The sequence below is a fragment of the Haliotis rufescens genome, unplaced genomic scaffold (assembly GCF_023055435.1).
Source record: "Haliotis rufescens isolate VD_foot unplaced genomic scaffold, xgHalRufe1.0.p SCAF_14, whole genome shotgun sequence".
Taxonomy (NCBI): domain Eukaryota; kingdom Metazoa; phylum Mollusca; class Gastropoda; order Lepetellida; family Haliotidae; genus Haliotis; species Haliotis rufescens.
In genome coordinates, this window is record NW_025963824.1 from 23,752,775 (window position 1) to 23,866,544 (window position 113,770).

A 113,770-nucleotide genomic window follows, 5' to 3' on the forward strand; every position below is an offset into this window, starting at 1 on the left:
TGTGTGGCAGTTTTGACTGTGTATGGCTGTGTACAGCTGTGTATAGCTCTGTGTGGCAGTTTTGACTATGTATGACTGTGTATGGCGGTGTATGGCTGTGTATGGTTGCTCTACCACTAGGCCACGGAGGCGGTCCTATACGTCATCTGCGGAGATAAATGCTACCTCAAGAAACCATCTGTAGAACAACAAATACTTCTTGATTCCAAAACTGCAACCTTCCTACACTCATCCCGTTTCATAGCTTTTAACTATTCCATCACGTTTCAAAGCAAATATAATGCAGAACATATCCTAAATTGCTACCCCATCAACGCACATGTCAATAAAGTACAATAACAGCAATAGTTTGAGACCACCCCCAACTCGGATGACATTTGCACCTGTGAGAATGCACGGGACTGTTTGAGGTCATCACCTCGGGACAGGTGTCAGGTATTTACCTCAGGTTATATTCCGTTTCATACAAGCATGACAACACACGAATCATTTAACCTGTTAAAGTACATTTTAAGGGTTATCACAATGCCAGTTAGGACAGGCTGAATTAGGCCAATTTGCGTTATTTTGATATGTGCTCTTTTATAGTCCCATGACTCGCATTTATTAAATGAAGCCAGAAGAGCATTTTTCTAGCATTTCCGACAGTATCGTAGCTTTCTTTATAACCAGTTTGCTATGTGATTAGTTTTCTGTGTATGCAGTTCCCCATGGTACAAGTGTTCTATATAACCTGTTTGCTAAGTAACTAGCGTTCTTTTAATCCAATCCAAATCGATGCTCATGATGTCAACCAGTCGATTGTCTGGTCCAGACCGCAGTCATGTAGCTAGAATATTGCTGAATGCGGCGTTGAACAACACACAAACACAACTTCGTCACCGGTTTTCTATATAACCAGTACCAATGTCATCCAGTGTTTAATGTCACCAGGCCGCTAAGTTACCAGTGTGCAGTGTCTGTGGTCCAAAATGTATGTGGTAATCGATAACACATTTGGATATTATGACACTGAACGTTCAACCCGCACGACCCTGTAGCAGTTAGGCAAACAACAGTGTAAGCCGTATTTGCGTTTCTAACAGGGAATGCAGTTTTACGTGGATACCCCGCTCAGACACAGCTATCCGAGCAGACCAGGCTTTTTTATTATGCCCCAAATGCCGAGCGCCAGGCTTGGTGGCAATAAGTACCACCTGTTAGCATATTTTAGTGTGACGCTGAAGGTTATCGAACAACTAAACTTTCTCTCGCCCAACGAATGAGTTCGCTGTTTGTCGTGTCCTTCTTGCCGTGATTCGCTGTTTGCGTTGTCCTTCTTGCTGTTTTGTCTAGCCGTGATTCGCTGTTTCGTCTTGTCCTTCTTACTGTGATTCGCTGTTTTGTCTTGTCCTTGTCGTGGTTCGCTCTTTGTCATGTTCTTCTTGCTGTGGTTCGCTGTTTTGTCTTGTCCTTCTCGCCAGAATTTGCTGTTTTGTCTTGTCCTTCTTGCCGTGCTTCGCTGTTTTGTCTTGTCCTTCTTGCCGTAGTTCACTGTTTTGTCTTGTCCTTCTCGCCAGAATTTGCTGTTTTGTCTTGTCCTTCTTGCCGTGGTTCACTGTTTTGTCTTGTCCTTCTTGCCGTAGTTCACTGTTTTGTCTTGTCCTTCTCGCCAGAATTTGCTGTTTTGTCTTGTCCTTCTTGTCGTGGTTCACTGTTTTGTCTTGTCCTTCTTGCCGTGGTTCACTGTTTTGTCTTGTCCTTCTTGCCGTGGTTCACTGTTTTGTCTTGTCCTTCTTGCCGTGGTTCACTGTTTTGTCTTGTCCTTCTTGCCGTGGTTCACTGTTTTGTCTTGTCCTTCTTGCCGTGGTTCACTGTTTTGTCTTGTCCTTCTCGCCAGAATTTGCTGTTTTGTCTTGTCCTTCTTGCCGTAGTTCACTGTTTTGTCTTGTCCTTCTTGCCGTGGTTCACTGTTTTGTCTTGTCCTTCTCGCCAGAATTTGCTGTTTTGTCTTGTCCTTCTTGCCGTAGTTCACTGTTTTGTCTTGTCCTTCTTGCCGTGGTTCACTGTTTTGTCTTGTCCTTCTTGCCGTAGTTCACTGTTTTGTCTTGTCCTTCTCGCCAGAATTTGCTGTTTTGTCTTGTCCTTCTTGCCGTGGTTCACTGTTTTGTCTTGTCCTTCTTGCCGTGGTTCACTGTTTTGTCTTGTCCTTCTTGCCGTGGTTCACTGTTTTGTCTTGTCCTTCTTGCCGTGGTTCACTGTTTTGTCTTGTCCTTCTTGCCGTGGTTCACTGTTTTGTCTTGTCCTTCTTGCCGTGGTTCACTGTTTTGTCTTGTCCTTCTTGCCGTGCTTCGCTGTTTTGTCTTGTCCTTCTTGCCGTGCTTCGCTGTTTTGTCTTGTCGGTTTTACCAGAGTTTCTGTTTTGTCTTCTTCTTCTAGCCGAAATTCGCCCTGATTCTTTTTCTAGGTTTATCCTCAGGATGTCCTTGTGTCTATCAACCAAAAGGGTAAACCTTTAACATATGAATCAGTTCAGGGTTGCTGTCCACGTCAAATTGACCTGCCGTCAATTGAAATACTGTTCAAAGCGACGTTACACGAACTCCACTCACTCGCTCTTCGATGCGACCTTGTGTACATTTCTGCTCTGCAATGATGTAGAAAAGACTTCTCTGACCAACAAAAACATCATGTGTATACACAACATACAGGAAGGTTGGGTATTCTTGTGGTTAAAACATTCGCTCGTCACGCCGAAGAATCAGGTTCGATTCCCCACATGGGTAGAATGTGTGAAGCCTATTTCTGGTGTCCCCCGCCGTGATATTGCTGGAATATTGCTAAAGGCGGCGTAAAAATATACTCACTCACACACACACTATACATGAGACAGAACATTTGAGGTTGTCGTCTCATCAATCGGGGATGATGCGGTGACAGTGGAACACAGAGGGTACGTCAACAGAGCGTACGTCAACAGAGCGTACGTCAAGCCGTTTCCCCCAGGAATAAATCAATGTCTCTCACCCGATGTCGCCACAATCCCAGGTGGGCTCCTGTCCTGGCAACACGCTAATCTAAAATCAATGTCGATATTAATTACGCAACACCGTTCGACGTAAGAGGTTTAGAATTGCACAGATTACAGAGATCGGGTAAAGATCTGTTACCATGACGGCGGGTACATTTGTCCAGCTGCACATCGCTGTCGCGTCACGGGAACAGGCAAATACATGTATCAAAACCCTTAACATATAAGTATTTTAACATGCAAGATATGATAACAAGGATCTGGGTTAACGATTATTATTATTATTATTATTATCATTATTATTATTATTGAGAACGACTTTATTATTTGTCAATGGAAAGAAGTAGCTCTGAAAACGTCGTCACAAATAAAACAGAAGCTGATATCCATGTGTAAATATTCCTTCAACTTCTAAGTGATTGAGTATAAAGTCGAGATATAGTGACAGAGGAAACAGCGAGAAGGGTTGAGCTTGGGGTCGGGTTCAAGAATATTTATGCTATTGCTTATACTGCACCGTGCATACAGAGAATGAATAAACACACATAGAGGACAGGCTGAGTCAATGAATAAACTTTTTTCATTGCCGCTTTCTACAGAGCGGTGGGGGGTGGGGGTGTAGGAGAGGAGATGAATGAATTCGGTTTAATGCATGTATCTGTATGTGTGACACATAAAACATTTCATTCATTCATGCAGTCAAATCAGTGCGGTACACCGCGACACCGTGGTAACACAGTGGTAACGCCCGTGACGGAGAGCTTCAAGTGGGGAGGTCAGTATCCCGTGGCGACACTGTGGGAATACAACAAAAGTTGGAATCCAATTTGCTGAAAGCACGTCTCCGTCAATAATTATCTTATCAATACAAACACAAAATCTTTATCAATACTCAAACTCACAACTTATTGCTGAGGCAGAAGGCGACTTCTTAAACACTTAACTAAAGTTTGATAACGGTTAAGATTCTATATCGAAACGTTGCTATATCCAATACCACCGTCATGCAGCTGGACTATTGCTGAGTGCGGCGATAAACAAAAAAAACCCAAACAACTTTGATTGTTTACAGGCCACTGTCAACATACAAAGACATACTTTATTTATGCAAATTGTGTGAGTGAAAGATGCAACCGGAAAAATCGAGACTGATTGTTCTCTGGTGTTGACATTAACCGAAGTGAGTGTAATATTTCGATATACACAGACTTTTACGTGTGTACACATATTTAGATTTGTACATGTTTAAAGTCTGTGCGTGTCGAAACATCACACTTACACCTCGCAAATAAACGTACCACACAACCAGGCCAGCAATATATGCCGTTATACTTCCCACACAATTTTCCATCCTTATGCATACTGTGACGTCAAGTGACAGATTTACACCGTGTCGAGTGTCCCAGCCGGTTCGCGCAGTACAGCCCATTCAAGAGTGTTATTTTCCTTGTTTCACGCAGGCCGCGCCACGATGTACAGACCATCTCGTAAACGCTGCTTGGTGATACTGCCAACTTTGGCTATCATCAACGGACTTCTGTGGTCATTCTATCAAGCAGGATACAGCCAGGGTGACCCTCTGAGTACCCACAAGCTTCAGACTCACAGGTAACTATAGATACTCCTTCTAACGATAGATATGTGCCTCTCCTCCTCTCTATGTACATGGTAGCGTTCGGTTGGAACTCGGCGAAATAGTGAAACAATGTAACCTGAAGTTACGCTAGTGTTTTGAAGCAATGTGGTACAACGCAGGGACTTAAGAGAAGGAATAGCATTGACTGAATGTAGACTTTATCATAGTTAAGGGACAAACTATGCCTTGTGTCAATACTTGTTGCATAAGATTAAGTGGGTCGAAGCTCAAGTAAGTTTGACTGAAATTCAACACTACTTTGTCTGTATACTGACTTATGTCTGTATCTATAATTGTGTGTGCGTGTCTCAGTGTGTGTGTGTGTGTGTGTGTGTGTGTGTGTGTGTGTGTGTGTGTGTGTGTGTGTGTGTGTGTGTGTGTGTGTGTGTGTGTGTGTGTGTGTGTGTGTGTGTGTGTGTGCGTGCGCGTGCGCGCGCGCGTGTGTGTATGTGTGTGTGTGCACTTAACACAGAACAAGCATAGTGTATGCAATTGATTCGGATAATGATCTGCGAATGATTTTTGTTCAACCCTGACACCAAAAGATTGTGTAATGTTTGTTTTATAAGTCAAAATGATTAAATGCTAAAGAAGAAGTTAGAAGTGTGTGTGTGTGTGTGTGTGTCTGCTTGTACTGGTCCGTACTGATGCCGATTGATGGTGTTACTGAGATACCATGCCACAGTTTAGCATGAAAACCCCAATGAGACACAGTGTACTGACTCCGACCTGGAGCCGACGTCGACCAGTCCTTGTTTCAGCCCCTTAATGTCAAACGCCAGACAGGGTAACAACAAGTACAATCTTTTGACGTCCTTTAGTATGGCGCGGCCGGGATTGAACCCGGGACCTTCCGCTCTCCGGGCGGACGCTCTACCACTAGGCCACGGAGGCGGTTCTATACGTCATCTGCGGAGATAAATACTACCTCAAGAAACCATCTGTAGAACAACAAATACTTCTTGATTCCAAAACCGCAACCTTCCTACACTCATCCCGTTTTATAGCTTTTAACTATTCCATCACGTTTCCAAGCAAATATAATACAGAACATATCCTAAATTGCTACCCCATCAACGCACATGTCAATAAAGTAAAATAACAGCAATATTTTGAGACCACCCCCAACTCGGATGTCATTTGCACCTGTGAAATGCACGGGACTGTTTGAGGTCATCACCTCATTCAACGATTTTATAGCGATATTGAAATATTTCTATTTCGCCCATGGGCGAGAAAAAGGTTTGGCCCATGGGCGAGAATATTTTCCTTTGCTCAGCAGTTTTAGTTTCGCAAATACATAAAGGTGTTATAAGCATGACACATGATTTTTACCTTAATTCAACTATTAAAATAGTTCGCCCAAGTTTTCGTCAGTCCCTTTAAATAATTAACTAATTGTGTACAAAGTATATTGTATCATGTGAAATATACTTTATATTATATCATTACATTTCTATTTAAAAAGGGCCTTTGGTTGGATGTTTCCTTTACAGAAGTTTTACAAATTTCACCTTTTTTACATATTGCAACGATCTTTAATGAACCCGGCGGCCCGTGAAGACCCGGGGTAGAATAGGTCTTCAGCAACCCATGCTTGTCGTAAAAGGCGACTAACGGGATCGGGTGGTCAGGCTCGCTGACTTGGTTGATGCATGTCATCGGTCCCAATTGCGTGGATCGATGCTCATGTTGTCAATCACTGGATTGTCTGGTCCAGACTCGAGTATTTACAGATCGCCGTCATATAGCTGGAATATTGCTGAGTGCAGCGTTAAACAACAAACCCAAAAGAGAGAGAGAGAGAATATTGTTTATTAAAGTGTCACATGTTATATACACTTCGTGATAGGATATATACAAAACAGTAAAATATAACATCCGGCCAAATATGGCCTACGAGACACTATAAAACGTATCAATCATAAAATATTCAGTTGAAACAGAATAAATAATGTAGCACACGGACACATACCTACGTGAAGCTACTTTTCACACTGAGGCGCGTACTCATACTTAACATACACCGCACATATACATACATACATACATAGACACATATACATAAATATATACCTCGTGATGAATGCGCGGAGCATGGCCCTGGGCGGCTTCAATGAGCAGCGCACCAGTATGCCAGAATACAGGGCAACTGACTTCCAAAGTCCTAAGTTAAAAAGTGCGCTCCCCCTTGACTCCCACCACCGCGTTGCGCCGCCCCCGCTCCTCGAGTGTACAATTACTCACCTTGCATGCGTATTTTAATGGAAAAAACTATTCGTCTTTTATTGCATAACGTTTGGCTGAATATCTCACATTCTAACGAAATCTCGAAATAATTATTTAATTACATGCGGTGTCGAACTGACCAGTGGGAATTATGTTTCAATGCGATTGAGGAAAACGTGAGTGAATATTGTGACCCTCAAGCAACTTTTAAAGGTATTGTCACTTTTGGTATGGAAATGGTAATAGATAAGAAAAACGCAACAGCCTTCTTATGATAATTCTCATATTCTCATTAGTACGTTGTATCTAATTACAGTGTCGGCCTTATTTACAGGTGATTCTACAATACCTGCTCTCGTTCAATTACAATCTGCCACACCACGCGTGAATAAACAGTTATGCAGGTGTTGCTGTGAGCAAATACCTAGCCTGTACATGTATATTTTTTGTGGATACATGTTTTACAAATTTGGATATATTAAGCACAAAGACAAAAAAAAGTTTATGAAAGATGAATTAGTGCCTTGATATATTCAACGAGATGTGTATAATCGTTTAATGGGGTATGTTTGGAGGAGATATCAAAGGAGCCGCCCAATATACACAGTGTCGTCCGGTGAACCACAAAAAATATACATGTACAGGCTAGGTATTTGCTCACAGCAACACCTGCATAACTGTTTATTCACGCGTGGTGTGGCATAATGAAAGAAGAATTGTCAGATTTATCACAAAATTAGACATTGTAGTACTTGTTAAGTATAATACACAGATATACTCCGCGCATATCTACTTATTCATCAAACCTTTCTTAGATACAGTTACTATTCCAAAACTTAGCAAAACATATGGATGCTAAGTTTCTTCCACAAAAGCTTAAAGATGACACACATTTATCGAGATTGCTATATTTTCCAGTTAGTTATGGCACCGGCTGGTCAATTATGATTTATAAATGTAAACGTAATAATCCGATATGTTTAACAGATATCGTGTTGTGTAACGCAAATATTTTGTTAAACTGTAGTTGTTTGTATAGAAACGGATTTCGATCAAATGATAACATCACCGTCATGGAATAACAATATGTTGTAATTATATTATCAATTTACCTTGTTACATTGGCCTTATCAAGAATTGAGTGTATTGACAAAGAGGGAGCAATTGTTTGGTTTATATTTCAAAGAAATTTTTGGATTATATGAAAATCTTAAACTGTAAGAATCCGCCATCTGAATTAGTTTCTATTACGAAACAAATTATATTTTGACTGTTACAACTATCGGATATCCTTTAATTACTGAAAAAAACTAATGCAATTTAATTAAGCCATTTGAGCAGATAAGAGAGGGAGAAACGTCCTGTAATCACACGTGTAGTGTGACACTTTCATGTACTTGGCCTATCTTTTGTTTCCCCAATGTAACAGGTGTTAAACCGCTAAGCTCATTGACAAAGACCGGACATTAATGAAGGGATTTGTGTTAGATAACATAAGCTCGGGTTGAGGAAATATTGAAAGTGTTTTTCGTAGCTGCATTGGAATTTAAGTCGGAGTTATTTAACTGGCCAAATTTCTACATATTGTTAACAGCACTTCCTATATTTGGAGGAGGCGGCGTCCTGTCTCTCATGTATAATACATAGAAAGACAGCGTGAATAGTAGGATTTGAGTTGATATTTATCCATATGTAAAGATCAAAAACTTTATACCTGCTTCATACCCCAAAATAATAGTTCAGCAAAATAAGTATCGTAAACTAAATACCTGAAATTTTTTTTTAGAAGTTTTATCCATTCACGTATTAAAATAATGGACACATTTTTCAATATCAATCTGTACTAAAAATAACATGTTTTCAGTTGACTAACATTTAAACAGAAAAAAGGGATGCTACATTCGCCGCATGACGTTAAGATTTAAATTTCAAGGCATGGTTTGTTGTACGTATTTGAGAGATTGCTGTCAAATATGACACTTCACCTCAGTGTGTCAAAGGTATGTATAAAAGCAAGAGCGATACATAAAAATCATGCATGTGCCTGTTGCGTACGCCATTTTGGTAATCGTCTTGTTATCTTAGCAATTACTGCGGCTACAATATATAAGTGAGAATGGATTTGAGAAGACTGGAAGAAACTACATGAAGGAGAACCACTGAGCTGCGACCGATTTTCCAGATTTACCAGCACTGTTGCCCTTCCAGGAGTGTTCTGTGTGGAGCGGCTGATACAAAGGAGGAAAACTCAAAAGGTATAAAGTGAATTTATGATTTTTACAATTTCAATGTCTACCGCTCTCAAGTTATTAGTAAGCAATCGGAATATTAAAATACCTCTTAAAAGGTACCATAATGTGTCAGGCTAGATACGTGAGAGCATTCACAGACTAACAGATAATATGTAATTAAGATGTTAACTATATAAAACAACAACAGCGTATGACATGAAATGAATAGGATATAGTGTAATTCCTAAAATACCACATTTAATAAAATAAACGTAAATGTAGGTGTTGATTAATTGTTCAGCACATTTTAAGCAGCGACATACGGACAGATTATAGATGAGGTTTTCAGACATAACGGTTATTTTATTAATTTCATAGAAATTGACGTCAAATAGTTTTATTATATCAAAGCATTCAAAAAAAGTTTGTGTTCATTGAATGGGAATTCAGTACTATAAGATGCTGATTGATCAATCTAATGTTATTTTATCGAAATAAATATGTCTATATAACAACACTTTGATTAATTATTTGCTGAAACTGTTTTGTCAATAGTTCCATTCTCGTTACAATTTTGGTAGAGCCACAATGGTTTGCGATGTGTTTGTTATTTAAGCAATATGTAAATGTAATATATATATAAGTAAGACCATCCAAACCTTATCAAGAAGAAATAAATAGAAACAAACCCATAATACCGAACAGATGATGTATTACGAGTGGACTGTATACATTTATTTTCACGCCTTGGGGATATTATCACCAGATGGGGTCGCGTTTACGTAATTTATACTGTTTGATAGGGGCAGTGAAACTTGATAATACAGGGTTTAAAACACCACACGTTCAGTCTTGGGCTTGTGTGAAACCAAGATTTTCTCTTTACGCCCTTGGTGTAATACAGTCCGCATGCGAGCAGAAACGCGTTCACTGCAGTCATCGTTGTCGCCTTTTTTTTCCCATGCAAAAGATATATTTCATAATACATATTTACACTCGTGTATTTCTTAAAATTGTTAACATTACAACTAAGATTTGTTGGTGCCCTAAAGCATGTCGTTGTCACTGTATTTGATGACTGTGATCACGCTTTGTCTTTGTCCGAGAGAACAAAATGGCGCACATGTAAAATCGGCAAAAGTGCAGCCGATCATGATTTCAATAACGGCCTCTAATTCGCAATGAAAGTCCTTGGTTACCAAGGTGTATTATATGGTTTCTGCCTCAAGTAGATTAAAATTACCAATCGACACTGTATTTTTTATCAAAACCCTTAACCTAGAAACAACATATAGATCTAGTATAACTATAATGTGTACGGGAAGGAAATACGTGATGCGGGTGGTGGAACATTAGGAATCTCTTAAACGTCTGTGCAGTTCAATCGCATCAGATCAGACTTTGTTAACGCTGGGTAATTTGCTTACATCTTTTATCGTAATATGATTATATAACCTGTGCACATTACATACCAATTATCGTAACATGTCGTGCATGAATCAATTATTGAAGTACAGCTATTCAACAAATCCTACTGAAATCAGTAAACGTGCGGATCACTTGTCAGAAATAGTAACAATTGCTGTAAACATACCGAAATTACTTCTCATAGCCAAAAGCAACTTTACAACATTTGACTGAATGCGTTCAGATCGTCACGGTTTTATGGCCTTATCAATTATCCCCAGACTCAGTTTCGACGCGAATATGACTGCAAGATTGTTGATGATGGTTGGGTAAAGCAACAATGTCAAAGAAAGCAATTACTATTCATGAAACGTTTTTATGGACACAGCAGTTTCTTATAAGGATTTAGCTGCTGGATAGGGTCATGAGGCTTATAATACAATCAAATATATTTTAGACGTTGTACCGAACTGATATAATCTAAACAAATATGTATTTGCAAATGAAATGGTATTGGCTAAAATCAATTTAAGTCGTTTGTTCAATAGTCTATATTTTGTTTTCAGGGTGTACTCTATCTTGTGCAGTGGCAGGGGTACTCAATAGAGGACTGCACCTGGGAGCCAAGTCATTTAATTCACTCTTACCACCAACCAAATGCTTGTCCACAGCTGATATCTACATTTTTTCGAGAGAGGATTCCAGGCACGTCTGAAAACCCGGGAAGTCAGGTTTTCTGTGCCGTGTCCTGGACGTGTTTAGGTCTGTGTACCATTCTGATGGCGAGGTGCATCTCCAGCAAGCTGATTTTACCAAACATTTTCTATCCGACCACTGTCGGTATCATGTCAACGTCCATGGTGAGGAACGTGAGTGGACTTCCCTGTGAGGGCCTGACCGCGTGTGAGGATGACATCCACCTGGGTGGTCTGAGATACTCGTTTACTGCTCGAGAAGACCCCCGTGAAGTTCTTGGTAATTTTCTGTGAATTTGGGAAACTACGTGATATGCTGAGTCGCTTACGCCAAAACGATCCAAAACATTGACAAAGGAGCGCAGCTTTAGCTTTTCAGATTCTGGCAAGTTGGAATAATGTTTTGCCAGAAATTTCTGCAGTAATGCATTTTCTGAGCCAAATGTGGAGCTTCTGAACATGTGAACACACTGGGATACACCTTATTTGAATTCATCTCCTCGAGATCTTTCCAGTGATATAAAATATGTTTTTGTAGCTCGCTTCCTTCTGTGTGGTCAAGTTCTGACTGCTTGCCATTCCGAAGTTGTCCCGCCCTGCCTTTATAATTTACAATCCTGTCTTTATCCAATGTTTAATGACATCAATGATATTGTAAGTGTGGGTCATATCCAAGTGGCTTGCATAGAGATTGACATTAACATTCTTTTTTCGTCAGACATGAAAATGATTTCAACCGTGTTAGGCCTAGGTGGCAATTATCGCTACTGGCAATTATGCTTGTCCCTGGTGCAAAGTGCATAAGAATGATAGACACGACGTGACTAAGACCTTGGATTACTATGACGCAGGTGAACTCAGGCGTACACAGAGACCATATACTTATATAATATATAATTATATATACTGGGCGTGGTAACCTCCCAAAACCCCTACATCCCATTTCCCCTACAGCTTAAGACAACAAAGTTCACGGTCCATGGCACTGCTTATCCCTAGTCTGTTACCTATTTCATACAATGGAACAACCCAAGAAACTCGAATAGATTGAGATAAATATTTAATTACGATTACGATATTATTCAAAATTCATAATACATTATAATAAATTGTTCATTTTTCAAAATTCATAATACATTATAATAAAATGTTCATTTTTCAAAATTCATAATACATTATAACAAAATGTTCATTTTTCATCTCAACTGTAAATCGTCTCATCTCAGTTTCTCAGTGTAATAATTGTTTCTTCCTATTGTTATTTTTGTAATTTCTAAAAAAATTTTTCTCATCATACAGGCATCTTTCATCACACTTACATTAATTCTTTTAATTTCCTTTAAGTCCCATAATCCCCTAAAGCTCTACCCCTTTCATTTCTACTACCTCTACTCCAGACCTTAATCTCTCCTTTAGGTGAGTTCATAATGCCAGACAGGTAAATGCCGCGTGTTGTTTTAACTAATTGTAGGGGAACTGGGTTGTAGGGGGAATGGGATGTAGGGGAAATGGGATGTAGGGGTTTTGGGAGATAACCCTGGGCGTATAGTAGAGGACATTACACAATGTGCAGACAAATGTTCCCATGGTGCTCTCCATGCCCCACTCATAAAACTTGAGGTTCCAAACTACAATGGGGATGAGTTGCGTCTACTACTTAGGATAACAGATGTGGTAGAAAGAATTTGATAGTGGAGGCATGCGACATGGATAAGTGTCTAGTTGAAAAGAAAGAGAAGGCAAGACATGCTGACATGTGTATCAGGTCTTGTGGTGTTTCATTTTCTGTTTGGGAAGAGAGAGAGAGAGAGAGAGAGAGAGAGAGAGAGAGAGAGAGAGAGAGAGAGAGAGAGCTACCTTCAAACTTAAAGGCAAATTAAATCCTGACATCGAGAGCATCATCATCAACCTTTGGCAAAACTTTGCAGAAAGGTCAAACATCACTGAAGACATTACATCTCAACCAACCCAAAATGTCAATTTGAGTGAACCTTCAGTTTCGTGGCTCCGTGACTTTTTGCAAACGCATAATGTGACAACGTTAACGAAGTCTACATCAAGGCCAAAACCTTTGGAGATGGCAAGCAAACTGGATTGATATTTGCAGGCCTGTTTATGTGCTTAGGACATGTGACATCCTTTTGTTAAAGTTTAGCATAATGCATTACATTATTCATGTCTTCATGTAAATAAATAGATTTCTTCAATTCAAAACTTTGTTTTAGTTTGTTAGCTGATTTTTTCGGCTCGGTGCTTGTATAATTATTTTATTCATAAGTATATCGTCTCTGGTGGCAGTTAATAACAACAGATAATATCACAAAATATACTTCAAATGATTACATTCCGATTATTCTTCAATATATGATGGGGATAATAAAGTAGTACATACCAAATTATACATTCATGAACCAAAAAAATGTTCTCTTAGTTTTTCAAACAAGTTGCAATGTAAAATATTTACACAAAATGTATCTGCACGTGGGTTCGAACGTAGAATGTACAGCACGAGGGTCGTGATATAAATAAACACTAATTAACCTCAATTAGTACTGCAGTTGTTATCGCTGATGACATCAAGATACTATTTGACAACGCTTTATTTGGTTTATATCGTTGTGGAAGAGTTAGGTCCAATGTATTCTTGGGTATGAGGGGAAAAGCAAAGGGACTAAACTTGATATCACAACGCGATATCAGGGTCATTGAAATCATGTTTTCAACAGGACGTTTCCCAAAGCTGGCAAACGAAGGGGGTGGGGGGATACCATGCCACAGTTTAACAAGAATACCACACTCAGACACAGTCCTTGTTGTAGCCCTTAATGCCGAGCGCCAGGCAGGGTAACAACAAGTACCATCTTTTAACTTCTTTTGGGCAGGCGCTGAATGCTGAATATGACCCTGGTCGTCTAATTTTCAGAGCTTCACTAAGCCTTGGTTGAACTGTAAGTGAACTATCATAGTTTAACAATATAGAGATTAATAGCTGATAATAGATTCAAACATGTAGTAATGGGATCAGATTAATTACAATTTTACAGTTAAGAGCTCTAAGTAATTTACGTGACTAAATGCGCGGAGAAGTATACTTGGCGTAAGGGCGAACATAGCTGAGATTTGGAGCGGAGTGCTGAGGTTTGCCACCTCGAACCTCAGACTCGGCCACAAAAAGCCCTTTGACAAACATGGGTTGTTCAACACGCCTGGTTTGTCAGGCCAGCAAAGTCACTCATCCCTGAATACCCCTGGGTTGTCAGGTTGATACACAGACGCCCTACTGCTTGACCACGACGGCGGTCTGGGACAAAAGAAATTATACCCCACAGTTTATTGTACGAAATGTTTGATTTTCAAATGAAAATATATTAAATCAGCGGTGCCCCCAAAATAAACAGGACGGGTGCTGAGTCCCCGTTCAAAGAATGCTTCTTCCCGGATGTACACGAGCTCTCGCTTTGAGCCGAAAATGCAGTAAAAAACTTCAACCTGCGGTAAACTTTGTTCACTTAAAGTCTCCTTGGTACCCTGAGAGTATATATTGTGGACGAAACTGAACTTTTGCGAATCATTAAACGTGGAAACCTGTGAGAGAAAAGTTGAACTTTACTGCACCTGAAACTTTCCACACGGTACGGCTCACGAACTCCTCGTGCAGACCGCACAGCACGTGCACGTGCCTTGGCGCAAATCAACAACCATGGGAGACACGCCATTATCACGGAGGGCTCATATTGGCTGCTTCGTACATATCTCCAAATCAAGGGAAATTCGTATTACTGGCATGTATTGACGAGGCAAGTGAAGATCTTCTTAATTTTGAGCTTCTTTCTTCATCTTGGGACGAATGCCTACGGTCTAGGAGACAATTTGACTGCTAATATGACCAATGCAATACATGCGTGTCAACCGAGAGAATCAGGGTGGTGTATTGCGGACTGGAGTTGTGTGGGGACATTGAGCTGAACCCAGGTCCGAGAACCAGTGAGTATGGTTTTACGCCGCCTTTAGCAATATTCCAGCAATATCACGGCGGGGGACACCAGAAATGGGCTTCACACATGTACCCATGTCGGGAATCGAACCCGGGACGAGCCAATGTTGTAACCACCAGGCTACCCGACTGTCGAGAACCAGAGGTACGGGAACCATGTCACAAGGTGCTAGCAGGGCGGAAGGTCCGGGAACCATGTCACAAGGTGCTAGCAGGGCGGAAGGTCCGGGAACCATGTCACAAGGTGCTAGCAGGGCGGAAGGCCCGGGAACCATGTCACAAGGTGCTAGCAGGGCGGAAGGTCCGGGAACCATGTCACAGGGTGCTAGCAGGGCGGAAGGTCCGGGAACCATGTCACAGGGTGCTAGCAGGGCGGAAGGTCCGGGAACCATGTCACAAGGTGCTAGCAGGGCGGAAGGTCCGGGAACCATGTCACAGGGTGCTAGCAGGGCGGAAGGCCCGGGAACCATGTCACAGGGTGCTAGCAGGGCGGAAGGTCCGGGAACCATGTCACAGGGTGCTAGCAGGGCGGAAGGTCCGGGAACCATGTCACAAGGTGCTAGCAGGGCGGAAGGTCCGGGAACCATGTCACAAGGTGCTAGCAGGGCGGAAGGTCCGGGAACCATGTCACAAGGTGCTAGCAGGGCGGAAGGTCCGGGAACCATGTCACAGGGTGCTAGCAGGGCGGAAGGTCCGGGAACCATGTCACAAGGTGCTAGCAGGGCGGAAGGTCCGGGAACCATGTCACAAGGTGCTAGCAGGGCGGAAGGTCCGGGAACCATGTCACAGGGTGCTAGCAGGGCGGAAGGTCCGGGAACCATTTCACAAGGTGCTAGCAGGGCGGAAGGTCCGGGAACCATGTCACAAGGTGCTAGCAGGGCGGAAGGTCCGGGAACCATGTCACAAGGTGCTAGCAGGGCGGAAGGTCCGGGAACCATGTCACAAGGTGCTAGCAGGGCGGAAGGTCCGGGAACCATGTCACAAGGTGCTAGCAGGGCGGAAGGTCCGGGAACCATGTCACAAGGTGCTAGCAGGGCGGAAGGTCCGGGAACCATGTCACAGGGTGCTAGCAGGGCGGAAGGTCCGGGAACCATTTCACAAGGTGCTAGCAGGGCGGAAGGTCCGGGAACCATGTCACAAGGTGCTAGCAGGGCGGAAGGTCCGGGAACCATGTCACAGGGTGCTAGCAGGGCGGAAGGTCCGGGAACCATGTCACAAGGTGCTAGCAGGGCGGAAGGTCCGGGATTCGATCCCCGGCCGCGTCATACCAAAAGACGTTAAAAGATGGTATTTATTGTTACCCTGTCTGGCGCTCGGAATTAAGGGACTAAAACAAGGACTGGTCGGCACGGAGTATACTGTGGGGTATTCATGTTAAACTGCGGCATGGTATCTCAGTGGGCTAGCACCATAAATCGGCATCAGTCCGGACTGGTACAAGCAGCCACACAAACACACACACGTACATGCACGTCGCTATATAAGTGCAATAATCTTGGACGCGACGTTAAACCCCATTTCACCTCACCTCACCTGATGACAATGAGGAGAACTTTACTCATGTGTGGTAACACATTCGAGCGGAAGTCAGATCTATGAATAAGACGTTGGACTAAGTCTATCAGGAATTAAAAGATGATTATAAAGTTTGCAAAAGTGAAAATGGACAGCTTAAAGCACAGCTGAAAAAACTTGAAACAGTGTCGGACAACAAAGAAACTCAAAGTGGTCGGAACAACCTTGTCGTGAATAGGATTGATGGTTCGTCGTCAGAAAGATGGAACGATACTAAAACTGTAGCGCGTGATTTCTTGGAGAACACTGTAGAGCTCGAAACTCACAGTCCGTTCAGATCAAACGTGCCCACCGCCTTAAATCGAGATATAGGGTAAGACCTATAATCGTCAAGTTCAGTTTCTATAAGGACAAAATCACTGCTGGAAGCTGCAAAAGAGAAACTGACAGATAAAGAGTGAGTGAGTGAGTGAGTGAGTTGGGTTTAACGCCGCTTTTAACAGTATTCCAGTTGTATCGGGCGTGTCAGCTTAATGTGGGAGGAAAACCCGAAGTGACGCAAGTATCAGACGTTTACCCCTTCGGTGATACCCAGGAGCACGGGTATGGTGCTGACAAACCTAGAAACATAATCGGGGCGAACCGGGATTCGAACCCACAATCATAGGTTTCTGGCGTGCCTAAGGGACGCAACTCTGCACAGCGAATCGCGGCGCCTTAGACGACTGGGCCACTCGTATGTGATTTTAAAACAATCCACAATGTTTTGCGTAAAATGTAATTGATTGATTTATGTCCCTTTTCAGTTTTATGTGACCATCACGCCAAAAGCGGTTGGCGGGTAATGGCAATACGCTCTAAATAAATCAGGTTAAAATCTCTAAGTATATACTTTTCAAAAGAGGTTAAGAAGAGTATGGTTAACTAGTCATTGCTGATTGTATTGCAAAATACAATCTTATAATTGTGGGTGTTCTATAACTTGTTTTCAGTAGTGTATGATGTTACAGCGTGTCATACTGTTGTCCGTAAATATTCTTTTTGACATTTGATTTATGATCAACTTGTATTATGGCTTTTCTCTTGTGCAAATCTACAAGTATATGTACTTGCATATAGTAATTTGATAAACACCGCGGTGAGTCAGTGAGAATAGTTTTACGACGCTTTTAACAATAATCCAGCAATATCACTGCGGGGAACACAAGAAATTGGCTTCACACCTTGTACCCATGTGGGGAATCGGAATGGGTATTCGGCGTGACGAGCGAACGCTTTAACAACTAGGTTACCCCACTATCCCCATCGCTGTGGCGTTACCACAGTTGATATGTGTACTTGTGTAAACTACACATAAGGAGAGACATCCTAATAACTATGGCCACATAATTAATTTTGATAACTATATAAAGTACTATGAATATCAATAACGTCAGGACCGTCTCCGTGGTCTAGTGGTAGAGCGTCCGCCCGGAGAGCGGAAGGTCCGGGATTCGATCCCCAGCCGCGTCATACCAAAAGACGTTAAAAGATGGTACTTGTTGTTACTTTGTCTGGCGCTCGGAATTGAGGGACTAAACCAAGGACTGGTCGGCTCGGAGTCAGTATACTGTGTCTGAGTCGGGTATCCATGTTAAACTGCGGCATGGTATCTCAGTGTGCTTACACTATAAATCGGCATCAGTCCGGACTAGTACAAGTAGCCACACAAACACACATACGTACATGCACGTCGCTATATAAGTGCAATAATCTTGGACGCGACGTTAAACCCAATTTCACCTCACCTATAACGTCAAATCAACTATGCTTCTAATATTTGACGTTCGTTCGTCACGCCGAAGACCCGGGTTCGATTCCCGACATGGGTATAATGTGTGAAGCCCATTTGTGGTGTCCCCCGCCGTGATATTGCTAAAAGCGGCGTTAAACCTCACTAACTCACTCACTCTCATATTTGATATATATTTGAGCCTATACTATAATCGGATATCTAGTCTCCTCAAGGAATGAGGTTTCAGGTTACTGGCGCTCTCAAAAGTCGTGATGATTTTAATCATTATTTGTTCCAGTTCAAGTTATCCTTTAAAGTTTCAGTTTTAAGATTGATTGAGGAACGGGGTGGTATTATGAACAAAATGGAAATATGAATAGCGACTATTCTGTTGAAGTCCGTGAATCGTGCTTATTTACTGCACTACAAGAACAAAAATAACATGCGTATATGGAAAATAAACCACATAGCATTATGTATGATATGTAACACATTTTCCATTACAAGATCTTGAAAACAATCTAATTATAAGAGGTAAAATAGCGCTGAGAATTATAGGAATGGATCACTGAATATCAGCAAAACCCGTTTTAATGTACGGCATTATGGGAAATATCGCTTACTCGCTCTATCGCTGCCCCCCCCCCCCCCCCCTTTCTGTCATGGCTAACCATGGCCATATGAAAATATCGGGTGCTCTTAAACTTCTTTTGAATAGTAGATATTACTGTAAATCTTGAAATTAACGTTAGAGAAAATGCAAAAAAATTAGAGCGGACTTAATTAATTAAACTTTTATGCCTCAGAAATGACTGTTGATAAGACGGCCCCACTGCACATACTGAATAGCGGAAATATCAACTTGAATATAAATCCAAACAACTATCTATTTCCACATCCGATTTATTGAGAACAATGTGTCATTCAAACACTAGAAATTACATGATGGTCATCCGGTAGTATTACCATTGCTTGGGTGAAGACTTCCACTTTGATGACATCTACTCCGCAAACAGAATAAATATTCATATAACCTAAGTGTTGTTTTTAGGAAAACACTATTGTTATTTAGAAAATACACTCCTCGGCGCTAATAAGCGGTGTTATTTGCTGTTTGTTTTGATAACTTGGCCTGGGGGCGGGGGTCCCATAAAACTCCTAAATAGGGCCATAAATCAATCAATTACTTTTTACGCAGAAATGCGTGGATTGTTATAAAATCACCTACGTCTGTACAGTTAAATTATGTTTGAGTAGTTTGGGAACATGTCAACATTCCCTCCATATGTAGAATTTGAAATGTGACCGGAAAAATCTCAAACTCCAGTCCACAACGAGGATTGTATTGTTGATGAAGAGGCGGATGTTGACCTACTTTAACTCGGTGAGATGTGTGAAACCGACACGTTTCGTGAACCTCGTGCAACGCAAGATGTGAAACAAATCGATTTGGCCTGTCTGTAAGACTTGTGCAGAGTGTGGAAACTCACATTGTCGATGGCCGTAAATCTGGAGATATAACGTGTATTACTCGTAACAGAACAAGTTTAATAGATTATGGCACTGTATCTTCCAGTTTGTTGAATCTGTATTGGATTAAGTTGTAGGCTCCAGAGGTGAATCCGATCACCTCCCTGAAACGAGTAGGTTTCAGTTTGAGTCTGTAGACAGTGTTGAAGTGAGGCGTGAGTGTGAGTTGGGTTGTTAAATCTATCCATATATTTACCGCTCATCATGTTTTAAAGAAAAAGAAATATACTTTTTTGAATTTGCTCAGAAGATGTGAAACAGACATTAATTTGATTAGTATATTTAAAGCAAAAAAAACTATTTCGCAATGTTTGTAATGATAAACGGCTAACAGTATAAAGATCGTCATGGAAGAGATTATATCTGCTATTGCTGACAAGGATTACAAAGTATTTTGGAGAAAAATCAAATCCCTGTTACATGTGAAAGAGTTCATGTTACGTCTATAACGCTCGATGTTTGGTTTGAATATTTGAAAATAGTTATTAAATCCAGGAGGTGTAGATCAGCAATCTGTATTTGACGACACTGTTGCTGATTTCATTACGAACAATGATACAGTAAACTACGGTTATAACGAACTCAAAGGGACCACTAACTTTAGTATGTTATAACCGTCGTTCGTTATAGGCATTTATACAATATAACAATAGCAAATAGTCGGGACAAAAAAATCAGTTCGTTATATCCGTCAGTTTGTTATAAGCGTGTTCGTTATAAACGTACTTTACTGTATTGAAGAATGTGCAAGTTGTGATAACTCGTGTGTTTTATCTGACGCAATTACTCAAGGGGAGATTCTCAAGACGATTAATTCTTTAAATGGGCACTGATCTAAAGCAAATCCCTGGGACTGGTTGTTGCCTTTGATATTGTTTTTTCCCATGAGTACCCGGATGTATAGAAGAAATCTAAACTAGTTCGCGACCCATGCTTGTCGTAAGGGGCGACTTCCTGGATCGGGTGGTCAGGCTCGTGGACTTGGTTGAAACATGTCATCGATCCCAATTGCGTGGATCGATGCTCATGATGTCAATCACTGGATTGTCTGGTCCAGACTCGATTATTTACAGACCACCGTCATATAGCTGGAATATTGCTGAGTGCGGCGTAAACAACCAACTAACCTTTTGCACAAGAGGCCGGTTCACTCAGACACTGTAATCATAAGCGGATTCGAAGTTATTTTACTGGGTGAAAACATGTTTTGGATGATTGTAACTTTAATGTACCAGTTGTCGAATGCGCCCCAATTTCTTGTGTTGTGTTGCGTTCCTTTGGAACGCCAGAAACCTACTGTGTGATTGTGGGTTCGAAATCCAGTTTGTCCCGATTATGTTTCCAGGTTTGTGAGCACCATACCCGTGCTCGTGGGTTTCACCAAAGTGGTAAACGTCTAAGACATGTTTGAAGCCCATTTCTGGTGTCCCCCGCCGTGATATTGCTGGAATATTGCTACAAGCGGCGTAAAACCATATTCACTCACTCACTCACGCCGTGACACAACTGGAATACTGTTCAAACTCACTCACTTGTAATTGTAGGCGCATCGGTTATCATCATGAGAAAGATACCCCGATAGGCTTGGATCTGATTGGCTTAAAAGGAATTAAAAGGTGAGTGTCACATAAAATTCTTTGAATTAATATTCGATATTTTCAACAAGTCGTACAACAACGTAGGTATTTATATGATCTGTACATGAATTCTTAAATACCATACACTTATGTATAGACAACGACTGATTGAACATTTCAAACTATGTTCGCTAAAATAACGCCAGGAGGTTACAGCAAAGGAGACATCTGAGTCAGGCAAGGAGAACACCTGTCGCCTGTACTGTTTGCAATATATTTTTTTAATAATCTCGAAGCGACACTAGTACAGGATTCATGTACAGGTATCCAATTAAAACCAGACGAATTCTATGATGAATCGAAAATATTATCACAATATTTTTTATTATTGTATGCAGCTGGCACAGTGTTAATAATTAACAATTGGTCGTGATCTACAACAGATGTTAGACTCATTTTATAGCTTTTGTATACATCAGTGGCTTAGGAATAATATCTATCATCCAAAACTGGCTCCCACAGGAGATATCGCTTGGGGGAAATCAAGCGATATCTATACTGTAGATATCGCTGCAAGAAATTGCATCACATTGCTTTGCAGACCATTGTGACGTCATTGGTTACCATGACGTCACAATCAAATGACATCACCAATGGCTCTGCTACTGAAGCTGTTAGCAGTACTTTTTACACTTAAGACACTGCTTATTGCTTTCTACAAACTGAAAGGGTTGAAAGAATGATGTTGGATGATAAATAAAATCTCACCCTCGTGTCTTTTGATATCAAATATATGAACACTCGTTGATAAAAGTGGAAAAAAATCCTCGGCAAGCCAAAACTATAATATTAATATCTTGTGGTTAAAAAGTGACATACATGTATATTATCACGTAGGATCTGGGCGTTAGTATCTAATTCAGCTCGTGCACGATATAGACACGCCGCGATATAACTGGAATACTGTTAAAAGCGGCGTTAAAACCAACTCACTCACTTTTACAATGTTGTTCGTTTTACATTTAAAGAAGGAAAAACTTACTATGTCCGTGAAAATATTAATTGTACTTCGAAAAACTTGACTTATGTTACACAATGTGCTGGATGCAAAGCCTAATACATTGGACAGACAGGGGACACCCTAAGAGCGAGAGTGAGGGTCCACCGACAGCAAATAAGGGACCCCTCTTGTCGGTGTATCCCACTCAGTCAACACATTGATCAATGTGCCGGGAATAAAGCACCAAATTTGGTGATATTCCCGTTTTACGAATGTGGCAATGATGCACCGAGAAAGAAAGTTATTTTATTAATACTTTCAAACCAAAATAAAATGGCCTGAAATAATTGATTTTTTAATACAATTATTGTACATTTTATTACCAATACAATACTTATTTCTGTATGTGTCGTACGCCTGCCCTATCGCCCCAAGTCTTATTGTGACGTAACAAAGTTAGATTGCACAATGACGCCATTATATGTTAGAGTGCACTGTGACGTCAAAGCAGCGTAACGGTAGACATAACTGTACTCTTGAAAATCCCATTCGTGAAACCGGTTGAGTAAATTGTACAGCTTATCTTTGGACTTTTGTATTTTATTTAAGGATTGACTGTGTATTCCTTTCGATACGAATCCGCGTAGAGGATTCTTACAAATGTCTGCTCATTGGTTTTTCGATTCACACCTCAATGAACCGAAAAGAATACACAGTCAATGCTTATAATCAAATTTGACCACGAAAACATGTTTTAATCAACAATAGTTTAACCAAAAACAGTTGTATATATCAAAGCAGACAAAAATGACGAGATTGATAAACATTCCAGGTGTAGGAAGACGTACTGTGGCGTGACATTAACCCCCTGGATGCCACAGGGACATATATGTCCCTCCTCTTCAACCCTCACTTTGAAGTGGAATAAAGTTCTACATACATTACGCACACAAATATATTTCACAGTGTTGAATTCTGTGGGAAATTCCCCGTTCGATGATATCATCCACTGCCATTTTAGGCAAAGCAAAATTACTGAAAATGACCTCTGAAATTAGGTATATCACAAATGTCGCCATTTTCTACAAACTACTAAACCACCATTCACAGCGTTATTTACAGCATTTCTTTTAATCTACATTTCGGATATTTGCTCTGAGAAATGATTTTCAAAAATTGCATATTAGTGATCACACTGCAAACACGAAAACGTCGTTTTTTTCCGAATATGGTCATTGGACGGGAAAACGACGTTATTTGGACGCTTTCAAACCATCGTTTTTCCGTCCAAATAACGTCGTTATTTGACATAGGAATTTACTGGGAGAGAACGATATCATCAAGCTCGTCCCTTTCTTGATTGACATTGTCAATCAAGCAACACGTCTACCGGTATTCCTACCTCTCAGATTTCATTGGTCAGTTCTCGCATGCTAGATTACAGGCCCGAGTTTGACGCTGTACTCGAAGCGCTTAGCGGAAGTACTGAAATCAATCGTTCTGCGCATGCGGATTGCTTAATGCCTTGTCCAAATTTTCTGTTCTGTGCATGCGCTATTTCGCGTATTGTTTCCACTATGTCACCACTTTTTGACAATGATTCATAAACACAGTCTCGTGATAAGTTCGGAATCGTACAATGTCGTTTTAATTTATGGCACGTACTTGATCGGCACGCATTTCCCATTAACTAATACAATGATAACGATAATAATTTTAGTCAAAATAATTAGGAAAGCGCAAGGCTCAGGAACGTCTGAGTATAGGAAAAGGATTAATACTTTCGAAAGTTATATAATCATCAAATACGCAAACGAATATCAACCGGCTTTTAAAACTTATTTTTGCAGAAGGTGATCTTGATGTATATTGCCAGATATTATATGCATATACATTTTTCCGATATTTGCTTATTTCAATGTTTATTAATAGTTTTAAGGTTCGTCCGCCTAATTGACGGGATTCCACTTTCTCATTTGTACATGACACTTAAGCAGTGTCCTGTTACTGTAAACAGATTAGTTTCAAATTCCAAACTGGACATTTATACTACGAGATAGTAAGCCTAACGCTTACTCACGGGTAGAACGTAGACAATATCGCTAACAGAGATATCACGTATTTGAATGTTAATACTTAAGACAAACACTCATTTGTTTTGTTTTGCAGTGACGATATAACACTTATACACGTTTATTGGTGACTTTCATCAGTGTTGCTATTCATTTTAATAACTTTGTTTTCACATATACAAGTAGCAATACCCGACTAGCCTGTCATACTTACTTACTGGGCAGTTTTCAATCTTGTACTGACTTACTCTGGTGTTCCTGAGTGAAGCTTATTGGGTTGGGTGTTATACCCCATTTTTCTGGTAATCCTATTATTACTTCATTTTTATCTAATGACACCCTGTTCTCTGGATCACGGCTACGTGACCTTCCATAACAATTAAGATGAACATTCAGATCAAGAACATGAATGAGTTTGTTTTGACGCCACAGTCAATCAAAGACCAATGCTGTGCGGCTTGATTACACACTTCTACCAGGTCGAACATCGTGGATCTTTATTTTCTACTTAAAGAGAATCATAATTCATATGCTTTTCCATCTACGAAAACCGTCCCGCTCAAGGTGACCTTACTTGTTGTTAAATCCATCATCTATCCCCTCACTCTCACCCCCACGCCCCCCCCCCCCTCACACACACATATACACACACGCACGCACGCACGCACGCACGCACGCACGCACGCACGCACGCACAACGGACCTAAATAACCTGGACAGGAAATACTGCTGATAACCTCTGGTCAACACCGCCGCGCTACCACAGAATGTTCGTCCAACTCTGAGGGGGCATTCTCAGTAGCTTCAAACGCGCTGAAATGTTTTCGCCTTGCATCCAAGATGGTGAACAGGTGAAATCGTATGATATTTGGCTATTTTGGGTCGATATGTCTTTTTGGATTACCCAATAAAGTCAATTCATGGTTACACGGTTGTGAAGAAGCTTACAACTTTATAACACTTATTCATCTCCATCTCCAATAGAGCTACTCGTACACAAATAAAGTTGTAGTTATTATGTCACTGTTTTATTTCTTTAAAAATATATTACGTGTTCATCAATAACAATTAAGATGAACATTCAATTTCCGATACAAGTAAATGAATAAGTGTGTGTTACGCCACAATCAGTCAAAGACCAAAGTTGTCCGGTTTGATGACACACAATCTACCAGGTACTACATTATGTTCACCCGATCCCAATTTAAGTCTCCTCTGTGTGGATATTTCTGCCGAAAAGCCCCCATGTACATGTACTTGGGAATCACATTAATACATTCATGCGCGGCATTCTCTACCTTAAGAAAATCATAGTTAACATGCTTATCCAACTCGAACTACCATCCCGCTCAAGATGAATGTTTTATGTAATATCCAACAGACCCACATTTACACACACACACAATTTGTAATTGCGACCACCATGTTCCAATCGTCTCAGTGATCGAACGATTGGGAAGTAATTGTAACTTGTGTAAACTGCCGGGCAAAAGTAAGTATGCACCCATGTTTGATGCTGGTTAAAAATGAAACAAACAAGAAATGGTTATTCGATGGAGATATATTTGTTTCGGGTATCTTAGGCGATACTACATGCATCATATGAATGAGTGTCTCACAACAGGTGACGTGCACATGCCGTCTTAAGGAACACGGGGGTCGCAATTTCACTGTACACAAGAGTGATATTAGAATGGCAGGCATTTTCTTTTGCCCGATTGTGTATATATATATCCTGGGAATATAATTTTACACAGTTTGAGAATTGGTGTCGTTATTTTCTTTTACTGTTCTAATATATTTGATACTGTACAGCAGTAATGAATAGTTTCCTAGACAGAAAGCATGATCTATGAAATGGTTTCTGGTAGTTCGTAACACTATTTGGACGACATCAATCGCATAAAAATCAGATCTTAGTTCTCGCTACCGCTAAACAAAGATCTGAGGACATCCCATTACGGGTCACGTCAGACCTACCATGCGCGAACTTTGACCGACAAAAGGAATTACCAATCAGAAGGCAGCTTACAGCACAAATTTCAAATTTGGTCTAGATCATTGTAAGTCTTTGTACGCCATTGTATCGTTGCTAGTGGTACCAGTTACCAGTTTGGGCAAGACGAAGCATTGACGAAGCAAAGAGTTTAATCGGACGTCTCCTTGAGGGAGACTGGTATCACACCTGTGATCCCTGGCGATAAGAAATATGGCATTGCATAATAGGTCTTCAGGAACCCATGCTTGCCACAGAAGGCGACAATGCTTGTCGTAAAAGGCGACTAACGGGATCGGGTGGTCAGGCTCGCTGACTTGGTTGATGAATGTCATCGTATCCCAATTGCGTGGATCGATGCTCATGACATCAATCACAAGATTGTCTGTCCAGACTCGATATTTACAGACCGCAGTTACCAATCCCTGAATTGAGAAGACTTGCGTTACGAAGCCCCTCAAGTCGTTATAAATATCCGTAAATGTCTGTGGTATTATTACCCATCCAAAGCCGAATATACATTTATTGTGCTTTCTTGACAACGAATGTTATAATTGGGATAACACCTTCTTAGTAAAGTACAGATGCTCGTACGTTTTTGGGTTGAGTCCCGTCCGGGATTTTAACCTACACTGTGAGTGAGGCACCCAATCACCAGCACACAAAGTCAGCGATCTAACCCAGCCACCGATGCTTCCACCAAAAATAAAAGTCAGACAACTTTTAGTCCAGATCACGTACTTTGTGTACCACTCTGACAAGTGAAAAATGGCCGAAAGCTTCGAACACACAATGCCATTAAGAACGTGGTCAAATGTAACAAATGTTATATTTGGATAACACTTTCTCATTAAAGTACAGATTCTTGTACTTTTTAGGGTTGAGATAATAGACGTTGATAGTTGATTATCAATGGACAAATTAAAGCCAAAACTTATCTTATGAATGATTGGTAATGGGCAATGGACAATGGGCAAACGGGAGGCCGGGGTAATTAGCGCCAATTACCTGTTGGTTTCCCTTGTTACGTTTCCTCCTTTGCTATCTTTTTACTTTTGTTGTTCTTACAGGTTCATATATATCTTCTCTGCCTCATAGCATTTATTCACCTGATGAAGGAGTAAGTTTTTACTCCGAAACGTTGTGTTCCTCATAATAAAGACGTTGACATCCATACATTTTCTTCCTTGTGTGTATCACTTCTTAATGCCTTCAAAGCCTCAATCTAGCTTTGTTTTTAAATGTGGAGATATTTCCGAGGAATATAATATGGTCATGCCTATAAACATTTGGGTCTTTGTTAGGGTTTTTGTTAGACATAAATTTTATAACTAAGGAAATTGCTAAATCTGCAGGGATGAAGTACACTTCACAGCAAGCTGTGATCTTTATTCACACTTTAGTGCAATGACGCGGTCGGATTCTATTCAGGGAATCATCATAATTTAAGTACGGGTTAATATTTTTAAAGCGTGTACTTGTTCCTAATTTAACACGTGACCCTTAAAGAGGCTGTACGTAATGTTAATATCTCATATGAGAAATAAACGAGTCATGGTCGTTGTTTATCGTACAATAAACAACTCCCACTCGCGGTTTGTTTCTTAATTACATGACCATATACACTGACATTATATCACATGTTTATCAGTTGACAAAAACGACATAAGCCATTCCATCATCACAAGAAACCCTTGCCAAAAGTAGCGCCAACTGCACGATTCCGATAACACCAGGAGCATGTTTCATTATTCGCCATAAAAAATGATGACGCTTGGTGCTCGCAAAAAGGCGAGCTCATCCCGATCCACTGGTGGCACCCGCCACAAACACATGCAAATGCAAGCCAATTGATCACCCGAAAAGGCACGAAAACACACGGTACAAGTCAAAATAGAGAATTGCATCAGACATCATTTTGGTCATTGATACGTCAAACCTGGAAATGCCGTCTACACGTCCAACACAAAGCCCAAGCCAGGACCCGAATCCTTTGAACCCGCCCAAACAACCCCCTGAGCACGAAGCTTGCCGAAATCCAAAGTTCTGTTAATTACACAAAGTTTCACCTAAAGTAATCTATACTAGTTCTGAAGTAAATCGTATTTACCCGCATGAATCGCCTTATGTCATTTATTGCCGATAAACAGAATATGCACACTTTCTGACAGTAATGTGTGATAAGTCACGCACCAAACCTTTACTCTCGATATACATGTTGCTCTTACTTAAAACACTATTGGGCTAACAAGATATGTATATTAAAGTGCCATTCTTTCCTGATGTGCTATCATTCTAATTTGAAATAATGACATACATAGTTACCCCTCATCCTTCAATATTTTTCAAGGTCGGGTTAATCACAAACATATTTGAATATAAAATTATACAACAGCTATACTTACTTATCTTTATACTTAAAAGCATTAAGTTTGTCTGCCATACAGACCCCGAAACAAATATATCCAATACAGCCCAAAATTTGGCAAAATGAAGAAAGTCTCTTGGCTCCTTTTTATTATATTTTACAACTATTGTTTAACAACTGGGTTTTTTTCTGTAAAATATGTTCATTTCTGAGATTAGATGTTATTCTAGCATCAGGCCTGTGGTTCGTTCACTGCATCAGCGTTGACATAAATACGATATTTACATATATAAATACATACAGAGGAAATGCTTAGCATTTATCTTTTAAGGAAGAATGTGTGACTTGCTTAATACATATGTATGTGGACATATATGTATGGACATTTGGATGAATATGGATATACCTCCTTATAGATAGTGATCGTAGATGATTGTAGAACGTGCATGAAGAAAATGGAATAATTATGTGAGTAATCGGGTCAATATCACGTTTAGCAATATTCAGCCATATTGCGATATTGGTTTCCAACATACAAGACGGACCATGAAATTATGACTTGAGTTTGGACCTGGCTTTCTGGTGTGATGTAACACCCCATAATCTCCTGTAGATAAAGAGCTAAACGCACGAATAAAGATCACGAGATGAAACTGATGTATACATCTGGACATATATTTGCCTACTCAGAGTATTACAACGTTAATTCATCAATATGTATTTTGCGCAAAATGATATTGTAGGATTGACGCTGACATGCGCATATAACCTATTCAACAGTGCTGTAGTATTTAATTCATTTGTCTTTTGATACATATCGATAGGAACATGGAGAGTCTGTCTGAAGAAATATAGACATGCATTGGATCTTTTGGATAGTTGTACTTCACGGTTAGACTAACGCTTAGTCTCTGAAAATATATTATTTTGGTCAAAACGAGAAACTATATTTAAATTTAAAAGGAGCCTAAGTGAGATGGAAATTTCAACCTGAACCTGTTGAACATCTAGGCTTGTTTCATTTGGGGCTATAGCATTGCAGTAAGGCCTGGGCGGAAGGGAAAATAATATGGTTCAGGGACTGTGAGACAAACTACTTCACGGTCGCCGTCGTGATCTTTAGAGCTACGAAATTAGAGCCATCTGAGACAGCGACTCGACACCTGTTTGCACCCATCAGATACCAGTCACTACTGTCACTACTTCTCTCTCCAAACGAAAGAAAATACGAAAAATGTCGGAAGCGTATATTTTTAATCCTTCTAATTTACGATTTAGATTCATGATTTAACCTTAAAGTAATTATATGTATCTCGTGTTCAAAAATGTATTACAGGTATCTGTGATGCTGGTACCGTTTTGTCGCCATTGTGTAGCTTTTATGGAGTTATTATGAATATCAAATACATGTCTTGAAATATGGACTTGTAAAAGAGTTCTTCAATGAACCATATGCATTCTAACTCATTTAATTGGCGTGTATGGATATATTATCCATTTACTTATACACACGTATTATGGACATATACAGAATTTCATTGTACCTTATTATTTAAAAAAATACCCGTGAAGATCCGGGTTATAATAGGCCTTCAACAACCCATGCTTGTACGAAGGCGACTAACGTAATCGGGTGGTCAGACTCGCTGACTTGGTTGATGCATATCATCGTATCCCAACTGCGTAGATCGGTGCTCTTGATGTCAATAACTGGATTGTCTGGCCCAGACTGGATTATTTACAAACCGCCGTCATATAGCAGGTATATTGTTGAGTGCGGCGTTTAACAACAAACAATCAAACAAAAACTATTATTAAACACCTTCCAACAATGAGAAATTAAACTTTTAGTTTCTATATATTCAGTTTTATTTATAAAATAATTTGATTTATAATTTAATCATTGCGTTGCTTTCTTGTCTGTCATTCAATGCACATGTTCAAACCCCTAAACTTTTAATATTTCATTTTTCACAAATGGTTACGTTAGTGAGTTGCCTCGATCTTTTGTTACCTACTCACACGAACAGATTAAAATAATTTGTTTGTACTATCATATTTCAATTTATTTAATTCATAATACGAAATTAATAATTCATTTATCACAGTATAGATCATATTCGTATATATCACTATCTGATGTTAGGGTTTTATTGCAAAAATTACAATGAATTCAAAATGCAGAAAGATACACAATTTGCCATTATTTGAAATTATTTGAAACTTTTAAACTATACAAAGTATAATAATTATAATGATTAGAATGCCTGTAACGGACAGTGTTTAAGAAAGAAATATTATTCGATTAGTCCCATTTTTCAGATATGCCCTTCAGTTGTATTATTGTATATCTCCAGATAGATGTTTACATTGAAGTTCTCATTATTTGTGGATAATTTAAAAAGCAACATAGAACATATATATTCTACCATGACGAAACAATACAGAGTATAGAATAACTCGCAATTGTTCAAAAAGAGATTTCAAATCACAATAACATATCTGATATAATCAGAGGTGGAGATGCTTTAATCTCTACATTGTGCCCTTGTCCGTGAGCCCTTGTTCTATTCAGCAAACAGCCCAAACCCGAAACTCCACAATATATCTGATTACACTAACCATGATGGCCCCTGCTGCATTCCCCAAAACGTCAGTTCTCCATGCGATACTGACACCCCTGTACGTCTCCCAGACCATAGAGAATAAAGTTAAAAGGATTCACGCTCAAGTCTAGAACGATTTGGCAAGCCCAGATTGCCTCAATTCTATCCATGGAAGAAGCGTTAATAAAACAATATTGTTCTTGGCTCCTTTAGATTATATTTTTAACTACGAAGTTTTTACTGACACCGGTACTGTCCCTGTTGAAGCTTTTTATAGCTCGAATAAGAATTTCGAATTATCGTACATTGTTCGATGTCAATACATCGATGACAAGTTAGGATATCATATAGTAATCGTTGATGACGCGCTACACTATGATACACATTTTAATCAAGTCGACTAGTATGTACATTACCACAGTGAACATGTACCTTATCATGCCCTTCGTAATATCAAATACTAATATGTTATTGTGTGATGAATTTGACTGGATTATTGGTGACATGTGATATTAATATTCCATCAATTTCTTTCCTGGTTGGTCTATCCATGTCTACAAAATAAAATTAAAAAATTAAAAAGGAGTACAGATCAATTCTTAATTTCAGGCTAGAGCTGTGGAAATCTAGACTTTCCCAATCATTGTAGCCTTGCGTTAGTCTCATTTTTTACTTTATTCTCTTGGGTCTACGTCACAGCTCATACCACACAATAACAAGACCAGTTTGCCCCCCGCCGGAGCTCCTGGATTATGGTTATATCGGAGTATACCCAGATCGCCTAATTTCCTAAACCAATTAATACCCACATTGTCTAATTACTGGTGAGCCCAGATTGCCTAATCTGTGTGATCACTAATCCATGCGCTCTCCCGGAGTAGGCCAACGTTGAGCAACGGGAAAGTCATAGCTGATTAAGCCTTAAACCAACACTGCTCTTTAGTGGGAATATTAGCGGTGTATAGCTTGCACATGAGTAAAGAATCTTAAACCACTGAGATAGAGAGGTCAGTAAATTTTGCCTTTCTCAAATGAAGAGAAGGATATACACACTTATAAAAGGAAAATGAGATAAATCCAACCCAGCAATAACCGTGGGTATAGACCAAACTCTATCGGACCAATGTCCCCTAGAAAATGGTACTCCACAGGGCAGTATCCTCAGCCCCACCCTCTTCAATATAATGATAAACGATCTATTCGAGGGCCTATCCCCTAAAGTAAACACATCAAAATTCGCGGATGATGGAGCCATCTGGATCCGCACTAAAAGCATGAACATGGTCCAAAATTTACTCCAAAAATCTCTTAATAAAATACAACAATTGGCTGACAAATGGGGCTTCTCCCTTAACTCAGAAAAAACAACAGGAATAGTATTCAAACATAAAAACATGAAACCCGCCTCCCCAATCCTCCAGCTAAACAATCAAACAATCAAATTTCAAAAACAAACCAAATTCTTAGGACTTATTTTCGATGAACATCTCACCTGGGATGCTCACATCCAAAACCTAACAACTAAATGCAGTAAAGACCTAAACACCCTAAGATGCCTAACTGGCTCTAACTGGGGAGCATCCAAAGATACCCTCCTCTCTCTCTACATATCACTAATTAGATCAAAACTAGACTACGGCTGCGCCATATACAACACCCTAAACAACTCTCTATCTAAAAAACTTGACTCAATACAATATCAGGCTCTCAAACTAATTACACGCACCCAACATGGCACCTCCTACACCTCACTTCAGGCCTTAACAGGAGAAATGCCACTAAGTCTACGCAGGGAACAGCTAAGCTTAAATTTCTGGGCCGCGTCCCAATCAAACCCTCTCATCCAAAACTTAATAAACCAAAACATCAGCCCCAAAAACCAAGCTCTAGCTCGTAAACACCCCTTACTTACCCCAATATCTCAAAGAATAACAAACTACCTAAATGAACACCAAATTAAAAATCTTAAACAAAACTGCAAACAATCAAATATCTTCACCCCTAAACTTAAAATACCCAAAATAGACACAACACTAGCTAGCCAAATAAATAAACAAACCGACCCAAACATAGCTAAAACTACCACACTAGCATACATACACGAAAATTGGCCAAATTGGTGTCACATTTACACGGACGGATCCTCAGATCCGACCTCCAAACACACAGGTTTCGGAGTCCATACCACACAACCAACTAAAACCACACAATCCTTCCGACTCCCAAACAACCAATCAATATTCACGGCAGAACTAATGGGCATGGCCTCAGCCCTCCATAATCAAGAATCCAAAAACCACAAAAAAATCCTAATACTTACCGACTCCCTAAGTGGACTGCAAGCCCTCCAAAACAAAAATACCAAAAACCGACCTAAATTAATAAATCAAATACTTAAAAGCTCCAACGACCTAACTAAGGCAGGCAAACAAATAACCTTCTTGTGGATACCCGCCCACGTAGGAATATACGGTAATGAAAACGCCGATAAAGCAGCTAAACTATCCCTCAAAATCCCAGAAATAAGCTTAAACTTACCCATCTCAAAATCAGAAATTAAAAGTGTAAACAAGCAAAAAATCACAAAAAAATGGCATAACCTATATCTAAACTCAAATAGCCAAATCAAAAAAGTGCTCAGCAAACCACTAACCAAACCAAAAATTCTCCATCCATCCAAAAAAATCGACAGAGTAATCACTAAACTCCAAACAGGACACACCAACCTAAATAACCACCTAAAATTTTAAAAAAACCACACTACAGGTAACTGCCCACACTGCAAACAACCAGAAACCCCAGAACACGCACTCATCCACTGCACACACTACCTAACACATCGAACCGCATTACAAACCACCCTCAATCTAAACAAGGCTCTAACTCTAGAAGCAGTACTAAACCCACAAAATAAACTAGAAAACTTCAAGGCCTTAGGCGTATTCTTAATAAAAACGGAACTAATAAGACGCATCTAAAAACACAATAACCTACCAAATCAAAATCACATAAACAAACAAACATCCACCATACCCAGCTCCCTTAGTTCTCCTCCCCAATCCCATCGGCATCTATTCCAAATCTCAAAATTCCCAAATTCTATATAAGCAACCCCTAAAACCCCCCTCTTGGGTTGCACAGACCACCTTCGCCCCTTTCGGAAACACATTAAATGGCCTGGCCGGGCCCGTGTGCGAAATACGCATCAGTCGGAAAGCGCACGTTAAATCTCCAAAGTAAGTAAGTAAGTAAGTAATCCAACCCAGCTTTAATGAGATAAATCCAACCCTCCGTGTGCGACATACGCTTGCAGTCGGAAAGCGCACGTTAAATCTAGTATAAGTAAGAAAGTAATCCAACCCTTCCAACTACAGGTATATTTCACTGTTATCTTGTCTTGGGAAAGTTTTTGAAAGACTCATTTTTAAAAGAATGTATAATTACTTTCTGGAGAATAAGCTACTTTCCAAATATCAATCGGGATTCATGCCAAACAATTGTACTACATATCAATTAATTGAAATTTACTATCACATTTGTAATTCACTTGATGATCATAAATATTTTTGTATGATATTCTGTGATATTTCTAAGGCATTCGACAGGGTATGGCACAGAGGTATATTGCATAAATTTCAACAATATGGTATAACTGGTAAATTATTAGCTTGGTGTCGTAGTTATCTGTCAGCCTGTTGCCAAAGAGTATTTATTAATGGTAGTTTATCAAGTAAAACATTCACTAAAGCAGGTGTCCCACAGGCTCTATACTGGGGCCGTTCCTATTTCTAGTTTACATAAATGATATTACTGATCAGCTTCAAAATATTACTAGGTTATTCGCCGACGATACATGTATAGGAACTTCATCTACTGATATGGTAATTGCAGACAGACTAAATCAAGACCTTCTCTCTCTCCACCAGTGGACAAGCACATGGCTTGTAAACTTTAATCCAAACAAGACAAAATACATGCTTTTTAGTCACAAACAGGTACAGGATTATCCAACTATTTGCTATGCTAACAGTGCCATTGAACATGTTGAAACCCACAAACACCTGGGGGGCACGTTATCTCAAGATACGAAATGGACTGCACATGTTTCAATTATTGCTAGGTCAACAGCGAAAATGGTTTCAGCTATGCGTAAACTTAAATATAAATGAAATAGATATAATCTGTCAAAAATCTATCTTACATTTATAAGACCTCTTCTGGAATACTCGTCGGAAGTATGGGACAACTGTTCTGCTTATAACAAAAATAAACTGGAATTAATACAACTTGACGCTGCCAGAATTGTGACTGGCTTGACCAAATTTGCCTCGAGAGAAAGTTTATATTTCGAAACCGACTGGCTACCACTAAAAGAAAGACGAAAAATTAAAAAACTTACGACAGTGCACAAAATAATAGTAAATGAATGTCCCTCATATCTAAAGGATTTGTTACCCCACAATAGATCAGCTGTTTCAAATTATAACCTACGTAACAAACAGAACATGTCTGTACCTTTTGCCAGAACAAGTACATTTCAGAAATCATTTATAATAGACTCTTTAAAACAATGGAATTCACAAAATGAAAATATTAAAAATAGTATCTCTGTAGCTGAATTAAAAACTAAAATTTATCCAATTGTTATTAAATCTCCAAATTATTTCAATTATGGAAAGCGTAAAATTAATATTATCCACACAAGACTTAGACATAGATGTAGGAATCTAAATGATGATTTATTTAGGGTTAATTTGTCAGACACTATTTCTTGCCTTTGCGGTTCCCCATGCGAAAATGCTTTTCACTATTTTCTTGAATGTACAAAATATTCTTTAATAAGACAAAAAAAATTCTTAACTTTAGGAATATAAGGACTCAGCCAAATTTAGAAACATCTATGTGGTAACAAAAATCTATCTGAAGAACAAAATAACTTAATTTTTAAATATGTCCATAAATTTATTGTAGAAACAAACATATTTTAAATTGTATCCTAATACAACAAGAACTATAACAAGAATTATATTTTATGAGCTACTTTCAAACTATCTGGAATTTACAAGTGATTGGTACATATAATACATGGTTGTTTCAACACTCGGATTTTGATGTAAAACAATAGCATTCCCTGTAACTATCACAGCTTAGTTACATTCAAGATTTCCCACCCTTCACATCAATTTAAAATGTCTATTACATGTAGTTTATTAACTACTGTGTTATTTTATAAATATATCATGTACCATTGTATACCAAAAAAGTAAATTCATCATATGTATATATATAGATGTATGTGTGAGTGTATGTAGGTATATGTGTTTGTGTGTAATACTGTATATATATGAATATGTGTGTGTTATTATATTTTCTCATTACTTGTAATTCCTATGCACTGTACATTTATTCTGCACCACAGAATTCACATACCACAATATAATGAAATGTTTATAGGAGAAGGCCTCGTAAGTGTGTCACTTGTGCCTTATCAATTTGGTTTTCCGAAATAAAATATGTTTAAATCAATACCGCCGCTGGTAGTTTAATTTGTGAAAAATAGCAGGACATTCAGCTGTCGGGGCTTATCTAATGCTAATTCAACAAGAGACACAGAGACACATAGTTTTTGATAGAGGCTACTTGTTATAATATATTGTTGATTAAAATATGTAAAACTATGTATCTCTGGCTGTCTTGTCATCCCTTCATTCAGTAAAGTGGACTGTTCCAACTATCCACATTACCTAATTATAAATCGCATCCAGGCATGGCATACCCACATCACATGATTGTATTTTGCTACCTTGTGGGGAGAAATTAGGCGATCTGGGAGGACACCGTTATATCATCTAACATGGCCAACTCTGCTCTTAAGTAAACAAGATCCTAATCAGTGAGGGTTCCTTTATCATCCATATTTGACTGCTTTTAAAAATCTTATATCTCTCCTCACAGCTGGTTATTATATATTTTTGCTGCTGAATATTCGAAACAGAGTGATTGAGTTGGTACTACACATGTATACGGTTCCATTTTAAATGACTGCAGCGCTCCATTATGAAAACAAGTTGTTTTAACGCCGCTCTCAGCAGCATTCCAGTGATATATGACGGCGGTCTGTTGTATATGAAATAAATGCAAATTGAATCTTGAATCTTGAAAGTTGCAGCTTTTCCGCAAATCAGCATCACATGCAGTATATCAACTGCAATATACTGTATACAACATGCAGTATACAGTGTGTCGCGAGCTCCGCGCTGGGCTGGAGCACACATTTCCTGCCCCTCTCCCTTCTGCAAACACCTCATGGGGGGTGTAACGAGGTCACAGGTCAGGCGTGAACTCGTCAGTTGTCTAATACGGTCAAGAGTAAGATCTTCCGGACTATCACTGCACTAGAGGAATGTGGATTGTTGATGAGGTACAACGTGTTTGGAACTGGGAGTTGAACACTAAGCACTTATAGAGAAGAGCTCACCATAAAACGTTATGGACTCGCGGACGGACTTGTGTTTTCAATTCAAGACGTACATGTATCAAGTTGAACTTCTACGACAGATATAACTTGGTTACCGCTTCCTAACTGTAACATTAACTGAACTTTACGCCGTTTATACATATTTGTGATGGGGCGACAATGCGACAACGAGACATATTTTGACATTGAAAATTCTCGCGTTACGGCATTGTCACCCTTTTGTAAAATATAGAAAAAGATTATTCAAAGAGCGACAATGCGACAACGCGACAATGCGACAAATTGCCAAAATATCGCGTTGTCGAATTGTCGCGCTTTGGTTAATTTCGACACGTTTTGCTCGTTTTTTGTAAGGGCGTCAATGCGGCAATACGACAACGCGACAATGTCCCTTCCAAGATTCCATAGTGATCCGTGCAAATAAAACTGAGCTATGAAATAGAAGTTTAACATGCCAGTTAAAAGATAAAGTGTAAAAATGCGCTGATGAGTTCATCTGCATGCCGAGTCTATACGCTGTGATGAACAATAATGCTCTGAGCCAATACATTTTGTCAAATGTATGACATGTATTACCTGTAGGAACATATTGCTTATACTCGTCCATGTTTTTGACGGACAATATAATTTACATGCTCGGTAATAGTGAGAACGGGCATCATTGTGTGTTTCCGTGCTTTGTTCAGGTGAACAATTGACTTGTCCTTGCATGTGTTTGTGACGGGTGCCACCTGTATGGCAGAATACGCTCAGCTTTCGCGAACACCCGTTGGATGGCCTGAACCACTTCGGATGTTTGTCCCACATCAGTCTGATACACCGTGATATAACTAAAATACTGTTCAAAGTGGTGTTTAATGCGATCACCGTAGTGTGTTACTGCAACTGTCCAAATTTTGTGTAGTGATGTTATGTAATATGTAAAATAAAGCATATTCAATTATCCAATTGATTTGATTAGATTATACTTGCGTCAGTGTATTTTATTAACGCCCCAAACCGTATTTGTTAAACACATATAATAACAGATCATATACACGCATGGTGCCTTGACTTACTATTAGCTTTAATAGGCCATTCCGGAATAAAATAGTTCCCCCCAAAGCGAGGAACATCTGTTTTAGTTTGTTTACAAGAAATGTATTCCAAAAAATATCCTCATTAGATGAGAAGGTCCGTTAAGAACTACCTCAGTAAGTCAATCACAATGACAGAGCGTCGTAATACATTTACATCAAGTACAAAATGGCCGACACGATAAACGTGACGGGAGATATTTCCGAAGTTGTTAATTAACCTGTGGCGATTTCAAGCCTTTGTCATCACTGATCAATTGGCCGATCATTGAAAGGTGATTGTAAAGATGTGTCAAATAGATACTAAGGTAAATTCATAGATTGCTGTAGATTGTCACTACGATAGTTTGGATTTTTGGGGTTGTTTTTTTTCTCTAGGATGGGTATCCTTGAACGGGCATGCAACCAAACTCTATGACTTATCCCGGAGAATGCTAAGACGCTACGTTCAAAATTAAAGGGTCTAAAAGATGAAAAAACAACGCTTCTGTATGAATACGTACTTGGGAATTCCCAGGGTTTTCCCCAGGAATGTGGAAGTAGTCAGTGTTTACGTAATATCAAGAATACAGTCACCTGATAAACGTCATGTGACCCACCTCTCGTCCTATGGAAAAGCCGTATATCGTGTAAACTTCACATTACAAAATTAGTTACTGTTATAACCAAATGAAACACAACCCATTATCCGATAGAGGTAACTGTGCGTAGCGGAGGGATATGTTATCTCAATAAACTTGGTAGCATGGTTTGGTTTGACTTCTTGGCGCGTGTCTGAATTCCATTAACATGTTACATATCCTAAAACTGACTAATCAGCAAATCTCGCTGCACTGCGCGCGACAGATACTAGAGCAAGGCATGCCAGAAATACGAAACCTAATGCTTCCGAAAAGAAGCCTTGGGCATCACGTGCGTCGGGGGACCAGCGCCATCTGATTGGCCGTTAACAGTTGTACAAGGCGGAGCAAAAAGCATCGCCATTCCGTCCATTTTACACTTGAAACCTCGACGCTTTTCCGACTCTTTCTGGACGCTCACTAATTCATCATTTTTAATGATTAGTCGTTTTTCCGTTCAAAGACTATATACGGAAATAACGACGTTTTCGTGTTTCCAGTGAGGTAACTTAACACTACATTGAAAACACAATATGTTAATGGGCGGAGCAAAAGGCATCGTTTTTCCGTCCATTTTACGCTTGAAAAACTCGACGCTTTTCCGGACACTTTCTAGACGCTAACCAATTAATCAATTTTAATCAATTTTTAGTCGTTTTTCCGTCCAAAGACCATATACGAAAAAAAACGACGTTTTCGTGTTTGCAGTGTCAGGGGTATCTGTCTTTTATGAAATCACCAATGATCATTTCAAAACGACGCCGACAACCCTAGAATCGTTTAGAACGCCGAAGCGAACTTTCCGCCATATTGGATAGTGTTTACAAAATCATGTTTCATGTATGCCGGTAATGAGAAGCGTATGTTTGAAACTCAGCTGAGATAAATACATCTTTGAATTCCTCATAATTTTAGAATCAAATTGATCTTCGTCACCAATACAAACTGTCCAGATGAAATCAAGCAAAATAAAGTAGGTGTGAAATCGAACGCTGTGCTCGAAAAACTGCACTTGTTTGAAATGTAAACAAAGCAAAATTCAGATTTTACACATTAAACATTTTCTCCTATTTTGAGCTATCCATTCGTCTAATCGTTGAATACATTGGCTCAACATTATAGAATATGCATGGGAAGAGAATAGTAGCAAGAATTGGGGAACTAAAAATAGATACATTGCAAATATTTTATATTTTCAACAGAAATTGTCAAAGATTCCGTCCTGTGTGACGCCATGGCTGACGCATACGATAATTCTTTCCCTTGGACAAGTGTTACAAGATGAAGTATAAATGTAAATGTAACTGCAACATGTACGTATTTCTTGGGAGTGTAATAGTCAATATTGTAAGTTGATATAAACAATGTCCATTAGTAGCCGTTTCATTTTATTTTATAACTAAAACTGAATATAGTACTTTTTTAAATGGATAATATTTTTCGGTAAAGCATTTGCACACATTTCTAGAAGAAATATCTTGGTCTTGGAATTGTCTTTTTTTATGTCGTTTGATATACGGAGCAGTGATAGTCACAAACCATCTACGAATTATTCCTCTCGCTTTGCATTATATAATCAATGGGTTCATCCTTTTTTAAATATTGTGACTGCAGGTTATTAAACTGTTTACTTTATTTCTCCAACAATCGTAAAAAAGTATAAACATATAACCCCATGTACCCCGTTGGTGGAACCTTATACGATTATCCTAATAATTCTATACCAATAGAGCTTTCTTCGCATCCATTATTGTATAATTCTGAGACAAGATGAAGAGAAATAATGACATAAAAATGAACAAATACATGTCCAATATTAAATATAATTTTGTTTGTTTTGAAATATTCTTTTGAGTATTTGCATGATTACGTAAAATTGATGCCAAACAGGTGCGTTTCTTGTCCAATTAAGACACACGGTAAACGATCTCATTGTTTATATATTCAAGACATTATTCAAATGGTAAAAGCAGTCATTTTATGTTGTGTCGGAAAAGCGTCAAATTCCGTTTTATACATCCATTTTTTCTATACCATGAACGAAAATAAGGAGAGATATATATTAATCAAAATACCAGTGTCGTCTTTCTCCGACGTTGTCAAAGACATATAACCAGCCATGACGTCATATAGAATGGTGTCATTTGTTTCAGTAATTCATTACATTTGATGATAAGGCTAGTACTTCATTAATAATAGTGCAACATTAGTGAAATTACCCTTGGTTAACCCTCTGGATGCCGAGGTTTTTTTCTGACGCACATTTTCCTGAGATCGAAAAAGTGACGGTTGTGCGAGAATAGTGCTCACGCGGCACAGAATCTACCTCTGGCTATAAAATTATGCAGAGGTGGAGATTATTTAATTTCCTATCTGGTGGTGTAAATTTAACTGCAAATATTAAACCGGTTTTAGGAAAAGACACTGCGAAGTGTTGTCCGAGAATTTATTCTGCGTTGAAAAATTTCGTCGCTTTTTATTGTACACCGATAAAAGTACTGTGCGACGATTTTTTTATATTTAGCAGCTTTACGGAAAGTGTGAGCGAACAAAATACGACCTCATATCTGAACGACATAACCATATATCAAATGGAGTTATATGCGTATGTATAACTACATACATTCAATGCCAAAAATAGCATGCCGTAAATGACGAAAACTGATTTTTCTCTATGACGTCAATAGGCGACAGAGAGGTTACACGCGTACCAAGTAAAGGGGGCATAACTCCGCTATGCTTAGCACTAGTTTATTGTAACTCAGGTCACTTGGTGAGAATTAGCTCGTCTCAGAATTATACAATAAATGATGCGAAGAAAGCCCTATTGGTATAGAATTATCAGGTTAATCGTATAAGGTTGAACCAACAGGGTACCTGGTATGGGTTATATTTTTTATACTTTTTACAATACCTGGAGAAATAAAGTAAACAGTTTAATATCCTGTGATCACAGTATTGAAAAAAACCCATTGATTATATTATGCAAAACGAGAGGAATAATTCGTAAATTGTTTGTGACAAACGCGCACCTGGCGAATCGTTAGATATCACTGTTCTGTATATCAAACGACATAAAAAAAATTCAGTTGAGAAATGTTATCCATTTTGTTAAAGTAATATATTCAGTTTTAGTTATAAAATAAAATGAAACGGCTATTCATGGACATTGGTTATATGAACTTATAATATTGACTATTACACAGCCCAAGAAATACGTACATGCTGCAGTTACATTTACACTTCATCTTGTAACACTTGTCCAAAGGAAACAACAAAACAAACCAAAGGAATGAAATATCGTATTTGACACTATAAACCTATACATTCTTATGTAAACAATGTTCAAACAAACAGATTATCAAAGGTTCGTTCATACATGGTGTGGCCTATATGTACGTATGATATCATTTTGAACATTGACAAATAACCAAAGTGAAATTAATTGTGTGAAAAAATGCAAAATCTACATCATAACTGAAACTGTAAACAGCATGATACAATACAAATTGTCCAATTAAGATACACGATAAACTGTCCAATTGTTTATATTTTCAAGACATTGTTTACATTGTAAAGGCAGTCATTTTATGTTGTGTCGAAAAAGCGTCAAACTCCGCTTTATACATCGAGATTGTCCATACCATGAACCAAAATTAAGGGAGAAAATGCAAGCGTCATCCTTCTCCGACGTTGTCGATGCCATAAAACCAGCCATGACGTCAAATAGAATGGTGTCATTCTTTTAGTAATTCATAACATTTGATGATAAGGCTAGTGCTCCATTAATAATGGTGCAACATTGGTCAAATTACAGTTACACAAACAGAAGAATGTTGGAATCTAATGACTAAGTTACAGGTTAGATTCTTACCAAGTGACCTGAGTTACAATAAACTAGTGCTAAGTATATCGGAGCTAATTCCCCCTTGTCTTTGTACGTGTGTAACCTCTCTGTCGTCTTTTGACGTCATATAGTCAGTTGGCCACATGAAGAAAAGAGGCTTAGTTAAGATTTTCGTTACAACTTTTTCCTGTATACATATCGTGAACTATTTCTATCGCATGAAGGACGTAGCTGCACACGATTTCCCATTGGTAGTAAGCCTGCAAGTGTGTGCGTGAATTTCAGGTGGTCAAAATTGCATAAATTGAAGGAAAAATGCGTAATTTGACAAACGTGGCTGTAACATGTTTATTGAGTCATTAAACTATCCAAATTATGTCTTTGATTACAGGTAATATGTTCGGTTATCTGAATTTGGCAAACGTTTTTTTTCATATAACTGTTTTCTAATTCTCAGTGGAAACATTGATTTTTTACTCCATTTTCAAATCTGGTGTGTAGGTAAAACACTAATTCCATTGACTTGTGACAATACAACCACTACATCTTGGTATCAAAATCTGCCTGAACCATTGTACTAGCAGTGTCCTTTTTTGAAACCGATTTAATATTTACAGATAATTTTACACCATCAGATAAGAAATTTAATATTCTACATCTCTGCGCAATTCCGTAGCCGGAGGTAGATCCAGTGCCGCGTGAGCGCAATTCTCGCATAGCGTTCAGTTTTCATATCTAAGTAAAATGTGCGGCAGAAAAAAACTCAGCGGGTTAAAACTATCAAATTACTCTTTCCCGTTCTATTTGCACGTACATCATTACTACATTGTTTCCCTGTGTAACAGTGACGCTTATAACTAGCTATGACATCATATGCTTTATGACGTCAAAAGCATAACGTTGGCTGTCGCCTGGGACTACGTTTTACTTCTCCTTCTACTGTCACTATTACATCATAGGCATTGTGACGCCACAATGCCACTGTTGTGCGTCGCTTAGGACTACAATGCAAGTTAAAGTTTTCAAAAGTTAAAGTTTATGGGGAACTTGGCAGGGTACCCCTCAAAATTAAAGTATTTAAACGGATGATTTCCTTCTGACATAAACTAACGAATTATAACGGACCCACAAAGTTATCTAACATTTTATATAACTATTTGATAAAAGACTATGATGCAAATGCAAAATCGTTTAAGTGGATAGCTACAGTAAAAGAAATACTAAATGATATCGGACTGTCAGAAATATTCATAAACCCGTCTATTTGCTCTACTTCATGGCTGGTTTCAAAGGTCGTAGAACTCTTAAAGACCAATTTATTCAACAGTGGCGAGAATGTATCTTATCAAGTTCAAAAGGTTTATACTACCAACATTTAAAAGAATTACCAAAATTCGAAAAATTTCTATTACTTCCCAAAACTATCTACTTGCCAATTTTACAATTTCGCACATCTAATCATCATTTGCCCATTGAAACCGGCCGATAGAGAGGGTTACTGAGAGAAGACCGTGTCTGCACACTATGCAATTCATCTGCTGTTGGAGACGAATTTCACTATCTTTTTAGGTGTGAAGCACTTCTCCAACAACGACTTCTTTACATCCCACAGAATTGTTATATCTGGCCAAATATGTGTAAATTGCGTAAAACGTTATCACCTAAAAATATATCCACTTTGAAACATCTGTCCAGATTCATCGTACATTTGAACTCATTATTGCGTTAAGGTGTCTAATTTTATTTCTTTTGATTATTATTATGATGATGATGATGATGATGATGATGATGATTATTTTATTTTATTTGCTTAATTTTTATTTTTTTATTTTAGGCTTGTTACCATCTTGATCTGCATTGTATATTATATGTTGTATGTTGTATATATATATATATATATATATATATATATATATATATATATATATATATATATAGTCTTGTACCACCGTTGGTGGTTTTTCAGAGAAATAAAACTGAACTGAACTGATAACACCTGAAGAGCAGGTTGAACGGCGAAAGATCTCGTGTGGATGAATGAGTTTTGACAAGCACGAATATCTGGACTCTGTTTTTTTGTATATTCAATACTTATACACCTGATGAAATCACTTGTGTTTAAACATACATATATGCATGCCTGCTCGGCAAAGATGTTGTATGTTTAATCCATAATGTTATGTACATGTACATCTGTTGCTGAAATGCACATGTACCTCTTATGCCGCTGATAGTGGCCCGCGTGTAAAATGAAAGTTCAGTTCAGTCAAGTCAATACGGTAAAATATCATACCTGATTTGGAGTCAGTGTGCGTTTCTGTCTATTGAGTGCTTCAAGGCCAATGACTATTGGAGGAAAACACCGCTTTATCTAATGATACGGAGGAGATTAACATATTGTGTTTTCAATGTAGTGTTAAGTTACCTCACTGGAAACACGAAAACGTCGTTATTTCCGTATATAGTCTTTGAACGGAAAAACGACTAATCATTAAAAATGATGAATTAGTGAGCGTCCAGAAAGAGTCGGAAAAGCGTCGAGGTTTCAAGTGTAAAATGGACGGAATGGCGATGCTTTTTGCTCCGCCTTGTACAACTGTTAACGGCCAATCAGATGGCACTGGTCCCCTGGCACACGTGATGTCCAAGGCTTCCTTTCCGAAGCGGTAGGATTCGTATTTCTGTCATGCCTTGCTCTAGTGTCTGTCGCGCGCAGTGCAGCGAGATTTGCTGACAAGTCAGTTTTAGGATAATACCTGTCAATGGAATTCAGACACGCGCAAAGACGTCAAACTTAAACCATGTTACCAAGTTTATTAAAATCAAATATCACTCCGCTATGCAGAGTTACCACAGCAGATGAAACTAAATCCTAAGAAGTATGATACGTTGCTTATAATGATCAGGATGGACTATATTAATTGAGAGTCTTTTAGTTACTAGCACTCAGCATTGTCTTTGTTATTGTTTGTAATTGTAATAACCTGTCCTGAAGATCAAATATCCCAACAACTCTCTGCTGCCCCCTGTCCACTCTTCGCGCTCCCACGTGACGTGCTGCATTTAACACGTAAAATCTTATAAATGTGTTTAGACTGTCTGAGAATTTCAAATATTTCAGCTGGTTGTCGGACCTCGGAGAAAACACGTCCGATCACTTGTCACGCATGCGCATTCAATAGATCTTCAGCAGCCCTTGCTTGCCGTAAGAGACGACAATGCTTGTAAGAGGCGACTAACGGGATCGGGTGGTCAGACTTTCTGACTTGGTTGATGCATGTCATCGTATCCTAACTGCTTAGATCGATGCTCATGCTATCAATCACTGGCTTGTCTGGTCCAGACTCGATTATTTACAGACCGCCGCCATATAGCTGGAATGCTGCAGAGTGGGGAGTATTTACAGACCGCCGCCATCTAGCTGGAATGCTGCAGAGTGGGGAGTATTTACAGACCGCCGCCATCTGGCTGGAATGCTGCAGAGTGGGGAGTATTTACAGACCGCCGCCATCTGGCTGGAATGCTGCAGAGTGGGGAGTATTTACAGACCGCCGCCATCTGGCTGGAATGCTGCAGAGTGGGGAGTATTTACAGACCGCCGCCATCTGGCTGGAATGCTGCAGAGTGGGGAGTATTTACAGACCGCCGCCATCTGGCTGGAATGCTGCAGAGTGGGGGGTATTTACAGACCGCCGCCATCTGGCTGGAATGCTGCAGAGTGGGGAGTATTTACAGACCGCCGCCATATAGCTGGAATGCTGCAGAGTGGGGAGTATTTACAGACCGCCGCCATCTGGCTGGAATGCTGCAGAGTGGGGAGTATTTACAGACCGCCGCCATCTAGCTGGAATGCTGCAGAGTGGGGAGTATTTACAGACCGCCGCCATCTAGCTGGAATGCTGCAGAGTGGGGAGTATTTACAGACCGCCGCCATCTGGCTGGAATGCTGCAGAGTGGGGAGTATTTACAGACCGCCGCCATATAGCTGGAATGCTGCAGAGTGGGGAGTATTTACAGACCGCCGCCATCTAGCTGGAATGCTGCAGAGTGGGGAGTATTTACAGACCGCCGCCATCTAGCTGGAATGCTGCAGAGTGGGGAGTATTTACAGACCGCCGCCATCTGGCTGGAATGCTGCAGAGTGGGGAGTATTTACAGACCGCCGCCATCTGGCTGGAATGCTGCAGAGTGGGGAGTATTTACAGACCGCCGCCATCTGGCTGGAATGCTGCAGAGTGGGGAGTATTTACAGACCGCCGCCATCTGGCTGGAATGCTGCAGAGTGGGGTGTCAAACAACAACCAAACAAACATGCTGCATTTCGTCAGTTGTTCCTGATTTTGAAGTGTGTAATTAAAAAAAGCTAAATTCCCTACTTTGAACAGGACAACCATACAGATTGCGTCGTCTACTTTCGTCAACACCGCAGTTCGCCGACAACTTTATGCATGACTTCATGTTCCAGTGCGTCGGCTACTTTCGCCTGCAGCGCAATTCGCGCAATTCGTGTTATCACAACAACTTAATTCACCAGTGCTTTATTTTGTTTCAAGTTTACCATTACAATATAATACAAAGTGCGCCTCACCATTTGTACGTAAAGGAGATAGTCAGCGGAGCATGATACATTAAAACACATGTACCAACCCCACTCAAACGGGTTATGAGAAACAGTAAAATCAAGAACAAATCTTGATAAAAACATAAAAATTACGCTGATAAAAACATAAACATTACGCACGCATAAGGTATAATATATAAATAACGTAGCGTTTTAACACGACAGAGAAGGAAAAAGTAAAAAATACATAAAATAAATAATTGCATAAAGAGAAAATTAGATTAAAAAATAATTAAAATATGAATGATAAAATAGTTTTCTACGGGTGAACATTTTAAAGCACATTGTTCCTAATGAAGGGGCTGGGGAATTATCGTTAAGGAATATATTCAAGTTAGTGGCAGAGCAATCACTTTATAAGGTCGGCAGCTCACTATATCGTGATAAGAACATTGAAGTAGGAAATGTTTTTCATCTTCAACAGCATCTGAACAAAAATTACAAAAAAAACGTTGGTTTGCTGGGACTGCTTGGTTACTGTGTCAGTCCGTTTCAATCTCCAAGTTGAGGGAGTCGTATCTCAAGGAAGCAAGGACGGATCTCTTATGGCATGGTAGTTGAGTGTAGGGTTCAGTATATAATTCTGAGTTAGACATGAACTGAATACCATGCAACCCGCTACGTTTATCAATGCCGATAAACTGAGATAAAATATTGTTCAAAACCCAGGATTATGATCGGCAGGTAGGAGTTAAAATATCAATTAATCCAAAATCAGTAAAAACACGTTGCACCTTTCTCTCCGAGGACTCCCCCCCCGCCCCCCGAGCGAGCGACCACTTGTGTATTTCATATACAAGTCTATCTTCAGGCATACGCTGGAGTCTGCACCACAGACGGGCATTTTCTTTGTCCATATGTAGAATATGTTCAATAACACTTGTAGACTGTCGGCGTCTGGCCTCAGCTGAACTATATCATCGGCGTATAGCAGCACGGCAACATTCATGTCGTCAATCTGGACCTCACAATTGCACTCTTTCAACTCCGTAGCAAGTTCGTTGATGTATATCGCGAATAAAATGAGCGATAAAACACATCCTTGTTTGACACCGGACTGTACAGGGAAGATATCAGTTTCATACTGGTTGACTTGGAAAGGAGTTCCCTATTCGCAGAGTCAAAAGCTCATTTAAAATCAATAAAACATGAAAATGTTGATTTTTTCTCTTAAAAACAATACTATATAAACAATGAACATGGTCAAGACAAGACCTTTTTTCTGAATCCGTTCTGTTCGTCAACAAGAATATCCTGGGCTTCGAGGTGTTTGCATAGCCGTCAGCAAAGACATTGAAGGGGATGGAGAGTATGGTGAGGGGCCTGGAGCTCAGTGGGTCACGCGGATCACTGTCCTGATCTTCCTTAAGGATGAGTATTATTCCAGATACAAGGTTCGTTGCCGTCTCGAAGCTATGGGAGATAACTATGTATAGTAGTTCTACACATACTTCATTCCTCCGTACAGCACTTGGTATATTATCAAGTCCCGTTGCCTTCCCAACTTTGGCTCTATGTATGGCATCATCCACCTCTTCTCTAGTGATTGGGGTGTTTAGAACATGTATAAAACTCCGTTCATCCACACGCTTCAATTTAAGGCTGTTTTAACTGCCCCGATTATGTTTCTAGGTTTGTCAGCACCATACCCGTGTTCGTGGGTTTCACCAAAGTGGTAAACGTCTGAGACCTGCATCACTTCGCGCTTTCCTCCCACATTAAGCTGACACGATATAACTGTAATACTGTTAAAAGCGGCGTTCAACCCAACTCACTCACTCCCATTTTCCCCAATTCCTTCAAAAGTCTTTGTTTCCGTCAGTTACTAACTCTGATAATCTATCCTTCTTCTTCTGTTGATATTCTCTCTTGGCTTTCTTCAAACCTCTGTCAAATGTTCTTCGTGTCACATTTCAAGCAGGCTTTCTCTTTCTGGCACAAGACCGGGGTCAAGATTCCGGGGTAGAATAGGTCTTCAGCAACCCATGCTTGCCGTAAAAGGCGACTATGCTTGTCGTAAGAGTCGACTAACGGGATCGGGTGGTCAGGCTCGCTGACTTGGTTGAAGCACATCACCACTCCCAATTGCGTAGATCGATGCTCATGATATCGATCACTGGATTGTCTGGTCCAGACTCGAATATATACAGACCGCCGTCATATAGTTGGAATAATGCTGAGTGCGGCGTAAAACAACAAACCAAACCAAACCAAACACTGCAGGTTAGCGTTCCAGCACAGATTCTGTCTGTTGCGCTTGCTCTTCTGTGCATATGTATACAACTTTACTCGACAGTTTATCACTCATGTCACTATCAACTGAAGTCGCAAAAACACCCAAGGCCAGATTATCATCATTTTCATTGAAACACTTTTCATAAGGGCTAAACAATGAGCTTCATCACAAGTATCCCTTATCATTAATAACGTTACCAGGCACTTTAGAAGTGTCATACCGCTTTTCTGTTCTGGGCTGATTTGCGTCTGACTTCGATAGATCAGCCTCGATTCTAATGGCCTATTCAAGGACACTGTGATCAGATATTTTACTACAAGGCATAATATTGTGTTTACTGATAACACGGGACAAGATATGAGACCCGTCAAGATTCCGGGGTAGAATAGGTCTTCAGCAACCCATGCTTGCCGTAAAAGGCGACTATGCTTGTCGTAAAAGGCGACTAATGGGATGGGGTGGTCAGGCTCGCTGACTTGGTTGATACATGCCATCGGTCCCAATTGAGTGGATCGATGCTCGTGATATTAATCACTGGATTGTCTGGTCCAGACTCGATTAATTACAGACCGCCGTCATATAGCTGGAATATTGCTGAGTGCGGCGTTAAACAACAAACCAACCAACCAACAAGATATGAACCTGAAAGTCTTCACAGTAAGCACTACCACATAATCTACAACAGATCTGTCCCTATAAGAAACCTGTGCAAAGTGTTGACAACCAAGTCTACATTCAACCTAAACATATTTGAGTCGATAAGAAAGTCTACAAACAAATCACCGTGTCCATTCTCTGTTTCATCAATCACCGAACGGGGTATAACATGATCTACCCCTGCAAGAAAATCCGGGTTACTACCACAACGCGCATTAACATCACTGCACAGATACACTCGACCCAGATTCTGATATTGACACACCTTGTGCAAATCACGAAAAACTATAAAGCGTCACAAGGTCGGGTTAACCCAGCAGGCGGCACACACGCATACACAGAAATCACAAGCTGTATGTTTAGCTTCAAACGTAAGCCACAGCATATCACCATATGAGTCATCTAATATAAATTATGAAATCATGTTTTATGAACATACTAACGCTACCCGATCCCCTCCGCGTCGATTCGTGACGACTTGAGCGCTTTAGTCCATACCATGTATAGCTCTCATGTATAGTTCTCATTATCTGAAGACCCGTGAAGATCCGGGGTAGAATAGGTATTCAGCAACCCATGCTTGCCGTAAAAGGCGACCATGCTTGTCGTAGGAGGCGACTAGCGGGATTGGGTGGCTAGGCTCAGAATTAATTTTTTTATTGATTTGTTTCTTTTCCTGCTGTTTTGGGGGGAACTTGTGAGGCACCGCGATTCGCAGTGCAGAGTTGTTTCCCTTTGGCACGCCAGAAACCTATGACTGTGGTTCGAATCCCGTTTCGCCCCGTTAAACGGCGTTAAACACAACTCACTCACTTATTTGGAATGGCATTTTCAACGTATATCTGTGGTTATGGCGTGGAGTGGCATTACTATGACTGACCGAACCCCACTCCAGACCCGTGAAGATCCGGGGTAGAATAGGTCTTTAGCAACCCATACTTGCCGTAAAAGGCGACTTTGCTTGTCGTAACGGGATCGGGTGGTCAGGCTCGCTGACTTGGTTGAATGCATATCATCTCACATCATGTGTGGGTAGCAGGCTTGTTCACATTGTCCTAAAATAAAATAAATGGTTTACGTACATGTTAATTCTGAACGTCAGCCTACGTGTATATCATTGTATTGTCCAGTAGCTCGCTTCGAGTGTTGTCAGAGAATATGTTTTCGTTCGGTCACTGATTCACAATATTTTAAAAGGTGGAACCTTTCGATTTATATTTTTACACCGCACATTTATTTCTGGGCGTTTCCATATATTCTGGACCAATGGATTAAGCATGTTTTTTCTACAACAGTTGTTTGATCAATGTTACACCATCTTAGGCCTCAGTAAAGCTTTCAAAACGTTGAAGGAAGTTATGTGGAGGACATTCGAATTTTGATGCATCGGTGACAAAAATGATGTCCGATGCAAATCCTTACTTTCGGGTGAATAAGTGACTTGCCTTTGCATGTGTTTATGATGGGTGCAGCAGAAGGGTTATGGCGGGTCCTCATCACACCGCGAACACCCGGTAATCACTAATAGATAGTGAAAGATGAACCAATGCTTATGTCATTGAAGGCTAAGTCGGAATTCCACAACGGACAGCTTTTCTCAGACATTCCTTATGGTTATGGAGGGCACGGGTGACCCAGTCGTCTAAGGCGCCGCGATTCGCAGTGCAAGAGTTGCGTCCCTTGGCTACACTAGAAACCTATGGTTGTGGGTTCGAATCCCGGTTCGCCCCGATTATGTTTTGTCAGCACCATACCTGTGCTCGTGGGTTTCGCCGAAGTGGTAAAGGTCTGTGACCTGCATCACTTCGGGCTTTCCTCCAATATTAAGCTGACAAGCCGTGATATAACTGGAATACTGTTAAAAGCGGCGTTAAACCCAACTCACTCACTCACTCACTCACTCACTATGGCTATGGAAATGGTTTTGTCGCTTTTGTTCAGAATCAACAGCAAAAGAAATTATGGTTTCCAGCTTTTGGATCAGATATCAGACCTTACAGCAGAGGCGGATCCAGAATTCTGAAAGAATAGTGAATGAACACCGCACACACAATTTCAGCAGTATATAAGTATTGTTAAAAACAATTCATATAAAATATTATAATCATGTCTACATCTACAAGTTCCCAATCAAATGTTGAGTAGTATATTAATATATGGGCAAGACTGGTTTACAAATCGAATCTTGATCTAACGTGTACAAAATTTCACGTGGTCATGAACGGCATCATTTTTTTGTGATATCTGTAGTGAAACGCCTACCTCATCGATGTTGAAAATTTAAAAACATGGAAAATTATTATTATTATTATTATTATTATTATTATTATTATTGTTATTGTTATTATTCAAACGTTTCGTTTTTTGTTTTGTTTGTACACGTTTACTTCATGCGAGACCGTTGAATCCCTGTGAGTCATCTGACGTTCTCACACTTCGTGGGCTACGCTCACGATGCACTTTACTCAGTATTGTCAATCTCTGAACCAGGTTTTACCCCCTATGATCCTTACTGAAATCGGCACGTGCAAATACAGGGTAGTTACAAGGTAGAACAACCTGTGGAAGCAATGGACATAGCACATCCTGGTGGTTAAACTAGCGTCTACACGACAACATGGCCGTACGTATTCACGGGGGATGTGGGGACGTTATGTTCACAAACCCGGGAAGTATTGACGATGGACTTGCAAAACATCTCATGGGCCGTTTCAGATAGTATTTATTTCCGAGTCTGTATGACTGACCAGTCAGATAGGATCGTGTATAAAATCCAGGATATAAAGACAGTGATTAAAGTGTTGGTGATGAGTGTGACAAATTGTGTTTCGGGGATGTCAGGTGGAACAGAAATGATTCCAATCGAATGTATGGTGTGTCGTAGGTTTGTACCGATTAACTATAGTCGCTTGGCGAAGGGCAAGTAAAGCGAGAAAATGACTGCGATATTGTTGCGAATATAAATCGTCCTATACATTGTATATATTAAGCCAATTCCCGAGGGATAAAATACCATAACATTCCAAGAAAGTTATCTACATGTATTTATATGTCCATGTGAAAGTGCTGAAATCACACGCTCGGTAATTGGATTCCAAAACAATACCTTTTGGGGCGTGGATAGTCCTGCACCATGACCGTGGAATATATTTATTTTATGAAAAAATAATAATCTAGAAATGCATACAAAAGCAAGTCTAGCCATCTCAAGCTAGCTCTGAAATCAGCATAGAGAATTGTTTTTATTTTTAGAGTCAAGAAGGATATTGTGTAATATAAGATTTCAGAGACTAAATGTTAGTCTAGGGCGTGGACTGATATGTTCAGTTGTGATGCTACGTAGCTATACGAATACGAGAGACAGAAGTAGTTGTTTTGCGTGTCACACGTTACAATGTTACAGATTAATTATAAAGCTATAACAATTTCAACACTATAAGTATTGTTAAAAACAATTCATATTAAAGATAATAATCATTTATACAATACTAAAAGGGTCTTAGTTAAACAATACAGCTGTGTACTATGGGATACCTATAAGCATATAAGAAAGTGCTTTTCACATCCAACAGTGCGGATATTTGAAGTATTTTAACAGTATACGTAAGGATGCGGTCAATCTAAAAATGTACTATTTCTGTTAAGCCTACAAAGATCAGACTTGACTACCTTTGATCTTGACATTGTGAATAATTAATATAACAATTATTCAAAAAAAGGAATAATGCTTCTTTTCTGTTATTCCATTTTTGTAGTCCAATTTTTTGTAGTACACTACATTATTAAAATGTTCACTCACTCATTGATATATATTTAAACGTTTTCACTTAGTACAGTGTATGTGAATGTAGCTCACTAAACAGTTGTGTACTTATATTTTGTGAGATATTCACCAATTGGTTGTGTCATATGTGAGATTACCCCGCCCCCTATTGTATTTTTGGAACCCCAGTAAGGGAAATCCCCTCAATGGCGGATTTTTCGTTTGGGGAACGAATTCCCCTTTTCAAATTACATTAAAGTATTAAAATCTGAAAAGATGCTATGTTGACGTTACTTGCTTACAAAAGAGAGATAGTTTTATTTATAAAGTTTCAGGGCATTGGCCCATTGAACAACAATGACTTCTGAAACATTTGTTATTGTTTACAAGGAACAAGAGCTATTAAATTATACATGATTAATGCTTAAACTTGTAACTGAATGGAATGGTATAACACACATTTGTTGGCATATCATTAGCAACATATGGTGGATTGTGTAGAGTTGAAAGAACACTCACTGCAGGGACACAGAGGCTGGACGGATTGGCATGTCATGTTTTGTATACCTTCAGTGGTAACGTTATTAATATGTTTTTATAATTTATCTTTTCAAAGTAAAAGTTTAATTGTTGCAATATTATTTTATATATAGATTAGTGGAGATATGCAGATATTGAAACCCACAACGTTGTGAGTGTGTAGATTGTACATAACTTTAAACCATACATCTGTGTTATGAGAATAAGTTTCCTAATACCCAGCGTACTGTAGGTTTACTCCTGTAGCCAGACACGTCAATTATTCACGCTGTACAAAAGTGCTCATACCTCGCTACAGGGAAACTGGGACAACGTTTCCCGCCTGTTCCCATCACATACTCTCTTTACAGTTTGGAAAATGTTTTGAAATTATTTTCAAAAATAATTATATATTTCACATATCAATTATTACATGGAGAAACAGATAAGGTTTCTTTTTAAAGGTTTGTTTACATCTTTTAAACAATTACTCATCTCCGTGTAACTTTCACTAAACAAAAACAAATAAAGCACCGGTGTCGTCTGCAGAAAGAGCATTCCATTGTGACTTGGAACCTAATGTCAAAGTTGTTCAATAAATGCAAATACAGATTAATAAAAATAGCGTTTATATATCATGAACTAAGATTTACTTACTCTATATATGTTCAATAACTAAAGAAAGGCGACTGACCCCTTTCTATAATCAGGGCGGTCGGGTAGCCTAGTTGTTAAAGTGTTCGCTCGTCACGCCGAAGACACGGGTTCGATTCCCGACATGGGTACACTGCGTGGAGCCCATTTCTGATGTCCCCGGCCGTGATGTTGCTGGAATATTGCTGAAAAGCGGCGTAAAACCATACTCACTCACTTTTCATAAGCATTCCCCATTGTCTCAATTGTACGATTCCGACTATGTCGCGAGCATGTAATTATGAATCACTATCAACGAGTGAGGATACCAGGTGTTCGCGAAAGAGTCGGCGTATCCTGCCCCACCGGTGGCGCCCGTCACAAACACACGCATGGGCAAATCAACTGTTCAACTGAGAAAAAACATGGGAACATCTAGTTCAAGTCAAAATAGGGAATTGTATCGGGTATCATCTTTGTCACTGATGCGTCAAATTTGGATTTTTCCACCACGTCTTTCTTAAAAGCTTTGCGTCAAGAAGTGCGTCAATGTAACACAAGAAAAGACGACTTAAGTTCAAAGGTCAATTGCATTATTACTACATTAGATTAGTCAATTATTTACACATTTAACACTGATTAGTATATATACTCATGGAGAAAAGAAACGCGAACACTATATATATTGGTTAATATGTGAAGAAATACTCATATTCAAGAGATATTAGATTGGCTTGTTGCACAAAAGAACACACTGGTAATAATGTGTGAATCAACGCCCATGAACGCATCACATGTGACGTCATAGATCCATGACTCGAGATGCACCATTTGTCTCGTGCAGGATTAGCGTGTACAGTTTGGAAATCACGTGCAGCATATCGCGAAAAGAATAAAGACACGCTGTAGTAACACTTTGACTGATTGTTAGTTTTGTCATTAATTGGTCCACACTGGAAACATCTCTTCTTAACGTACATACTTCCCTATATGTTCCTATGGTTCACGTTTCTGTACATGTTGGCGGTGAGTATATTTATGTGATCCAAGCAACAGCTGATAAATGTAATAACTATGGATTCTTCAAACATCGATCAGAACCAGTTATGTGTACATACCAAGCCAACAGATGAAAAGATTTTATGTTAACCCGGGGCGATGGCCTGCATTATTCATCGAATATAGACGGATGTGGTAATTATAAACCCCGCCTCAGTCGCACAAATCCAGGGCCTGAGTGTCACATTTTGTTTGTTGGATGTTGTTTAACGCCTCACTAGGTACTATTCCAATTATATGACGGCGTATAATCTGCCTGAGTGGGGTACCCGCCGTGACTAACGTTAAATGGCACATGATATCTCAGTGGGCTAGCCTATAAAACCGGCATAAGTCCGGACTAGGAGAGCAACCATACACACACGTCCAGTATGAGAGAAATAATCTTGAACGCCATTTCACCTAACCTAACCTCTAAGTGATGTTTTCTGCCGTGCAACAAGGGACTCACTCGACCTGAGAAAAACGACAAGGTTGTTGCTACACCCTTTGTTCTTTATGTCAACACTGATAGATCTTTCAGCGTCGTACAGAGCTAAGGGCGTGTCGCATACATACAGTGGGCTCCATCAATGGATACAATGAACCGCTGATTCAGTTATTTGGAAAAGGGGTGAGGGGTGGCTGGTGGCAGTGGGAATGCTTGATGTTTTCAAATTATAGTGACAACTAATAAGGACAAATGTTGTACACAGGCCTTCTATCAGTAGTTTTTATCACGTCTTCTGCCTTGATAATAAATGTATTTACTCACTTCATAGATTTGTTAACGTGTACTTTTAAATGGAATAACATTTATTTTTCAAAAGAAATAATATATATACACAGTAAAAAAAGTGTTGCACCCCCACATTAATACGTTTGATACATCACAACATTTAAAACGCCCGACTCTGGTTTTAATGGTAGGTATTCCTTGGGGATCTGATGTTAAATGTGTAATGTTTTCGGAGGGAAGATGATCACCAAAACGTAGCAATCAGCACGTGAATTGCATGGTGCATGACATTTGCAGATTGCAGTATCTTCTTAAGCTCAACATCGCCTATAAAAGATTAAAGTTTATTGTAACCCACAATGCCGGGTAGACGATTGTCAGAAGCAGTCAAGTGGCAGATTATCGGCCTTCATGGAGCAGGTCTTTCGTTCAAGGAGATTCGCAGAAGAACCGGACATCACTACTCAACAATAAGCCGTTTGGTCAGAAAACACGCACAAACTAATGATGTAAGGAATCGCAGACCCTCTGGCAGACCACGTAAGACCACAGTTAGAGATGACAGAGCGTTGTTGAGGGTGGTAAGGCGTCATCGATTTGCTACAAGCACAACCTTGAAACGTCTTTGGCTTCCTCGTCAACAGTTCAGTACCCAGACCGTGAGAAATCGTCTTAAAGCTGCAGGGTTGAAGTCCAGAAGGGTTATCAAGCGACCTAAACTCACAGACAACCACAAACGACTACGTCTAGCCTGGTGTAGACTGAGACAGAACTGGAACTTGAGGTCCTGGAGAAGAGTCCACTGGTCGGACGAAAGCAGGTTCCTTCTGCATGTTGTGGATGGCAGAGTGAGAGTATGGAGGCGTCCTGGAACAGCTTATACTGCAAGAAACATCATGCCAACTGTACCATATGGAGGTGGATCTGTTATGGTCTGGGGATGCTTCTCATTTGATTGTAAGCTTGATTTAGTGACCATACGAGGCAACTTGACAGGGGAGCGCTACATCCAAGAGGTGCTGAATCCAGTTGTGGTGCCCCATTTTGACAATCATCCACTGGCCACCAGACCGATATTCATGGATGACAATGCCAGACCACATCGTTCACGAGCTGTGACCCAGGATATCCACAACAATGCTCTGACGCAGATTCCATGGCCAGCAATGAGTCCAGATCTGAATCCTCTGGAACATGTATGGGACATTTTGGGACGCCTGATTTATCGTCGGGACCCTCCTCCACAGAACTTGCTTGAATTTGAAGCAGCATTACACGAGGAGTGGCAGCAGCTGCCCATGGAGCGATTCCAACGTCTGGTGAGGAGTATGAGACGAAGACTTCAAGCTGTGATCCAAGTGCTTGGTGGAAGTTCTCGATATTGACTTACTGTGTTCGTCAAATCTCCATATGACATTCTTACCCTATTGGATGAATTTGGTCACTAAAAATTATTGAGATGTCACCATACTTAATGCGTCTTCGTTGTTCGTTCATTTTTCGTAAAAGTTCAGCATGACATTATTACATGCCATAAGGTCATGGAATACCCCATTTAAGTTCATTGTATAGACAATACACTGGTTTGTTGGTATACACGAAATCCTGGTTATAATATTAATTCGGTTATCTTTACACCCTTTCAAAACACCCCTCCATGAAAAAGTATAGGGGGTGCAACACTTTTTTTACTGTGTATATATAAAAATGATGATAATAATAATGATAAGTAAAAGATTGCGTTTAGTAGGTGTCTTTTCGGTGCAAAACATAACACCACATGACTTAATTATTCGTTTTCATGTTAGTATTCTCCAAACATTTGCATATACAACGATCGAACGATCCAAAGCCTGCGTCCAATGATCTTCACATTTAGGCCAGGGCATGCTGTGATGCCCATGAATCATGCATTCACTTGCACAAACACGGAGGTTTTCCCCAGCCTTTGTTTTTATACTACTCAACATTTGCTAGGGATCAAAATAGTCCTCTTTAGTCAATGTCAAATGTGTCCCTTCCCAAATGTTGAGTGGTATATACACTATGCTTCAGAATTGACGCGATTGAATCACGTATTTGTCACCTCCTGGGATGTTTGTCTGTGTATTGAACATGAACTTGTCATTCAATTCAAATCAATTCAAGCGATTATAATGACACTTCTTTCTTTCAAAGTAGAATTTAGATAATGAGCAAAGAGTAAGTTATAATGAAATTTATTACCATTCTTGTTACGGTTAGATACCCTACGGTCATGTCTGTGGTTATGTCTGTGATAATGTCTGTGGTCATGTCTGTGGTCATGTCTGTGATTATGTCTATGGTTATGTCTGTGATTATGTCTGAAGTTATGTCTGTGGTCATGTCTGTTATCATGTCTGTGATCATGTCTATGGTTATGTGTGTGGCTATGTCTGTGGCTATGTCTGTGGTTATGTCTGTGGTTATGTCTGTGGTTATGTCTGTGATCATGTCTATGGTTATGTCTGTGGCTATGTCTGTGGTTATGTCCGTGGTTGTGTCTGTGGTTATGTCTGTGGCTATGTATGTGGTTATGTCTGTGGTTATGTCTGTGGTTATGTCTGTGATCATGTCTATGGTTATGTCTGTGTCTATGTCTGTGGCTATGTATGTGGTAATGTCTGTGGTTATGTCTGTGGCTATGTCTGTGGTTATGTCTGTGATCATGTCTGTGGTTATGTCTGGGATCATGTCTGTGGTTATGTCTGTGATTATGTCTGTGGTTATGTCTGTGTCTATGTCTGTGGGTTATGTCTATGGTTATGTCTGTGGTCATGTCTGTTATCATGTCTGTGATCATGTCTATGGTTATGTCTGTGGCTATGTCTGTGGCTATGTCTGTGGTTATGTCTGTGGTTATGTCTGTGGTTATGTCTGTGATCATGTCTATGGTTATGTCTGTGGCTATGTCTGTGGTTATGTCCGTGGTTGTGTCTGTGGTTATGTCTGTGGCTATGTATGTGGTTATGTCTGTGGTTATGTCTGTGGTTATGTCTGTGATCATGTCTGTGGTTATGTCTGTGTCTATGTCTGTGGCTATGTATGTGGTTATGTCTGTGGTTATGTCTGTGGCTATGTCTGTGGTTATGTCTGTGATCATGTCTGTGGTTATGTCTGGGATCATGTCTGTGGTTATGTCTGTGATTATGTCTGTGGTTATGTCTGTGTCTATGTCTGTGGTTATGTCTATGGTTATGTCTGTGGTTATGTCTGTGATTATGTCTGTGATTATGTCTATGGTTATGTCTGTGGTTATGTCTGTGATTATGTCTGTGATTATGTCTATGGTTATGTCTATGGTTATGTCTGTGGTTATGTCTATGGTTATGTCTGTGATTATGTCTATGGTTATGTCTGTGGTTATGTCTGTGATAATGTCTGTGATCATGTCTGTGGTTATGTCTGTGGTTATGTCTGTGATCATGTCTGTGGCTATGTCTGGGATCATGTCTGTGGTTATGTCTGGGATTATGTCTATGGTTATGTCTGTGGTTATGTCTGTGGTTATGTCTATGGTTATGTCTGTGATTATGTCTGTGATTATGTCTGTGGTTATGTCTATGGTTATTTTGTGGTTATGTCTGTGATTATGTCTATGGTTATGTCTCTGATTATGTCTCTGATTATGTCTCTGATTTTGTCTATGGTTATGTCTGTGGTTATGTCTATGGTTATGTCTGTGGTCATGTCTGTGGTTATGTCTGTGGTTATGTCTATGGTTATGTCTATGGTTATGTCTGTGATTATGTCTGTGATTATGTCTATGGTTATGTCTGTGGTAATGTCTGTGGTTATGTCTATGGTTATGTCTGTGATTATGTCTATGGTTATGTCTATGGTTATGTCTCTGATTATGTCTCTGATTATGTCTATGGTTATGTCTGTGGTTATGTCTGTGGTTATGTCTATGGTTATGTCTGTGGTCATGTCTGTGGTTATGTCTGTGATCACGTCTATGGTTATGTCTGTGGTTATGTCTCTGATTATGTCTATGGCTATGTCTGTGATTATGTCTATGGTTATGTCTGTGGTAATGTCTCTGATTATGTCTGTGGTTATGTCTCTGATTATGTCTCTGATTATGTCTATGGATCTCTGAGTTTTCGTAGATCTTAGTAGAGTTTCTGTTTCGGAGCAAATAAACGTTGTGTTTTGTGTGTTTGTTGTTTAACGCCGCACTCAGCAATATTCCAGCTATATGACGGCAAACGTTGTGTACAGTTGCAATATGCTACCGAAGCCTCCATGATCAGCTTATGACCAAAATAATCCCGTCGTACGTGATGTTTTGACACAATGAGGAATACAGATGAATGTTTATTAAACTGTGAACGGGTGTGTAATAATACTGACCCCCCTCGAAGGCACCTCAATCATAAAGCATATTCAATGGCAATAATAAATAGTTTTGGTTGTGAAATAAATACGCATTATGAATATGTGAGAGAGTGAGTATTGTTTTACACCACTTTTAGCAATATTCCAGCAATATCACGGCGGTTGACACCAGACATGGGCTTCACACATTGTACCCATGTGGGGAATTGAACCCGGGCCTTTGGCGTGACGATTGAACGCTTTAACCAATAGGCTACCCCATTGACCCTTTAGGTATGTGAAGATCCCAATTTATTTATGATATATTCAATAAACAGAATTAATGAACACCTTTCGCCTCACATAAATGATGACCTTCACGGTAGACATATGGATCATATTAAATAATCAATATATTCCAAAACAACAAATACTGCCACAGCTGTGTTTGTTGCATCTGAATATACACGTAAAATATCGGGAAAAAGTATACACTTGAAAATTGGATTTGACCAAACAATTACAAACGTCATGAAACGTTACAAGGCTGAAAACGGCCGCCTCCGTCGGCCAGTGGTAGAGCGTATGCCCGCAGCGCGAATGTTTAGAGGTTCGATCCCCATCCGCGTCATACCAATAGATGTTAAAAGGTGTTATTTGTTGTTACCCTGCCTGGCGCTCGGACTGGTCGGCTTTGAGTCATATACCGTGCCCGAACCGGGTAGAGAATAGGTCTTCAGCAACCCATGCTTGCCGTAAAGGCGACTGTGCTTGTCATAGGAGGCGACTACCGGGATCGGGTGGTCAGACTCGCTGATTTCGTTGATTCATGTCATCGTATTCCACTTGCGTAGTTCGATGCCCATGATGTCAATCAATGGATTGTCTGGTCCAAACTTCATTATTTACAGACAGCCGTTATAGCTAAGATATTGCTGAGTGCGGCGTTAAACAACAAAGACTTCTTGTACTATAACTCATAAACCAATGAAGATTTATGACACTACCAGTGTGACACTGAATGAGAGCAAGACGGTATACATACGGTATATAAACACGTGTTGTATCAGGCTACCTATGAATATTCGTCACAATAACTCTGTAATGTCAGAGTATACATGGATCAGAGCTACAATGGATTCTTTGGAGAAAAACATAAAGCTTCCGGAAATGGTCGGATAATTTAATAAATCGTCCCCAGGTTCTAACAAACAAATAAATCGTTCACAGGACTTGCTGGATGTTCTGAAAAAAGGGGTATGGGTGAGTCAGTCGTCTTAGGCGCCGCAATTCGCTATGCAGAGTCGCGTCCCTTGGGCACGCCAGAAAAAAAAGTTGTTTGGAATCCCAGAACGTCCCGATTATTTTTCTAGGTTTGTCAGCACCATAACCGTGCTCATGGGTTTCACCGAAGTGGTACACGTCTGAAACCTGCATCACTTCGGGCTTTACTCTGATATTAAGCTGCCACGCCGTGATATAACTGGAATACGTCTGTCAAAAGCGGCGTTAAATCCACCCTATTCACTCCCTCTGGAAAATGATATGTTGTTTGTGAACAGAAATTGTTTGGTTTCTCCTTCCAGAGACAAACATATTTTGTAAGCACGAAAATATTTTTTTCACAATCCACTGCCAGGTTCCCAGGAATATGTTATGGTCGGTCCAATGATAACGATCTGAATTGTTATACTGATGGGTTTTTAAATGTGGTCCTACTGTGTCAGGTAGTGGTGAGTAATGATGCGTTCAATACGCAGATACACAGCCTACATGGAGTTGTGTTGATAGGTAAGGACATTGCACCTAACATTTGCTCTATTGTTACCATTATTTTCATCGAGCCTTTTTTAATAACCTTTCTATACATCATCAAATCACACCATCGCCTGTTTTTATATTCCGAAATAAAATCAGTCATTTTATTTGGACAAAAGCTTTGCTCTGATCATTATCATAATAATCAGCCCTTGAAAATATTGTCATATTTGTATGCAGTATTTCTATTGTTGCTGTCCTTGCATTGTTATTATTGTTGGTGTCTCTCTTGTTTCCAGGCGGACTGACAAAACTCTGTTCGAGACAAAAACAGCGTCCGTGTAAGTACATGTGAAACACATTTGTTCGTGAAAAATAACACTGGATATTGACTTGATGTACGCCAGGTGTCTGTTGACTAATAGATGATCGTACAAACGCAGTATGCGTTTAAGGTTACAAGTGAGTGAGTATGGTGTTACGCCGCTTTTAGCAATTTTCCAGCAATATCACGGCGGGGGATACCAGATAAGGGGAAATTGGTTTTAACGTCGCTTCCAAGATTATTGCACTTAAAGAGCGACGTGCATGCACGTGTGTTTGTGTGTGTGGCAGCTTGTACTAGTCCGGACTGATGCCGATTTATAGTGCTAGCCCACTGAGATACCATGCCGCAGTTTAACATGAATACCCTACTCAGACACAGTATACTGACTCCGAGCCGACCAGTCCTTGTTTTAGCCCCTTAATGCCGAGCGCCAGACAGGGTAACAACAAGTACCATCTTTTAACGTCTTTTGGTATGACGCGGCCGGGGATCGTAACCCGGACTTTCCGCTCTCCGGGCGGACGCTCTACCACTAGACCACGGAGGCGGTCGGGGATACCAGAAATGGGGTTCACACAAAGTACCCACGTGGGGAATCGAACCCAGTGCCTTCGGCTACCCCACCGCCCTGAAGATTACAAAGCGAAGTCCATCCTCCCCAGATGGTCAAAGCAAACGCAATATTCCAGTCTGAATATATGCTGAGAAAGGTCCAAAAGAACTTAATCTCATTTTCTGTAAGGAGAGAAACTGACGATCATACAAATGTATTCCGATCTGTTTTTCCAAATGAAAACAAACACAAACCACATGATGATGCAAATGTATTACGAAATTATTATTGGCGAAACCCTCAAGTTTCAGTCGCACAGATCCCACACAGCACGAGGGATAAAATGGGCGATTTCACAGCTTACACTCAGGACATGTGAGTTCACATGATCATTACTGTCACTAAAAGGTGTCAAGTCGTCAGTAATGTGTGTGGCCCCCACGTGAAAAGGCGAGCACACGACCTTAAACTAGGCGTGCTGCCTCGTCATCGCATGTCCTCTGAATGGTGGACAGACTCTGATACCATGCTCACGAGTCGGCGACGTATGGTGTGACGGCTGATAATACGCCCACGTGCATGCGATGTAAATGACGTCACAGTGAGGCATGTGTCACGTGAGTGCAAAGTGCAGAGACAGCAGTCTTCAATGGCGGTGGTGACGTGGGTACTTCTCCGCAGGGCCTGTCTGCAGTTCTGAAGGTGATCACTTGGTGATCACCGTGTTCATGATTCTGGAGACGTGCTCGTAATTTGCCCCGAGCTGTACCGTCCCAATTTGTATGTACAACATGTCTACAGTTGCCAACAGGTTCATTTGTATGTACAACATGTCTACAGTGTCACACTGGTTCATTTGTATGTACGGCGAGACCAGTAAAATACAAAGTATGAAATTATAAGAATTGAACGTCAGTCTGGATGGGTTCATTGGAGTGTGAACGATTTAAAAGCACTGGTTAAACTGTGTGAACCTCCGAGCTTGCGAGTGTCAAACTATGTACAACATGTCTACAGTGGCCAACTGGTTCATTAGTATGTACAACATGTCTACAGTGTCACACTGGTTCATTTGTATGTACAACATGTCTACAGTGTCACACTGGTTCATTTTTATGTACAACATGTCTACAGTGTCACACTGGTTCATTTGTATGTACAATATGTCTACAGTGTCAAACTGGTTTATTTGTATATACAACATATCTACAGTGTCACACTGGTTCATTTGTATGTAGCATGTGTTGTCTACAGTGGCCAACCGGTTCATTTGTATGTACAACATGTCTACAGTGTCACACTGGTTCATTTGTATGTTGTCTACAGTGTCAAACTGGTTCATTTGTATGTTGTCTTCAGTAGCAAACTAGTTGATCATTGTGTCAAAATGGTTATAGAATTCTGGATTAGAATGGAGTCACAACAACCAACGCTGGTCGTGAGAGGCGACACAATGGATCGGGAGGTCAGACAGCGTTGATCGTTGCTCATACTATTGATCACTTCATTATTTACAGACTGCTGGAATATTCCTGAGTGCGGCGTTTACCAACCCAAAAACAAACATGGTTACCAAGGGTACCATGGAATATATGTATTCCCATATTAATAATCCAGTATCCCCAATGATATTAAAGAGTGAAGTCAATGTGACAGTGAATACCTGTGCCTTGTGCAATTGGCAGCTCAGCAACATACGTCAGTCCTGTTTGAACAATCATTTAGCTTTTGAAAATATTTATATTAGGAAAAAAATACACTAAAAGCTGACCAATGAACAACAAACAAAAAAATTCTTCCTCGTCGTTATCTCTATGACAGGGGACATGGAAGGCCCAGGCGCCACGATTCCCCGGGCATAGTTTTCTGTGGGCGGTGGGGTAGCCTAGTGGTTAAAGCGTTCGCTCGTCACGCCGAACGCCCGGGTTCGATTCCTCACATGGGTACAATGTGTGAAGCCTATGTCTGGTGTCCCCCGACAGTATATTGCTGGAATATTGCTAAAATCGGCGTAAAACCATACTCACTCACTCTTCTAGGTGTGCCAGAAATCTATCATCGTGGTTTCGAATTCCCGGTTTGCCCTTATTGTCTTTCAATGTTATTTCAGCACGATACCCGTGCCTGAAGGTTCAACCAAAGTGGTAAATGTCTTGGACCGGCATCACTTAAAATTGACACACCGTGATGTAACTGAAAAACAATGTTCAAAGCGCTGTTAAACCCAAACTCACTCACTCATCCACTATTTTTGATAACCAGGTTCTCAATCAAATCTACCAAGGGCGTTAGCCAGGTTACAAGTGGGCCTCTACCCCAGTCTATGAGGTATGTATACATTAACACGCACAGTTCACGTGTACGTCGTTACCATGCCAACCTGCTAATACAGTTTAGTGGAATATTGCGACATCTCAACTGGCTCGTGAGATCAATAAGAGGTGAACTTGCATTTATGGTTTCGGAAATATAAACTGTTTTAATGGTAGAGAGGATTTCAATTTATTTCTGTAATGTCTAAAAAATTTTACATTCTAATGTTGAAATATATCGATTTTAATAATCACGAGAGACGATAGAACAGGAGCAGTGATGGTGCATCTTTCCGAGGCAAGGGCGTTGACTGACCCTTAAAGTCCATTTTCCACCCTTGTCGAACTAGGCTGGAATAATATTTTGGCTGGACTAACGAGTCTATGCATAGTCCAATCAAAATCGCGTAACGAAATCGACATCCCGTTCGTAAAATGCCGTGCAGTTTCGGCGGCCGATTATAAGGATTTGTTAAGCATGTATTCCACCAACTCGCCGTCAACAGACATTCTCCAAATCATTTCATGTTTTTAATCAAGGTTATCACGAGATTTGATGGACTTTGCGAAGTAAGACACGTTTTGTTACAATATAGATCGTGATTATCGATCAGATCGTCCAGACTGGGCAGAGCCATTTTGTTTAAATGAACTGATAATGTGTTGGACAGTCTCATTAAATTTGCATTATCTACATTTCATATTTATGCAAAATCACACATTGGCGGTTTACAGTTGGAAATGACTGGTCCTGAACCGAAAACAGGAAGCTTTCTGTTTCACTTGTCAGGCCAGCCGACTTTATCCAAACAAAAGACTCTACATGGTTGCCGGCTTCTCAACATACTGCACATAAACTCGATGCAGTGATCGTTCAGACAGCCTCTCCTTGAAAAATTGAGTCTGGGACGATTTGATATGGCACTTCGCCTGATTGACTATATTTTATTACTGTTGTTGTTGTTGTTGTTGTTGTTGTTAATGATGATGTTCCATTGTTACTATTGTAATTTCATCTTTATTTCTAGGATGTCCGACAGCGACCAAACTGTGGCAGAGAAATATTTGGGGACATTTGATACAGCGCCACTGTAAGTAATGAATTGTCGTCTGCGTTCGTCAGTCAACAAACAGTGGACATTCCTTCACAGCGCATTATTCAAGTCTGAATTAAACTAAAATTATACTTCATGTCCTTTTGAAACATGAATACAAATAGAGCAGGATTATTACTATCTTTTTCCATCGTAAAAACGCCCAATGTTTAAAAAGTGGTATGCTGAAGGATATTTTAGATACTCCTATCTCAAGGGATGTGTAAATGAAAGCAATGCAAGTTTAAAGAAAGATACAATACTTGGACTTGACGTTATACCAGAATCTGTAAACATTTACCTTATATTGTTGCTCCAACTTTAGACATATTGTTTCATTCTATTTTTGAAAATCCAACATTTCCTAATAATTGGTCAGTTGGGGTATCCCGCTTCATAAGATAGGATAAGTAAATGATACACCTAACTATCGAGGCATCACAGTACTTAGTATGCTCATAGGTCTTGCATATTTTTAATTAAAGACTTTTGTTTAGGGCTTCCCCTTTCTTCACAATGGTACACGCCAGGGGGAGGACCTCATACATAATCATTGTCAGGTCCCACTCAACTTGTCAACTTATCCTGGCGTACCAGTCAGTTGTAATCACTAGCTACATTTCATCTTACGTGTCAAGTAGAAATTACATGGTAATGCCACACATTCCTTTTCATGTTTGTGAGGGGTACGTCATTGTATTTTTGTAATAAACACGCAGGCCCACGTGTAACTAATAACCAAATAATATTAGAGTACTGATTATGTTTCTAGGTTTATCAGCACCATACCCGTGATCATGGGTTTCACCAAAGTGGTAAACGTCTGAGACCTGCATCACTTCATCCTTTCCTCCTACATCAAGCTAACATGCCGTCATTCTAACTGAAATATTGTCCACATCAGCCTTAATCCAAACCTCCCTCCCAATTTTTGACAACCAGGTTCTCAATCATCGGTAGCCCGGGAACAAGTGACACCCTGCTCCAGTCGACCAGGTATGTATGTGGAAACACACACAATTCACATAAACTGCCGGGCAATAGAAAGTATGCACCCATGTTTGATGGTTGCTAAACTGAAACAAACAGAAATGGTTATTCGATGGTGATGTGATTGATACGGGTGTTTGCGCTGTTTTCAGTCTAGCAACGTTTTGCCCGCCAGTTTACTTGACTGGGTTCCACGTGTCTTCTCAAGAAGGGAGACACTAAATATATCATTCATTGTATAGTCAAGTTAATCACATTTAAACCAGATCTTTTCTTCGACACCATACCTTCCTGCGTGAACATCTGGACAGGAGGTCGATTCCTGTTTTTGAGTCACTTGTTTGTCTGGCGGAGACTCCATTATTTAGAGACCATCGTGATATGTTGCTGATTGCAACGTTAAACAACACGCACCCACTCAGTGTACCTGATGCCGCATTGCCCATGCTCACCAGCCCTTTGTCAGTCTTCAGGGTCCCTCCCTTGTCGTTGGAGGCGACTAACGGGGTCAGGTGGTCAGGCTCGCTGAATTGGTTGATGCATGTCATCGTATCCCATTGCGTAGAACGTTGCTCATGATCTCAATCACTGGATTGTCTGGTCCAGAGTCGATTATTTACACAGACCGCCGTCATATAGCTGGAATATTTCTGAGTGCGGCGTTAAACAAGTGCACAAGTATGGTGGTCTGGTATGCGTCTCAGAGGGCTGTGCACCTGTGAAGTTCCGGATAAGAATTGCTCCTCGGCACCCATGCTTGCCGTGAAAGGCGACTATGCTTGTCGTAAAAGGCGACTTACGGGGTCGGGTGGTCAGGCTCGCTGACTTTGTTGATGCATGTCATCGTATCTCAATTGCGTGGATCAGTGCTCATGATATCAATCACTGAATTGTCTGGTCAGTCTCAATAACAGATTACAGACCGCCGTCATATAGCTGGAATATTGCTGAATGCAACAACTAACAAACAAACAAATTCTTCCTCGTCGTTATCTCTATGACAGGGGACTCGGGTAGCCCAGGCGCCACAGTTCCCCGGGCATAGTTTTGTTTGGGCATTGGAGTGCGACGTTTACCAACCAACAAACAAATAACCAAACCAGCTGTAGTCGTGACAGGAGATTAATGCTTTGTCCCTGTGTTGCGTAGTCCAGAGGGCATGCACCTGGCCCTAGCTATGTGCGGTAACAGGATCGAAGAGGTCAAGGTGCTGGTCAAGTCGGTCATGCTGTTCACCCGTCACGCCACAATCCACGTGTTCAGTGATCTGCCTTCTCAGAAACCTCTTTGTGAACATGTTCGTATGCGATATATTTCCTTATTATTTCTTACCTTACCTAAATGCCATTGGAGGTGACTTGGTCACACAGGACAGTGTCTGAGTTAGTGAGTGAGTGAGTGAGTGAGTGAGTGAGTGAGTGAGTGAGTGAGTGAGTGAGTGAGTGAGTGAGCGAGCGAGCGAGTGAGCGACTGAGTCCGCCGCTTTAAACACGTTCTAGTAATATCACGGCGGGAGACGAGACACGGCTTTACACGTGGTCTTCATTTTATAATTCGAACCCGAGCCTTCGGGATTACAAGCGAACACTTTAATCACTTGGCTCGCACGGGCCACACACCACGTCTGCTGGGTAGGGGTAACAGTTAAAGGGTGATCCCTTTTCATACTCACGTCCTTTACATAGCGAAGTGCATGCACAGGTGTGTGACTGCTTGTAACTAGTCCGAACTGATGCCGACTTTACAGTGCCAGCCTACTGAGATACCATGCCGCAGTTTAACTTGAATATCCCACTCAGACAGATTATACTGACCAGTCCTTGTTTTAGCCCCTTAAAGCCGAGCGCCAGGCAGGGTAGCAATGAGTACCATCTTTTAACGTCTATTGGTATGACGCGACAGGGGATCGAACCCCGGACCTTCCGCTCTCCGGGCGGACGCTCTGCCACTACATCACGGAAGCCTCGATGTTTGAACTGTTATAGTTTACAGAGTGTGAGGAGGTGATAATTATTAAAACATATGTAGATTAAGACCATTTTTCTACACTACACTTGACCCTTAAAGGGACAAGGGGCCACGATGATCTCACCGCTTACCTTAATGCGTATATTTATTTATATTTCATATTATTCAGTAATTACTCGGTTGTTTTTCACATTATCTGCTTGTGACATTATTTCAGATCAAATCCTTACCGGGGGAATACAGGAAACAATTCACCTACCACATCTACAATATAACGCTCCCACGTGGGGAGGATGCGGAGACATGGAGCAAACTGTACGGGCCGTGTGCGGCACAGAGGCTGTTTATTCCGGTTTGTTTGTTTGTTTGTTTGTTGTTTAACGCCGCACACAGCAATATTCCAGCTATATGACGGCGGTCCTTTAAAATAATCGAGTCTGGACCAGACAATCCAGTGATTGGCATCATGAGCATCGATCCACGCAATTGGGATCGATGACATGTATCAACCAAGTCAGCGAGCCTTACCACCCGATCCCGTTAGTAGCCTTTTACGACAAGCATAATCGCCTTTTACGGCAAGCGTCTGTCGGGAGGTGGTGGGTTAGGGCTGTTACGATACCTGAGTAAACATGGGCGTGTCAATGAACCGCGATCAGTCACTATACAGCCTCGGGTGGGTCGTGAGGTCATTTGGCTGTCAATACAACGAAAGGGGTGTCAGGGATCCAATGTCGTCCCATTTCAACCAAGCAAGATCACACACCATCAATTGAGATATGTTTTGATAGACGTGAATTTAAAAAAAATAGGCTAGTGTGTGGTGGATGAGTGAGTGAGTGAGTGAGTGAGTGAGTGCGACACAGACACACACACCACAATATAAGCTCGTAGCTCTCACACACAGAGAGAGGCAGACGCACACACACTCTCACACACTCCAATACAACACAACAAAAGCTCTTTGCCAACACTGTGAGTTTTAGTTGATCGCGTAGTTTTAATTGTTTATGCATGTAATACTGTCGTTGACAAGCGAATCCACACCCAACTTAATTATTTTAGTTATACTGGTTTTTCCTTGTTTCAGTACATATTACAACGTGTCAACAAGATTATCTACGTCGACACTGATGTCATATTTCTCAGCCCAATGGAAAAACTGTGGGGCCACTTTAGTCGGTTTAACAAGTCTCACATAGCCGCGTTAATTCCAGAGCACAGAGACCCGTCATTCGGATGGTACAACAGGGTTGCGAATATTCCATACTACGGGAAACTAGGTACGTCTGTCTGGTTAATCCGGGCTGGGGACACCTCTGTCTGGTTAATCCGGGCTGGGGACACGTCTGTCTAGTTAATCAGGGCTGGGGACACGTCTGTCTGGTTTATCCGGGCTAGGGACACGTCCGTCTGGTTAATCCGGACTAGGGACACGTTTGATTGGTTAATCCGGGCTGGGGACACGTTTGTCTGGTTAATCCAGGCTGGGGACACGTCTGACTGGTTAATCCGGGCTGGGGACACGTCTGTCTGGTTAATCCGGGCTGGGGACACGTCTGTCTGGGTAATCCGGGCTGGGGACACGTCTATCTAGTTAATCCGGGCTGGGGACACGTCTGTCTGGTTAATCCGGGCTGGGGACACGTCTGTCTGGTTAATCCGGGCTAGGGATACGTTTGTTTGGTTAATCCGGGCTGGGGACACGTTTGTCTGGTTAATCCAAGCTGGGGACACGTCTGTCTGGTTTATCCGGGCTAGGGACACGTCCGTCTGGTTAATCCGGACTAGGGACACGTTTGATTGGTTAATCCGGGCTGGGGACACGTTTGTCTGGTTAATCCAGGCTGGGGACACGTCTGACTGGTTAATCCGGGCTGGGGACACGTCTGTCTGGTTAATCCGGGCTGGGGACACGTCTGTCTGGGTAATCCGGGCTGGGGACACGTCTATCTAGTTAATCCGGGCTGGGGACACGTCTGTCTGGTTAATCCGGGCTGGGGACACGTCTGTCTGGTTAATCCGGGCTAGGGATACGTTTGTTTGGTTAATCCGGGCTGGGGACACGTTTGTCTGGTTAATCCAAGCTGGGGACACGTCTGTCTGGTTAATCCGGGCTGGGGACGTTGGGTAGTGGTTAAAACTGTCACGTTTAAAATTCTTGTTGGTTAGGTTATGGGGAATTGGTTAACGCCGCACTCAACGAAATTCCAATCAGTTACGACGGCGTGTATATAATCAAGTCAGATCAGTGATTGATATCATGATCAACGATCCACGCCGTCATGCTACGATGACGCGCAGCAAAGTTACCGGGACAAAAGTAAAGTAAAGTAAAGTACGTTTATAACGAACACGCTTATAACGAACACGCTTATAACGAACTGACGGATATAACGAACTGGTTTTTTTTGTCCCGTCTATTTGCTATTGTTATACTGTATATATGCTTATAACGAACTACGGTTATAACAAACTAAAGTTAGTGGTCCCTTTGAGTTCGTTATAACCGTAGTTTACTGTACATGTAAATGTACAGGAGATGGTCACAATGGCTGATCTGTGTGGTCAAGGACGAGAGGCACACAACTGTTGCCCGTGGCGTCATCGATAGCTGGTCAAACGGTCAACTAGGGATTTGCCTATTGTTTCGCTCTGAAGAGGACACAGTTATTTGTTGCCGTCTTGCCAAAAGCGTAACTCACTGTTGCGGCCTTGCTGACCTTGGCTGACATAACGGGACATATGTAGTGGTCAAAACCACCCCAGGTCATAACGGGGTCACCTCACTTTGACACCACGTATTGTTTAGAATAAGTAAAGTAGATATGAGTGCTGTTTGGGAGAACAATAGCAGACAGCAGGGGGCGTATCATTTTTGTTATTAACTTTACACTTCCAGAGAACTATCATAGCATATAAAACTATTATCAAAGATATGGACATTTGGTAATATCAATATTTGTTTTCTTCATATGCATATCATTAATGTCATTCATACAGCACAAATCATTGATATAATTCTTGTCATTAATATCATTCACGTCATTCGTGCCATTCATATCATACGTCATTCATATCCAACAAATAATTCATATCATTCATATCACACATATCATTCATATCATACGTGTCATACGTGTCATTCATATCACACATATCATACGTGCTCTTCATATCATTCATGTCACTCACATCATTCATATCACACATATCATTCATAACACATATCACACTAATAGTTCATGTCATTCATATAATTTTAGGCTACTAGTTAAACATTGGCTCGTCACGCTAAAGGCCAGGGTTCGATTCCCCACATGGGTACAATGTGTGAAACCCATTGGGATCTTGTACTCACTCACTCACTCACTCACTCGCCCACTATTGATATCATTCATAGCACTCATATCATTTATATCACACATACCATTCATGTCATTCATTTGATTCATGTCATTTATAGCATTCATTCATATCATTCATATCACACATATTATTCTTGTCATTATTATGGTTATAAAGAAATGATCCCAGCCAAACTGACTGGTCCCTTCTGTATACTGACCTCCTTGCAGGTCTCAATTCTGGCGTAATGCTGATGGATCTTGTACGACTGAGAGAGGACCAATGGCTGGACAAGATGATGAACTATTTCAAGAAATATCTTTCCAAACTGATTCTTGGTGACCAAGACCTTATCAATATTTTCTTTCATTTTGAACCAGGTACGAAAACGTTTCGAGGCAATCCTTTCCCCTTCAGGTGACTAGATAATTTGAAATCTTGTCTGAATGTTACGATAGCTATAATGATTATACAAAGATAACTGGCTTTACTTACCTCGTCTAAACATCGACTTAATGTGATATTACGTTGTCTGACCGGCCGTTTGTAAAGTCCTACAGTAAAGCAATTTTGTAGAATTGTTTTACGATTCTACAATAACAAGTGTGGAGTAAAATTAATGACGTCACGATACATATAATAACGTCAAATCATTATGACGTAAACTTGGCAATACGTCCCAGTATTGGTGAAGGTGTAGACAAAAACTATGGAAGGAGATTTTTGGTTTAAATAAAGTCAATGGATGGACAAACATGTAGATGGATGGACGTATGTGTTGATGGATAAATATGATGATGGATGGACAGATACGTTGATTAGTGGAAAATAATGTGTTGATTGATGGACAGATACGTCGATTAATGGACACATGAGATGTGTTGCCAGATGGACAGATGCGGTGATTAATGGACACATGAGATGTGTTGCCAGATGAACAGACACGTCGATTAATGGACACATGAGATGTGTTGCCGGATGGAAAGATGCGGTAATTAATGGACACATGAGATGTGTTGCCAGATGGACAGATACGTTGATTAATGGACACATGAGATGTGTTGCCAGATGGACAGATGCGTTGATTAATGGACACATGCGACGTATTGATGCATGGACAGATGAAGTGATTAATGGACATATGAGTTGATGGACAGACACATACGATGTATTGATAGATGGAGAGACGGGGTGATGGTAGACTATTGTGATGCAATATACATGGAAGGAAGACCATAGATAGATAAACGTTGTTAAATGAATATTCCAAAACGATTTCTTGCAGAAAAGCTGTATAAATGTTCGTGTGAGTGGAACTACAGAGCTGACCACTGTCAATTCCCGTCAACACGATCTCGATGTCCGCCAGCTCTAAAAGATGGCGCTTACACTCTCCATGGCAACAGTCAACGATTCCATGGGCCGAAATATCCAGCTCTAAGTGCCGTTTATACAGCTTTTCAATCTGTAAGTATATTTAATTCTCATGCCCCTTCATCAAAAGCAATCATGACACTTTGTAGCATTATCAACTGTAGTATAAACGTATTGGTAGTTATAATAATGACCTGGTCTAGATCTATGTTAGTTTGAATATATCCCTATATTTCACACGAATGCAGCCCTAAATTATAGGTTTGTAGCAAGCAACTATCAGAAAGTTGGGATAGGTAGACACCAAAGGCTCTAGCTGCCGTAACATGGCTCGAATAAATGGAAAGTTGACTATTGGAAAGTTGAAGTCGCAAAAGTCACACCCCGTCCATATTCTGTGTTCTTGATTGGTAAGTTGGTTGTTTTACGCCGCACTCAGCAATATTCCAGCTATATGACGGCGGTCTGTAAATAATCGAGCCTGGACCAGACAATCCAGCGATTGATATCATGAGCATCGATCCACGCAATTGGGATCGATGACCTGCATCAACCAAGTCAGCGAGCCTGACCACCCGATCCCTTTAGTCGCCTTTTACGACAAGCATAGTCGCCTTTTACGGCAAGCATGGGTGCGGCGTTAAACAACAAACCATCCAACCAACCAATTCCGTGTCAATTCGCACTGACGTACTAACGCACTCCTTGCTTATTCGCTTTTTCAGCATCGACTTGGGCTCGACACAAAGACAGCCCTGCTGGAAAGTATTAAGACACGTCTCAAGGACGCAAGGAGCAGCTGTGCAAGGATGCCGGAGGCATTTTATAAACAAATTGAAGAACATATCAATACACCATCTGTACCACATTAATATAATAGCTTAGTATGCCCAAGAGTATGTGTTCCTTTAGGTAAAAGCTAAACATAGTTAAGAAGGGCTGGAATGTGACCGAGATCCGTAAATGCGCTGAGCACTGTGTCCACTGGTGAGGCGACATATATCCAGGGTCATCTTTCTTTTCTCAGACACCCAAATTGTCAGAAACCCCATTTGTCAGACATCCCACTTGTCAGACTCCCCATTTGTCAGACACCCCATTTGTCAGACAGCTTAAAACAATAACTTTTATGGTTGAGGGCACATCAGGTGTGTGCTATATTCCCTTTAATCCGAATAGACAAGTCCTGTCGTCAACAACGGTCCGACAGCTGGTACAAAAGAAATCAGTATTTATACAAATCAGTGTTTTTTCTCTCGATTTATTATTGCTTTTGATTTGGACAATAAAACACAGTTAAAGGAGTTTAACATCATATACATAAAGTATGATACATAACATATACATAACATAGAATGACCATCAATAATTATGAATATAGTAATATTTACTTCCACATCAATGTCCATGTTCTGTCGGTACTTTAAGCCAGAGTTGGAATGTCACCTGCTAAACAGATCTACTCAGTGAAAATATCAGAGACAACAAACTGTGAAACTGTAAACTAGGGGTTATATTTTACTATTAACAGGCCTACTTACTTGCGAACACAAACTGGTTATGTTAACGAAGCCTATTAAACTCACTGGTAAAAACAAGCAGTGGGCACCATCTCACAGACTTTCTAAAAACAAACATATTTACAGTTTAACTAAGCCGTTTATAACTTCACACAGATTTTCAAGTGTCTGGGTCATAAGATTATGAGTATAGGGGAGTGTGGCAGTTAAAAGCATATTCAACTGTCTGACAAATGGGTCTCTGACAAATGGGAGGCCCCCATATCCAGTTATGCCGCTATATACTCAACACAATAAATTAGGGATCATATATATATATATACACACGTATATATATATATATATATATATATATATATATATATATATATATATATATGATCTCTAATCATTTTTTGCTCAGTATACATGTGGACATTGAATATCATGAAACAAATTCAAACAGTCCATAAATGTAAACTAATGATCTTGGGTTCGAATCCAGAATTCGCTATTATGATATTTGGTTTGATCTTGTGGTGATTTTGGCCGAAGTGACATGCGTTAGCTCGGTATCCCCATTTAGCTGACGACATTCAGCGACGATACATCAATATATTATTCATCCACACTGAGCCAAATGTTAGTGACGTAACTATTATTCGAAAGAATGCCCAAATGTAAGTTCGACATATGTTGTTCTAGAATCTGTGTGATTAATATTTTGTTTGTGAGTGGGAGTATGTGCAATAAATAGACAGTTTCAAAGTTGAAAGTTGTCCGAAGAAGTCAGGGTTATGTATGGATCACAGATATTTTGGGGCCTGAACTATATTTTGTTTAAAGAAAAACACCTTGCAACAATATAGTTTGTATTTTTTAAACCTTCAACAGGGATCTTTCAGAGGTTTATGGTAATATTAGATTATACATGATGTCAAAGGCTTGCATCTTTTCGAAGTTTCCAGCCACACAAAGCTGACATGCCGTGAGGCAACTAAAACAAGAGTCATCAGAAAGATGATATATCCCCCCGGCAGCTGTCTGTAAAGTAACTACAAGTAAATGTGCAATTCTGTATGTAATGAGTCAAGAGTTGAAGCATACATTGTTTACCAACAAAAGATCCACCATAGTCGCATCCATATGAAATGGACAGTAAAACGTGTGTTTCTGTGTGTTTATTTAATGCAAACAAATGACAAATTACAAAAAAACAAAGACAACGAAGTCATCTATACCGTGAGGCAATGAAAACGCAATCCAATTTTCAAACGTGAATTTTATTAACATAAGAAAATTTCAAAGCTTGTATTAAGTATATTAGCAAAGACTGATCACGATAGAGAAATTCTGCATAAAGCAGTGTCCAATATCATCAGTTCCAACCCCATTTACAGGAGAGAGATTGAACAGACCCTCAGTATCTGGTGTGTCCACCTTGAGCACGAACACAAGCTTGCAAACGCCTTGGCATGGAATCACATAAACGACGGATGAAATGAGCCGGGATTGCGTTCCAGTGATACTGCAATGCCTGAGTGAGCTCAGCAACATTGCGTGGCGGAATCTGCTGTCGTCTCACACGCCTACCAAGTTCGTCCCACAGGTGCTCAATTGGGTTCATGTCTGGTGACCTTGAGGGCCACTGCATGACCTCCACGTTGTTTCTCTGAAGAAAATTCCGTGTCAGGATGGCAGTATGGGGCCTAGCATTGTCATGCTGAAACACTAGCCGGTTTCCACCATGCTGTCTTAAGAGAGGAAGAAGAACTGGCTGTAGAACAGTATCCACGTAACGTCGTGCCGTCAAGTTACCTTGCACAATAACAAGCTGTGATTTAAACACAGCATTTATGGCTCCCCAAATCATTACTCCTCCACCACCAAAGCGATCTCGTTCAATAACACAAGGTCGCACATAACGTTCACCTTGACGTCGGTACACACGGAGCCGTCCATCTGGGAAAGACATTAAAACGAGACTCATCAGAGAAAACAACATTCCTCCAACCGACGTTGCCCAGAAAACCACATGCTGCAGCCCATCGCTGTCGTTGAAGTCTGTGATTATGCGTTAAGATCTGACCTTGGTACGGTCGACGTGACCGTATCCCTGCTGCAGCAAGACGTCGACGCACAGTTCGACTGCTGATGGATCTTCCTCTGCTTCCGATAGTGTTGTTAGCAGTCTGTACAGCTTTCTGAAATCGACGTCGGAGGTGTTGCATGACAATATAGCGATCCTGACGTCCTGTTGTCACCCGTTGAACGCCTGGGCGTGGCCGATCCTCCACCCTGCCTGTGACTTGGTAGCGCCTTCTGAGACGACTGACAGTTGATGGATGGACATTAAAGTGTTGTGCAACGTCAGTCTGTGGCGTGCCAGCTCGCAGCATTCCAATAGCCTGGTGTCGCTGATCTTGGGATAACCGTGGCATGGTGCATATGGACACCAGTTTCAAATCATGATGTGATTTTATAGGGGAGCAATGTGTACTGTTTGCAGGCAATTCAAAATTCATGTCGTGCACGTGCATATCGGACTGCAAGCTGAAGATGTGTTTTGGCGTTTTGTTCAGGATGGTGTGCACACAACCAAACATGTCTGTACACACGACGACAGAAGACAATTATCACGCTAAGTAACATTTTTCAATAACTAATCACTTTGTTTTCTCCTCTGTTACTATTCTATGATAAAAAATGCTGATTGCGTTTTCATTGCCTCTCATTTTAACACGTTATGGTCCCAAACCAGGTAACTGACCAAAACATTTCTCTTAGCCCATGTCAAAATAGCTGCAATGGAAATTCTAAAATAAACATTTCTAAAACTCCTTAATATCAAATGGCACCAGTTCAGTTTATATATAGACATTCAATGTTTGGCAAGGAAATATTTAACAGTTTATTTGTTATACTCCATAAGTGAACCCACCTTATATGAAAACTTAAATCCAACTTGTTGCCATGGAAACGTAAAACAAAACAAAAATAAAAATTCCTAAATAGCAAAAGGCACCAGTTCAGCATGAGTCTGATGGACATGCAAAGTTTTGTTAGAAAGTTTTGAATGGGTTTTGAGTTATGCTCCGGAAACGAGCTCTCCCCTATAGAACCTAAGTCCAACTGGTTGCCATGGAAACGAAAAATTCCTAAATAGCAAAAGGCACCAGTTCAGTATGTGCCTGGTAGACATGCAAAGTTATGTAAGAAAGTATTTAACGGTTTTTGAGTTACGCTCCGGAAACGAACACCACCCTTATAGAACCTAAGTGCAACTTGTTACCATGGAACCATAAAAAATAAAAATTTATAATATTCCTAAATAGCAAAAGGTACCAGTTCAGTATGTGCCTGGTAGACATGCAAAGCTTTGTAAGAAAGTATTTAAAGGTTTTTGAGTTACGCTCCGGAAACGAACACCACCCTTATAGAACCTAAGTCCTACTTGTTACCATGGAAACGTAAAAAATAAAAATTTCTAAAATTCCTAAATAGCAAAAGGCACAATTTCAGTATGTGACTGATAGATATGCCAAGTTTCGATTAAATACACTGAATTGTTTTCGAGTTCTGCCCCGGAAAAGGAAATGATTACGGACGGACAGACAAACAGACGGACGGACGGACAGACTGACTGGCTGATCGCCAAATCCCCCCGCATTATATGCCGGGGGGATAATAAGCGGTGTTAAACCACATACTTACTCATTCAATATACATGGATGTCGTTACTTTCCTCAGATATAGCAGAACGCCTCTTTACATATGTGTTATGGACCCGTGAAGATCCGGGGTAGAATATATAGGTCTTCACCAACCCATGCTTGCCGTAAAAGGCGAGGCGGCGACTAAAAGGATCGGGTGGTCAGGCTCGCTGACTTGGTCGATGCACGTCATCGGTCCCAATTGGGATCGATGACATGTATCAACCAAGTCAGCGAGCCTGACCACTCGATCCCGTTAGTCGCCTTTTAAGACAAGCATAAAGGCATGTCTTGTGCTGTTGGCACATGTTTTGTATTGTTGACACGTTTTTGCTGTTGACAGATGGAGTGTCATGTTGACACATGTTATGTGCTGTTGAAACGTGACGTGCTGTTGACATGTTATGTGCTGTTGACGCATGTTATGTGCTGTTGACACGTTATGTGCTGTTGACGCATGTTATGTGATGTTGACACGTTATGTTTTGTTAACACTTGTTATGCGCTGTTGACATATTATGTGCTGTTAACACATGTTATGTGCTGTTGACATCACGTTATGTGCTGTTAACACATGTTATGTGCTGTTGACACGTTATGTGCTGTTAACACATGTTATGTGCTGTTAACACATGTTATGTGCTGTTCACATGTTATGTGCTGTTCACATATGTTATGTGCTGTTGACACGTTATGTGCTGTTGACACATGTTTTGTGCTGTTAACACATTTTATGTGCTGTTAACACGTTATGTGCTGTTGACACATGTTTTGTGCTGTTGACACATGTTATGTGCTGTTGACACGTTAAGTGCTGTTGACATCACGTTATGTGCTGTTAACACATGTTATGTGCTGTTGACACGTTATGTGCTGTTAACACTTGTTTTGTGCTGTTGACACGTTATGTGCTGTTAACACTTGTTTTGTGCTGTTGACACGTTATGTGCTGTTAACACATGTTATGTGCTGTTAACACATGTGTTGTGCTGTTATCACTTGTTTTGTGCTGTTGACGCATGTTTTGTGCTGTTGACGCATGTTATGTTCTGTTGACACATGTTTTGTGCGGTTGACGCATGTTAAGTGCTGTTGGCACCACGTTATGTGCTCTTGACACGTTACGAGCCCACTCGTGGTTGAAATTGTCTGCTGATTAGAAATTGAGATATGAACTGAGGCAATCTGCCCCTCAATTCAAATTCATGCAAATCTTTCAAAATACCATGTGTCCACGTTGTATTATATGCCTTCTGAGGGTCGAAAAAAATTGAAGCAGTATGTTGTTTGTTGACAATTAAATTATTAATAAATGATTCTAAACGCATCAAATGGTCAATGGTCCCTCTGTTTTTTCGGAAACCACACTGGATGTCACTCAGGTTATTGGTCTCCAGGTACCAGACTAATCGATTGTTGACCATACGCTCCATGGTTTTACAAACACAGCTAGTTAATGATATTGGACGGTAGTTGGATGGATCTGTGGGATCTGTGAAAGCATGGTGCCACGAAGGACAGAAATTTCCGGTTGTCCATATTTCATCAAATATATAAAAGTACTGTCGGAAATGCTAGAAAACTGCTTTTTGCCTGTTATAAAAGGATATAATTTTCCACAGACTGTTGTTATTGAAATAACGAGTAACTACCGATCGCCCTACCTGTGGCTTGAAGTATTTCAGTCACAAGGAGTCAAATTCGAACGAAAACAGGAAGTCCAATGATGGCAGTCTCAAACGGACTATAGAAACATGCGCACGTGACTCCGTTATAATGATAATAATGTAGTCTTCATAAAACATTTAATCCACACACAAAAATCATTTTGAGAAAATTCTAGATGTGCATCTTCTAAAATGACAAAATGACGCTGCTGTTTTTTTTGTTAACATTGCTTCAATGATGCATGTTACATTACACGTGCATAGCCATAACCATGGTACACGATATGGAGTCTGTACTGGGAAATGTATACAAGTTCTTTACGCTTTAGAGAGATAGAGGGAAACCATTTATCAATTTAGAAGTTGAATTACCAAATTGCCCAAGCTATGGGGTTTTCAATTCATACCACCAAGTCTTCGATATGATAAGAAAACAAAACAGGTATAGGGGTCGTCTCAAAAACAAAACTGGGACGTAAAAGGATATTAGACAGCTTTGATACAGGGTGATTAGGCGTATAGTGTACAAGCTTTATGAGCAGAAGGTAACCATGGCTTGTAGAATTTGGGAGGAATTAAAGATACAATGAATGTTTCCCGGACTGCACTAACTATTGCTCTCCATTAGATGGGATTTCGATACACTGCGCGCGGCGATGACAGAGCACTATTCAGGGGGAAATATTCTATCCTGTCTATGAGGTCACATTGGAACAACAAACACTTCTGGATTCCAAAATAATCATCCCGTTTCATAGCTCTTAACTAGTCCATCATGTTTCCAAGCGAATATATAGCAGTACATATCCTAAATTGTTACCCCCTCAACGCATGTCAATTTAGTACATTAACAGCAATATTTTGAGACCAACCCGAACACGGTGACATTTGCACCTGGGAGAATGCACGGGACGGTGTGAGGTCATCACCTCGGGACAGGTGTTAGGTGATTACCTCAGGTTATAGGCCGTTTCATACATGCATGACAACACACGAATATTTTCTAAGTTCATCATCATTTAACCTGTAAAAGTACATTTTAAGGGCAATCACCATGTCATTTAGGACAGGCTAGATTAGGTAAATTTGAGTTATTTTGATATATGCTCTCTTAATAGTCCCATGACTCTAATTTATTAAATGAAGCCAGAAAAGCAGTTTTCTAACATTTCCGACAGTACTTTAAGCAAAGTTTCCAAACATAAGTCGGGCAAGTGTTTCAGGAGTTGATAATGAATGTTGTCGGATCCTGATGCAGTGTCATGAGCTTGCCCTAGGGCGGTATGCAATTCATGGAGTGAAAATGTTTCGTTGTGAATAAAAATTGACTTGCTTCTTTTCCTGCTGTTTTTGGGGGCACGGGTGGCCCAGTCGTCTAAGGCGCCGCCTTTCGCTGTGCAGAGTTGCGTCCCTTGGTCACACCGGGAACCTATGATTGTGGGTTCGAATCCCGGTTCGCCCCGATTATGTTTCTAGGTTTGTCAGCACCATACCCGTGCTCGTGGGTTTCACCGAAGTAGTAAATGTCTGAGACCTGCATCACTTCGGGCTTTCCTCCCACATTAAGCTGACATAACTGATAGTGATATAACTGGAATGCTGTTAAAAGCGACGTTAAACCCAACTCACTCACTCACTCCTGTTGTTTTTGAAACCTCTGAATTCGAAGTTGAGGATTATAATTTGGTGATGAGGAATGATTTGCCAAGTTTCACCAAGCTTGTTGACGATTTCAGATTTAGTTGTTTAAAGTGTATTACCACCATGAGATAGTGAACTCCAGATTTTGATCCTTTGCCCTTAATCTCTTGAAGCATGTTCCACACCTTGGACATGGGTGTGCGGGAATTTATTTTAGATATATAGTTCCGCCTTGATTGACGTTTACTTTGTTTATAAGTACGTCTCGCTTTGTCGCCCGTTATTTTAACATTATTTAAGTTGTGGACAGTGGAATGTTGGTGGGAAAATTTCTCAGCTTTCTCACTATTTTTTCTAGCTTGTTTACAATTATTAACGAAACATGGTTTATGCATATGAGGGTTTGCAGAGGAATATGTCGACTCCCATAGCATTTAATTGACTCATAGGATCAGGAACATTCCTGACACCGTCACGTGTTAGTTTTTCTGGACATAATGTTTGGAATAAAGACTCAGCAATATTCCAGCTCATGACGGCGGTCTGTAAATAATCGACTCTGGACCAGACAATCCAGTGATTGATATCATGAGCATTGATCCACGCAATTGGGATACGATGACATGCATCAACCAAGTAAGTGAGCCTGGCCACCCGATCCCGTTAGTCGCCTCTTACGACAAGCATAGTCGCCTTTTACGGCAAGCATGGGTTGCTGAAGACCTATTCTGCTCCGGATCATCACGGGACTGTTGTGCATTAAAACACGTGGTAGATACATAAGGGAGATATAAATACTTAGTTGTCTGTTGAGGTAACTAATTTAACTATTGTTTGCTGAACAAGATATTGATTAAACCACATAAGCTTACCTCTTGCTGAAGTCTGTGACCCGGTCAATATCAAATATCCATGTCGAACAAAACCTAGACATTGCAGGCAAACCAAAATTCTGTTTGCTATTATGGGACTCCAGGCGTTGTTTTCAACCGATACTCTATACTGTAGACTATAAAACGTCACTGTCATCTGGCGTAAGGCACAATATAGGGATAACATATATATGTATTATTCGCGGAAAATCAATGATGGCACCAGGTGTTTACACAAAGGGCAAATCTTTGCCTCAGATGAATTCTTGTCTGCAAGCTGTGATCCTGTCAATATCCCCTGTGCACAATGTATGTACACGTAGGACGTACCAACACAGATATTTTGTATTTGGAACGGTTTCTGCACACGAAACAGTTAATTGGGATGGCAATTATGCAAGCGCTGATGTTTCAACTTTTAATGTTTGCCTATGTTTGTTAGAACTGAACATGCACTTTTACCGACTAGTATCAACCCAACATACAGCATGATGAGAAAGGTAGTATTTACTCTTAAAAAAAAATAAAACACACGGGTAGATTTTCAGTAAATCTATTGTACCTAATAAAGGCGATATGATTAATGTAATATAGATGCAAATATGACATTTTGGAGCTCGATAGACACATGTTGTCGTTGTACAAAGGCATTGAAACAGTTCATTGTAATGTCAGTAAGGCCACAAGGTTGCGCTGAACTCAGTATCTCGTGTGACCGCCCCTGGCAGCAATCACGGCCCTGCATCTCGTCGGCACTGACTGGATAAGCGTACGAACTCTTCCCTGCGGAATTCTGCGCCATTCTGTTTGTAACGCGTTGGCTAGTTGTGGGAGTGTGTGCGGCGTGTTCTAACGTTGACGTAGACGTCGATCGAGTTCATCCCAGAGGCGTTCGATTGGGTTGAGATCTGGAGATCTCGACGGCCAGGGCAAGACCTTGATGTTGGCATTATAGAGGTAGTCTACAATGACACCGTGTGCGGTGCAGCGTTGTGCTGTCGAATTCACGTACACAATGTGGGACGAAACACTTATTTCGACGACGACAAACACGATGTCTTCCATCTCGCCGGTGAAGAAGAATTCGTGATTCATCGCTTAACCACCCTCGTCTCCAGTTTCTCAAATTCAAAGGCTCTAAGGTATGGCACCAGCGCAAGCGTCGCTGTCGATTGATCTGTTGCAAAACAGGGACGATAACTGGTCTTCTGGGTCGGAATCCAGCCTCGCGAAAATGGTTCCTGACAGTCTGGTACGATGTCCTCCTCAAACCAGGAATGCGTCCTGAAGTCTCCGTAGCTGTGGCACAGCGATGACGTAGGTGGAACAGTCGAATGTAGCGATCCTGTGCAAGGGTGGTAACTCTTGGTCGGCTAGTTCTCGGACGGCCCGCAATGGAATTGAACTGTGTGTATGGGTCCCAAAGGCGGGAATGGTGCTGTGGAGGACGTTGCAGTGGCGTGTAACTGAAGACTGCGATTCCCCTCTTTGGATAGGTCCTATGGCGATGATCCGATCGGCAGCGGTGTCTCGAACTTGAAAAATGTTGACAATTGAATGACAAATTAGTGGTTTGTGCTTGCCTTTTTTAAGCCACTACCACGAGTTACGAATGCCATTAGTTGCACGTGCATATTGCTTAACTGTTTTCCTCCATGACATTTTTGGTTGGTTGGTTGGTTGGTTGGTTGGTTTGTTGTTTAACGCCGCACTCAGCAATATTCCAGCTATATGACGGCGGTCTGTAAATAATCGAGTCTGGACCAGACAATCCAGTGATTGACAACATGCGCATCGATCCACGCAATTGGGACCAATGACATGCATCAAATCCAAGTCAGCGAGTCTGACCACCCGATCCCGTTAGTCGCCTCTTACGACAAGCATAGTCGCTGAAGACCTAATCTACCCCGGATCTTCACGGGTCCTTCAGGAAGTAACAGGAAGCCCACTGTTGTTTGGTGGAATCAGCGTAGTGTTTGTTGGAGACCTGTTCCGGTTAAAGCCTGTTTGTGATTCCTTCCTCAACCTGTCAAGAGACTATGGTCCATTGGCTGTAAACCTTTTGAAAGATCTCTTTAAGATCTTTGAACTTAAGCAAATAATGCGTCAGGAAGATAGTTTGGTCCTTGCAGAAATCTTAAATCGTCTAAGTGAAGGCAACCAGGCAAAAGAAGACATTGCAAAGTTGAAGGAGAGAGATCAGGTATCTCCACCGTCCTCTAGGGGTGTGTTGCAAAGCGCCAACCGCTTGCAAGCGATGTACAGCGATTCGCCTTACAACAGTGCGCTAACTTTCAGCCGCTTGCAAGCGAAACAATCGCTGGCTGAGGTCGCTTCGTTCTGAAACCAACTTTGCGGCTCACTTTGACAGCGGAACAAGAAATTCTTGACTGGATCAACGAGGAAATGAGCAGAGGCAGCCAACACCCCATCATCCTCAGTCTGCTCCACATCTTCAAAGGAGTCGTCATCCAGCCTCTTCTATTACGTTCTTCATTACGTCAAGGCAACCAAGCGCTAGTTGCGCCGTCATTTTGGAAGAGTGCGCAAGCGCTTCGAACTGTTGCAGACGCCGGGATGAGCGATTAATTTGCTTTCTCTTAGCGGTTCGTGGCTTACAACGCGCCCTACTACTCACATGTACATCAGCAATGCCAAAGTAAACAGCTACAATGCATCTGCTCCAAAGTATACAATAAAAGCCCATGACACAGTGTTACACTGCAAACACGAAAACGTCGTTTTTTCCGTATATGGTCATAGGACGGAAAAACGACTAAAAATTCATTAAAATTGATTAATTGGCGAGCGTCTAGAAAGTGTCCGGAAAAGGGTCGAGTTTTTCAAGCGTAAAATGGACGGAAAAACGATGCTTTGTGCCCCGCCTTGTACAACTGTTAACAGCCAATGAGATGGCGCTGGTCCCCCGACGCACGTGATGCCTAAGGCATCCTTTCGGTAAGCATAAGGTTTCGTATTTCTGGCATGCCTTGCTCTAGTATCTGTCGCGCGTAGTGCAGCGAGATTAGCTGATAAGCTAGTTTTAGGATATGTAACATGTTAAAGGAATTCAGACACGCGCCAAGACGTCAAATCAAACCATGTTACCAAGTTTATTGTGATAACATATCCCTCCGCTATGCACAGTTACCTCTTTCGGATATGGGTTGTGTTTCATTTGGTTATAACAGTAACTATTTTTTTAGTTGAAGTTTACAAGATATACGGCTTTTCCATTGGAGGAGAGGTCGGTCACATGACGTTTTTCACGTGACTGTATTCCTGAAATGACATAAACACTGACCACTTCCACATTCCTGGGGAAAACCCTGAGAATTCCCTGGTACATGTACGAATTCAAACAGAAGCGTTGTTTCTCGTCATTTAGACCCTTTAATTTTGAACTTAGCGTCTTAGCTTAGTCTGGGATAAGTCAGAGAGTTGCATAGCCCGCTTAAGGATACCTCGCTACAACCCATCCTAGAGAAATAAAAACGAAAAAAACCAAAACATCGAAACTATCGTAGTGACAATCTACAGCAATCTATGTGTTTACCTTAGTATCTATTTGACACATCTTTACAATCACCTTTCAATGATTGGCCAATTGATCAGTGATGACAAAAGCTTGAATTAACCACAGGTTTATTAACAACTTCGGAAATATCTCCCGTCACGTTTATCGTGTCGGCCATTTTGACGTATTGTACTTGATGTTAATGTATTACGACGCTCTGTCATTGTGATTGACTTACTGAGGCAATTCTTTAACAGATCTTCTCATCTACTGAGGATATTGTTTGGAATACATTTCTTATAAACAGACTAAAAGGGATGTTCCTCGCTTTTGGGGAACTATTTTATTCCGGGATGGCCTATTAAAGCTAGTAGTAAGTGAAGGCACCATGCGTGTATATGATCTGTTATTAAATGTGTTTAAATTACGGTTTGGGGGGTTAATAAAAAAAACTGACGCAAGTATATTCTAATCAAATCAATTGGGTAATTGAAGCAGCCTGGTTCCCCTGGTATGCGGCGCTGGCGCTACAGTGACCGAGGCAATGACTGCACAATGGCCGCCTCCACTAGACGAACAAACATGGCTGACACGCCATGTATATACTATAGAAAAACCCTAGAACGGGTTGTTAAATATTTTTTCTTAGCATTTTCATGAATGCTCTTGCAATGTATATGTCACGAGAATAACGTCCGTTGTTACTTTTAGTGAAGGAAAACATTATTTAAGCTGTTTCGAGACTCGAAAGTGTTCTTCAAATCAGTGAAATGTAAACAATGACACACACTAAATTTTCGACAGTGATACGTGCGTTAATGTTTCGTGTCAGCTCACTGTTAACACGAAATCGTATACATAATACGATCTTCATTTGATGAAGTAAATATCGCCGATTATGTCCCGTATTTTCACATTGTGAAATGGTGGTTTAGCGGAATTATTGAACGCCCAGTATCCTTAACAATCGTGTTTAATGACAGGGTCTGTCATTCGTTCCGATATTTGGCCTCTGGATTTTATTCACATGAAAATCCATTTATTTGACAATTGTTTTCTTATTACACAATGAAGTAATCATAAATATATCTAATAATTTTGGAATCATATTGGATTAATTTCAGTCTAGTGTTTCTGAACTATATCTCTGTGTGTTCTTGTTAAAATGTAGGGTCTGAATGGGATAATAATATAGAATATGATCATAATTAATTTGGTACAGTGGCATACACATCCATGAGTATTCTATATGATGCAATATAGCCTCTGGGGAATCCGTGTACAGAACAACATAAAGAACTGTGCATACCATTATTATTGAAAAATAGTTATGATTATAATTACCATGTTAGATGAATTATCTGTATACGAAATAATCTACAAATAAACGACTCAATAAAAGAAGTTAAGTTACATTATTGTTCAAGCAAAGGACAAAGACCCAGTATGATCATAAAGGACCACTCGCTAATTAGGTTCTTGTTTACTTAAGAGCAGAGTTGACCATGTTAGATGATATAACCAAAATCCAGGCGCTCCGCCGGGGGACTAACTGGTCTTGTTATTGTGTGGCATGAGCTGTGACGTAGACCCAAGAGAATAATGTAAAAAATGAGACCAACTCAAGTCTATAATGATTTGGAAAGTCTAGATTTCCACAGCTCTAGTCTGAAATTAAGAATTGTTCTGTGCTCCTTTTTAATTGCATTATTTTCATTTTGTAGACATGGATAGACCAACCAGGAAAGAAATTGATGGAATATTAATATCACATGTTACCACTGATCCAGTCAAATTCATCACATAATAATATATTAGTATTTGATATTACGACATTTGATTATGAGGGCATGATCATGTACATGTTCACTGTAGTAATGTACACGCTAGTCAACTTGATTATAATTTTCATTATAGTGTAGCGCGGCATCCTCACTTGTCATTGTGTGCCGGGACCCTGTCACGAAATATATTCGCCCCCAGAATAAAAAATCTCCCCCCCCCCCCCGGCGAATTTATACCGGTACTGTTCCGCCCCTCTCGAAATAAACTCTCCCCCCACCTACGAAATAAAATATCCCCCCAGAATATCCCCCCCCCCCCCCCCCCTTTTCGGTCGTTTATATAAATACTTGCCATGCGTGTGTAATCGGTTAAATTGTAAGGTATACATTGTAGACAGACAGACAATAATGTATTAATGTCCCACTTCTGTACATACATAAAACAGCTTTGTACAAATAAACATTGATAGAATGTACAGAACCATTCAATAGAATTATGAGAGTTTATTAACAGAATATCCCACAGCTAAGTATATAATAAATTGTTGAATTAACATTAGATATGGTTGAGAATTAAGTGTGTGTATTTTCAATACATCTTAGACTGGTGAGCCGTCTGCTCTATGATAACCAGCCTACTCATATTTTTACCCTTTTCCCCATTGTTGGAAAGTGTGTCGTCTGCTACACCAGCTGGAGCCATCTGGTAACAATTTATCACAAGCTGTCAATAAACAATACATTATAATACATCAAGATGGCAGTTTCCATGTAAAGATTAAGTATTTCTAAGCAACTTAAAGATATGCACAATATCTAGACATATGTATCTTTAATTTGCTTAGAAATACTTAATCTTTACATGAAAACTGTCATCTTGATGTATTATTCTGTTTTGTATATTGACAGCTGGCGATTGATTATGAGGTTATACTGTATCATTTTTACTGTTTTGATATTTTTCAATATGTTGTGGTCATCAGTTATGCAAATCAGTTTCGGTGTGTCTTTTTAACAAGGTGTTTTTCATTAAGATTCACCGCCAGCCCGATTGTAACAATTACATGTGCACTTTGCTTTAACGATGCCGGTTGATGTTGTTCAATATAGGCTGGCGGTGGGTGTTTTAGAATTTATTCTACATGCTAATCATTTCGGGAAGATGATACACATTTCTCTATATTTTGGGTTACTTTGCTTATAAAATTTCCGATTATCATTCTTAGTTTTACTTTTTCTCTTTTGCTGCGATAAAATAGTCCGAATCCAGGACCTTTGCATAGTCCAGATTTAAAGAGTATACATCTAAACGTACGCTGTCTTAAAGACACAGTAGATTTAATCACTGCTGAATTAGATAGTTATGATGTTGTATGTTTAAAGCAAGGACTGGTCGGCTCGGAGTCAGTATACTGTGTCTGAGTGGGGTATTCATTCAACTGCGGCATGGTATGTCAGTGAACTAGCATATAAGTCGGCATCAGTCCGGACTAGTACAAGCAGCCACACACACGCACACGCGTGCATGCACGTCGCTATATAAGTGCAATAATCTTGGACGCGACGTTAAACCCCATTTCACCTCACCTCACCTACACCGATACCATTTTCAAATCGTAGCCTGTATTAAGGAATATATTTTAGATCTTAAATCAGAGTATAACGGACAGCCTGAGCTGGAGGCGCGCGTGGATATGTTGACAGTTTGTACGTGTTAAAACCGAATGTTTGCGAGGATTAATAAGATTTCTGAATTTCAGTTACAACAGTAACCGTACATGTATTTGTCACATTAAGTTATTTTTAATTCAAATTTGTTTGGTATGATTATGTCTTATAATTATTTTAGGATGGAAGGTACAGTTACCAAATAACATATGCTGAAATATCAATTCATTATGACCAGAAAATATAGATATAAGGGCACACCGTCCATATATGAAATATAGGTTTGAGACATTCAAACGCTCGTGCACGTGCCATGCGATATGACGTCATTGATGGGGGCCTATGGACGTGCAATGTGTTACTGCACGTGCATCCTGTGCAGCTGTACACAGCATGTGCAACTCAAAATTCGCTGTCACTTTGGAAAGCATAATCTGTGGTCATTCAAAAATTCAAAACTTCTCAGGCGCAGACACAAGCATATCACAAGCAAATCATGCCAAGATTGACAGCTGCACAGCGTCATGAAGTCATTGGAATGATCCGAGCGGGAATGAGGCAACAACAGGTGGCAACACATTTCCAATGCCATCGTAACACGATATCGGCATTGGTGAGGCGTTATCAGAACACAAATGACGTTGCCGACCAACCACGTTCAGGACGTCCCCGAGTAACGACGCCAAGACAGGACAGATGGATTCGAGTTACACATCTCCGACACAGGTTCCAAACGGCAGTAACGACGTCCCAGACAATTCCTGGACTGCGCGTATCCATCCCAACACTGTCAGGAATCGTTTACGTCAGTACGGGTTTCGACCACGACGCCCTGCCATACGTCCCATCCTGACACACCGTCATCGAGTCAAACGTCTAAGATGGTGTCGAAATCATGTTCGCCAACCTCGAATATGGTGGAGAAATGTTGTCTTTACAGATGAATCGAGGTTCAACATTTCCACAAGTGACGGGCGCCAACGTGTCTACCGGCGTTTGGGAGACCGTTATGCACGCAACTGTATTGTGGAGAGAAATCGTTTTGGAGGTGGCTCTGTGGTGATTTTGGCTGGGATAACAGCACGGCACCGAACCCCTTTGGTGGCTGTTCAGGGCAATCCCACCGGTGTTGGCTACAGAGATCAGATTCTGAGGCCTGTAGTCATTCCTTTCCTGCAACGTCATGGCCCGGGATTGACATTTCAACAGGACAACGCTCGTCCACACACGGCTAGGGTCGCAATGGATTTCCTACACCATAACAATGTCATGTTACTGCCATGGCCTGCAAATTCTCCAGATCTCTCCCCAATAGAGCATGTGTGGGATGAAATGGAGCGCTGTCTGCGTCAGCTTCCACATCCTCCAGATAACGTCCGTGACTTGGCACAGGATTTGAGGAGGATATGGCAGGCCATTCCCCTGGCCTTCCATGCCCATTTGGTGGATTCCATGCGTCGCCGATGCACTGCTGTGATTCACGCACAGGGTGGTCATACCCGTTATTGACTTTGTGACTTTGTCGTTTGACCCTCTACTCCATTTTGATCTTCTCACGTCATCGTAACAGATGTTGTTCAGGTCCCGTTGACATTTTCTTATGGTCCGATCATTCAGCTGCTACAGCATCTGCATCATTTTGTTCTTGCTGTGTTGTATTTCAGTCCAGAATATATTTTCTCCGTGCACAGTTTCTTTATGTGGCTAGTATATTTTTAAAGTAACCCTCCTTACATTAAAGATAACTATTTAAAGAATATAGTACTTAAAGACATTGCAGCAAACCGAATAATCAGAGGGGAGACTTAATACTGAGGGGGGGCGCGAAATATATCCGCCCGGGGGAGATTTTATTTCACAACAGATTCTCCGGGGGAGAATCTGTACCGGTATAAAATCTCCGGGGGGAGAATTTGTACGGGGGAGTGTTTATACCGGGACACCGGCGTCAGTACAATTTTCGTAGTTAAAAATATGTATCTACAAAATATAATCTGAAGCAGCCAAGAACAATATTTTTTTATTAACGCTTACTTTCATTAATAGCATTGAGGCAATCTAGGCTTGACAAATAGTTCTAGACTTGAGTTGGATTCCTTTTAAATTTATTCTCTATGGACTGGGAGACGCACAAGAGCGACAGTATCGCATGGAGAACTGGAGGACTGGGTCAGTGTAATCGGATAAGGGCTGTTTCGGGTTTGGGCTGTTGACTGAATAGAACAACGGCTCACGAACATGGGCACAATGTAGAGATTAAACCATTAGCACCTCTGTTTATATAAGATATGTTATTGTGATTTGAAATCTCTTTTGAACAATTGCGAGTTATTGTATACTCTGTATTCTTTCTTTATGATAGAATATATATTTTCTACTTTTGCTTGTTGAATTATCCACAAATAATGAGAACTACAATGTAAACCTCTCTCTGGAGATATACAATACTACTACTGAAGGGCATATCTGACTAATCGACTAATATTTCTTTCTTAAATACTGTCTGTTACAGGAATTCTCATCATTATATTATACTTTGTACAGTATTAACGTCAAATAATGGCAAATTGTGTATCTTTCTACATTTTGAATTCATTATAATTGCTGCAATAAAACCTTAAGACCAGATAGTGATATAAACGAATATGATCTATACTGTGATAAATGAATTATTAATTTCGTATTATGAATTAAATAAACTGAAATATGATAGTAAAAACAAATTATTTTAATCTGTTCGTGTGAGAAGGTAACGAGAGATCTAGGCAACTCACTAACGTAACCATTATTGAAAAAAATCAAATATTCAAAGTTTAGGGGTTTGAACATGTACATTGAATGACGGACAAGAAAGCAATGCAATAATTAAATTATGAATCAAATTATGTTATAAATATAACAGAATATATAGAAAATATAAGTTTAATTTCTCATTGTTGGAAGGTGTTTAATAATAGTTTTTGTTTGAGTGTTTGTTGTTAAACGCAGCACTCAGCAATATACCAGCTATATGACGGTGGTTCGTAAATAATCCAGTCTGGACCAGACAATCCAGTTATGATCATCAAGAGCACCGATCAACACAATTCGGATACGATGACATGCATCAACCAAGTCAGCGAGCCTGACCACCCGATGATGTGAGTCGCCTTTGTACAAGCAAGGGTTGTTGAAGGCCTATTCTAACCCCGATCTTCACGGGTATTTTTTTAAATAATATGTTGCAATGAAATTATGTACATGTCCATAATAAATATGTATAAGTAGATGGATAATATGTCCATACACGGCAATTAGATGGGTTAGACTGCAAATGGTTCAATGATGGGTTCTGTTACAAGTCCATATTTCAAGACATGTATTTGATATTCATAGCAACTCCACAAAAGCTACACAATGGCGACAAAACGGTACCAGCACCACAGATACCAATAATACATTTTTTTTAACATGAGATACATATAATTACTTTAAAGTTAAAACTTGTATCTAAATAGAAAATTAGAAGGATTAAGATGAAACACTTCTGACATTTTTCGTATTTTATTTTCGTTTGGAGAGAGAAGTAGTGACTTGAATCTGATGGGTGTAAACAGCTTTTTTCTTCCGCCCAGTCCTCACTGCAATGCTATAGCCCCAAATGAAACAAGCCTAGATGTTCAACAGGTTCAGGCTGAAATGTCCATCCCACTGGGGCTCCTTTAAATTTAAATATAGTTTCTCGTTTTAATCAAAGTAATATATTTTCAGAGACTGAGCGTTAGTCTAGCCGTGAGGTACAACTATCCAAAAGATCCCATGCGTGTCTATATATCTTCAGACAGACTCTCCATGTTCCTATCGATATGTGTCAAAATACAAATAAATTAAATATTACAGCAATGGTGAATAGGTTACTAGTATATGCGCATGTCAGCGTCGATCCTACAATATCCTTTTGCGCAAAATACATATATACTGATGAATTAACATTCGTGCTTTAAGCTCTTTTTCTACAGGATATTATGGGGTGTTACATCACACCAGAAAGCCAGTTCCAAATTCAAGTCATAATTTCATGGTCCGTCTTGTATGTTGGAAACCAATATCGCAATATGGCTGAATATTGTTAAACGTGGTATTAACCCGATTACTCACATAATTATTCCATTTTCTTCATGCACGTTCTACAATCATCTACGAACACTATCTATAAGGAGGTATATCTATATTCATCCAAATGTTCATACATATATGTCTAGACATATCTGTATAAATAAGTCGTCCTGCACTCTTCCTTAAAAGGTAGATGCTAAGCATTTCCTCTGTATGTATTTATATATGTAAATATCGTTTTAATGTCAACTCTGATGTAGTGAACGTACCACAGACCTGATGCTAGAATTGCATCTAATCTCTGAAAGGAACATATTTGACAGAAAAAAACAGTTATAAAAGAATAGTTATAAAATATAATAAAAAGGAGCCGAGAGACCTTCTTCATTTTGCCAAATATTGGGCTGTGTTGGACATATTTGTTTCGGGGTCTGTATGACAGACAACACTGATGCTTTTAAGTATAAAGATAAGCAAGTACAGCTGTTGTATATATTCAAATATGTTGGTGATAACCCAACCTTGAAAAATATTGAACGATGAGTGGTAACTATTTATGTCTTTATTTCAAATTAGGATGATAACACATCGGGTAAGCATGGCACTTTAATATACGTATCTTGTTAACCCAACAGTTCTTTTTAAGTAAGAGCAACATGTATATCGAGAGTAAAGGTTTGGTGCGTGACTTATCACTCATTACTTTCAGAAAGTGTGCATATTCTGTTTATCGGCAATAAATGACATAAGACGATTCATAAGGGTAAATACGATTTACTTCAGAACTAGGATATATTACTTAAATGTTAGGGGAAAATGTAAAAACTATGTAATTAACATAACTGTGGGCGGGTTTAAAGGATTAGGGTCCTTGCTTGGGCTTTGTGTTGGACGTGTAGACGACATTTCAAGGTTTGACGTATCAATGACCAAAATGATGTCTGATGCAATTCTCTGCCTTTTCAGGTGAACAATTTGCTTGCCTTTGCGGGTGCCACTAGTGGAGCGGATTGAGCTCGCGTTTTTGCGAGCACCCAGTGTCATCATTTTTATGGTGAATCATGAAACATGCTCCTGGTCTTGTCGTAATCGTGCAGTTGGCGCTACTTTTGGCAAGGGTTTCTTATGGTAATGGAAATGCTTATGAAAAGATAGAATGCTAGTGTATATGGTCATATAATTAAGACACAAACGACGAGTAGGAGTTGTTTATTGTTCCATAAACAACGACCACGACTTGTTATTTCTATATGAGATATCCACATTATTTACAGCCTCTTTTAAGGGTGTTAAATTAGGAAAAAGTACACGTTTTAAAATATTTATCCTACAGTGAAGTAGTCCTCCACACTATACATTCAGTGAAGAAGCCCATGAACATATTAACTATGTAACATACATTAATCGAAATAAGATGAACAGTTGAAGTTAGCAAATGATATTTTTCGGTCGAACGTCTATCAGCCAATAGTACATTATTGAATTGTGACTCCACAGTGATTTTGCAAGGCTACCTTCATAAATGTCATGACGCATTTTAGGCCAGGGTTCTATACTCGCATTAATGTGCTGTCTTATGATTGCATTAATTTCATGATTTACAGTATATATGAAGAACATTTCACGTGGGACCAACAGAGGGACTTATGACTATCGACTTGCTAATTACTTTTTTATATTCATGCTAGCTCAAACGATCCATTGGTTTGATTTATTTTTATGGTATCCACAAAATAAGTAGGATCCGATTTTTTTCCGTTTTTGTTGAAATAAAACTGAATTATATTTGCTGTTGCCAAATTGTTACAAAATGTTTGGGCACAGCAAGGCTACGTATTCACAACATATTGTGCTGGGCACAGTATAGCTGGACTGAAGGAGGGCCGTATTCCTCCTTGTGGGTGACCTGCTTGGCAATATGGGATAGGAAAACTGCAGGGGCTGAGGGCAGTCAAGTTGATGGTTCAGACAGATAAGAGAGATCATTTTACAAATGTGAAACCTCATTCCACAAAGGAATAGGCGAAAGCTGAAACTTGGTGAGATTTACAGAACAAAGGCAGTTAGTTCTAGTTTCTTACTGATACTCGATGATACATTTAATGAAACAATTAATGTGAATGTGTTTGTGTGTGTGTGTGTGTGTGTGTGTGTGTGTGTGTGTGTGTGTGTGTGTGTGTGTGTGTGTATGTGTGAAGAAGAAGTAGAAGAATTGTACAGCATAAAAATGACTACGTAGTTCGAATAGATATGTAGAATGCCCGGTCACATTTTTTTGAGTAAAAGAAAACACTACTTATGTTTACATTGCATGCATCGAATATCACGTTTCAAATATTTTACAATATGTACATATTATAGTTCAGCAAACAGAGATTATCATAACGCAAAAGATTTCATTCATCAGAATGCACTAAAAAGTTCAACTGGTCAGGAGGTGAGAGTTGCGGAAGATTACGATAAACATACAGATCTCCTTTCGAATATCTAAAGTGTGAATAAAGATGACAGCTTGCTATAACGTGTACTGCATTCCTGCAGATTTAGCAATGTCATCAGCTATAAAAATTTATGTCTAAATGCTCATGCAGACAAAGACCCAAATGTTTATAGGCATGATCATATTATATTCTAAGCAAATATCTCCACATTTATAAAACAAAGCTAGATTGAGTCTTTGAAGGGCATTAAGAAGTGATACACATAAGGAAAAAAATATGAATGTCAACGTCTTTATTATGAGGAACACAACGTTTCGGTGTATATACTCACCCCTTCATCGGGTGAATAAATGCTATGAGGCAGAGAACATATACAAGTACCTGTAAGAACAACAAAAGTAAAAAGATAGCAAAGAAGGAAACGTAACAAGGGAAGCCAACAGATAATTAGCGCTGATTACCCCGGCCTCCCGTTTGCCCATTGTCTATTGCCCATTACCGATCATTCATAAGTTAGGTTTTGGCTTTAATTTGTCCATCAACGTCCATTATCTCAACCTTAAATATTACGAGAATATGTAGTTTACTGAGAATGGATTAGACCGCTGACTTGTTTCCTGGCGATTGGGTGCCTCACTCACAGTGTGGGCTCAAACCCCGGACGGGAGTCAACCCCAAAAAAACACGAGAATCTGTTCTTTACTAAAAAAGTGTTATCCCAATTATGACATTTGTCGTCAAGAAAGCACAATAAATATATTCGGCTTTGGATGGGTAATAATATCACAGACATTTACGGATATTGATGACGACTTGGTAATGACTTCGTAACGCACGTCTTTTCATTTCAGGGATTGGTCAATCAAAATTCATCTTGGGCGGGATGGTAGTTCGAGTTGAATAAGCATGTTAACTATGATCTTCTTAATGTAAAGAATGCCGCGCATGAATGTATTAATGAGATTCCCAGGTACATGGGGCCTTTTCGTCCCAAGGAATACGCACAGTGGAGATTTAAATGGGGATATGGTGTACATAATGTCATCAAACCAGACAACGTTGGTCCTTGACTGATTGTGGCGTAAGACACACTTATTCACTTACTTGTATCGGAAATTGAATGTTCATCTCAATTGTTATTCATGAACACGTAATATATGTTTAAAGAAATAAAACAGTGCCATAATAACTACAACTTTATTGACTTTATTGGGTAATCAAAAAAGAGATCGCGACGTAAAATAGCCCAAATATCATACGATTTCACTTGTCCACCACCTTGGGGGCAAGGCGAAAACATTTCAGGGCGTTTGAAGCCACTGAGAATGCCCCATGCAGAGTTGGACGAACATTCTGCGGTAACGCGGCTGAGTTGACCAGAGGCGATCAGCAGTATTTCCTGTCCAGGTTATTTAGGTCCGTGTGTGTGTGTGTGTATGTGTGTGTGTGTGTGTGTGTGTGTGTGTGTGTGTGTGTGTGTGTGTGTGTGCTTGATTTTTGAGCGGCATGATAGTTCGTCTTGGATAAGCATGTTAACTATATAATCTTCTAGAGGTAGAGAATGCCGTGCATGAATGTTTTAATGAGATTCCTAGGTAAATTATGCCTTTTTGTCACCAGGAATACGCACAGTGGAGACTTAAAAGGGGATAGGGTGTACACAATGTGCTACCTGGTAGATTGTGTGTCATCAAACCAGACAACGTTGGTCTTTGACTAATTGTAGCGTTAAACACACTTATTCATTTACTGGTATCGGAAATTGAATGTTGAAGTGACTTTATTGGGTAATCAAAAAAGAGACAGCGACCTATAATAGCCAAATTTCATACGATTTCACTTGTCCACCATCTTGGATGCAAGGCGAAAACATTTAAGTGTGTTTGAATGCCCCCCTGCAGAGTTGGACGAACATTCTGCGGTAGCGTGGCTGAGTTGACCAGAGGCTATCAGCAGTATTTCCTGTCCAGGTTATTTAGGTGTGTGTGTGTGGGGGGGGGGGGGGGGGAGAATATGTCTTAGTGTGAATAGGCATCACCAGTTTGGAATTGTACGATTCCGAACTTTCACGAGACTGTGTTTATGAGTCATTGTCAAATAGGGGAGACATGAAATCTCGGAAACAATACGCGAAAACGCGCATGCCCAGAACGGAAAATTTGGACAAGGCATTAAGTAATCCGCATGCGCAGAACGATTGATTTCAATACTTCCGCTAAGCGCTTCGAGTGCAGCGTCAAACGCGGGCCTGTAATCTAACACGCGAGAACTGACCAATGAAATCTGAGAAGTAGAAATACCGGTAGACGCTGTTGCTTGATTGACAATGTCAATCAAGAAAGGGAGGAGCTTAACGCTATCGTTCTCTCCCAGTAAATTCCGATGTCAAATAACGACGTTATTTGGACGGGAAAACGATGGTTTGAAAACGTCCAAATAACGTCGTTTTTCCGTCCAATGACCATATACGGAAATAAACGACGTTTTCGTGTTTGCAGTGTTAGGCAGTTGCAACAAGAAACTAAAAACTATGTTTCTAGGCTGGTCACTGATAACCCGAAAAAGACCACGCAGTTGTACAATGAATTACAACTGGCTGTTGAATTGAGGTATGACATTTCCATCCATACTGATGTTGCCGATGGCATTAGGAATGGAGCTCTTTGTACCCTTAAAAGAGTTGACCCTTTCACAGAGGGAGGCAAGTCAGGCATTATATGGGTTCTCTTTGATGATCCCAATCTCGGACTGAAAAGCAGAAGAGCTCATAAACACCTAAACAAGAGAACCATTGAAAGAAGACTCCTATCAAGCAAGTTTCCAGGAATTTCAAAGTTAAGAAAAACTCACAAGCTGATATTATGAGGACACAGTTCCCCTTGAGACCAGCATCTGCCAAAACCGTCCATCGCTGCCAAGGTGACACATTAGACAGAGTTTTTGTTGACTTGATGGACGAGCTCAAGACCATCTCCATTATGTGGCATTGAGCAGATTTCTTACCATTGAAGGTTTATACCTGAGCAACTTCATTCCAGAGAAAATGAAGACCAGTCTGATTGTCAAGAATGAAATGGAAAAGCTCAGAAAAGAATCCTATTTGCAATCTACTGTTGTTATTTTATAAAATACAAAGAAAATATAAACACGTTAAAAAAATTCAAGCGGGGGATGTTGTGGTCTCTCAGCACTCTTGTTAAGTTTGTTGGTAAATAGCCAAACAACCGGTGAGACAGCATGATCTGTTTTCATGAATAAAGGAGAAATAAATTATGTTGTGTTTCAATATATACTCATGGCACTCTTGGACAATGCAGACATCCACGGGCCTTGGATCCATGGGGAGTAAAATTTAGGGAGCTATGACCATCATTTTAAGGGTAAAGTACCGTCAGTTGGATTACCAGACATTTACTGTTGTTTCAACGGTTACCTGTAAAAGGTTTTACAGGTTGTTTTTATTATCTCTATACAGTTGTTGGTTGGTTGGTTGTTTAACGCCGCACTCAGCAATATTCCAGCTATATGACGGTGGTCTGTAAATCCAGTGATTAACATCATGAGCATCGATCCACACAATTGGGATCAATGACATACATCAACCAGGTCAGCGAACTTGACCACCCGATCCCGTTAGTCGCCTCTTACGGCTAGCATGGGTTACTGAAGACCTACCCCGGTCAATGACCCCCAGTACATGTACTAGTCTCTATGGATCCATGGACCGGAGTTCTACCTACTTTGCTACTGTATCCTTTCACAAATTTTATTCTATGTTACCTCAGCATAGCCTTTTTGACCAGGTCATTCCCCGCCAATCATTCTCAGGTATTTTTTCTATAAAAAGAACATTTTAACTTATATGTGGAATGAAAATCAAAATATAAATGTATATATGCAAAAATCATAATAAAAGTATATAGATTCAACCAAAACTTATGATATCTTACTGTTTACTTTAGTTTCCAAGCAATTCATGTCCCAAATTCCTGGATCGATGCTCATTATATTTATCACCGGATTGTCTGGTGCAGACTCGTTTATTTACAGACTGCCGTCATATAGCTGGATTATTGCCGATGTTCGGCGATAAACAACCAACCAACCAACTACAACTAATCTTACAAAGTAATAACAGTACCATAACTTCAACTATATAGTGTTAAGATGTCTAGTTGAGATTCGATTATTTACAGACCGTCACCAAGAAGAAATCTTTCTTTGCGAGACACATACAAATATTTAAATCAGATTTAAATGTTTTGTTTGTTGTCTAACGCCGCACTCAGCAATATTATAGCTATATGACAGCGGTCTGTAAATAATCTAATCTGGACCAATCATGAGCATCGATACACGCAATAAGGATACGATGACATACATCAACCAAGTAAGCGATTTTCACGGGTCGGTTTATGATTGGGAGTTGATTAAGTTGAATGCCAAAACCAATACTAAACCATTATACTCGGAGTCGTACCATGGACCGACAACTTGAATCCCTGGATAAAGATGTGTGTTGTTAATTACATAATTCAGTTGTCAATAAAATAAATGCAGGTAATAGATGTATGCAATTAAAAAAGGACAAACAGTTTATCCTGTTTTATTATTAAGCTTACATAAAGAACCTTTATTGAGGAGGAGCTTTCTGTATGACAAAATTTAAATTTTATATGGACAAGGATGCCGAAGACAAATTTGTTTGTTGTTTAACGCCGCACTCAGCAATATTCCAGCTACATGACGGCGGTCTGTAAATAATCGAGCCTGGACCAGACATTCCAGTGATTGACAACATGCGCATCGATCCACGCAATTGTTTGTTATATAACGCCGCACTCAGCTATATGACGGCGTTCTGTAAATAACTGAGTCTGGACCAGGCAATCGACACAATTGGGATCGATGACATGCATCAACCAAGTCAGCGAGCCTGACCACCCGATCTCGTTAGTCGCCTCTTACGACAAGCAAAGTCGCCTTTTTACGGCAGAACCGTGATGATCCTGGGTAGAACATAGATCTTCAGCACCCATACTTGCCGTAAAAGGCGACTATGTCATCGATCCCACATTGCGAGGATCGATGCTCATGATATCAACCACTGGATTGTCTGGCTCGATTAGTTACAGACCGCCGTCAACTAGCTGGAATGTTGCTGAGTGAGTGGGTTACAATTTAACGTCGCAACGGCATTATTTCAGCCATATAGCCACATGACCAAGGTAATATTTAGAATAAATTCATGCATACCATATTTAAAACCAATTTATGAAACATATTTGAGCATAATATATAATACAGTTTTAAAACACGGGCTATAGGCCACCAGTAACCAAAGCTAGGCCACCTCGCTGGGGATCATTGGGACTTACAGTACCTCTGCTTCCTGCATGATACACCAGCAGGATTTACGTCATCACTTTAGCTACTGGTGGTTGTGCATAATACTAGCCAATATTAAAAAATATTCAGCAATGAGTTGGCTTAAAAACACTGGTTGATGATAGTGACATCGATTATGATCACACAGGGGGACAATATTTTTACGCTACGTTAACCTCCTGGAAAGAGCCTTCAATAATGTCAGTTGCTGATAGGATCACACCAAATTTGAAAACAAGTATTTATTTATTCACATCGTACAGACCAATTTCTTTCAAATAGCTGATGATAAGATGCCCGAAAAGAGATCTTTCAGATTTACGCTTTGATAATGTGAATCCCTTGCGATTGCAAAGTCCACACAGTCAAGCACTATAATGCTTGACGGTGAACCTTTCATCACAAGGGATACTAGAATATTGCTGAGTGCGGCGTTAAACAACAAACCTTTTACCGCAAGCATTGGTTGCTGAAGACCTATTTTTACCCCGGATCTCCACGGGCCCGAAGACAAAATACATCTTGAAATTTGAAGGTACCAGTCGGTCGTAAATACGCACGTGAAAATCATAATTGTCATAATTCCATACAAACACAAAAATAATGTCTGCTAGTCGCATTGCTGACAATATATTATATTATTGATCTTCAAATGTTAAGTCCTATGAACTTACCTTCACTGGTAGCGGGGTTAGAGCAGGTGTGGGGCAGTAAGAAACAGATCGCGGTCGCTGTTACGCTGTGAGGAAAGGTGCGCGAAGAAGCGAACGTAAAATATTGCTTTCCCTGCCTGTTCTGCAGCGTCTATGTGCTCCGCCCTCATATACATGTAGCTGGGATATTGCTGAGTGCGGCGTTAAACAACAAATAAACAAACAAAAAATAACTTTATGCTGCATACATGTGCGTCCAGATGTGTTGTACCTTTATGATACCTCCAGAAAATTTCAATTTTAAAGGCTTGAATAGACAGCTTTTATAATTATGACAGTCAATACGTAACAATTAAGTCTTTTTCACCTCTATAGCACACACACACACACACACACTTTATTTTGAGTGATACTTAAAAACGGTGATCAACCAGATTGACCCTTTACCGGCAGCCTTCGCCAAGATCGATGAAGCCTTCGTGTACATCGATGCTGATGATGTCAATCACTGGATTGTCTGGTCCAGACTCGATTATTTATACAGACTGCTGTCATATAGCTGGAATATTGCTGACTGCGGCGTTAAACAACAAACCAACTCCCCCCAATAATATTGTTTTCTCAGTTAACTCACCCGTGCATTTGAACTGGTCTTCAGCAACCCATGCTTGTCGTAGGAGGCGCCAGCAGCTGAAGCGATGGTGTAAATCCTGCTGGGGAATTGTGCAGGTAGCAGAAGTATCGTAAGTCCCAATGGTCCCTAGTATGGTGGCCTAACTTTGGTTGCTGGTGATATATAGCCCGTTTTCATAATGTATTGTTGATTCATAGATTATTCTTTCAATTGTTCGCAACTAGTTTTAATTTTAAACTGTGATAGAGTCTAGTCTAGTTATTATACTGTCCGTAGACGACAGGTTTTTTATTCTTCTAAGTTTATGTATTATTAATGTTCTCGTCACGGTATGGCTGAAATATTGCCGATGAGACGTTAAATTTTAACTCACTCAGTCAGTCACTCACGTAAGAGGCGCCAACGGGATCGTGTGGTCGGGCTCGCTGACTTGGCTGATGCATGTCCACCATGCTTGCTATAATAGGCGACTACCGGGATCGGGTGGTCAGGCTCGCTGACTTGGCTGATGCATGTCCACCATGCTTGCTATAATAAGCGACTACCGGGATCGGGTGGTCAGGCTCGCTGACTGGGTTGATATATCCCAGCTAACACGAAAATGTTTTAAAAACATCCCTAAAACATTTTACGAAACGTGCCAAAAATTATTTTTTTTAATGTTTTCTTTGCGTGATTATGTATGGTTCCAGGAACGTTTTAGAAACATTTTCCGGAAACATTTGGTAATAACGTTTCTAAAGTGTTTCTGTAAAATATTCAAGAAATGCTTTTGGGATTTTTTTATTCACGTGAATTTCTGTCAACATTTGGTTATAACGTTTCCAAAATGTTGTGAAAACGAACCAGGGTGTTGGAAAAGCTCTGTGTTTTGCTGCCAATGTTCAAAACGTACGACACCCACTCACTGTTAACAAGATACAAATGATTAGGACAAATAGTCAGGGACTGTACACCCTTCAGGCATGTACTGCAGAACACACCATACCAATGACCGGCATAGTAATCCATGTCCTTCATGTCTGTCTTTAACATTCAGTCAACCGAGATTGGTTGGTTGGTCGGTTCAGCTGCTGGCGCCTCCTACGACAAGCATGGGTTGCTGAAGACCAGTTCAAATGCACGGGTGAGTAAACTGAGAAAACAATATTATTGGGGGGAGTTGGTTTGTTGTTTAACGCCGCACTCAGCAATATTCCAGCTATATGACGGCGGTCTGTAAATAATCGAGTCTGGACCAGACAATCCATTGATTGATATTATGATTTTAGTTTGGTTTGTTGTTTTACGCCGCACTCAGCAATATTCCAGCTATATGACGGCGGTCTGTAAATAATCGAGTCTGGACAAGACAATCCAGTGATTGATATCATGATTTTGGTTAGGTTTGTTGTTTTACGCCGCACTCAGCAATATTCCAGCTATATGACGGCGGTCTGTAAATAATCGAGTCTGGACCAGACAATCCAGTGAGTGCGGCGTTAAACAACAAACCAAACCTATTGCGTGGATCGATGCGATTGTTCGGCAAGGGTGGAAACTGGACTTTTATAATCAGTTAACTCACCTGCATCGGGAAGAAGTAACTCACCTGCCTATAAGAACAAGGTGTGAGACAAGGTGCCGTACATCCTCTGTATCTCCAGGGCTCGCATTTCGGTAAACCCACACTAACCCTGGATCCATTTCCGTGGTTCTCGCGATCTCAAATTATCCGCCCTTGAGTTTCATTGACATTTATTGACCAATCAAACGTCGGGATAAGAAATGGAAGGTAGACATGAATACATCCTTTTATAAAAAAGATTTTTGAAGGCTTTCTTTTGCATGTCACTAGTCAGTTTTTCAACGTTGAATTCTTCGTAAACTTTATCACAATCAGTTGGGCTGGCCACCATATTCTTGATATCGCCAACCCAAGTTGAGGCTGGTTTTTATCTTTCTGATTGGTGGAACAAATAAAATTGTCTTATGAAAATCAAAGGCGATTTGAGAGGGAATAGATCCAGGAATAATTATCCCCCGCCACGAGGTGGAAGGGGGATATAGGAATGAGTGACGTCCGGCCGGCCGTTTCCGGAGTAGAACACAAAAACCTAGACTAACATTTAGTCTCTGAAATCTTATATTAAACAATATCCTTCTTGACACAAAAAAAAATAAAAATTTTCCTATGCTGAGTTCAGTGGAATAGAGCTAGCTTGAGCTGGCTAGACTTGCTTTTGTATGCATTTCTAGATTATTATTTTTTCATAAAATAAATATATTCCACGGTCATGCTGCAGGACTAACAAAAACCATGAGAGATATCTTAACCAAACTTGGCACATAGATAGGTCTAGTGGTGAACTGGTGCCTTTTGAAAGTTTGGGATTTAAAAAAAAATTTTTTTAGATTTTCCATGGCAACGACTTTGACTTAAACTGAAAATGGCGGTAGTCCTCGTTTCTGGAGCAGATCTTGAAAACCGTACAATATTTCTTCATCAAACTTGGCACCACATAGATAGGTCTTGCGGTGAACTGGTGCCTATTGATAGTTTGGGAATTTAAAAAAAAGAAGTATTTTTCGAGTTTCAAGGGCAACAACTTTGACTTAAACTGAAAATGGCGGTAGTCCTGAGCAAATCTTGAAAACCGTACAATATTTCTTCACCAAACTTGGCACATAGATAGGTCTAGTGGTGAACTGGTGCCTATTGATAGTTTGGGAATTTTAAAAAAAAGAGTATTTTTCGAGTTTCCATGGCAACGACTTTGACTTAGACTGAAAATGGCGGTTGTCCTCGTTTCCGGAGCATATCTTGAAAACCGTACAGTATTTCTTCACCAAACTTGGCACTTAAGGTCATCTCACAGTATTGAATACATTTCCTTTCTTGTTGGCAAGTTCTGCATTGCTTGTGTGTATCTTCCTCCAAAAGTGTCATGGACACGGTTGTCGCATTCACTTACTGATTTCATGCAGAGACTTCAGGATCTCCCCAAGCAGCATGAATGTGAACATGTCCTAGTTATTGGGGATTTCAACTGTGATCTGAGTGAAAAACTGAAACTTGAAGATTTCTTTAATGTGCGGAAAATGACTCAACTCATTCACTCTCCAACTCACGGTCTTGGAGCTACACTGGACTTGTTGTTTACTGATCATGCCAGTGCTGTAGTATTCCAGACTCCAGTCTACTACTCAGATCATCAGATGATTGGTGCTGTACTTCTCAGTACACCTCATGGTGACCCCTCCTCTCCTTGATCTCTAAGTAAAGTAAGAACTCCCTCACTTCTCTGATTATTGTTTAAGTAATAACACAACTCATTACAACTACAATAGTGTAACTGACCTTAAACCTACTCAACTGTATAAACACTGCCTCCTATACTCTGTACTTCACTTGCTTGATAACGGTGTTAGAACCTACACCGAAACGTCGCTCCTAATTGTAATAAGAAAGTTGTTCGTCCATACGTCTCATCCCTACTATTACAAATACAGTTACTTATTCTATCATAAACTGCAGATGGCAAAACAACACCAGTTATAACTTTTTTTGGAGCTGCAATTTGTCCATTTAAAAAAGGTCCAGTGAACATACTTCACAGGAGCTAATGCATTGCACACAACCGGACATGTCATATTGGCAGGGGATGTGAGTATTTCATACTTGTTGTAGGTTGAAATGCGGGCCCTGGAGACATAAAGGATGGGTGTTCAATGGAACATGTACGTTTTAACTGAATGTGATCGATGAATATATTTTGTCACAATTACCATTTACAGAGAATGGGGAAGTCCTTGAAGCCTGTTAGATCCTGGGGTCCACGCAGCCAACACAGTCACACCTGAACGTGTATAGCAACTAAAATGAGAAACCAATTCTCATTAGGGCTCCAAGCCGAAAGGCTGTAGAGCCCTATTGTAATCGTTCGATTTATTAGGGCTCCCTGCCTACAAGGCAAGAGCCCTATTGTAATTGTTCGATTTATTATTATTATTATTATTATTCTTTATTATTATTATTATTATTATTATTATTCCGGCGTTTTTTGTTCCAATCCTACCTCCAAAACTACTGCTCAGAATCTCTTCAAAATTTCCACAAAGATAGCTCAGGTCCTGAAGCAGATACCACAAAAATCTCAAGACTCTAGACTCCAAGACTAAGGGCAGATAACTCAAAACAACTCTAAAAATCCCAATTTCAACAGCTCATAACTCCGCCACGAAAGCTCCAAAGACTTCCAAAATTCCTGAACAGATCCAGAATCAGAAGCCCAACAAAATCTCTACACATCCAATGTAGCCAAATTGCTTCGTTTGGCCTCCATATTGGATTAAGTGTTTTGGCACTGTTTTTTACCAGATATCTCAGTACTTGACTCCCAAAATCTCCTCAGCTCAAACTACCAGCTCAAAAGCTTCCAAACTCTCCACACTTTGGCTCCAAGTACCATACTAACAACTTCAAAGAAAATATACATATGTGATACGTTGACCTGATAGCCCTATTCCTGGCGATTCCAGAACACCAAACCGTTTGTCTGTAGCTCCATGGACAACGGAGTTAAAGCATTTTGAAAATAGCACTCTTTGGCCCAGGTCCATAAACTTCAAACTTGCCAAATAGCTGAATTCTAAATACCCGTAGCTGAACTCTAAATACCCGTAACTCCGAAACTACTTGTCCGATTTCGACCAGATTTTGTATATGTATATTGAGTGGGGATGTCTGTTATCACGACCAATTGTAGTGGCATAGGAAATAAGACGACGGGGAGAGAAATTATGCATAATTTATGTATAACAACATCTTTCAACATATTGCTCCTAGCCAGATCATTCTATAACTGGCAGACTAGGCAATCTTTAGTATTTACATGTGCACATCTCATCCCTGAGCACAGGTCAAATGACAACATCCATTTCCTGCATATTACAATAACAAGTCACCAACACCTCTGCATGCTGGTATCTTCCATACTTAACAGGTACAGGGCCAAAATGGGAATTTTTTTCTTGGTCAAAACGGACAGGTGAAATATCCTATTGATAATCCAGATCATATTATAGTCGTGCACAGTATAGCACATATCCTTCCGCATATCCGAATGCTTTTATATAACAACAGGAGAAAATGCATTAATGGTAATCAATTAGTTTTATTAAGAACTCAGTTTCAATGGTTTTTAGTACTCTGTATAACCAAAGTGCAATTTTACAAAAGTACATCTATGAATAGAACAGGATCCGCTTCCACAATTCTTACAAAGCGGGAGCCCGACATCGCTGCTTGCAGCTATATTTATTATTTATTATTATTATTTATTATTCCGCCGTTTTTTGTTCCAGAGATAGCAGTTTAACCACTGGCTCGATTTTGTTCAAATTTTGTGTGTGTGTGCAAGTTGTTAGGTACCAGATACCACAAAAATCCCAAGGCCGTAGGCCCTATGGCCAAGGGCAGATAACTGAAAAACAAGTATTTTTTTAAGATATATTTCGCCTTATTGCTCCGCAACCGCTCGTCCGATTACTTTCAAACTTTACACATGTCTGCTGTTTAGGGTGCTTAACATTTTCTGTTCTTTGATCTTGGCCAGTGGTCACGTGGTTTGGCAGCCATATTGGATTCAAAGTTTTGACGGGGTTTTGGGGGTACCTGTCTTCAAATCCTATCTCCTCTGAATCCAATGCATGAAATGCATCCAAACTTTCCGAGTACTGTCTCCGTACATATCACATCAAACTCTGTTAGCCGATTTTGGATATCTTTTTTAGTTGCTGCCATATTGGATTCAAGGTTTTCACAGGGTTTTTTGGGTACCTGTCTTCAAATACTATCTCCTCTGAATCCGCTGCATGAAATGCTTGCAAACTTTCTGAGAATTGTCTCCACACATAACACACCAAACTCTGTTAGCCGTTTTTGGATATCTGTCTTAGTGACGGCTCTGTTTGATTTTGATTTTGGTGATTTCTTTCACCGAATTTTTCCTTTATATAAGGATCACATCTTGTAAGGTTCTCCACAGAAACTATTGAAAGTTTACATGAAGTTAGTCGGACACATGTAGCTCATCTTTTGTTCTTGGCTGCATGCTAAAAGTAACACCGCTTGGTGGTAATATGGACAAAATACCGAATACATCGCTCAGAAAACCTAGGGTTATTTCCCTTTGACCGTCAAGTGTCTTTTGCAGTATGTATGCTGCCCTTGAAGATGAGGGTTAGAATTGGTCTTCAGCAACCCATGCTTGTCTTAAGAGGCGATTATCGGGATTCGAACATTGTCTGGGTGGTAAATGGGTTTAGAACATTCTGGTTGACTCTGGCACACGCCAATTTCGTAGCGGTGATGTCCTGCAAACAGTGACTATCTTTTGCATGAGTTGGGACAAGCAAACCCTTTCAGGATTCGAACATGAGGATTCGCGGTCAGAAATGGGTTAAGAACACACTGGGACATATGTGGGGATGTCTCACAAACGGTTCCTTGCGTTTGACGGCGTTGGTACAGGCAAACCATTTGAGGATTCGAACATGGTCGAAGTCAAACATGGGTTAAGTACACACTGGGACACATGTGGTGATGTCTGACAAGCGGTTCATTACATTTGACGGCGATGGTACAGGCAAACCATTTGAGGATTCGAACATGGTCGAAGTCAAACATGGGTTAAGAACACACTGGGACACACGTGGTGATGTCTGACAAGTGGTTCATTACATTTGACGGCGTTGGTACAGGCAAACCATTTGAGGATTCGAACATGGACGAGGTCGGAAACAGGTTTAGCACTTTATCTCAGCAATACCACATAAACCCGGGGCCCTGACGAACTCAGAACGCTCCTCCATTTGACTGGAGCTCAACTGACAAAGAAGTTACAGTCTGGTTCAGAGTCACCAAGCCGAAAAGCTGAAGAGTCCCAGTGCTATTGTTCGATTTAATATTATTATTATTCCGCCGATTTTTGTACCAGAGCTAGCATAGTAACCACTGCCTCGATTCCATTCAAATTTTGTATGTGTATCCAGATACTTACGTACCAGATACCACACAAATTCCAAGGCCGTAGGCCCAAAGACCATGGGCAGATAACTGAAAAATAAGCAATTTTAAAAGCTATATTTTGCCCTATTGCTTCGCAACCGCTTGTCCAATTACTTTCAAACTTTAGATGTGTCTGCTGCTTTGGGTGCTTGACATTTGATGTTCTTTGACTTTGGTCAGTGGTCACGTGGTTTGGCAGCCATATTGGATTCAAGGTTTTCACAGGGTTTTTTGGGTACCTGTCTTCAAATCCTATCTCCTCTGAATCCACAGTCTGAATTGCATCCAAACTTTCTGAGAATTGTCTCCATACATTATACATTAAACTCTGTTAGCCGTTTTTGGATATCTTTCTTAGTCATCGCCCTATTGGATTTTGATTTTGATGATTTTTTTCACCGAAATTTTACTTCAAAGATCATATCTTGTAAGGTTCTCCACAGAAACTATTGAAAATTGACATGAAGTTAGTCTGACATGTATACCTCATCTTTTGTTCTTGGTTGCATGCTAAAAGTAACACCGCTTCGTGGTAATATTTGATCAATATTTGGGACACCCCTGGGACACCCCTGGAACACGCCAATTCGTAGCAGCGATGTTAGGTGACAATTTTTGAACGGAGTTGGTACAAGCAAACCCTTTGAGGATTCGAACATGTTCAAGGTCGGAAGAGGGTTTAGAACAGACTTGGATGCCACTGCACATGTCAATTTCGTAGCGGCGATGCCCTGCAAGTGCTGCCTACATTTGACGGATTTGGCACAAGGAAACCCTTTGAGGATTCGAACATGGACGTTTGTGCGCAGTGTTACTTGGAGCCCGCCATTGCTGCTAGCAGCTTTAATTTTATACCTGTAATTCTTGATTTCCGCTTCATTTGGTGATCACGTGACAAAAGACACGCTAAAGCACAAACTGGCTGCTGGCAAACTCTTCACCAATTATGCCCCAGTGGCATCTTACCAAACATACGAAGACTTAGTAACTATCAAAGCTAAATCTATTTAATTATTTTATGATACAAGTGATAGTGTAAACGCATTAACCAACGATCTTTGTATTGGGTTCCCATGTGGTCACCTGGCAGGGGGGAGTTTTAGGCCATTTTTTGCAATATTCCAGCAGAGGACACCAGAAATGGGCTTCCCACATTGTACTCATGTGGGGAATCGAAGCTTGGTTTTCAGTGACGAGGGAACATTTTACCA

General features: G+C 40.3%; 1 protein-coding gene across 1 annotated transcript; it reads left to right on the top strand.

The window, feature by feature from the left end:
• The first annotated feature begins 4,421 nt into the window (after window positions 1-4,421).
• On the top strand, window positions 4,422-77,773 carry LOC124131220 (glucoside xylosyltransferase 1-like). Its single transcript, XM_046494330.2, has 12 exons — window positions 4,422-4,618; window positions 21,566-21,637; window positions 64,266-64,307; window positions 67,110-67,175; window positions 68,188-68,250; window positions 69,196-69,249; window positions 70,393-70,540; window positions 71,429-71,563; window positions 72,302-72,494; window positions 74,790-74,939; window positions 75,845-76,026; window positions 76,659-77,773. Exons 1-12 carry the CDS (start codon window positions 4,482-4,484, stop codon window positions 76,803-76,805), a joined length of 1,389 nt encoding a protein of 462 aa, XP_046350286.1. The 5' UTR covers window positions 4,422-4,481; the 3' UTR covers window positions 76,806-77,773.
• The last annotated feature ends 35,997 nt before the right edge of the window (window positions 77,774-113,770 follow it).

What these genes read in the sequence shown, in the direction of transcription:
- LOC124131220 (XM_046494330.2), top strand. Translation starts at nt 4,482, where the DNA reads ATGTACAGACCATCTCGTAAACGCTGCTTGGTGATACTGCCAACTTTG. An exon ending in GGCTTAAAAGGAATTAAAAG is followed by an intron (nt 21,638 to 64,265) that starts GTGAGTGTCACA and finishes TCTTGTTTCCAG; the next exon opens with GCGGACTGACAAAACTCTGT. An exon ending in CCTCTACCCCAGTCTATGAG is followed by an intron (nt 67,176 to 68,187) that starts GTATGTATACAT and finishes CTTTATTTCTAG; the next exon opens with GATGTCCGACAGCGACCAAA.